This window comes from Lampetra fluviatilis, chromosome 11, assembly GCF_964198595.1.
Source record: "Lampetra fluviatilis chromosome 11, kcLamFluv1.1, whole genome shotgun sequence".
Classification (NCBI taxonomy): domain Eukaryota; kingdom Metazoa; phylum Chordata; class Hyperoartia; order Petromyzontiformes; family Petromyzontidae; genus Lampetra; species Lampetra fluviatilis.
Window position 1 is genome coordinate 9,325,214 of NC_136285.1, and position 130,999 is coordinate 9,456,212.

At 41.3% G+C, this 130,999-nt stretch overlaps 2 protein-coding genes across 3 annotated transcripts; one reads left to right on the top strand and one right to left on the bottom strand.

Annotated features, from left to right (window-relative positions):
* Nucleotides 1-12,147: 12,147 nt before the first annotated feature.
* Nucleotides 12,148-56,421, bottom strand: LOC144934782 (semaphorin-3D-like). Of its 2 annotated transcripts, none has more exons than XM_078860924.1 (19): nucleotides 55,993-56,421; nucleotides 48,218-48,414; nucleotides 43,257-43,417; nucleotides 42,271-42,333; nucleotides 41,588-41,707; nucleotides 40,990-41,083; nucleotides 40,320-40,448; nucleotides 38,325-38,467; nucleotides 36,325-36,439; nucleotides 35,000-35,069; nucleotides 34,334-34,478; nucleotides 31,382-31,604; nucleotides 28,363-28,451; nucleotides 27,728-27,769; nucleotides 25,146-25,297; nucleotides 23,989-24,053; nucleotides 20,233-20,372; nucleotides 16,884-17,127; nucleotides 12,148-14,350 (listed from the first exon to the last, which is right to left on the bottom strand). In XM_078860924.1, exons 2-19 carry the CDS (start codon nucleotides 48,381-48,383, stop codon nucleotides 14,127-14,129), a joined length of 2,385 nt encoding a protein of 794 aa, XP_078717050.1. In that variant the 5' UTR covers nucleotides 48,384-48,414; nucleotides 55,993-56,421; the 3' UTR covers nucleotides 12,148-14,126. The 2 variants fall into 2 exon arrangements, with proteins under 2 accessions (XP_078717050.1, XP_078717049.1); XM_078860923.1 differs by having other exon boundaries at nucleotides 23,989-24,059.
* A 62,752-nt stretch (nucleotides 56,422-119,173) lies between these two features.
* LOC144934695 (metabotropic glutamate receptor 3-like) lies at nucleotides 119,174-127,646 on the top strand. The gene is made up of 6 exons (XM_078860742.1): nucleotides 119,174-119,264; nucleotides 119,474-120,100; nucleotides 120,945-121,800; nucleotides 122,175-123,235; nucleotides 124,345-124,519; nucleotides 126,297-127,646. Exons 2-6 carry the CDS (start codon nucleotides 119,612-119,614, stop codon nucleotides 126,368-126,370), a joined length of 2,655 nt encoding a protein of 884 aa, XP_078716868.1. The 5' UTR covers nucleotides 119,174-119,264; nucleotides 119,474-119,611; the 3' UTR covers nucleotides 126,371-127,646.
* The last annotated feature ends 3,353 nt before the right edge of the window (nucleotides 127,647-130,999 follow it).

The window sequence follows — 130,999 nt, forward strand, 5'->3', positions numbered from 1 at the left end:
TTGACGAGATCAGCAGCGAGGGTTTTGTGGTTCATTTGTGGCAAGCACTTCGTGTGTAATGGACGCGACCTTTTAATATATTTGTTCGGCAAGCGTTGATGTTTCCACTGGCACTTTCACTTATATTTGTTACTTTTTCCTCTCCCTCAATGGCCAAGCGCTTACGTGTGGTTCTTACAATACCTCGCTTTAGACTCCTTTCTCCGCAGCAGCACCTTGAAATTCAGGTGGACGTTACACACATGTTAGTGATTAAACTGTTGTTATTGTCATTAAATAATATACACAAATATTGTCCCGTGACATGTTGTCCGAATAGTGGTGGAATTGGGATTATTATTGTAATCACTAATTTATAGCCCTTTGTCAATCCACTGCTGGATAAAGGCCTCTCCACGCCGTGTTGGTTATGGGGATTGTTTGACCATACTATATGCTCATGAAGCAGGGAGGGGTAGCGACAGGGGTGGATGCGAGGGACAAAACCATTACAGATATCACTCACCACCGATGTTAGCCATGGCTAAGAATCAAACTCAGGTCACTGTTCAGAGCCACAGTGCACTCACAACTGCGCCACCGCTTCATGCTGTACTGATACGGACAGATGCTTTTAATTTGCAACTATAATTTAAAATGCTCTTCTCGAACTTATGCGTCAATCTGAACAGACAAGACACACAGGCACATTCATTCATCCATCCATAACCTGGCAAGCCCTTGCTGTTTGCAGAATATCAGTTATACACGCGTGTCCGTGACCCGAATGAACAAGGGTTAGGAACCCGAAATAAGAACTGTCAATCAAAATCAGTTTTTCTGCTGCTTCTTGAACTATGTCAGAATAGAAGTGACCTCCACGTGTTTTGAATTTTTATCTTTGTAAAAGGAAAAGGTCTCTACTCGAGGATTTGCATGGAGTGTCATGTGGCTGACAATGGAAATTAATATGTGACTGCTTCATGGATCATAAACAAGTTAATCAAATACAAAATTAATGCTTTGTTTAAATATTTACTCACTCTCATTATGATGGAATTAACTTATTTTCCACTTAAATATTGCTACTCAAAAATTTTGCATATCTCATGAATGAATATCTTTAAATAGTGAATGTATTTTTATAGTGCGGTTGGGGGGAGGGAAAGAATAACAGTAGCGCAGCGGTCAGCATGCGGACCTATTAACCTGGGAACCTGAGTTTGATTCCTGGCCAGGACAAAGTGTTTTTTGTAATGTCCTGGAGCCTCCTGTTTACTCGCCTGCATTGACCAGAAAGAATGGCCAAACAACCGTCCATGACCGACACAGTTAGGACTGTAAATAATCATTTTAGAATTTTTATTATCGTATTTTTCACGAGACACTGTCCAACTTTTTTCCTCGTTGTTGAGCACAGAACCTCTTGGTCAACATTGCACTTTGGTAACAAGATAGAGGCCGACAGAAGTTTATTTTCACTACTCAACAGCGAATACTTTGTCACATAACATGACAGGCTTTGCTGACTGATCTTCAATAGAGTACACAGTTCCATGACATGCTGCGTCCAGGTTCCACATAGATATAATCTCGCTTATATTTCACATACATATCAACTATTCCGTGCAGTTATGTTTCAGCAGTTATGTTTCCATGACACAAAACTACTCGCTGTGGAAATGGGATTGCGTTACAATGTGTATAGGAGAATGTGTGTATATTGTCCCATAGCATGGGGTTTGTTTGACCATACTTCACCATCCTGGTGAGTGCAGCTTGGAAACATTGGGCTCAATCCTGGTTCTGATATCACTTGCCACAGACGTTTGTTAACCTTAGCTGGCAAATGAATAGTGTGCTAACCACTTTACCAACATTGCCCCAGTATAAATAATATCATTGCACAAATTTGTTTATTTGAAACATCCTTAGCGCAATTACAGGTAAATTTCACCAATATTGAAAACATTAAATTAACGCAGCAAAATCAAAATCAGAAGTTTATTATACGAGTTAATCACCCATTAAATTAAGTCTGTATACGTCTGGATAACAGTTCTTAAAGGCAATACCTACAAACGGACCTGATCGGTGCAGTTTCGAAAATTATGAATTAAAAAGCAATAATTAAATACATTACTCATTTGATGTAATGTTCGAGAAAAACAACTAAAATGTGATGCTCTTGTTACATACAGGTAAAATACATTGTTCGAGTACGAGGAATTCATTTACGATGTGCACTTTAGTTGCAATACAATTACCATATTAGCTTATATAGTGTTTGCAGCTGCATCTGCTGTGCCGGGCATGCAATGTAAGTTCTAGGATGCAATGCAATCGCAGAATCATCTCAAATGTGGCAGTGACCGTGATGTCTCCCCCTCCCGCATCCCACAGACAGCCCCCGTGCGTTTAAACGCACTTAACGATCTTGCTGTACCCAAGATAGCATCGGGATGGCAGTATTGTGTGTACACAGATGCAATTGACACCAATCAGAGACCTCCCTTCCCAGGCCAGTGAGAAACCATCCCTCACCTTGCCACGGAAAGGGGAAGGGGAATTCTCGCACTGTCGCTCGCTGATGGATGATCATAAATGATGCGGCATATGTTCCTGGGCTATTGTGCAGTCGACGGGGTGGGAGGAGGGAGGGGGGTGATGAAAAATGGTTGAAGAAAACACACGAAAGAAAATCTACGGTGTAGCCACCGAAAATGCACTTTTTCATTGCAGTATCTAAGATGATTGATGACACTTAATAAACTGGGTGAACAATAAGTCAGTGGCTGAGGAACCTGGCTTTTGTTAATTGTAGACATATTAATGTTTAGTCTCCGTTTCATCATCTTGATCCACATATACCTTTAATAACAGCCAGATATATAAATACAGAAACAGTGATGCATGGGAGCACGATGGATTTTCTTTTGGGAAAACTGAATTTCATAATAAAAAGTAGCATGTCATCATTGTGCTTGCAGGGGACAGTTTTCAATCATTGCGTCTTGTCAGCTACGTATACATGTTGAACTTCTTTTGCACCGTATGTAGCCAACCGTGATAATCAGAAGTGCGGCATTGGGCTTGATAAAATTCATGCCAAGCAACAAATGTATTATTTGCAATAAGGTGTAGATCGCAACATGACACAGACAAGTTGAGAGATATTGTAGAAGAATTGAGCGATGCATGCTTGTAAATTACATTGAGAGACAGAAAGAGGAGGCACGTTGCGTTGAGCATGGGACAAATATAAATTTGAGACATCATATCGTCTGTTAGTGAAAGTTTTTAGTCGCCTTGAGCAGGACACTTTACTGGAAGAAATTACGTCTGTTTCCAATGAGACTTGCTAGGGAATTGCAACCACGGGAATGAATGTGCACGAAAGGACTTCTGCCATGGAGATGGAGCAATGAGATCAGCCGACGTGCAGGAGTGAGCTGGATTCTGTCAGGGCAAGTCATTGGTGATGGCAGGGGAGCCCTTCATTTGGCATATGGTGATGACTGTTTTGTCAGCTTTCATAGACCATTTAGCATAGCTGTATTATCATGTCCTCTGGTGTCCATTTGTGTTTCAGAAAAATTCCATTTAAAAAAAGAGTAGACGTTGGCTCAGGAAGTGGAGAGACATTTAATGCATATGAGAGGATATGGAAAAATTATACACCACCAAAATATTCCATAAATTTAATGTATCGCTTTTATAAGGCACCACGTTACTCAATGCAACGTATACTAAAGTGTACGTGTTGATATTATTCGTTTGAAAAAAAAACAGTCATGTGTATATAACATTTTCTTACGAAAGCTTTGTTTACAGTATTGTACGAATAGGGATATTTTCATAGCTGTCACATGTGTGTTTGAATCTTTACATTTGGAGTATAATCTAAAAGAGGTTTGAATAAAAAAAACTCGTGTTATAGATGCAAATGCAAGATACATATTGTAGACATTCTTTACGTGCATATTTTTCACATGTTAATAATGTTAAGTTGAAAAATCCTATCATTCCAGAATGAGTTTCTGCAGGCAATAGCATCGTATCCACTTTACAACAGATGACACAAATTGGTAATATACCAGAGCATTGCTTCATAACTTTGAGAATCGAATTCACCTGAGCTACCCTAAGTAGCATGTCAAACGCCAGTCGACCCAACTACCAGTAGCTACACAAGTAATGCACTCAAGGGCTGGACTGTTAGTATTTAGAGCGAAATGTAAAACGTACACCGGAGCGTGCAGTAACCTTTGACTTTTAGATCTCTGACTCAGGGGTTAAATTTGAAGGACGGGAAGGTAGAATTGCACACCTGTATCCTGCGCCCGTGAATGGAAGGCTTTGTGTGCTTTAAACCCAGGTGAAAACTATCACGACAACGCGTATTATTGTTGTCTTTAATTACGCATTTTCTTTTTTGCAACAGCAACCAATAAAAAAAAACTGATAAAAAGGGTAAATGTGTGCAATACCACGTGGAAATTATATTTCGGCTGTGCTATCAATGACATTGCACTAAACTAAAATGTGATGGAATAGTTTACATTTACGCTGAGTTATGTCTAATCTCATGATGTGTATTTGTTCGTATCCATCACTTATCAAATCGTTCAATAGCGCATTAAGTAATTTCACTTGCATTCTTACGTTGAATGTAAATTGTGAACAATTGCATGCATTTGTCATTCGTTTTATTAGTTTGTGATGCAAAAACATAGTTAAGCAGAAAGAAATCAGCTGATTTGAATGTGCTGTGCCAAGTCAAATGTACGAAAAAATCCAAAAGTCATTTTGAAAAAGCCAAAATAGCACTGAATGAATCACGATAATCCCACTTGGCCACTCTCCGAGGAGGAAACTGGATTGAACTATAATTGTGCGCAAGAGTCCACATGTTGCGAAACATAAAATGTGAAAGAAAATACTTTTGTCCAAATGTTTGTCAAAGGAAGATGGGGGTGAGGCGGGACACACTGATTATTCATTGAGCAAGGATAACATTTTGCCATAAGCTCACGGGCTACTCAAAAGCTTTTCACGAGTGTGCGCAGTAAACACTCAACAGGCCCAACAGACAAACAGAGAGACACCACACGCACGCACTTAGCCCGGAGATGGACAAGGGGAGGACGCGCGTCAGCGAGCCAAGCGAGCGAGCGAGAGAGGGGAGCGAGCCAGCGAGCAGACAGAAAGTGAGAGCCCTCAAAGCAGACGCGGCAAACACTCGCGCTTGGGCAACAACTGGAGGCAACGGAGCCACTAATCCTCTTCTGATGGACGCGCTCACACAAGTTCAGCCGGCCCTGCCCTTGAGGTCCCTCCTCGTGTCACTCACGTGTTATCTTTCCTTTCGCTCTCCTCCTCCCCACCACACCACCACCACCTCACACGCTGCGCCAAATCCCACCAGACAACACGCGCTCATCACCTGCCCTCCCCCCCTGTCTGCCCTGCTCTTTAAACACTTAATTGCTTTGGCAAAATTTATTTATATATTTTGTGCCACAGACCCCTGTCTCCTTTAAGCTGTGGGGCTTAAGTCTCAGGGACAAAAAAATACAAACTTATTTTGACTTTTGCTAAGAACAAATGAAGGCCAAGAATGTTTTAACCCCCCCCCTCGCCACATCTCTGTACAACCCGGGTTTGTAAGATTAATATGGTGCAGCGTTAATGAAATGTAACAAAAATACATTCCGAGTGTTTTTGCAAGAACACGACAGTGGGTTTTCTGCTAATGTTCACGCTTTGACAAAACACCTCCAAGACAGAAAGTTGTTCTTGAAATCCATTACAGAAGCACGAAATGTCCTTTTAAATGCATTTCCCCATTGCTCTCCGTCGCTTCTGATGCCTTCTTGGGGTACAGTCTTTCCTCCACTGGCCCCGAGCCAAACCGACGGCCTGCAGAAGGCCACTAACAAAAGACAGACCTGTGAGTGCAAGTGCTAACTAAAGACGAAAATGGTTTAAAAAAAAATCTTAACATACACTCCCCTCCCCATCCATGTCTATGCATTTTGGTGTCTGGTTTTTCAATTCCCCCTGTAGCTATGGCTATAAATAAACATTCAACTTTAGATTTGTAGTACTTGTGAAATAAGTCATGAATAACCAATGGCATTATGCATTTTAATAAGGCGAATAATTATGGCATGACTATTTGAACTTTGTTATTTTTTTTCCATGTGAAAAGCATTCAAATATATTCGTCTTCTCTCACTGAACCAATATACATGAGCAGCTTTAACACGTTATTTAAAATCACAAACTCATGATGCATTTGAGTGTTTTAAAGTTGTTTTTAATTTTGCAACTGTAATTTGGTAGTTGTAGGTTCTTGAAATAATACTCGGTTCACATTCTGTGTTGGGACAACGTTCGGCCCACCTCTGAGCTGCATATTGTATGGTTTGTTCCAGATTCACATCTTGACAGACAGCCTAAACACATCACTCTGGCAATTTGCCCCACGACTGCATACTTGGCAATTCCACTGATTTAAGGGGTAGGCTGCCGATTGGTAAACCTTGTTAAACCCACTGTGGCGAGATGTTAACTACATCACCGGTTATACAGGAGGTCGTGGGTTCGATCCCGACCTTGATGCCTGTATATTTGGAGTTTCCATGTTCTCTCCGTGGTCGCATGGATTTTTCTAAAAGTCCTCAGGTTTCTCCTTCCACATTTAGAAAGGTGTGCTTAGAGTGTTTGGCTCCGATACATTTTCACATGATAAGCTGCTTCGTTGAGCTTTCATTTGTGGACAGGTCGCTTAAAAAAAGCTATATAGCTCAGTGGGCATTACCTCGTAGTAAAATAAATAAATAAATACAATGTCGATTTCCAATGCTAAGCATACCGCTTCATAGTCTTTTTCTTTAAACTTTAAGTTTTCGAGTAAAAATTTCGCTTTGAAAATTTCTATTCGGATTTCTAACTTCGCCACATTCCGCTGAACTCACAAATGTTGGCAGCTGTGCTGCTGCCGATAGAGACAATGGCACATATTGCCTGAAATTGGACGAACGCGAACGCTTGCCAAGGTGTGAATCTGTCCTTTATTTGTTGCCTCTTATGAAACATTGGGGTCCTGTGTAAAGGTTCTGTCCATCCAGTACTTCAGCAGCAGGTAAGTTGGCCTCATTGATAGGTCTTGACATTTGCATCCCACTCTATATATCTATATGCATATATTCATAATCGACGTTTTTGGGTTTAAATCGCGTTATTTATGAATGTGTCGTAACCCTCCACCACCCGACACGGCCAATCAGTGAAAAAGTGTCACGTTGACAAAAGACAAATAGTTCACTGCTTTAGCCCACCGGTGTGTTGAAGCGTGAAACCACAACATTTACATTTTTGAGTACGACGTTTCGCTGGTAATTGCATCCAGCATCATCGGGCAATTCGCATATAGCCTGCCGCTATACAGTTCTAGAGAAAGTATATCTCGTGTGGACAACAAACTTGCGGCCCTTGTCCCCAGTAGCATAAATGTGGGGTCTTGTGGAACGTGTGTGAGAAGGCCTCAAATCACGGCCGACCTGTAATGGTCATCGAACACCACCTGGCTTTAATGAAGGCACTTCCATTTTTCCATTAGTAGGAAATTGGCTAATTCCGTAATTGAACTTAAATTGGGTGAAGGGTGAGGTTAATATTTTTTTTCCGGTGATTGTTGTTCCCGATTATAAAAAAAAAAACAAATTTACGGGCAGTCAATTTCAGTCCGCTAGCTCAGCCAGAGGAATAGATAAATAGACACATTGTATACATCGGCACAATTGTGATTCGTAATCAGTTTCTTTTGGGCAAGATCGTGTATGCATAATGTCAAACTGGAATGTTTAAAAGTAGGCACAATTTAAAAAAAAAAATTCGCATTTTTCTGAAAATTCCAATCAATTGCCATATTTACCCACATGACAACTAGATTTAAATCCGTGGTGGAGAGTTATAGTTAAATAAAATTACATTATACCTACTAGACGATCTAACCCAAAATAAACTAATCATTAATCAGATAAATTTGCAATTTTTGTCAAAACAAAAGAACGAGATAGAGGTAGGGACACATTCGTTGTATGTTATCACCAAATTTAGGCTGTCTTTCCAGTCCATTGCTAACGTCACTTGATCATCTTGTCACTGAGGGCAGCAAGGGTGCTCGTATGACCGAGATGATGGATTGTTGGCACGGTGGCACACCCGGGCAAGTGTGTTGTCGCAGTCTCACTCAAGCCGAAGAGAAACCAAAGTTATTTCGTCTTCACCTATCTGTCTCGGTGAAACCATAGTCACGATGTTAAACTCTTGAGAGATACGTGTGACACTGAGAACAGTTCTATGAATCGATGTCATCCACAGCACTTCAAGTGTCACTCAAATGGCTGCGTGGTAAAGGTCCGATGACATAATGTGCCGTGAAATGCTTTTTTTATTAACAAGATTCTGTCGCAGTGTTGTATTTGTACATTGCTTAAATCTTGACTTAAAGCTTTCGTGACTGCAGTAATTCATATTCTTTGGGTCTTTCGGTAAAGTCACGTAGATAGGTTCAAAGAAAAGATGAAAAAACTACGACGTGTCGATCTCAACACATGCTATTTTCATTTCCATCACCACCTACACATTGTAAAATACGACTACTATTACTGGTAATTTATTTTACCAGGTATTGCCGACTAAGCTATTAGCTCTTGTTCAGATGGGGCCTGTCCACACGTGATAGCCAATTGAAGTGGCTTATATCATCACACGTGGGAATTTATCAAATTATCTGAATTCTCTTCATGATGGCAATAATCACACACATACGCATGCGTTTGATCCACTTGAGAAGAAGCGCACGTTATTGAAATATTTGTAAATTACTTTGCAGGGCGTAGGGGACATGGTGGCATGAACTAGTTGCACAGGATGAGCTGCGATAAGCACCACGTGGAAGGTGGTGGCTCTGTTATGTGTGAACCCTGCATTGCGTTTGTCTTCTCTTGGTCTTCACATTGCTCCCCATTTGCGGTTCTGGCTTTGAGTTTTCCTGTTGTCATTACTTTGACTCCCTAGTAAAAAGAGCTTTTTCTGTAAACAAAAAAAAATATCCTATCATTTAAAAGTGCACTTCTAAGATTCTTAAAGGTACGTTTGTGAAATAAGTGATACTGTAAAATTAAGTACTGTATATGCAGAAGTAATACATACGTAATGCGTAACATCAATAACATTTTTAATGTAACATTTCCCACACAATGTATATGTGTTAGCTGTTGGGAGTTGTTATGCGCGGTTTATTTTGCGCATGGATGGAGTGTAAAAAAATAAAAGTTCCCATGCCTTACACCAAGATGTTGTTGGCAACATATATTGGGGAGTAGTAGCTCACGTACCTCGGTGAACTTTGTTATTCATTCAACAATTTGGTGCTGATGTAGGAAGGCGGGGGGCGGGGGCTCTGAGAGGGGACAAACCTTGCTTAACGATCGCTTTACTCTCTCCGAGTGAAATGAAACCGATGTAGAGGAGGCAGCGAGGGTGGTGATTGATGCAGGAGCCGATAGGCAAAAACCCAACTGAAAACAAAGTGGATTTTCGTTTCAAAGGCATGGAGAATTTGAAATGTTTGTGGTTTTAGGGGCATATTGAATACCCAGCTGCTGTCTCTGCCTTTGCACGGCAAATAGCCATGCATCTAACGTGAGTTATACAACATAACATTTTTTTTGAAAGCACACAACTTTGCAGGCTGACAATGGCGCAATCCTGTGGCTAAGTTGACGCTCCATTGCATTACAAATGGATGTGTTTTTAAAGGCAATAAAAATGGTGCTTGCTCTGTTGTAATGTCAATCAGCAATGTTGCGTGGGGAATGGCAATCTCTTGAGAAATGCCACGGGGTTTTTTTGTACGGCTTTTACCCGAAAAGAAGATAAAGCACATGGTGAGTAACGTAATAGGGCAAATGTATTTGTATTATTGGGCGGGTCCCGTTTTAAACATGAATGAGAAAAGTGTCTAGTTTGTAGTTTTCCGTGTGACAGCTGCCTGATGGAGGAATGAGCTCTCATTTTCTCATGGTTAAAATGCACTCCATCTGCTAACGAGATCAGACTAAGATTTGTCCCATTTACAATACCAAAAAACAATTCCCAGGCCGTTCAGGAAGTCCTTGCAAATGTTGTAATTGCGATAAATTGCAAGTCGGCTAATCATTTTAAATACGAAAATAAGCAATGATGGGATAGGAGGAAGAGGAAACACGTTTGCTCCTCGGATCCGTATGGATTGTTATACGATGCAAAGTTGCACTGAAACATGTGTGATCCATAAGAGCCATAGCAAAAAAGGATGTCTCTTAACTGGCGCCAGTTGAAACAGCAATCTACCATTATTCAGCACATCCTAAGGATACACAATAGCGAGCATTAAATGACACTGGAGTAGTGGATTAGCGCAAGACGGCTATATAAGTTAGACAAAAGAATGCACACGATTGGAATGGGCTTTAGCAGGTTTTCAGATTCAATTACTTGCATTCCACATGCACTTACTGAGAGTAGGCAAGCTCTTCATAGTGTTTCTCTTATTTTTTTAGTGTATGGTGACTGACCTATCTACGTTAAATTGTATTTAATTGCTGTCATCTGCACTGCTGTCAGGAGATTGTTTTCGTTATATTTTTTAACGCGTATATGACATTATCTTCTGGCATAACTCCATTAAGATCCACAAATCAAATGTTTACAGGCATACATTTCCATTTAATAAGCGATGAGGTCAAGAGTGAAAATTCACATTTTGATGGACGGTTTTGCTTTCTGTGCGAGTTATTGTTCTGCCCCATCACAAATTCGAATGGTAACGACTGGAGCGTTTGCGCGATTCTCTAGTAGTTCAAGCCCAAGAGAGAATTATTGGCAGTTCCTTGGCAGCCCCAACTGCGTGTGCTTTCGGATGTCCCAGAGCGGCCTCGGTGTGTGGCATCGGATTTCCACTCTCCTCCCCATGGCATCTCATTCTTGACCTTTCCCTGTCTTTGGGCTATTAGTGCGTCAGCATGGCTGGATGACGGTGCTGTAAGACTGACACGGATCCAGCAACGGCAACAAAAAAGTATTTCACGGCTCATTATTGAAATGTTCACAGTTTATTTGAAAAGTCGTTTCGTTTTGGACGTTTATATTTCTTGAAGTTTTTTTTGTGGGGGTGGTTTTGGGGGGGTGGGGTTAAGGCCAACCTTAAATAAACAAAAAAACCATTAGCATTCTTCATTTTAATAACATACCATTTATATTTCAGCAAGACAATTGTGGTTGGGTTTTTAACTATGTGCATGGTATTGTGAAGCCATCCTCTGCCTATTCATCTGTGACCTGTTGTTTCCAGGATTAGTGTTTTTCTTGAATGCTGCCCGCCCCCTCCACTGTGGGGTTTGACCTGGAAATGAATGCTTACGATCGGTTTATTTAAAAGGAACGTTGGCAAACAAACAGCTTCTGAAATCAAAGGGTTGACTGCACGGGAGCATTTTAAAACACTGCAGACATTCCGAAGCAAGCAGGACCAGAATTAACTCGGCCGGTAGCTAATGTGTGGGTGTTGTATGTCTGGCGCTATGGCAAATTCTGTTCCCACGTCCCACCCCAGGGCCGACGCCCTCTTTCCTTAGCTAACATTTTTGGTGGGAGTTTTACACTTAATTAGTTGTGCATAGGTACTCGGAAACGTACATTGATATGGTATGCGACTGCTGTTATGTTTGGAAAAATCTGTACGTAAATACTGCAAGGGAAATTGAACAGATCGGTTGACTTTCTCTCCGATGGGATTTTGGGGGTTGTACCTCGTGGCGTTTGGCATGATGTTAGACGTTTATCGTTGCACGTGGTGAGAGTTATTTCAGAAACTGAATGAAATTGGGCAAAACGTCAGACATCGTGCCGCGTAAAACACGCGGTCAGAGCGCTATACAGAGCAGCAACGGAAACCTCTTGCGGTAAATCGGTTGCATTCTTTGCGAACTGCTGAACGACATTATTGCGGTTCGAGATGAATAGTAAAATTGCTACAGCCATACAGAAAGTGCACGAACACATACATTTTTGTTATACACATGGATATGTGGCAGTACAAATTATACCAGACAATTGTTTGTTTGTAAAAAATAATTTATTAATGCAATGAAACTCATCAGTACTTCGTTTGCCTCAAATCTACGAATGACATGCCCACATTTTAGTATAACTTACTTTATGCATAAAAGTTCTATATTTTGTTGTATAGTTAAAAATGAAGAGAACAGCATTCAGGCCCTTAAAATATATGCAATTTACACGTTACAAGCTTTAATGACACTGAACGATATAAAGATCAAACATTGCAGGCATGCTGCATTCAATGAGATGCAACCCTTGTTCACAAGGGTTTTTCAAGGCGAATTTGTAACATAAATGATTATATTATAGTCTAATTTAAACAGCGTTGATCTCTTTCATATTATAATGTATTTGAAATCTGGTAGAACTTGCTGTGACAAGTTTTTTATCTGAACGTTTTGCTCCGGGTAGAACATAGAAAGCTGCTGAAATATTACATTTTATGCTGCAGCTTTTTGAAGTACTGAATTCAAATGCTTTTCTGCATTTTAATATAACATGTAAAAAATATGAACACCTTTGATTTCAGTAATCGGCTAACTACAAATACACAGATTAAACCGATACATTTGTATGCAGTCTTAACATTTCAAGTCTAAAAGTTAGGTTGACACAATACAGTGTACTATGAATATAATGAGGCACCTCCATTTTAATACACCTGCTCAAAAATGATTCAAACGAGTTTTCAAAATGTTTGTCCGAGTTGGTGAAATGTATATTTTCTCCAAGTAGTAGAATCGTATTTTTCTTTTATGTAGAAAAATTAATCTTCATACTACTTGTTGTTTTCTTTTAATAAGGTCGTCGTCCTCCTGCGCATGGTGGAGAGTGGTGACCAGTATTTGGTTTTATGTTAATGTCTAGGCAGTTGAGCCATGTAGTGGCTGCAAGAGTGATGTTGTGGGTTGTAGATGTCTGTGATGCTGATGTGACCTGTCGAAGTGGGCAGTGCCTCGGACAATGTGGTTCAAGGTTCGGCTTCGGCGTATGCAAATCGCAAACCTGGATCTTCTTTTCATTTTCCACTGGTGTAGGAGGTGGCCACATAGACCACCTGGCCACATCTCTCAATAATTGGTGACAAAATTGTATTCCGAAATGATTGTCTGCGTCCGCTAAAAATCCAGAATGCATGGTGAAACACTGGTGTTGCGAGTAAACAGAATATCAACACGCTGTACGTTACTAACGTTAAAATCTATGGAAATATTCAGTGTTGCGTAGAATTTTACACATGCAGGCAACTCTTGTTGATTTTCTTTGGGAATAGAAACTCTTTGGCAGCAGGCTTCATTCAGAGCTACGGTTACATATTACGGTTGCTTGTTTAAAATTGCTATACACATTAAATATATTTATAAAACTAAACATAACAAATATAAAATAGCTCCACGAATCCATAGCTAGCCCTGGTGGTGATAATTTATTCTATCAACATAATAATTGCCATTCAACAACAGTTCATTGTGCTTGAACAGTGTCATGTTTTCTGTGGGATCTGGAATTTTAATATTTACACTGTTTATATATACACATTCAAATCATATCAATATAATGCAAGCTTGGTCCGTGTGCATTTGTGAGCTTTGTACCATTGTTCAGAAAAGATGTGAACACGTGACCTTGTGCCCCCACCGTTCCTACCGTGGCATTCCCCTGGCCCCTTCTCTACAGGATGTTTTTCTAACCGTAAAGAAAAAAAAACATACCTTTAAAACACACCCCCGTGCCCCCTTAATTCTTAAACTTCCATTACCTACGGTAGTAGGCAGGGCAACTCCCTATTCAGCATGCTGGGTTTGCACCTGGCAATTGTGATGATTTAAGGTCCAGCCACGATAAGCAAGCTGGATTAGGGGCTAACCCTGGTCAGCACGGTAGGATCGTGGGGCATCTGCGCTGAGCTTGCCGGATTACTGTGCCATTCCCTACGTGGTGGTGGTGGTGGTGAATGCCGCGCCCATGCTTTAGCTGGCCGGACGCTGCGTGTGCGGCCGCGCCACGAGGCCTGGCTGGAGGGAGGCGAGCGGGGCATCGGGGTGGCGCCGGTTGCGGCTTTTGCGCAGCTCCAGGGTGTGCTTCCACTTGTGGGTGGGACGGTGCGGCCTCCCCGGCGGTCGCTGCTCCCTCTGCCAGAGCCTCTCGCAGTATTCCTCCAGCGGCGGCAGGCCGTGGCGCAGCTGTGCGAACTCTGCAGGGCACACGCGGGTCGCGGTGAGCGCTGGTGGGTAAAGGAGCAGCGCTGCGCTTCTGTTTGCTCGTGCCGCTGCTGCTGCTGGAAGGGAGCTCCCTGGTCGAGGCAGCTCGAGGGAGCTCCCTCCTTGAGCAGGGGTCGGCAACCAAAATAACAAGAGCGATGATTTTCAAATTAGGTATAAAAAAAAATTAACCCGTAAAAACAAAGTTTTTCACTATTAATCCTTTATATGCGTGGCGGCTAGAGTCCTCTCGTCCTCTGGCTTGAGATGGCTGCCACCTATGGGTCAGATGATTGCCTGCCACCATTAAGGAATTGGTAATTAAATATAACAAAAAAAATTCCTAAAAAGTGTAAAAAAAAATTCACGAAAAAAAATTGTCACGCACAACGAGTCTGTGTGCAAAATGTCAGCTCGATTGGATCGCGGGAATTGGGTTAAAAAACGACCGAAAGATTTGCACGGTCGTAAGTGCGCAAGCAAGCAAGCAAGTGAACTTAATATAAAGGATTTAAAAACGTAACGTTTCAGGAGTCGAAATGTGTGAATACGAGACGGTGGTCCTTTTAATAAATGTCACGAAACCGTCCTTAAAGAGCCGCGTGCGGCTCGAGAGGCGAGCCCTGCTCGAGGGGGTATCCGGCCTATTCGTCAGATATCTTTGAAGAGATGGGAGTACCCACGCTATGGCTTATCACATGCGACTTGCCGATAGACTAACTGTGGTGTGTTCCAGTTTCCTGCTGGGTGGATAGAGGTGGGCGGGGGGGGGTTAAGAAACTTGCTCCATTGTTTCAACTGCCACATGAGTAGAATTATCTTGGTGACCTCTGGATTAAAAGTCCAATGTGTTAGCCATTACACCAAGCAGAATGCTTTTAATGAAGAAAAATACTAATTATTTACCCACGTATGCCCCAAATGAGTCTCAATACCGTTTCTAAGGAGGGTCAGGCAGTGGGATGTTGGACCAATAACATCGAATGAGCGTTTGGCTTCATGTGGGTGGAAAACAGAGTGACTGAAAAACATCGCATGCAGCACACTGCCTGGCCACCTTGCAGTCCCCCACCTACAACAGCTGACAAGCCCTGGTGGTCACCCATCCAAGTACTAACCAGATTCAACCCTGCTTCCCTGCTTCACTTCTGTAATCCGATTAACTAAGGGCACATTCGGGCACATTGGTGTACGGTGATTTTTCTGCAATATTTTGCTGTCTTTTCTTGGATTTTCTGTTTGCACATAGTCACTTTAAGATGTTTTCTTGTTCATGTTTTTTAAAATCCTTTATATTAAGTTCGCTTGCTTGCTTAGGACCGTGCAAATCTTTAGGTCGTGTTTTAACCCACTTCCCGTGATCCAATCGAGCTGACATTTTGCACACAGACTCGTTGTGCGTGACAATGCATTTTCGTGAAATTTTCTTTTCAAAATTTTACACTGTTTAGGGAATTTTTTAAAAATATTTCATTACCAATTGTTTAATGCTGCCAGAGGACGAGAGGACTCTAGCCGCCCAGATGCCACGCATATAAAGGATTTATAGTGAAAAACTTTGTTTTTACGGGTTTACTTGTTTGTTGCGATTGCACCCGATTCAAGAGCCGAATGGCTCACAGGGCTATACCTAATAAATGAACTTTGAACTTTGTGATGTGGTCATGGGCAAATGTTGCAATCAGTCACCGTATGAGTGGGGTTTGCTGTTAACTCAATGAAACGATGATCTGCCATCAACGTTCCATTGTGAACCGCGTTTCACAGTTCACAAACATTTGTTAGTCGTCACGCTGTGTGGAAATTTCGGGAGTTTTTTTTTACATTTAGAATTCCTCCGAGCGGAAACACATTTGGTGAGAAGGCAAACACAATGGAACCTGTGTCACATTAATTGCCGGCAGTTTCCATACGAAGGTGTTTGTTTATTTATTTGTTGACAAATAGCCTTTGTGGAACACCGTGGTTATTATGCCCAGATGGTTCAAGTGATTGATATACAAATATAGCCTTTTTAAACGTTTCAATATGTGAGTGTGGATATTTTTCCCACCAAAGTTGCCATTTGTTACTCAAATGAGTGATCTAATATTAAGACAGTAATATAAAAGCCCAAACTAGCATTTTTTTATTTTACCATGCTATTTATGTATGTATGTTGATCTTTTTCACACGATACATAGCCAACCATGCTCATCCAGAGATAAAGATAGGTTTTGTGTATATATATATTTTTAGTGTTCGAAGTCCTACAATGTGATGTTGACAAATAAGAATAGGCTTTACCCTTTCTGGCAATAAAACAGGTGTTAGGATGTTCAAACAATACCTTTTGCAAGGAATCCGGTCTACATTATTAACGAGACGTACTCGTGTTAAACATACAAACATAACTCTAACACATGCGTTGTCTCTGAAACTGATTGGCCCACACCAGAGACAACCTTCGTGGCTGTGATATTGCCAAAAAGGGTCCCGCGACAATGCGATGTTGATCGGGTGGCTGCGAGTAGCTCGGCCTCCCACCTTTGTAGTGCTGCCTGAGGTCAGTGACGGAGGCCGGCAGGTCGCCAGCGTCGTCGACGTCGTCGCTCCGTGCCAGGGCCCCGTCGGCACGCTCCGCGTTGATGACGCGCAGGCTGAGCCGCGCCACAGTCTGTGCGAAGGTGTTCTCGCGTGCCACGCACAGGTACAGCCCCGCGTCCTTGCGGTGCAGGCGGCGGATGAGCAGCCCGCGCTCCAGCTTCACGATCCGGCTGTCCGTCTTGATCTGGAACGCAAGCGGCCGTGCGGTGTTCACGCGTTCTGTCTACGGCAGTGTTCTTCGCTAATATTCAGATGGCGGGGGGCGGGGGTGGCGGTGGCGGATACTTTTGCCGAGAAGACCTCAGTGATGTGAGGGCCCGCCACACATTTGAAACCATTGGGGGATGACGGCATGATGAGGGGTGTATTCACATTTGTGTGCGTATTGTCGGGGGCCGCATGTCGGGGGCCACACTAAAGGCCATCAGTGGCTCGCGCGCTTTGCAATGAAGAACACCGGAACATGGGTTTGTGGACGGGGCTGTCATGCGAAACGGATATTAGGACTGTGGTGGAAAGAATAATTGCAACAGTTTATTCAGTATTTACTCCTTGGGCAATAAAGGACCCTTGAGGGACATTTTAAATTGCAGAGGTTTAAATGTGGAATCGATTTACCAGCTGTCCCTGATGGAGATTTTTTTTTAGTTGACGCCTTCAATGCACTCGACCAGTGTACATCTCCGTATTGACAGCCGCACCGTAAGTAGTCAAATGCATGGGTACACCTGATGGGCAATCGACCATTGGATGATTTTCATCTCTGTTGGTGGTCCGAAGCAAGTGGTGGACATTATACATTCTTACGGCTGGGACCAGTTTTCCCCAAAGCTTAATAATGTTACTGCCCAGCATGGCTGTCTACGTATGGTGCGAAAGAAGTTCTACATACATATGTGGTATTCAACAGGTGGCAATCATTTTACTGACCCTGGAGAGAGGACATCAGCTCATGGTCTCATGATTGGGAGTCCCTAGGTGCTCTAACAACCAAGCTGTTCTAAAAGCTATGCATATTACAGCGTGTGACTAAATCATCCGGAATGTGCCTGATCGCATCAGATCGAATAGGCTAAGCAGGGATTTGAGTCTGGATAGTGCTTGTATGGGTGAGGACGATATGCAGCAGATTTCTGGAGGCTGTGGGGAAAAGTGGTTGCCAGCAGAGGCCAGTGCAGCAAAATCCACGGTTGTACTCTACTCCTATGCTACCTGGAAATGTCCCCCCCCACCCCCCACTTCACCAACCTTCACTGAACCAGCGTTTGATTAATATCGCTCACTTCATGGCCCGCACAATGTGGAGGTCCTCATTCACCGCTGGATTGACAAAAGAGTGTATATATGTGTGTGTGTGTATATATGTATGTATAATAATATGGTGGGGAGCGGTCGTGTAGCGGTTAGCGCGCTGCGCTATGAACCTAGCGACCCGGGTTCGATTCCCGCTCACAGCCAACACTAGTGACGATTATCTGAACCGGTCCTGGGCCTCCCCTAGGTCGACTCAGGCTTAAATGAGTACCTGGTGCGGTGTGTAAACATCGCCACTGGGGATACAAAGGCGGTCGGGCGTGGTGCTGGCCACCCACCCCCTCGTGTACCGTGCCGGCATTCATAGGTGCTCGCGACCAGAACTTGCCCCAACAGTCTGTTAAAGGCTATACGGGACATCTTTGTATATATGTGTACGTATTGGTAGAATCAATAATGTACATGTGCTCATGCGTATTCATGGCCTGAGCCATAATTACGGTTGTTCCATTATTGCCAGTGCAGCTTGGAACAACATCAATGCAACAGAGTTTAATTTCACTGCCGGCAGCCTTTGAGCCTTTGTAGCACGTGATGAGTAAGTCTCGGTCGTGGCACGTGCACAGATTATGAAACGGATGCAACCCAATAAGCCGTTGTATTGGGCATGTCCTTGAGCGTGGATAAAATGAGTGTTAAGGTAGGATTGTAGACAGTGACAATGATGTAGGTCTCAATAATCCCCCCCCCCCAACATCATTCTGCATTGACCATAGGCAATTAACTAGCTAGGCATTACCATTCAATACATCAAATAATAATTCGCGTCGTTGAAGTTAGACAGAGGTTACAATTGTTCAACTTTAAATCTCGAAGCATTTCTAAATACACGTGACCGTGGAAAAATCCTCGAAGTTCAGGAAGCATAAATTGCTCTGGTCTGCGGTCCAGTAAGCGGTGAATTGCAATTTAACCATGTTATTGGTGAATTTCCAGTTTCGTTTATAGAATGTGTGGCGGTAGTGAGTGGCTAGCGCGCCGCACTACAAACCCTGCCACCCGATATTGTGTTGCTGCTCACAGCCGCCAACAACAATGACGATTATCTAAATTGGATTGGGGCATCCCCTAGGTGGATTCAGCCTTAAATGAGTACCTGTTGTGTTCTGTAAACATCAGCATTGGGAAGACAAAGGGGACTGGGCATAGTTCTTGCCCCACCACATGTTCTTGAACCATGTATGGTCTTTATAGGTGCTCGCTAACAGCAATGCCTACAGCAGGCTATGTTAGCGGGGTAATTGCTGTATTTATATATCCTGTGTATGGAGTGATGACACTAGTATTGGATGGTACTGCAATCCCATAAATCTGGGTTTGATTCTCAGCTATGGAAAACACGAGTGGCAAATATATGAACCTAAATAATCATGAGTGAAGTCATAGAGAATGTAAGTAATCATATTATCTCGAGATAGCCTGTAGGTCCATTGTGCCTGAAATGAGTTGTGTATTTTAAATTGTGTACACCACTATCGCCGGAGAGATGACCCACATTCTGATTTTTGTACAGCGTCTTGAGATTCACTCGCATTTAGAGTCTGTAGAAATCCAAACGAAGTGCTGTTGGGACACCTAGGCAGGTCTGTGCCATGTCAGCATTAACCAATGCTTGCCGACAGCACTCGCATCGAGTACATTGTTTTGTCCATACATTTCTTTGTAGAAACCCAAAAAAAGCTTTAAGCATATACACATGTGAACTTATTGAACATGAATCCTCACTGCAACGGTGCATAATTTGCGCAGACGCTCAGGCACAAGTAACCGCCTTTCATCTGTAAAGCATTTATCCCAAGCGTATACACGCGCGCTCTCAAGGATACACGCTAAAAACGAAACCTCCTGAGAACATCAACAAAGGATTAGACGAGTCGCCATAATTCCTCCAATTGTCACCCGCGGGTTCAAAGGTTGGCCGTTGGTCAGCCGCTAGACTAGCAAAAGTCAACAGGGACGTGTACACAACGGGTACCTCCTCCTGCTGCTCGTCCTTGCTGTGTTGTATAAACCAGACCACGGAGGCCTGGTGTGACTTTGGCGAGCACTCCAGGAAGGTGGAGTTGTGTTCCATTCCAAATATGATCTTCTCTTCGGTGTGGACCACGTTTGACCCTAGAGGAGGTGGGGGGAATGTTGTGCGGTTAGTCGTGACATAATCGGAGACTACTTTGTTGTGAAATATCCGTCGATCGTGGCGGTGTACGTGGGTTCACCACTCGGTTTAGATGTTTAAATGGAAGTTGGTCAGTTTTTTTGTAGCTTTGTGTATAAATTGTTAATTCGTGAAAAAAATGTTTGGACCCACGCTGTATGATGACATTCTAAGATACACACTTATATTTACTGTGCCTATGTTTATCACCACAATAGTTGCAAAAACGTCAAAAATGAAAGACTAACAAATGCAAAACAATATTTCACCTTCGTAAATTTTTGTTAATTAATGCGGTATGATTTTATTTGGGCAATTTAAGTTAATAAAAAAAGGGTTTACATCTTGTACAGGTCTAGGGTGCCTTACAATTACACGGTTAAAAAAAAATGTGTCCAATCCCATATGCCCAAGCAAATACGTAACATTTTCGAATATCCCTTGGCAGTGAAACAGATATGATGTTATAATCATTCGATTGATTTTTGAACAAGGAATATCAAATGAGAAATTACTTTTCCCGCTAAACTCCCCTGATTTCTGAAACAAGTTGGTAAAAAGTGTCTAAATGCAGGTATTGGTATTTTTGCATTTAGTCCATTGAACATGTATCCAATTTCCTTAAGCCGCCAATACAAATGTCAATTCTGTAAATTGTCATGTTCCAGACTTGTTGGAAAACATCAAAAGAATAAACACACCCCTTTTTCTTTGTATTAAAATCGGTAACAAAAAAAAAATTATTATACAAAGACCTTGAAAGTGGAGCGATTGGCTATTTACAGTGGAGGAGGATGCTGTCTGGTAAGCTTCACAACCACAATTTGACTAACAAACATAAATCAAGGTGGCCTGCAGCTGGACGTTTGTCTTCACTGTGGCTGGATGGTCTTGTAAACAGCTGTAGATTTGAGAAACGGCGCAGATACACACGCGGCAAGTTCCATTCTTCACGAAGATTTCCAAATGCCGGGAACTGTGCCACTGCTGTTCATCTGTGACCATGCATGTGGCTCCAGTTATGAGAATGAGTATTTCATTTCCCGAAGCTACGAAGTGTGTATGTAAATGACTTAAAGGTGAAGGTGCATCCCTGCAGTTGTTGTGTATGTACGCATGTTGAACTTATTTTGAACAAATGCATCGTACTATCTTCTTGGTTCTTTCACGTAGAAGGGAAATAATAAAATAATAAAAATAAAACATAATAAAATACAATTCTCACGACGTTTCGGCCACAATGCAAGCAGCCGTGAGGACGGCTGCTTGCGTTGTGGCCGAAACGTCGTGAGAATTGTATTTTATTTTTATTATTTGATTATTTCTCTTCTACGTGACTTTACTGAAAGAACCAAGAAGATGAATCCCTGCAGTCACGAAAGCTTTAAATAGAAATTTGCATCGTACGTAGCCAACCAATGCTAGTTGGAGGTGCGGTGGAAGGACAACGAACTCGACACAAAGAACAGTTCTAAAGAGATGAGTTTTCAATCTGGATTTAAAAGTGCACAGCTCCAGCCACTCCCGAATATCGGAAGGAAGAGCGTTTCAGACGCAGAAGCATTCCATCCTCTTCCCTATGATCTCAAAACAGCGTTTTGCAATGTGGTTGCATTTAGTTTTTTTTACTGGAATTGTACTCCAGAAAAAAAAACACGATTGCAGTGCTAACTGTAATACACACTGCCAATGCTGAAGCTAGCTACACATGTAAAGGAACGAACATTTCTCTAGATAATTAATTTTTAAGGTAATGTAAATCAAAACATTTGCGATTTTGTGATGGAGAGTAAAAGTACAATTTTCCTACATTTAAATCTCAATTGTCACACGACATGATGCCAAGATGTTATGCGTCTCACTCCAGTGGGTGGAAGACTGCAAAGCAGATAACTGCATTACATGGAATGCTTTGTCCAGGCCATACGTTTATATCTGTAATAATTATCACTGTTTTATTGTTTTAACCCTGGCATAGTTAACATTTTGCTTATTCACTAGAATAATTTGCACTAAATGGAACAGCAAAGTGACATTTTAGACCGAATCTATTTTTATTTCCGAGATTTTTCCCTGCTGCGCCACAATGGAATTGAATACTGTTAAAATGTAAAACAATACACAATTTGATAAACAATGCTATGAGAAATGCCACTGCCCCTGGTGTAGAGCTATGTTTATTTCTGAACATGCTCAAAGCCCTCCTTGAGGTAAGTGACTGGCTTGATGTATCTCACTCGACACTGCCACGCCAGAGACTGAGCAGATCATGATGTCTGGCGTTTTGGAACATTCTTGTTTGCTTACAATCATACGTGCAATTATGTACGTATCATGCTTTATTAATAATCAATTGCATTAACATTGCATAATAACCTTTTTGTATAATATTTAATCCAGAAGTTTAAATATACATTTCGCATAACTATCCGTGTGCTACACATTTAACCTTTTTCAAATATCTTGTTGCTTGGATAATGGCTGTAATTAATGTGTTAATATACGCAATTAATGTTTAAATATATGTACTGCATATGTGTTTTTTGTATGTATAATTATTTACTGCCATGAATCAATCCAATCTAGGATGAACGCCTATGCCCGCCATGTTGGTCACGGAGGCTATCTGACAATATTTCACTATGCCGGCATTGGAGGGGGTGCCCATGATTGGTTCATATTTCACTCCCCGCTGATGTTACCAGTGGTGGAGAAATTCAACCCAGGTCGCTGGGTTCATAGCGCAGCATGCTAAACCCACCGTAGCGCGCTGTGCCACCTTCACCCAACTCTTCCGTCAAGTGACCTCTAAAATAAAAGGTAAAGAAAGGCAAAGGTGCAGCGCTGCATTTGCTTGCTTGCACCACCGCTGGCGGAAGTGGACCCCTGCTAGAGTTATGTCTGTAGAGATTCTAAGTGGGCATTTGGCCTACTCTTTCAGGGTGGCCAGAAAAAAATGTAACCCGTAAAAACAAAGTTTTTCACTATAAATCCTTTATATGCGTGGCGGCTAGAGTCCTCTCATCCTCTGGCTTGAGATGGCTGCCACCTATGGGTCAGATGAATGCCTGCCACCATTAAGCAATTGGTAATTAAATCTCATTTTTTTTTCCTAAAAAGTGTAAAATTTTGGAAAAAAATTTTCACGAAAATTAATTGTCACGCACAACGAGTCTGTGTGCAAAATGTCAGCTCGATTGGATCACGGGAAGTGAGTTAAAAAACGACCGAAAGATTTGCACGGTCGTAAGCGCGCAAGCAAGCAAGTGCGCAAGCAAGCAAGTGAACTTAATATAAAGGATTTAAAAAAGAATCGACAAAGTGGAAGAGCCCACACTTAATCTCCTCACGTACGACTCGCTGTGATGTGTCCATTTACCTTCAACTTGGTGGGGAATTTTAAGAAACTTGCACCGTCGTGTCAAATGCCATGCCGGACACTCAAAATAAGAACGGGCGACCTCTGGATTGCAACGTCCCAGTGCGTTTTAACCATTTTTCACCACAGCGGCGTCGACCTTCAACGCCTATCTGTTTAAAATACCGAGACATGATGACGATGTGAAGCCGACTTACTATCTTTGAGGTCCCGGCACTGCTCGTTCGGATCCCCGTGGCGGACATCCTGTCGTCTGGACCGCCTGTTGCTGCGTGCACAGAGAGTGCCACGGACAAACCATGGATAAGCATCTCTCCATCCTCTCCCTCCCCTCCCCTTTTTTTTGAAAGGATGTTGTATGACAAGTCGAGACAACGAGATTCACAGCTTTTGGAGGTCATCACGATTTATCTGTACGTATTAAAAAAACTCGTTTAAAGCAACTAATATTTACACACGGAGGGGCTGAGGCGAATTGTAAAGATACTGTGAACCGATGCCAAAATTTGCCCATTGTAAATTCTGATTGTGTTGAAATACAATTGTATTGTGTTTATGTTAGGGTTCATGGTTTGTAATGGCTATTATCGTAAGGGGGAGTTGGCATGCCTCTTAAGAGCAGTTCTATAAAGGCACGCAAAATAAATAGTTGGTTCATGGTTGAGGCTCAACAATGTTTTTAATGAACACATCATCCTAATCGTAGTCTGTGTTTCAATAAATCCACCCCTGAAATTAAAAGTGCGATCCTGTGCTCATAATATAGGGCCTACAAATATTGTGTTTAAAGCATTGAGCAACATGCAAATTCGAGACATAATCTCTCAAGTTCTCGTCAGATCTTAGAAGCTAACCCGGTTTGAGCCTGGGATTTTTGCACACAGCGTTGGTGTACGGTGTTTTTTTCTGCAATATTTTGCGGTCTTTTTTTGGATTTTCTGTTTGCACTTAGTCACATATTCACTTTAAGATGTTTTTTGTTTGTTTTTGTTTTTTGTTTGTTGCAGTTGCACCCGATTCAAGAGCCGAATGGCTCACAGGGCTATACCTAATAAATAAACTTGAACTTGAAGGGACACACGGGCAATGCTTTCCTGTAGCAATCTGTGCAGAGCTTTGCACGTAATTCCATTTTTACTATTGAGGGGTTTCTCCTGAGTCCTCCAGTTTCCTCCCACCACGAAGCCAAAACGCTCATTAATGGAACGGGCCAAACAATCCAACTCACGAGGGCCCCTTTAAAGATGACTCTTGAGACTCGGTAAGAGCTTTCCTGGGTTTGCTTTCAGTAATTCCCCCCCCCCGGGGAAGATTTCGCCGAGTCTCGCTGCCGGAGCTGGTGCCGAAGTGTCACCTCTTGGGCAGGTAGCGGGAGCAGGTGGCACCGTCCCAAGCACAGTAGGGGTCACGTGCCAGGCAGCACTCGGCGCACGCCTTCCCGTACACCTCGCAGCGATGCAGGGAGAGCTGAGCCAGCCCCGTGCGAGAGCCCACGTACAGCTGGTGCTGCACGACAAACAAAAAAACACCCGGCGATGATGTTTGTGAATATATTTTTGATAACAAAAAAAAACGATTTCATTTGTATGAGACTGGCATTTTTTTTTGCGTTGCGTTGATCCGCAATGGAACTGAAACCGTGAAAGGGAAGTGTGAGCGGGGCTTGGGGAAAGATGCATCACCAGAAAGGGACGATGGCTGATGGCCAAAGAATGATGGAGTGACAGCCAAAGAATGGAACGTGTCCAAGAGGTGGTCCACCGAGGAGATTGAGCGATGAATTCGGCTCGTCTGCAGGAGGCTAAGTGGATTATGAATTGTATCACGGGATCATCTTTATTTTATATATTTAATATAGCGCCTCAGGCATAAAAGGTGGCAGCTGCCTGGGAAGGCCTTCATACAGCAGTGGATTGATCATGGCTGGTGATGATGAGGAGAACACATTATTAATTATGACTTAGTGTGTTCTCAAGACAATCCTAATCATTGTCATGAACTTTCAAATGTACAACACTGTTCTTCTACAGGCCACCGGGACAACATGCTTCTCGTATAAGAGAGACGAAGGAGAAAAATAAATGTTGACTTAAAGCTTTCGTGACTGCAGGAATTCATATCCTTTGGGTCTTTTGGTAAAATCACGTAGATAGGTTCAAAGAAAATAACAAAAATAATAATAAAAAAACTACAACGTTTTAATCGCAACACAAGCGTTTGTCATCAGGAAGATGATGACGAACGCTTGTGTTGCGATCGAAATGTCGTAGTTTTTTATTTATTATTTTTTGTTATTTTCTTTGAACCTATCTACGTGGCTTTACCGAAAGACCCAAATAATATGAGAGAAATACACGTGAGAAGTCGAACATAGCAAGCAAGGTGCCAAGTGTGTTGTTATTTGGCATTGTGATTACTGATAGTTTTAATTTATTCCCCAACAGCAGATGCAGCGTAAAATAAAAAAAAACTTTACATCATTGTTGGACAGCTGCTTAGCATTCACCACTGCAGGAAGAATGCTTCCATTGTTCAGTAAAATCCTTCATTGTCAAGCAATTCGCCAGACCTGCCCTTTAAGCAGTCAGATTACAGGTAAACGCGGTCTCAAATTGACGGTTTCGAATTTTTAAAAGTTTTTTTTTATAATGTCAACATTTCTAAACACATCCATCCTTTGGTACTTTTCCAAGCTGTCACTCTGTGCCCACTGACAAATACCATACTTTTATTTGAATACCGTATTGAAAGAGGTGTCTGTTTAAACGTATTTTATTTTTACTTTCTGTGCGGATTTCGGTTCCGATTCGCACATTGACGAATGTCTCTTTTCATTAGATTTTTGGTGGCATATGTGGCGATGCTTTTGTCACCTGCAATTGGGAAAATTGGCTAGGGGCTGTATTTTTTTATCCTAGATGCGAACATAGTCCTTTATGTACGGCACCCCAATGAAAGCCATATCTCTTGGTAACAGAAGCGCACACATTCAATGCGGAGTTTTAATTTTGCACAGTGAATGTGCACAAACAAATGTGGTAATTGAGATTCAGACTATTGGTGTTGGTAGTGTTTGCTCTCGTTAAGGAAAATAGCTTTCAGCCGAGCAGAACGCTTATAAATGATTATTATTCACAAGATGCTTCCCAATCCCCCCAGGTTTTAGCTAGAATGAGCTCTTACACGTGTCAGCTGTGCACCCATGCATAGTAATTGAACTGATGAATTTAATGGAATGTCGGTGTGTGTATGTACTTACAATAATTTGGAATTATAATCATACCCCCCAACATATTTTAGATTTTTTCGTGAACCATTGGATGGGACGGTTATTTAATTCCTATATATTTGGGGTTCTTTATAGAGTGATATAACACGATGGTGAATTAAACAAAAATTTGTTTGGAATGCAGTCAAGAGTTGATAACAGATGGTGAGAGATGGTAAATGTATGGCTAACGTAACAGACACGTTCGCTTCGCCGAGTGCACAACTCCTCCAACAATTCATTACCCTGTCCTTGTTTCTGGTACAATATGCCCGTTATTTAGTAAATATTGTTAATGTGTGTTCTCTAAGCACCATTCCTGCCTGCACCATCTGACGCGTTCCCTTCCATTGTGGCCTCTTCCTTCTTACGGATCACTTTGACGTTGTTCTATGCTGATGCACCACGGATCCTCGAAAATTCGCTGGTTAAGTGTCTCAATGGGACTTTATGTAACACAAACATTGATTGATTTATATAGATGGAATTGAATGTATGTAAGAGGAATCGAAGCAGATTTGTAATGTTGAGTCCTTGCAATTGTCTCTCGATTTATGAAATAATTCATGCAAAAAGTAATGTATTATTAACATCACACAATATATATTAGAAAAAATATTCGAGAGTTGAAGTTGAAAGCAATTGATAAGTATGATTTGAATGCTTACCCTTTTTATAGATATTTTCATGCTGATGATTGGCGATGGTTCCTGGAAGTGAAAGAAAACGGTTGAATGTTTTAAAACTTATACAAGGTCGTTAACATTGTGGCATTCATAACATTACCTAACTCGGGGGGGGGTCCTCAGACTCCAATGATCGAGACCCATCACTGTCGGCCATTTTCACTTTTATCAATTCCATTTGGATACAAATTACACACCACACGCACCTGATTATTGGTAAACGCATACAAGATGATATGGACAGAACCAATAATCGTTGAAAGATGATCACACGCATACAATTATGGGATGCAGAATTGTATTCAGCTCTATCGCAGGGATCGTTTACCAAACATCAGGCGGATGTAGCAAGGAATAGCGAGTTTTATATTTTTAACAGAGGAGACTGGTAAAAGTGTTTAAAGGCCCGACTTGTGAGGTGCAAGGAATGGAGTTTAAAGATAATGTTGTAAATTTAGCTTCACGAACCGAAAAATAACACGTGTGGCATTTCTTATAGCTCCCCTCAAAACAAACCAAATGCAGTGCACGTTTGCTGGCGTTGCAATAATTCACATTATCACATTATAGTGGTGTTGGGTGCAAGTGTGCGGCATGCGTGTGGCATTCTTTTTTACCTTAAATACTCGAATTTCCTCCAGAACCACCTCCTCTGTGAACCGGTTTTCCTTGTTGATGGTTATTGCTTTGAGCACCAAGCCGGAATCTGAGGGCAATAAATCAGTTTTTCAATAAGTGTCTCGCCATGACCTATTCACATGGAGTCATTTTCTGGGCATTAGGGAACAAAGCTGTAACCAAAGATGTTTATGGATCGAACAATTATTACGATCACCATGAGAACACCGAGGCTCGGGTTACCCTGTTACGCCGTTTAAACAATGTTCAAACACTCGGACGATTTTTTAAGAAAGAGACCTGTTAGGCAGGACCGCTAAAAATCGGCTACGTTATTAGAAATTAATTACGAACGTCTTCTTGGTTCTTTTGGTAAAGTCACGTAGAAGGGAAGTAATAAAATAATACAAATAAAACATAATAAAATGAAATAATTCTCACGACGTTTCGGCTACAACGTCGTGAGAATTATTTCATTATATTATGTTTTATTTTTATTATTTTATTACTTCCCTTCTACGTGACTTTACCGAAAGAACCAAGAAGATGAATCCCTGCAGTCACGAAAGCTTTAAATCGAAATTTAATTACGAACGCTTTTACACGAGGATCCTTGTGGGTAATAGGTAAGCAAAGGCATGGTTAGTGTATATGGGAATTGTTTCGACAAAGCAACTAAATTATGTAAAATTCTAGTGTTGATTATATTATTTATATATATTTATAACTTATTGGTGGATTGTGCTTTCAAAGTCGTACAGATTTTGAAATAATGAGGCAAGACGTTGTCCTCACGACCACGTCATTAAGTTCCACTTAACATTTGCCCATTTAGCGCTTTGCTGGCATTCTATTCCATTCCGCCCATAGCTTGCCAGAGTGTTAAAAACACACTGATGGCCGCACAATAACACAATAGCTCGATAAAACATAATGATACAATTATGTGGGTGTTGAGGGCAAAGTTATAAAGTTATTTTTCCTCAACCGTGCCCCATCCTCTCATCACCTCCCCACCCCACCCAGGTAGTTGTCCCCACCCCCTTAGCCTTCCCCTGCACCAAGCTGTGCAGAGATGCGGTCCCATTCGCTCGCCTGTTATCAAGAAACAAGAACAGTCTGTCCAGGCACAACTCCTAAGGGCCCCTATCCCATGTGAATTTTACTGGGTGAACTTTGACGGCTTGCTGAGCTTGCATGTCCCGACTGGTTGTTTTTATTCATAAATAAAATTAAACCCGTTGAATGTAATTGATATTGTGTATTACATACTCTTAAAGCCATGTTATCGATGTCGTGTAATACGCTTAAAAAAAAATGTTTCTATTCCGTTAAACAATAGCTTCGTGTAAAGGGCGTGCGTAGAATAAGAGTGGTGATGTAGCCCCAGGTACATTTCAAAGATTCTAGGAAAGGGACCATGACCTCCAGCGGTAACCCTAACCCAGAGAAAGATTGATGAGGGAAGTTGGCATAGTTGTTAAAAACAGAAGGCTTGAAGTGAATCACGCTTAGGAGCTAACGTAAAGCAGCTGGATGCCCATTAGGTAGACGCTGGCGTATATAAAAACGCATGCGGCTCAGGGCTTCAATTATAGTGAGACGGGTTTAAATGGTGACAATTAAGCACAAATCACTGGAATAACTTTACGCTGTCAATTGGCCAAAATGGACTGCCATGGGTGTTCTGCTCGTATTATCCTACCACCTAATATATCAACTCTATCTCCCCTTAAGAGACTGAAAAGAAAGTAGCAAAACACTTTACACTGGGCTTATCCCACACTGTAATAATAGTAATAAAAATGTAAAGAGTTTACATAAATTAAGTCCTCCAGACATTTAGGAGAATTTAGTTTTGGAATATATAAGGCTATCTTCTTTAAAAACTGCTATTTTTTTTATCTGCATCTCTAGCAGGTCATTATAACCGTCGCGTTATCTCCCGCCGTGTTTTGTGTTGATGTTTGTGTAACGCATCTTGGATGTGAACTGTCTATCTTATCAGCAATGGAATGCAACCCTCTGCCACTCCCAAGGACCACACAGTAAACGGGATACCAATCTTCGCTGTGATCTTGTCAAAATAAAGTCATTGGTCACAATCGGCCAGAGTCAATCCGATGCTGGATGGTCTCAAAAAATGTGTCATCAGCCATGATCTATTCACTGCTGGATTAATGCCTTCCCCCCACTCCCATTCTGCCACCATCTCTCTCAATCCAGAGACGTAATAATTCATCGAGTGCCTGCACATGAGCTGATTTAAATGTATATATAGTATGTATGTTGAACTTATTTGGCGCCGTACGTAGCCAACCGTGCTAATTGGAGGTGTGGGGGACGACAACAAACCAAACACAAAAAAACAGTAATAGAGAAATGAGTTTTCAATCTAAATTTAACACATTCCTGCGGAGGGAGCTGATTGGGACGTTGGGTTGCTCGGTCAATGGCCAGGGTCAACGGCGGCGTGGTGTATTCCGCAAATATGCCCGACTGTGAGGGCGGGCACAAGCCGGCGTGAGTAGGTTAAACATTGAGTTTTATAAGGGCACCACGGGGTGACCAGCTCCTCCCCACCCAGCCCTACCCCTCCCACCACCCAGCCCCACCCTCCCTCCCCACCCAGCCCCTCTCCACCCAGCCCCTCCCCACCCTCCCCTCCCCTACCCACCCAGCCCCTCCCTCCCCACCCAGCCCCTCCCTGCACAACGGACACAATAATCCCCTGTGGGCTGGTGTAACCAGGAGGTTCCTACCAGTAAAAGTGCGTAGCTCCAGTGGCTTCCTAATATCGGAAGGAAGAGCATTCCAGACGGCCGCAGAAGCGCATCTGAAGGTTACCGCATTACGTGCGTCGATGGCGAGCCAAACGCCTCCGCTGCTTGCGAGAATGACCGGAGTTCGCGTGACCAGTTTACGCTCCTCGAAACCCAAACGAACAATAAGAATCCCGTAACGTCATAACGCCACGAGGACATCGCTTGCTCGGCACTAGCGGCGGCGAGCACTCACCCGTCCCCAGGAAGAGCACATCGTACTGGCCGTCAGTGGCCTCCACGCGGTCCACGGCGATGCGGGTCAGCGTGTCCCCCGTGCCGGCGCGCACGAGCAGCGGCCGCCCTCCAAGCGGCGCCACGGCCTCCCACACCAGCTGGTGCTTCCGCACGAACTCCAGCACGTCGTCCGGCAGCTCCCGTGTGGACGCGTAGGCCGCGTCGTACGTCCTGCTTGGGCACTGCGGGCAGCGGGGCATAGCAGCGAGCGGGTTGTTGGTGTGGGCAGCTTGGCCTGTGCTCTTGCGCTTCTCCCTCTCGGTCCGTGCTCATGCTGCACGATTTGCGATAGCGTCGCCGCGTAGGTGCACGCCGGCGTGCCGACTAAGTTCTCCGAAGTGTTTTTTTCAGGTCGTACCGGCACCTCCGATAATAGCACGGTTGGCTACGTGCGGCGCGAAAGAAGTTCAACGTACATATGCACTGCGTGGTGTTTGGCACGATGTCCGACGTTTAGATCCACGTGCTGGGAGACTTATTTAGTGGGAGCGAAACGGCCAACATCGTGCCAAACTAAAACTTGGCACAACCTGAAAACGTGTCGGAGCGTCGTTATCAGGATCTGTGTTTCAACTGTGCATGGTAACTTTACACGCTTATAACAATCGTATGATGATAGATAAGTTGTGGTATGTGTGTGCAATATGGCGGACTACACCATAGAAATCCTGGAGCAGATAAATGCAACTGCCTCTCATAATGCTTGAACACATAGGAGAATGTGTATTTTGAGAGCAAGCGAATAAGGAAGGTCATGTTTTTATTACTCGGGCATTGGGAAGGGGGCTAAGGGGGTACAGGGCAAAGCAGAAGAGGAGATGACATGTTAAAGGTGTGAATGAAGACACTTAATGGCAACAGTGACCGTCAGTCATACGCTGAGGAGATAAGGAAGGGTCTTGTGCCTCGACTCGAACAGTGTATGCAGTGTGGGTGTCAATATGGATTGGATTTCAGACAGTTGGGGCATAGTGGCAGTAGATGTGAAGGTGTAGACCACCCACTGAACAGAGATTGACTGGGGATTTTGCCAGAAAGCCTTGGTTGCTCGAGCCGATGGGATGGAGAGGGTAATGCAGTGAAATGAGACGAGAGGTATACGTGGCGGTGAGTCGATGGATGATTTTGAAGGTGATGAGAGTGATCTTGTAGTTGATCTGGGATTATATTGGAAGCCTTGGGGAGTGACCTGAAAATGGGGGAAATTTGGTGTCACTCACGTGTGTGGGTAACGAGTCTGGCTGCTGCGTTTCGTATCGTTTTGGGTTTCGGAGGCCAGGGATTTGGATGGGGACATGGCTGGGGAGTTACAGAAGTCGAATCAAGATGTTATCGAGGTGTACGAGAAGGGTTTTGGCGGCAGATGGGGCAAATAAGTTGCAGAGGCAGACGATGTTGCGCGAGGGAGATCGGATGCCTCGGCACATGGAGATGTCATGGAACAAGGGGAGTTCTTGGCTGAGAATTTGGAAAAGGCAAGCATAAAAATAGAATCGATTACGAAGTACATAACCTTTTTTGGCGATGAGACCAACTTTTGTTGGCAACATTCAACAAATTGATAAACACGTAAGGTGGATCACGGGATGGGGAGGGAGTTCTACAGTTTGAAGAAGCTTTGGTCTCGCTTTACTGAAATGAAAACAACTATCACCTTGAGGAGAATGGCCTTGCAAAGGCTGGCTGCTTTAGAGTTATAATTGAGCAAAGTATGTGTTTTTCCAAGGCGAGTAATTTAACTGTCAAAATGATGAAATAATGTTCCTGGGATAACAAATAACACAACGACTACCTTGGAATGGCATCAATGGCAGAGAGGGCCTTTGAAGAGTTACTGGGCTAAGCATTCATTTGTTCTGGTATGTGGAACATTAGTGCTTGCCAATTACATCTGCAGTTATTCGTCATGCTGTATACATGAGTGGTATTATAATGGTATTTTCAGACACTTAGCACATGTTTTACCATTAAATTGCGTGGCTTTTATGAAGCACTCCTTCAAGTATTTGGCTGTCGGTATGAACTATTTTATCCTATAATTGTCAAATTTTACAAGGGTTTCTAAACCCCATCTGTTTGGGTTTAATACTTCTAAATTTAATATGGACTTCCTTGAGCCCAGTTATCAAAATTCATAATAGAGGAGGATGACATTTTAATTAACAACCAGAATGTATAATTGTACACTACCTAAGACCTTGAAGGCATTGGATTTATCAGCTACGTGGTCGAAGCCTCTTTGCAATGGACCCGTATTAGGAAGTCCAAGTTACTGCCAGCATAACACGTAATTTTATTTCACATATTGCTTATATTAATTAACATGTGTGTGTATATATATATATATAAATATAAAAACACAAGTCTTTGAAAATATATGTAGTTTTTTGTACGCATTGCCCACTAAAATGATTTTCAATGGTGGAAAAAGTTAATGGAGTTTATGAACTCTTGCGACATTTCTGCGTAGTCTGAAAAAACACATTAAATTGTTTGTGGTATTTCTCAACTCGTCAGGTGTGTTATTTAAAATGGTACAATATTAACTTCGATTGCTATCATTCACAAAGTTAATTAGAAGGCCTCAAAGGTGATGTGTTAAGTAATATTCGCATGATGGACCCATGGCAAGTTCGTTATTTATGTCTGCAGTCATCAACTCAGTGTTAGTTGTGTTTCTCATATCATAATTTTCCAATGAAATCTGCTGGAAACCATTCATTATTTTTTATGGCTCTTTATCAAATGTTATGCCCTGACCATTGTCTGTCATAAACAGCAGCATCAACAACAGACTACATTGTATACTAAGGTCCATAATGTAACAGACATTCAATTAGTGTACATTTTAAATGTTTTTTTTCTTCAAAAGTCCAGACTGTCGAAAGTTGACTGTTGTGCCACCACCTACTGTGCCAGGTCGTGGATATGGAATCCGGTTTTTGAAGTCCACCCACTGGTGGTCTGGGCCCTCCTTGTGTGCAAAGGGGCCATGGAACGCGGCACGGATGTCGGACATGCTGTACATGCACACGGCGGAGCCTCTGAACACCGAGCTGAAATGAGAGAAAAAAAATCCGGTAAGTCGCTCGCAAGGTCACGCACATTTTTCACAGGCACAGGGCTCCTTGAGCAGAAATTGAATGTTGAATAAAGCTGATAAGACACTTTGTTTGATAACGCTGCCCTTCGTTTGCACAGGGAAGCTTCGCCAAGTGTTAAGAAGCCATTTTTGCAGGGGGGGGGGGGGGTCTTGCAATTTGGATAAATAGCGAATTCCGTTAAGCAGTGTGGCATGTGGGAAGAGACTTGAGTGTCCGGAGAAAACCCCCTGCATATGTAAGAGTAATGCTCCCACCTCTGCAAAGATAAATTAAATGATCCATTAATGTATTGCCATATTCTGGCCACTTTATATCTTCAAGTTCATCTAAATTTTTCTTAGAAATTCCATTCAGAAGATATAGCATTTATTTTAGTCATCTGGGAGAGTTTGATTTAAGATGTAGAATTAATGCCTGTGTCGTGAATATATTAGGATAAATCGTCTGTCCGAAATTGAGACTTGCATGCTCACCTTGATGTTGTAAACACAGCGTAGATAATTGGGTTTCTGTCATCTTTATTGGGAAGCAAAAACACATCTCCTGTGGAATAAACAAAATCCACAAGTGTAGTTAAAGGCCAATCGAGCATTGTATCTGCCCATCACCATAATGGACGTGGTGATCCATTTACAGACACCCCACCGATTTATGACGACACCCTTCTCGACAGGGCATTTGATACCGTGAAAGTGACAGCTCCATATTTTAACGGAGGAGATATGAAACTTGTATTGAGGTTGGTGGGAGGCAGAGCTAGAGGCTATACACTTCTCCAGTGTGTTTCGGGGGTTATGCATTGTACCATCGTGTAGAACAACACATGGCACGGACAGCTGTACAGCAGCACAGTGACATCCTACGCAGTGGTATGCAGAGTAGAGGCTTTGAAGTTAAAGTTTTTCCTGTCTGTTATTTTTAGTGGGGTATCTATAAATGGATCACAATATATACGTGTAATGACGAGTTTGACACACTTCTTTTGAGACGACACTTTATTGAAGACACGTTCACTTGACACCAGGCAGAGACCCCCACTGGAACAACCCCGGAGTCTCCCGTGCATCTCCCCCTTATATACCGACACGAGGCCACGCCCCCCTTCTCGATCATTCTCGCTGATTGGACGCTCGCTCCACCGGCAGACTCCACCGTCCTCTTCCATCACCTGACCACGCTCCCTTCTCGATCATTCCCGTAGCCACCAGTCCCTTCACACTCTAGGCTGACTCCCCCGTCATTACCTCCCGTGGCCACTAGTCCCTTCGTATTGCAGGCCGACTCCCTCGTCATTACCTCCCGTGGCCACCAGTCCCTTCATACTGCAGGCTGACTCCCCCGTCATTACCTCCCGTAACCACCAGTCCCTTCACACTCGCAACTGATACCCCTGTCATTACCTCCCGTGGCCACTAGTCCCTTCGCACTGCAGGCTGACTCCCCCATCATTGCCTCCCGTGGCCACCAGTCCCTTCATACTGCAGGCTGACTCCCCCGTCATTACCTCCCGTAGCCACCAGTCCCTTCACACTCGCAACTGATACCCCTGTCATTACCTCCCGTGGCCACTATTCCCTTCGCACTGCAGGCTGACTCCCCCGTCATTACCTCCCGTGGCCACCAGTCCCTTCACACTGCAGGCTGACTCCCCCGTAATTTCCTCCCGTAGCCACCAGTCCCTTCAAACTCGCAGCTGATACCCCTGTCATTACCTCCCGTGGCCACTAGTCCCCTCACACCACATGCAGGCTCTATTGTAATAACATCTGTAACATGATCGAAAGAACACAAGTCTTACTGAGCTCGTCGAAGTGTGTGTCAATGTCATTGGGTCCTGGGATAGAGCACACGAGGCGCGCCTTCAGGAACGTTGTCCACTTGTTAACCAAGCTTCTTTGGCCACCCATGTCATTCTGGCGAACACAAAGGTCACACAACACTTACACCGGGTCAACGATACCTAACGGACAGAGAGAGAGAGAGAGGCAGACTGTCACGTGCCTCCCAAAGTAAGCGATTTCAATTATTCGGGGGCTGCATTCCAATGACGTAAGAAAGGAAATGATTGAACGTGACGCCTGCAATGCGGTGCTTTGGAGGCAAGGGTTGACGGATCGCATCGATTTCAGACTTCCAAACATGCCGGGCAGTGAAGTCGCCAAGTGGGAGTCCAGTCAAGGTGGGGTTTGCGTCGACATTTGAGTGACACCTCTTTGTAGGCACGGGTTTTTCTCCTAGATATTTTAAAAATAATTTCTTCCCACATGCAACAACCCTTTTAACATTTAAATGATCATATTTCACAATATAGGACCTTTCCAGAAGAAAAGAGAGGACTAAAATGTGGAGAGAATGGAACGCTCATTTTCTTGGTTCTTTCGGTAGTCACGTAGAATGGAAATAATAAAATAATAAAAATACAACTCTGTCTTCTCGACAGACCTGGTCTCCACCTGAGGACGGCTGCTTGCGTTGTGGCCGAAACGTCGTGAGAATTGTATTTTATTATGACTTTACCGAAAGAACCAAGAAGATGAATCCCTGCAGTCACGAAAGCTTTAAATCGAAATGGAACGCTCATTGTTTTCGTTGCAACAACTCAAGTAATTGAGTGTTGAGAAACAAAAGTTGGAGTTGAGTTGGCCTTTATTTCATTTGATGTTGTATTGCATGTAACGTTCTTAAGCTGCAGTCGCTACAAGGTATTCCATCACATTAATGCAATTCATAATCAACGTTTTTGGGTTTAGATCGCGTTGTTTATAAATGTGTCGTAACCCTCCACCACCCGACACGGCCAATCAGTAAAAGAGTGTCACGTTGACAAAAGACAAATAGTTCACTGCTTTAGCCCACCGGTGTGTTGAAGCGAATTGCCCGATGATGCTGGATGCAATTACCAACGAAACGTCGTACTCAAAAATTGTAAATGTTGTGGTTTCACGCTTCAACACACCGGTGGGCTAAAGCAGTGAACTATTTGTCTTTTGTCAATGTGACACTTTTTTACTGATTGGCCGTGTCGGGTGGTGGAGGGTTACGACACATTTATTTATAAATAACGCGATCTAAACCCAAAAACGTTGATTATGAATAATATTGGTCGCGAAAGCCTACGTGTTAAACATTAATGCAAGCCTGCAGGGACTATCTAAGAATATCTTGCGATATGGACTTTGCCACAAGTAAGCATCACAATATCGCCTATTGGGTGAGAATACCTCTCAGTCTTTGTGTTGGCAAAGCGATATGCTTTTCATAAAAATACACCCATAAGAAATATATGAGATTAGATATTCTCCTATAAAGTTTGATCTTTTTAAGCAATTGTAAAATGCTCAGATATTTATGTTATCGATAAACGCAAAGTTAGTAACACATACTTTTTTATAGCATGATGCATTACACACGAGTAGAAACATGGGTTTATTGAGGATGTATTTGCAACGTTTGTTGCACAATGTTTTTTATTTGATGGTTCTTGAATTTTCGAGTTGGTATTCCCTACAATTAGCCCTTGCTATTGGATAAAGAGAACATACATTATGAATCCACATGTAGATGTGACAACCTTTTATTAACGTATAAATACCATTCCATAATTAACTTATCATCCAAAAAAACGCGAAAGCATTCCCCCCCCCCAAATAGTTTGAATTTAAACCAAGCCATTTTGTCCTTTTGCATTCTCCAGAAAAAAAACTCAGCAAAATATGGAACATCGCAGCAGGCGCAGTACATGACTACTGAACTAGATGCTGGAAGATAACTTGGTTAGAAGCTTCAATTGGAACTTACTTTGCAGACGCGAGCGACCCGAGAGTAAATGGCTTTGTCTGAGGCTCCTGCCTCAATGCCGTACTCCCAAAAGAATACATAAACCTTGTCGTCATCGGGGTTCTGGCTTTCTGGGATTACAAAGGAACCCACAAAATTGGGTTCTGCAAGGGGGAGAGAAAAAAAAACCCAACAGCTTAAAAATAAACCAATTCGGGCAGTGGTGCACAGCGACAAATAATAAAAACACAAAACATTCGCTGATAATAAAAATGGGTGGCATTTCGAGAAGCTGACAGAAATGTCACTGGCAATGAAGAGGGGCTATTTCCTGAAATGTTGCCTGTTATATATATGCACAGTATATACACGTTTCCTTTTTAAGACAATGTTATAGACATTAAACAAATGGCTTTGTATTTCAATGTATATAATCAGAAAGATGATCCATAATACAGTTTTTTCGGTTAGATCGCGTAAATATATAAATGTTTCGTTAAACCCGCCACCACCCGACACAGCCAACTAGTAAGGGTTGTCACGTAAACAGAACGTGCCAATTCATCACTAGTATAGCACACCAGTGTGTTGGAGAGCCAAGCACAATAGTTTCAATCTAAGTACGACGTTTCGCAAGTAACTACAACTAGCTTCATCAGGCGCCTGCCAGATTTGTGGGGAGCATAGAAAATTGCAAATGTCATGGCTTGGCTCTCCAACACACCGGTGTGCTGTACTAGCGACGAATTGGCACGTTGTGTTTACGTGACAAACCTTACTAACTGGCTGTGTCGGGTGGTGGCGGGTTTAACGAAACATTTATATATATAACCCAAAAAAAACCTTATGGATAATATTGGTCGCGAAAGCCTACGTCTTAAACTGAGAAAAATAATGCATGCTTTTTTACGAAAACGTTTGAATGGTGTGTGCATGAGTGGCTATGTAAGGGCAGGATTTGTGGCGGAACAGTGGAATACCAATTTGAAACTATTAAAATTACTGAAAATGTTCAAAGTCTATTATAACATCGATACTTTCAATCAAACTTTGATTGCAGCCAGGTGCATGTACACAGTGAAGTATTTGTTCAAGAGCACAGCAGTATTCACTTGGAAAATCTGGTACAATGCATTTATTAACACTGCAAGGAGAATGGACAGTACTGTGCTTTGATCCACTTTGAAATACAGGACGCTTTGTAAAAATGTGTTCATGGTGGCCTTATTGTGTGGCAGTAACTGAGAAATAGTGGGGTTTTGGAAAAAAAGATAACCATCGCCCCCACCAGACATCCCAACTTCCTCCTAATGAGACTCAAACCAGTGTGTGTGGTGCATGTGTGAATTGACCATAGAGAAAAGTGGCACTAAACAGTGAGACTTATGCTGGTCAAAGTTTAAGGTCACAAGACCCCGTATAACTGTGGTTCGTAAAAGTGTAGGAAAGAGTTGGGCAGGATGTAATATTTAAGCCCATAAAGCTCATCTCGCTATGAATAAAAAAATCTATATCCATACAGTTCACACGAACAGGAATGCGCTGTGCATATATTTTTTTTATGGAAGTCTTGCTCACATTACTATCATTTGTTTCCTATTAATCCCAATACCCCAACTCTTTGAATAAAGCCACTGTTCCTCTTCCACCAGCAGCAGATGTCCCATGCATCTGGAAATTTTATTGCAATTTTTCGTGAAACTGAACGTATTGCTTCCTGTAATACACATGACCATTTATTTAAAAAATTAAAGGAAGTTAAGGTATTTGAATTATTGAGACCCATATGAGGTTTCTGCCTTGCAATACTTCATCACACTCATTCATACAATGCGCCAAATATCCCAATGCAGGCCCATTGTTTTAACTAGTCTTGAGGCTCTGTGATGTTTTCATTGACAAAAAAAGGGCATTCATATTTATATGTATAAAATGTAAACTATTTTGTGGTGACATAATTAATAAATTATACACATAGAAAAACAGAACACGAACATGATGCATTGTGTCACTTACCATTAAGCCAGTGTGGATCAGACTGTTCTGTTCGGATTAGCGGTATCTCATTGTGGTGATTTTTGTTTCCAAATAATCCCCAGTCTTTACCCATGAAGTCCGACACTGTTGCTGCGTACAACTCTGTGCCTGCAAACGTTCACACACATTCATGATACCCATCGGCTTTATAAACACATTGCGTGTATCTTATTTGTATTTTATTAATATATGCAAGGCTTGTGCGTTTCATTAACTGTGTGATAACTTTCACTAAACTATGAAATTACGTAATTATTGATGAGGTTAAATATTTTGAATTATTTCCATGGATGTGTGTCGATGAGACTCTCGCCTGATTTTAAAAGCCACCGAATCGTTCGTAATACCATTTGTCTTTTGGATATCACTTTAATGCAATTATCGTGAAATGTGTTTTTTTTTATCAACGTATTTTCTAGTTAGCAATGAGAGGGGCATACCAACATAGGACATTTCATAACAATATGGTTACAAATTGAAGGCAAATAAAACAATGTTCATCTCATAGACTAGACATGTCAACGCAATATTCCCTTACCATTAAATCTTCATGTGTTGGCTGTGCCTAGCATTTCTATTCTGTTGTACTGCAGGCAAGTATGCAGGCAGTATTTAAGTTGAATTTTGTTTTCTCTTTTCTACAACTTACCAGCCATGACGGACGTGGTAGCTTGTGCAGGATCATAGGGACATTTTCCTCGGCCAGACTCAACACTGTGCCAGTTCAGCATAAATAAAGGCTCCTGTTTTATGCAAAGACAAACAATAACAGAACTATGTCAACAATCCGAACAACCAATTACACACTCACAGCATTGCCAATACATCAGTGCAATGGGTCCTCTCCTCTGAATAATGGCCATTGCCTGACAACTTCGCTTATTATCTGGGTTTTGAGTGTTTCTAGGCAGACATTCTTTCTGTCTCCACATAGTTATACAAATATGTGCTAGTCCATTGGCCTGTTGGCTTTGAAGATCGATATTACCCACCAGCTGTTGTTTAATGAAGTAAAATGTAACTAAATATTGGTCGGGAAAGCCAATAGGCTCTTGACATACAAATATTTGTTTTATTAATATGCGGAGAAACATAACAGCGTTCTGCTTGCATTTATGAATTCGCCTAGAAAGGACCGCATAACGAGTTTGGGTACAACGTACGTTTGGGTTTAATTGTAAGTCACTGTAAACGATCGCAAGGGTTAACCCTTGCCAGCCCATTTAAAAACAAATCAATCACGTTACCTTTACCCTGAAGCCCATTTCCAAGAAGGCACAAGTCGGGTGGAAAGCCCCGGTCCCACAGACATACACGTGGCTCTGGTTGTACGAGTGCAGAACCCGGATGAAATTTGCACAGTCCGTCTGTAATGAAGATGTCAAATGAGAATCGGCATTAGGAATTCAGGCCATGCTAGACTTGCCAACTTTACAGATTTAACCGATATTTTAAAACCCTTTTACCGACGAATACATATTTTGAAGGCTAGTCATAACACAAAATAAATAGTGAAAAAAAAAACATAAATTGACACAATTTTACTTTACAAATTGGTATGCGCTAAAAGGGTTTACAAATCGCCAGCCCGCCGCTTTAATTCGTTGGGTTGGCAAATTGTGAGCAATGTTGGAATGAGAAAAACAATATGCAGCTGCATGGCATGAAAGCAAATGTTATGAAGAATGTCCAGTCATTATAATAAGAAACCCTAGAGTTTTCTAATAAGAGACGATTGGTCCCTTGTTTCCTTCTGATTGTCTACGTGGCTTAATAGACGTTTTTATTACTAACAACATAATTATTTTGAATGTATTAGGTGTGTCTCATTGGATTTACTTGTTTAACAATATTACTTCTGTGTGCGCTTTTAACCAAAATAGCATGAACGTTTCGACTTGTTTATCAACCCGTCACATGTACTGCTCACTTGTTCACTCTTTCCTGCCAGCAAGCATCTCTTCATCTGGTCCCTGTTGGGGTTCCACACCATCTACAGAAAATATCACAAAAATACAAACCCCACGGGACACCATGCTGAGTTACACGCAGTACAAACCGAAACTGCATTGGAGAGCTGTACAGCACAACCGTGAAAACCTACGCAGGACTACAACTCGGGACAAAAGAGGTTTTTATATTTTGTAAAGTAAATTGTGATTTGAATCACTTTACGTATGGGGCACGGTTATTGGTGCCCAGTTCCGGTATGGATACCACGAACCACTGATGGTAGCTGTGGTCAGGAATCGAACTCAAGTCACCGGATTAATGCCTTTGTTAACGTTAACTAAATACATCAATGCCCCAGTGCCCACTTAACATATGGCACCAAGCATTTGTATGTGAAAGGATAGCATTGCACGTGTGCCCTACGGGAAAACCAGACGTCAAGTCGTCAAGTGGACCACACGCGAGTTGGTGCATCTCCCATCTGGGTTTGAATTAACCCCCTTCCTTCAGCTGTCATCGAGCTGACTAGTAACATACTCTTAGTTCTTTCGGTAAAGTCACGTAGGTAAAAAAATTAAATTAAAATTAATAAAAATAAAAAATAAAAACAATAAAATCACGACGTTTCGGAGGCATCAAGATATTTTGCTGTGACAGTTTCACCTGAAGACGAAAGCTTGTGTTGCCTCAGAAACGTCGTGATTTTTTTTTTTTATTATTTTTTTTTTTTATTATTTTTTTTAATTAATTTTAATTTCATTTTTTTTACCTACGTGACTTTACCGAAAGAACTAAGAGTATGAATCCTTGCAGTCACGAAAGCTTCAAATCTAGAACTGACTCATAACGTTCTCTACCCGGGCCACCCTCACAAACACAATTGCATCAATAGACACATTTGCTGTGCTTTTATATATATATATTTTTTTAACGAGGCGTTAGGTTCTTGCGGTCCCCTCGCACCTTCCTCGGCTGGTGGTTGAGGTCGTCAAGATTGAGCAAGAAAACGGCGTTCTTGGCGCCGACGAGCAAGCGCCCGCGCTCTTCATCCAGGAGGAGCGTCTGGAAGTCGGAGCTCTCGTGGGAGCCCAGGAACAGCGCGGAGCTGTTGGACAGGAGCAGCTCTGCAGCGAAAAAAATGTACAGCGATCGTTAGGGAATCACCAAGTGCCGAGGTGGTCGGGCAGGTAGGAGGTCGGAGGTGCTGGGATGGCACACACCGCTGTCATCCTGGCTTTGAATCCCAGGCAATCGCCTCGTGATTTAAACCGCCTTCTCAAGTGTTCAGAGTCGATGTTACGCATGCACGTATGATGAACTTCTTTCGCACCGGGCGCAGCCAACCGTGCTAATCGGAGGTGCTGGATCGATACAGCCCGGTCGCCAATGACTGCACACGCAAAACCGAAATGCGTCTTCACTTGATTTGGCTAAATGCTAGCTCCTGAGCATTAGACATCAGTTTGTCATGTAATGAACATTACTCGCATATGCAGAAGTGTGGGGGGGTGAGGGAGTGCAGGCCCTTCTGATGTTTGTACCAGAGGTCATTTGAAGGTATTTCAGAGGTAGCTCTATGTGATATACGCTGTTCATTAACTTGAAGAGTTGCACTGATTTGAGAGCAATCTGGACAGATGACGCTAACGGCACAATTTGGATACAATTTGGCGAAACATCTCAAAGAAATACACGAAGTAATAATTAGCACACCGCACTTATACGTTCGCGATGACTCGCACAGACAGTGCCCACTTCCCAAAGCCTCCCTTGTCGATGCCGTCATTCCGCTGGGCCTCTGAGCTTGGTGTTTTCAGCTGCTCGAATGCTGTTATTCTTTGCCATGTTGAGCAATGTACTCAGCTGGCAATCAACAAGGCCCCATTACAAGCAAGACGAATGTAGATTGCTGCAAGGTGCGTTGGTATAATTCAGGGGTGGGGAACGTCCGGCCCGCGGGCCGTATGAGGCCCGCAAAATCATTTGGGTCTGGCCCTACCAAGGCAACCGCAGGCGGGACTCGAAATTCAATAAATCTAGGAGCAAATCTGGAAAAGCAGTTGCGAGTAGCAGCAACATCATCAATACCAGCTAACATCACACGCCTCGCCAAAGAGAAGCAGTTCCAGCCATCGCATTAGGGTTGAGTTAATTAAACGTTTGACCAAATATAACAGGATAATTTTGAAGTTGATCATTTTGTATGGCCCGCAAATGACGTTATAAATATCCAAATGGCCCTTGGCAGAAAAAATGTTCCCTGCCCCTGGATAAAAGAACGGACCAATGGCGTTGAGCATAAACGCAGAGTTATCCCCCTCATGCGAGATGTGTATTCGTGTCGTTCCGCGCGCTGTCCGCGTGGAAGCTTCTCTCCACGTGCCGCTCGCTTCTGCAGCATCTAAATATGCAGCAAGCATTTGGTTCTCGCCCCGTTACGTTTTAGTTTGCTGATTATTTACCCGACGGTCAAGATACTCGGCCGCTGAATGTTGAGGGCACTTCAAACCTGTCCCTTGCACGTGCGTCATAAGTTAAACAGTTTGTACCTCAATGTCAAACACAATTACTGCGTCGCGTTCTTACGTGGCCCGCAAGTGTTTTAATTTCACAATGTGAAATCAAAACCAAATGCCATACACTTGGCCTCTTCTTTGATGATTACATGCAAAAACAATGAAGGCAAATTGTGGGCCACGATTGTGGTATTTCACGCGGACAAGTCGTATCGCTTCGTCCACTGACGATCGCCCACAGACTCCTGGAACGCGCGGCTGATGCGCTGACCTTTGACACGCCATTAAGTTCACGTTCAAGGAAAGGAAATCTGCGAGTAAAAACTTGATTTGAAGCTTTCGTGACTGCAGGAATTACTCTTTGGCTCTATCGGTAAAGTCACGTAGAAAGAAAATAAATTAAATAATAGAGTACGACGTTTCGATTGCAACACAAGCAACCGTCATCAGGTAGAACTAAATTTGAGAGAGAGACAAAACACCGACACGGAGACACACCGACAGACACACAGGCAGAGCAAGACAACACAGAGACACACAGAGAGAGACACACAACATAGACACAGACAGACACACAAGAAGAGAGAGACAACACAGAGACACACAGAGAGAGACACACAACACAGACACACAGATAGACACATAAGCAGAGAGAGACAACACAGAGACACACACAGAGAGAGACAACATAGACACACAGACAGACACACACAGAGAGAGACACACATAGACACACAGAGAGAGACACACAACATAGACACACAGAGACCCAATACCTCTGTGTCGAGTTATCTGCGAGTAATTAACACTCGACGATGGTAAGATCACGGTCACAAGGAAAGGTTGACGCCGCTCGTATTCATGTTTCATTGATAAGAAATGATCAGCCTCCGCCTATTCTCTTTCGTGTCCGTCGTGTCTCTTTGAGATATGTCAGCTGTTCGCCTCTGCGAAGTGGCGTCCATCAGTGCCCATCACTCGCAACGATCGTCTGAACCGTCTGCAATTCAAGCACCGTTTGTACAATCATTGCTTGGCTTGCCCTGAACTCATTCGGTTTTTTTCTTAAATCTTGTCTCCATTTAAAGGTTCATCCCTTTGTTGGCTGGATTTAATTGCGTGTATATGTTAATGTAATCTGCCTTGGCTCTCTCGGTTATTGGATATTGCAGGTATTGGAAAACGAAGTCACGAGTTTAGTTCACCTCTTGATAATCGTTGTCAGTGTCAGGAACAGCATTAAATGGAGATAAAATGTAAGCCTGTAACAACCAATAACGATTTTCGGACTATTGGCTGGTCCATCCTGATTTTTTTCAATGAACTTTTTATTTAAATTAAGTATAAATAAAAATTCTACAGCATTCCTATTTCCCCATGGAGCTGTGCTTAGTTGTGTTGTGTAAAATAATGTTAGTCTTCCATCGGTTCATGGAAAAATATTTGCACCTGTGGCATGCTCTTGAACACCGCTGCCACTGTGTTTTGGCTGCAAAATGACACATGCATCATGGCTTCTTCTCGCCGAGTTATAATGTAAAACAGCTAAATCCCGACATCATTAGCAGTACAAACTTGCTGTTCTATTTATTTGTATTTATTTAATAAACTTATCAGACTGGCGTCAACGTGAATAATCCAATTGCGGTTGGGTTTGCCAAGTGTTAAACCTGCCAAATGAGGTATGGGTGTGTGGCCACATTAGCAAACGGTTTATTATTTCCATCCATCTACAACTTTGAAGTTGTTTTGACATTTCACTTTTTTTGTGGGCTTAGGGTGGTCTTATTAATCAGATACAACTAATTTTAATCAAACTAAATATTTACACCGTGCATGCTAAGATATGGAGACATTATTCAAATGAACTGCAGTGTCAAGAGTACAAGCAACGCTACATTATGAATTGTCCCCATATTGAATAGACCCTTTGTTTAATATTGTAACCCTATTAAGTATAATAACAATGCCAATTAATCATCTAGAAATGCTTCAACGAGTGGCAATAATGTGTCAAGAGAGTCCTGCATTGGGATGCTTAGCAAATATCATGAATAAGAGTGAATATGGGCAAGAAAATCAAAGTGCGCAGGAAAAAAACAACTCCTGTGTAATGAAGAGGATCGCTCAACACTCAAATCTCTCATGAGTGGTGTGTGTCTGCAGTGCACTTTTATCTGGAGCTGCATGTGGCATAGATCTCTTATGTCATGCTAAGTTAAAGCAGACATGTATTCTCTAACTTATATTCACTGTAATATACTGTGTGTATATATAGCTTCTCATAATCAGAGTAATATATCTGCGCATTCAAAATGCTAGTGTGTGTTCGGGGAGTGGAAGTGTTTGAAAATTGATGTGTCCATTTTGCAAGGAATTCGTTCTTGCATAAACGTCATCCTGTCAGCGGATTAGACTGCCTATGTGAAATGAGAAGGTAAATGCATTACATAAATCATTCTCCAGTACTTGGGGTAAAGTATTTGGTTCTGTTTAGCTTTAAAATAATTTTCATCAACCGAGCTCATACAAAAAAGCATACAAATCTATATTAAACTATATACTTTCAAAACTTAATCCAATACATCTTTTAACTTTAAATAATTTCCGCTGCAAATTGTATTTTGTAAAAGCAAATGTAATGTTTGCTATGTAGAAGTATTCAATCTTTTTTTTATTTTAAAGCACTGATTACTTAACCACATTTTTTCACAAGAACAATCATGGGCGGTGTTGTGGTAATTTCTAAATGGTGAATGAAGGATTGTACCTGTCATTCTGTCAAACTAATTTTCATAATTTCCCTCCAACAATAACGTTGCGAGGAACATGTAGCAACACGTAATGAAAAACAAAATTGAGTTGTTACGTGGTTTCTAAACTCATTAATATAAGTTGTTGCAAACGAAAACAAAATCTTAGGGGGATAAAACAAACAAGAGTTTAACCTTGCTGCTTAAACAGTGTAATGTTATACTCATTTAAAATTCCAAGGAAGCAAAATTTCACCTCAATTTATACGCGCACCTGTTTCTACAGTACGGCTTCGAGCCCACGCCCGATGTGCCCTGCACATTAGATTCCTGTCCCCCTTTGTCTCTCTTCAAGCTTGTCACGTCCCACGTTTGCTATGCAGTAACTGCCCCAGCAAAATGGAAAAATGTCCAGCAACTGACACATTTTAAGCAAACGCCATGGACAGAGATCAAAGCGAGGATAGTTTTGTGATAGTTTGCAGAAATATTTGAGGGCACAGGTGGGTTTTTTGTTGCTGTTGCTGTAGCTGAATTTGAGGAACAAAAAAAAGAAAGAATTGGGAATCGTAGAGCCGATGTAACAATTTCTCAGCAAGGTTCTCAAATGGCACGAAGCGGTATCAGCTTTTGAGCACCATCCTCATCGGCGTACCTCGGTAGGAGAGCTTCAGGCGGGGTAGAGTCTGTCGCCAGGTGTCACCGGGAGCAGGGAATTGCAAACAGACGAGCAGTGTGACGACGACGATGGTGATGGTGGTGGGTGCCCTTCCAAAGGACCGTGTTCCGATGGGGAGGTACCCTCTGCCTGTGTGTCTCATGGCTCCGCTTGCTCGCCGCCCGCACACGAAGCTGCTCCAGTAAATATGCAAAAGCACAACAGTATACATGCTTTAGTAGTGTATAAAGAGGACGTACATTGTTGTATCGGCACATTTATCCATTGAATTCGTGGATGCGCGTGCGTTAGACTTTGTGTGTAATATATAATGCATATAGGAATGAAAAAAACTATTTTCAAATGAGCATTGAGGCAGTGCTCCTCTTCTGTTTACAGCCCTGAGCCAGTGGTGGAAATTCCCATTCCCATGACGGGGACGAGTCTGTCCAGAGGATAACTGCTGTTAACTTTTCCTCAAAGTAGTACTCGTATAAGGAATGTTTATAATGACTTCATGTAAAAGACTGCAAGCCTCTTTTAATTTTCTTTTTAACAGCCTAGAGCCAGGGGTGGATATTTCCACTTCTTTTGTGGTGGTGGCAAGTCCATCCACATTTACTTTAATTGACACTGGGGGGTTGAAGGGATGCTTTGGAAACTGAATGTAAGAGCATTTTGAGCATATCTGTTTCACACACTACATGTTTATGATTTTGGAAATTTTCAGTTAATGTGTGGTCCTATTAGTATGTGGGTACAAAGTGCCGTTAGCTATGCATAGAAATGTGTATGTCCACATCATTACATAGGTTGAATATGGTCCTCAGCCAAGAATAAGAACTGTCACTTTGAAATGCCAATTATGTTGATCTAGTAAATACCCCTTTTCAAGCCAAGCAATTGTTCAAAAGTTGGTATTTTTTATCTATGTTTTGTTTACTTTTACGTTAATTAAGTGCACTTCAATGCATTTTTAGAAAACATGCCAAAGGCTGTTTCAACAGAGAAATACTTTGAGGTTTTGTTTCTGTTTATTTTTTAAACATGCATGTGTGTGAACAATAAATCATCTGAGCCCACCGTTAACTCTTTGTAAACCCTTGGCTCTCAGATGTATAATCCACCGCAGAGATAAGGTAAATTTTAATCCGTGGTTGTGTTTTTATTGCACTTCAGTAATTATATAAAAAAGCTCCATGCTGTCATTTTTTTTACAATTAAACGACAATTTACGTTGAAGATCACATACCTCTATATTTGTTATTGCAAGCTACTTCTTGGAAAAAAATAGGAAACGAACAACAATTTTTATTCTGGCATGGATGTTCACCCCTTGCACCAGAAGAAAATTGAATAATCTCTGGAATAAATTGAAAGATTTTCCATAATTTGTGTACATCCCAATTTATAAACAAAATGTGGCATGTTGTCGTTGAACATACCAGCCCATCACAACAAATGCATATCTATAGGAACAGGATCTCCTTGCAGTACAATTACATTGACCTTGGAGCTAAGTGGAAACAGATCCCGGCACGCTGGGATGAAAGCTCATGAAACCTTACAATACAAAGAGGGACATTTTTTTTTTATATTCGCGGACCAAAGCTGGACTAACATCATTGTTTGGAGCGAGCAGCTGGACTGTAGCTGGGCTGTACAAATCCCCCCGTTATTAATCCTGGCCAGACTCCCAAGCTGCACGGAGAGGGGCAGTTGTTGTGGCCCTGGGCGTTTTCGTGCTCGCGCCGAGGGTTTTTTTGCAAGCTACCGCAAAAGGCAAACATTCAGCGGCTGAGCGGGCGGCACTCCACTCTCAACTGAAACATCAACCCAATGCTCTTCATCGCTCTCTCCATCGCTCTCTACTTTCTCTGGACCGCCCTGGCTGAGCATCGTTGAGCGCTGCTCAGGATCAGTAGGGATGCATAACAGTGGTGCCAACTGCTGTTTTACATATATATGCGGTATCGTGCGATGAATTTTTTGTTTTCAGGCCTTTGTGAATCCACTGATGGAAGAAAGTCTCCCCCACATCGTGTCGGTCAGAGTGGTGCTATGACCATACTTCACCACGCTGGTCAGTGCAGGTTGAAAAGGAGGCAGTGGAGTTCGGACAGGTGCTGAGATTACTCGCCACTGATGTTGGCTGTGGCCGGGAATCAAGGTGAGGCTGCCAGGTTCATATTACAGTGTGCAAACCACAGTGCCACTGCTCCACCCAGGTATAATTTCATGATGTGTCATTTTTATTATATACATGACATAAACTATGTATATTGCCATTACTAAATCTGTTTAATTACACCTTTGTAAAATTAGTAGAGAGGATTGATATGCTACGATTTCCATACTCTGAAAGGGTATTTCGCATGAAACGTAAGGGAGGATAACAATATTTTGCATGTAATCGATTATAAAATGGCAAAAAGTATGGGTGACCATGAAAGTGAAGCTTGGAACAAAAAGTTTGATTCGTAAAATCTGTAGCAGTGTACCTTATGCAAGGTAAGCTTTTCGATAAAGTATCAGAAAAAGGCGGTACATTGAAGGGTATACACATCGCAAGCCCAGTACATGTATTCATTGTGAAAAACAAAAGCAAATAACATCATTATAATTGTTCTATATCGACTGATAACTTATAAAAAATATACCGTTTGGATAACGTTAAATAGCAGATTCCATTGCCCAGGTGTCATGGAAATATGAATCCACAGTTTCCCAATGGTAAACTTCAACTCAATGGTAAACACAAACTCTCAGTCTGGCAGTGTATTAACTTCTGACTATACTTTCCTCTCCTCAACATCCCTCTGCCACTTAATGTTATGCACACCATAAATAATGAAAACATTAAAACTATACTCAAATTTATTTATTTATATGGGCTTCTGAACATCAATTGTTCCATAAACACGAGGTAAATATGATTAAAACAAAACTCACGACCAACAAGTTGTCTAAAAAATGCAGACAATTGTTGGAGGAACAAAACTGGAAAATGTATCCTGGAATTCCTAAGAGAAATGTTTTAAGAGGGATCGGAATCCAGGTGGAGAAAAAAGGCAAAGCAAAAGCAGGTTGAAGTGCTTTTGTAAAACTGAACTTGATAAAAAAAAATATTAACATCTCATTATGCCTCTGGCAGATGTTTTTTTTGTCTATAACATTGCATATTGTCTGCTATGATATGTGGATTAGAAACATGGATAAAGATGAAGAATTTTGAAAAAATGAAGCTGAAAACGATGCAAATAACCATGGGAAGATGCGTGCTTGGAATCACACGCAGAAAGAGGACAACTCGGCATGGATTGGAGGACATCTGTACTCGTCGCAATACTCTGAATGGCTATATGGAATATATGGAGATTCTTTTTCGGTGTATGCATGTGTGTATAGCTGACTAATGGCTTTTTGGGGGACTTAAACCATTAACCTTAATGAACTTTTTTCTAGTCATTACCAAGCTGAGTTTTAAATGAGAACATGATTAAAGTGCTCTTAGTTCATCACTCTAATCCAAAAATGCTACATTTCATTTTATTTCATGAAACACCCTTTTGTGGTTTTGTGGATTTTTAAATACGCCCCAGTCAGTCTCCCCTCTTGTGGTGTTCCCAGCTTACAAAGTAATGCTCATGGCACATCTTGCTCAGTGGGCATTCTCACTCTTCAGACCACCCATGTGCTTTCTGATAGAGGTCATTGTCATTGTTGCAAACTGCTTTTTTTACATTTAAAGCGGTGAAGGGAAGACGTGACCTTCAGACCCAGACTAGCGAATCTCAACCCTGTTCCTGAGCCAAAACGATAAAAAATGCCCCCATATGGGGAATATCGGTATGTAAGTGCAAGCAAGTTGACATAAAATACAGCTGAGCCCGACTAAAAATGCGGTGAACCTTACCGCTGAGGTTAGCATAAACGTCCCATAGATGTTGCGCAAATTTCGTGAAAATGGGTCCCATATTATAACCATTTCCGATAACCCCCCTGTGATACAAAAAAACGAAAAAGTGGATATGGGTTGAGAAAAGTGACATTCAAATGGTTCGTGTGTATGGCACTCCGTATCGTATGTTTGTAGCTAAATTATATCGTGATTTCCCTTTATGTGATCTAAATGCACGGTGAAAAACTTGCCTGGAGTCATCCTGGTTTAAATCCTCCTCGATGCAAAGCAAACATTGGGTACCATGGCATACAGCCATGTTGATTTGCCTGCACGTAATGTCAGCTTTGTTAGTCATCTTTTCAAAATAAATTTCTCAAGAATTATACTGTGCTCTCTCCCCCCTTCTTGGAACGAATATATGTATGTATATATATATTTCTGTATTTTATTTTGAAAGTATTTATTTACTGAAATCTGATACTGGGGTATTTGGGTATTTAGTATAGGACCAGTTCCAACTTTTTTTTTGGCATTCGTGTTTGTTTGTGTGTAACATTCACTTTATAACACAGTGAATATTATAAAATGGATTTTTTTTAATATACTGACAATTAACTTTTTAATGTAACTCTTAAATGATATTGCTTTTACGATATAAACACATTCCATTTTCTCCTTCATTTTTTTTGTTAGAAATGTCATGGACTTGTTTGAATTATCTTCTTTTTTTCCCAATCCAAAAGGCACACTTTCATATCTTAGCTTCTTAACTTAGAATCAATCCTCTGTACAATTGCCTAACCCTGACAGAGGGAATTATGTAAATATAACTTTAAAAGTGGGAACAAATGATGCTGTTACTGGCGCGATAGGGTGGCACCAAAAACACTCTATTCCGAATTCAATCGTTGCACAATATTATTATTTTGCTAGTTATTCGCAAAACTGAGTCTAATTATTTTTGTATTCGGGTCCTGGAAAGTTTTCGCAGCAAGGGCAGGTGGAGAGGATGATTCCTATGTATGATCACAATCAATGAATCCGCGAGTAATACCAAAAAAATGTGATAAACTTCTGTACCATGACGCTGACACACAATGGCCTCCTCTTACGAATGACGGCATGTGATCTTTAACACCGCAGCAATGATCAGGGCGGCCGCTGGATATGAACAGTGATCCTCTGCAATGAGCAGTTAACGCGCGACCCAAGTAACCATGTGCTTGAGGTGACAAAAAAACATTACATGCGTACGATTTTGACCGCCCAGTAATAATTCGGCTTCTCGTTCCGAGCCACAAAACCAAGTGTGTACCCTCAGCAGCGCTGACCACAATTTCTCTCTTTAACGACTTAGCACTATGGTGTCCGTCATTCTTAGCCTGAGATTCAGGCTTTTCAACAAGTGATTTTTTTTTTCACGCAATGTTGGCACACGGCACTGATGCATGACGCAGGGGTGGTTGAAGAATTCCAGATGTGGAATTTGTGGGATTGGCATGATTTGCCATCGCCATGGTTGATGCGAGTGCACCGAATGCCTCACATTCCCGGCTCATCTGACAACCGCTGCCATTTGTTCGTAATTCAAACGGTGCCAGCATGTGCCTCAATCAAGAGAGGATGCTGTCACAATAACACATGGTTTGAATTGTTGTAAAATTATATGTTAAGTTACAATGGGCATACACTGTCTTATCTGAATGAGGGTTAATCTGCATAATGGTCCATATAATTGAAGCCTGAATAAAAAAAAGCGTGTAAAAGGGGAAATATAAGTTGTTGAATGAATAAATAAATTTAGTAATTTAGCTCCCCAGTCAACATTCAGTAATCTTTTCAAAACATTTGGAAAACATATCAATGGACTTTCAAACTCCATAATTGCTGAGGATAATAATACCGCATATAAATAATGATGGTACGTTAATATTGATACATTGGAATCATTAAAAGTTATAATTATATTACTTCCGCTGAAGCGTTTTCTAGATATTACAATTCCAGAGATCAAAAATGTAAATATTAACCAGCAAGCTGAATAATTGAAACAAATCAACACTTAAAAATGTAAGGGGTCTGCTGAAAATGTAAGGCGGTATATTTGTTCAAGCTTTAGGCAGTAGAGCTGTGGTTTTTGGTCAAATTAAAACCTATACAATTATCTCATTGCCACTGAGCAGCGTGCCAATTATATCAAGCACGTGGAGGTCACCAGTTACCTCAATATTTATTCTTGCACTTTGCTGCATGATTTTGATGTCTTGAATGGCTGTAATAAAACCCTTCAACTGAGGAAACAGACTGAGTTGTGGAAGTGTGAATTCTTAAGGGTGTTATTATATGGGGCGTAAAGCCAAGTTTGGGAACTAAAGTGGCCACTATGAGCATGCTCGGTCATCCTTTATGCATTCACTGAGACTAAATATACACTCAAAGCCTCCAAGACACATTGCTGTAATGTGTGATGATACATTGTAATATAGAGAATTCAGCAGATCATTAGAGGTTTGCCCTTTCAAAATATATGTGCATGTGTTGTATGTTTAAGCTGTGGAAACGTTTATTCTGATACTGGAACACGTCTTCTTACATAGGTGTTGTCTTTAATTTATCTTTAATGAACAGCTTGACTGGCTTGTCAACCCCTACTGCGTCATGCAGAACAGATTGACATACAGTCCTACTTAAATTTGAAGGCTACTTTAGCACAATTGAGTTTGTGGCTGACACATTGTAGTCCATGCACATGCTGATGGACCAATCACCTGGAAACGCATCGTGTCTCGTCCAATTTTGGAAGAGGGGAGTGCAGAATTTATTTACTTTTAATGACTTATTTATCGAGGAAAGCCACATCTAATCCAATGACTCTTTTTTAGGAAAGTTCTGCATTGGGTTTTAATTTTAAGATGTTTTCAGCTAATTAATGCGTTTACTGTACAAGTGGGAGGACACTGGAGCACTCGGAGAAAACCCACGCATGCGAGAGGGGGCAACACCTTATCCCCGTGCAGATGGAAACGGATGGCGATTAGTCCATTTGCCGGTCTGCCTTCTCCTGGGAGCCAGGGTATGGCACCTTGACGCCCATGGTAAGGGAGTTTCACAACATCTGTGCTACCCACACACCCTCGCTGCCTCCACAGTGCTGGATTACATGCCATGTGTATAGCTGCCGCTGCCCGGTTAAAACATTAAAACATTGATGTGCTGGATTTATGTGTTCCCATATCTGTGCTTTCAACATTCATGAATGTGCACTGACCAGCATGGTGAAGTATGGTCAAATAACTTTTATGGCCCTGATGGTGTGGGGAGGCCTTCATCCAGCAGTATATTGATATGTCCATGTGAACACATTAAAATGATGTATACGTTTTATATTTGCTACACGGCTGATTCACTGAATGTGAATTTAATCTAGAACTTCAGCTGAGCATAATTGTCACGATGTGTTGTATGTCACAAACTTTCCTTGTGGAAGAAACTAACTTTTAGCTTGTATGTGCCGGTAAGCATCTGATCAACCAAACCAAATACCGTTCAGTTACAACGTTGTGGATAGACTTTCGCAATGTGGCAAATAACAACGATGTTGAGTTTAGACATATATATGGCAATTGTGGAATGTAATGATGATCAAATAAAAAAAAAATTAATTTGTCTACATATTATCCAAAGTTATACTTCAAAAAGTTTAGTGCAAATGCTAATACTCTGTAGTAGCCCTAAAAAACTAACTAAAAGCAATACAACCTATTAAACGTTCATACATTGGGTGAGATTGTATATATATATCGATCTGCTTTCAGTCACCAAAAAATATGATTTGCAATACATCAAAAAGCAATACCGGAGCACTTACTTGACTTGAGAATTGTCACCGCAAGTGTCAGATGAATCTTCGGTCTCTTCGGGTTTATTTAATCCGTTCGATTCCAACTTCTTACAGGAATTACCTTCCAAAAATGTTCACGCACACATGCTTGATTTAGTCTTTTCTTCCCCGGTCCGTGGTTCACACGTTCGTTCAGAGTAAAGCGTTGCTGGTGCTCCAGCTGCCCGTACACAGCAAGCTTGTACTTGGGAATTGAGAGGGCGTGTGGGGTGGGTCTGATTACCAGACCCCAGCAGTTGGTTTTGGACGTGAGTGAGACAGAGAGAGGCGTGGGGGGGGATGTAGGACGACGAAAGGAAGAGGCAAGGGCGGTGAAGCCATGGGGTTGCGGTCCCGGGTAGGGTGGGGCGACGCACAGAGAGGTTGGCCTTCCTGGGATTTTGGTGGTGTGGCGCTTTTTGCGGTTTGGTTTACATTCTGTAATAGCAATGCCGCCGCAGCCAGAGGGCTTGGGATGCTCAAACAAAACTCGTGTGGCGTTGTAATGCACGCGGACAAGTTGGCACAAAGGCGTGCTCGTTGGCTGAGAACCCAGACTTGTCCGCAAAGTGTGGTTGCAATAGCTGGGAGCGGCCAATGTAAAGATATATATGTTATAATAGATTAAAAAAATACAACCTCGGCGCTCGCAAACATTCAGAGAAGCAACAAGTGGGAACGTCTATTCAGAAATAATATCATAATGATGTAAATGGATACAGATATTAAAATACAAATCCTATGGATGTTTTATTTGTAATGTTGTTATTTTTACTGGACAACACAACAAGCTGAATCTTCTTCACTAATTAAACGTGTTCACTGTAAGGTACTGGTTACGGTTGTTCAATTACATTTTTTTTTTCCTGCAATCAAATCACCCTAAATGTACCCTGATCTTATTAGACCTGGCATGGAGGCTGAGCAGGCTTGGGCCTCGTTAGTACCACACTTGGATCGGTCACCACCGGGGCTGACCAGGGTGATATGATTTCCATAATACAGGTTTAAATATATAAATGTGTCGTTAAAACCCACCACCACCCGACACAGCCAACTAGTAAGGGTTGTCACGTAAACAGAACGTGGCCAATTCGTCACTAGTACAGCACACCGGTTGTGTTTGAGAGCCAAGCCACAACATTTACAATCTGAGTACGACGTTTCGCCAGTAATTACAACTAGCTTCATCAGGCGACAGACAGATTTGTAGAGAAGTCGAACTATTTCGTTCCTTATATAGAGGCGTAGATGTGGTGACCACACTTATGCGCTCTTACACAAAGTGTGTGGGGGGGGGGATTGCTGAGTCAACGTACATTATGCATGTGCATTATCCTTCCTGTCTATTGTGTGTAATAAAATAGCCGTACCAACGGTAATCCCCATAGAATTATGCTGCCCCCTATAGATATTCATTAAAATAATGTATTATTTGATTATTTACTTCCACCAGCACTAAGGCGGTAGCTATCCGAACGGTCAAAATTATTTTATTTCTTTCAATTTCGATAGATTCTCTAATTGATCCTCATGGCAGTACCCCGGGGTACCAAATAATACTAAATGGCCTAGGCAATTACATATTTTATTTCTGGGACACTATCTTTCCAGGGGTGTACTTCACTCCGCGATGTCGAAACGCAGCGAGGATGATTGCACTAAAACCCTGAACGTACATACGCACTATAGTGGTGCACCGTGTACAGCTCGTCGAGATGAGTCGATTGCCGCATCGCCGACCATCAACAGACTAAAAATGACTGCATCACGGACGTTATGCGAGTGCTGGGGTACTATGGTACCCCGGGGTACCGCCATAAGGTTCAATTAGTCTTGGCCAGTAGAAGCAAGTTTTGCACAGAACTCCAACATTATCAAAATAAATTGATTGTTGGCACGCATGTTCTGCTACTGCTGACAGTTGTATTTGGGATAATGTTATATTTATCTGATGTTCTTTTAGTCTCCTGCTTATAATTCGTCCTGTTTGCCCAACATAGCATTTCCCAAACGTGAAGTTAATGCTGTACACACCTTCTGTTGATAGCATCGGTAATACATCTTTTGTACCAGATATTAATTTCTGTATTTTATGTACCATGCCAAATCTGACTCGGATGTTTTGTTTTCCAAACATCTGGCTAGTACGGTATTTTGATCGTTTTAATTATTTGGGCAGTTTCAATGCTCGTGTTACTTGCTTTGGTTTTGGCATTCAATGCCCTGTTGGTTTGTGCATCATTGTAACCGTTCATTTGCAGCGCTTCTTTAACATGTTGAATTTCGCTTCTCAGACTGTCACCATCTGCCACTTTCTTAGCTCGATGAATGAGCGTTCTTGATAAGAGAGCAGATTTCCGTGCGGGGTGTTTCAGAGTCGCACCATCACCCCGTGTTAAACTGATATGGCGAGTGGGGTCATGCGCTGGAGGCAACTCAACATGGCTCCGCCATCTCCCTCGTATTTAGTTTTTTGCCCAGTTACTCCAGTTTGCCCTCACATTCGGAATCTATTAATGCTATTGACTAAATACATACGGGGGCTCTTCAGAAATAAGTTATCACTCCCCTGAGGTGTTCCTTGGAAAAATATTTAATATTTTTTCTTATGAATTCATATATCCTCTCTTTCACGATATCAGGCCAGCATGCAAGAGTAGGCCAAATTAACATCAGAAGAGGCTCTCTGGAGGTCCCTCTAGTGGAGGCCCTTCTGCCAGCAGTGGCGTGAGCAAGCAATTGGAGAGCTACACCTTTACCTGTTCACACGTCTGATATGTATTGTAAATAAGTATAACCCGTAAAAACAAAGTTTTTCACTATAAATCCTTTATATGCGTGGCGGCTAGAGTCCTCTCGTCCTCTGGCTTGAGATGGCTGCCACCTATGGGTCAGATGATTGCATTGCATCATTAAGCAATTGGTAATTAAATATAATATTTTTGTCCTAAAAAGTGTAAAATTTTGGAAAAAATTTTTCACGAATATTAATTGTCACGCACAACGAGTCTGTGTGGAAAATGTCAGCTCGATTGGATCACGGGAAGTGGGTTAAAAAACGACCGAAAAATTTGCACGGTCCTAAGCAAGCAAGCGAACTTAATATTAAGGATTTAAAAAAAAAATAACATGGACCTATATTGAAAGTGTGAATTTTATTCACGCATTTGAAACGGCATGAGAGAGAGAGAGTGTGTTCTTGATAATCTTTTAAGCTTCTCTCAACCTGCTCCAATCACATTGACTTGCAAATGTGATTGACTGTCAAGAAGAGCTGTGCCTTTACATACACACGGTATGTACAATTATATTTGGGTTAGGTGGGATTTCTCACTCCTCTGGCCCACACTGTTGTATATGGTAGCAAACACACTTGCGATGAAACCACGGGAGTGAAATGGAAATTGCAATCTAGGCTTGCATATGTATGTGATAGCAGAGTACGTGTTTGAAACCTGAGTGTGAAGTGCTAATAGGCCATTAACGAACGCAGGTGAAAGATTTCGCCAGCCAAAAGAGCATGTATTCTAAATTGCAGTTTTCTCTTTCAGAATGAAATCAATGCAACATTGATGCCTGATTTATTGGAAAAGTATTCCTGTTATATATCCATTCTAATAATTTTTATTTATGTATGTATGTATGTTGAACTTCTTTTGTACCACACGTGGCCCACCGTGTTGATCGGATGTTAGTGATACTAAAGAGATAACATCTGGACAATGTATGGGGATGCAAACGTTACACCTTCACGAACTGTTTCAAGCAACTAACAATTCCTGATCTTTAACATGTATTCTTTTGTTTTATTTCGAAATTTGGCAATAAGGCTGTTGACGTTATGTTTGTGAATATCCACAGCCAAAATGAACGTCTTCTTAGTCAAAGCAAGGTCAGCGACTCCCTGCTACAGCAAGTATGTGGCTCTACTGTATACTACGTGTCTAATCATTTTTATTATTTCACTTTAACTTGTTAAAAACATTTTCCTGTCTGCCAATATATAAAAAAAGAAAACATCTAAAAGTAAATATCTTTTAAGTAGCCAATTGTCGTGTGCAGTATTTGCCCTACCTCCTTTAAACCTCCCCCACCCCACCCCACTTGTTGAATGAAGAGATGAGCCTCTTGGCCTTTTCAACCTCCCAGACGGCACTGCAGGAAGGGAGAGCGCTTGAGCCAGGAAGGCTGGAGGTAAAACCCTGTAGGTGGAGATGAAAGTACACTCCTCCGCTTACACTCAGCCTCCCCGTCGAGGGATGATTACCTGATGTGTCAAGTTAAATTCCGGGTGAGCAGATGGCAGGATGGATCTTGAAAAGTGTGCGCTCAGAGCCGAAGCTAATCTACCAACAAAAAATTAAGCCGTAAAAACTAAGTTTTTCACTATAAATCCTTTATATATGCGTGGCATCGGTTTTATTTTATTATTTATTTCTGTTTTTCTTGAGTAAGAGTTTCATTTTTATCACATTGGTATTTTTAATTAAATATAAAAAAAAAATTCCTAAAAAGTGGAAAATTTTGGAAAAAATTTTTCACTAAAATAAATTGTCACGCACAACGAGTCTGTGTGCAAAATGTCAGCTCGATTGGATCACGGGAAGTGGGTTAAAAAACCGACCGAAAGATTTGCACGGTCGTAAGCGCGCAAGCAAGCAAGTGAACTTAATATAAAGGATTTAAAAAAGATAGAGTTTGGTATCGAAAAAAACAACTATCCAAAACAAATAAAACATGGGTTTTACCCGAAAGAAAATGGATAATGCACTTCCCGAAAGTGTTAACTTTCCCCGAAGCTGAGCGGTGGAATGATTCGTAAATCGTCCACTTAAAAGATCGCTAATGTTGGAGTCTGGATTAAATGTGAAGGCTGTTGCAGCCACATGTCTGCCCATGTGTGCAACCACTCCATACGCTGGGAAGCTAATTGCACACAATTGCCTGAACGACAGTTAATGTCTTAATTGTGAACCCATTCTCTGGCAAAATAGTCTGACGCCCAAATTATCCAACCAGATAGCTCCGATGACCCGAAACGGCTCAGGCGGAACTACGTGCCAAACGGCGTTTTTTTTTGCACCAGATGAGCGCGCACACAGAAAAACCGAAGGACAGAATGAGAAACAATAGCAGGTTGTTGCGTGCACCAAACTAGCGTTGCATTCCTGCAACAGGGTTTGGCAGGTTGACACTAACGCACTGCGATTAACCTAGAGGTGCAGTGGTGCACTTGACTGATCAGGTGGCATTAAGGGGTGGGTTAAAACTGTCGGTCTTGTGGGTGATCTTTGGCGTGGCCGTATCAAAACAATGGGCGGGACGTGCATCGCAGGGACAAACGCACCAAGGGACAGATAGCCGTTGCACCGCAAGCCAAAACATTAGCAAAATGTGTCTGTTTTGTACAAGGCTATGACACTGACAATGTACATCGGGGGACTATTTATTTTTCTCCTAATGGTTAAAAAAATAAATGACATCAGTGACATCAATGAGACGACGTTCCCTTGTGTCCTGCAAAATGTGGGTGTTGCTCATTTCCGTTTGTGGGCCTGCTCCAGTCTTTGCGATTCAATGTTGTATTTAATATCCAGCCTCACCAGGACGCAACCACTTTTGACTTCTCACCAAACTCTGGAGCCTCACCAGGTGGTGCTATTTTTTTCCCGAGCACACAGAGAGACGCTCGGCTGAGTTGGACTTGGCTAAGACAACCTGGATTTGAACTCGACAACTTAGGATTCAGAGCCTAATTGTTTACTGAACAATCCAAAATTTTTTTTGGCTTTGCAGCATTATATGCAATATGTTGCGCGCATCGCCTTAAACGGTATTTAATTTGATTTCAAAGTCACCGTGAAACTAATTACACCAGCAATGTGGTTTGGAGAGTTCTAAGTGGTTGACATCACTATTTACAAAAAAACCCTGAAATTATTATCAGGTGGTGAGACAGAGGTGGGTAATGGGTTCCAGGATGTAGAATTGCAGGATCTGAAGGAAGAGGCAATGCACTTCGTGACGCAGATCAGCAAGGAAACATTCTTTTTTAATGGCAGGATGAGAGGGGCGAGTAATGTGTTGACAGGCAGGTGAATGGTAGAGACTTCAGAAGACTACTTACCATACAAGTACTGGCAGACAAGGCGATGGAGTGATGATGATGAGGTGGAAGCAGGGATGGCAACCAACCCTGGGTCATATTTGTGATTCAAACTCATTGAACTATATATATATTTTAAAAAATGTTATATAACAAGGGTGTGAGTGGTAGTGCATTGTTCAATTCCTGGTCATGGCTAACCTCTACGTGATATATCTGACGTCAACCTGGTTGTTCTTCACCAACCCACAATGGCCAACGTGGTTTAAGTATGGGCAACAACCACCATGGCCGAAACAGTGTGATGAGGTCGTCAACCAATTGTGGATTGTGAAAAGCAGTGCCGGATTAAACTAGTGCGGGGCCTGTAGCATATGTTATAAAGGGGCCCTAAATAAAATAAAAACACACAAATATTAAAACACATTTTTAACTTGCACAGTAAAGTAATTGTATTTTTTCATTTGCTATATAGCCATATAATACGACAAATCGCTAACCTTAAACACCCAGTCGTTCATAAAAGTTGAAGGCAGTATAGTACTATAGTAATAGAGCGAGTGCAGAATCACTGAACCTGAATTGATATCTTGAAAGCATTTAGCGTGGGCCCTTGAAAGTGCGGGACCCGTACTTTTGCTACTAGGATAATCCGGCACGGGTGAAAAGGCTTATTATTCATTTAGTTTTACTGTACATTTGATGTATTTCGGAAGGAAGTGTCCAATGAGCTCGGAAGCTGTACATCGTGGGAAACCTGCAACGGTCCGGATGTTAGACAGTACATATGTTTATATATACGATGAGCGAACAGCTATTGATTGCATTCTGCCAAGAAACTCATGATGAATTCGGCCGTGAGGTTTTCCCGTTGGACTTTGATGCACCACCACAAATTTGGAAGCGCAGTACGTTGTTCTTGGGCTGACCATTGATCTGTCAGTCGAGTGTGATTAAAGGAACCCAAAGAGTATACAGAGAGGGAAACTTAGTTAAAGATATTGGCAAACGATTTACATGGAAATAATTTTTTGCAATTACATCTTCAAATGTTGTTAAATAATGCTATTCTGCAGCCATTGGTTGAGTTATTGCTGGGTGAAAACCTCTCCACACCGTGAGCTATGGGTTGCTTTTTTAAACCACAATTCCATCACGCGAATCAGTGTGGGTTTTTGAAGACTGGCGCAGGTTCAGCTGAGATAACATTGGCCCCTGATGTAAGCTGTGGCCTGGAATCAAACTCAGGTCACCAGGTTCACAGCGCATTGCACTAACCCCTGCGCTACTGCTCGCCGAAATGTGAAACACGCAGCAACTAAATACATTCCGGTTAGGGCCGCGAAAATAAACAAAGCGTAGCGAAACTGCACTGCAATTTAATTTGCAATCATTTGCCCCCTACTGGTCAGTGTGGTGGCTGGAGCTTTAATTACCTTCAGCAGGAATACGTGACAGAGCTGTGTCTGTGCAAGACAGCCGACAACGCTGCACTGCAGCAGCAGCAGCACGCGTGCTGTTTTATTTCACGAGGACATCACGAAAATGCCCAATGTGCGAATCATACGTGAGTGCAGCGGCGTATATGCTTAGGGTGAGGTGTCCTCAATCATCGCATCTGACGCTTGAACTTTTGCTTGGCTGCCGGCAATGGGAAATGTCAAGCGAACCGAGTTTTTTTCCCTGTCGCCAAACACGAAGAAGACAATACCTGCGGGTTAAAGGCACGCTTAGACAGTGCTTCACTTCCTCTCTGCTCTCAAATATCAATGGAGAGTTGCGTCGTTTAACCCAGAGGGCCTCCAAGACGTACAAAATAAAACCAATGGAAATTATTACTTAAATTGGCTTCATCGGCATTTGTTAATTCTTAACATTAATTATTTGAGTTAAATACCGATTGCTGAAATTATGCAACTGTTCGATATGAATACAGTACTGTATTTCATATCCCTTTCAATACATGTATCCCCATCAAAGGTGAATTAAAATTATATAGCTTACACACACATCACAATAGTTTTAATTTAATAAAAAGTACCATACTGTGTTGTGGAAATCGTGTTTACATTTCCTTATTATTTTTCTAATAGAAAGTTAAGCATCTCGTTCACATGTGGCAGATGTTATGCAATTGAAATGGTATATCTCTTAATAAAAAATATTTGCAAATGCAATTTTTCTGGACGTACATTAAACCATTTTTTTTATTTTCTGTAAGAAGGAAACAAAGTTTTTTTTTTAATAACATTAATTCTCTGAGAACTCGAATTTCCTCCCACATACCAAACACTTGTTCACGGAATTATCCAAACATACAAAAGAAGGATCGTCCTGAAAGAATCTTAAGGCTCACTTGGGGAAACAAAGGGCATAATCATAATATCTTAAATATGTAGGACCGTATTTCTAAAAAAACACTGATGTAAATTAACAACCGAGGAAAGCCTCACCAAGTTTCAAGACATTTCCAGGAGGATCCTGCATTATTATGATTGGCCCATTCCGTCAATGAGGGTTTGTTAGGTGGCATTAAAACAGAGTATCTGAAGGGAACCCATGCGCGTACGCGCGTTAACAATTTTACGGCTGCGCAGTAATAGGATGCAATCCGTTGCCATGCTGCCATCACCTGGCCACCATGCAGCCCAATTGCATCCTGTACATTATTACAAAGTTGCCAAAGAGCGAGCGCTTTTAGAAAATATTGTCTGTCCCTTGCTGTACTGTGAAATGCTTTTCATACAGATTACGCCCAAGTCGCATGTTTTTTTCACTTGATAAATAGTCGGCAAATTTTCTTTCAAACGTTATGGTCTTACATTTCACTGCGCAATGAAAATGTGCCAAGTGTGTTAGCTTTTTATCAAGCGTTTTTGTTTAATCTCACAATTGGCTCACATGGGCAACTCTCCTGTGGCCTCATAAATGTTCTGGTGTGGAGTTTCACAAACAAAAGGGCCTTTTGAGACCACAAATTAAATAAATGCATGTTGTGTGCATTGCAGCTGGTGGGAAAAAAAAACTATCCAGGACCAGTGGGTATTCCCATGCGTGTGTTGTGCAGGGAAATTGTACATCAATGAAAAAAGTTAATTAAACGAAAAGCTCAATGCACGCTCGTGTATATGCTACAAATGAACCACGATGTTTGCCAAAAATGAATCTCAATACCTTGCTGATCTCGTCAAGGAACATAAACCATCACGTGAACTCTGGTCATCCTCGCAGGAGCTTTTTGCTAGCCATCTAACAAAGATGCTTACTGCATCGCGCGTTCAGATGCGCTTCTGCGGCCGTTTAGAACGCTCTTCCGATATTAGGAAGCCACTGGTGCTATGCACTGCTAAATCTAGATTGAAAACTAATTCATTTAGAACCGCTTCTTTATTTAATTTTGTCCTTCCCCCGCACTTTGGACGAGCACAGTCAGCTATGTATGGTGCGAAAGAAGTTCTACATACATACATGCCTGCAAGACAATTTGGCATATTTGCAATGTTGCTTTTCATTGTTTTTTTCAAAATCACTGAAGCCTGCTCTCGTCCGCATTTATATTTCTTCGGTGCGATGCCAGTCCACTTTCAATAACTGTACGTTCACACCGATGTACTTTTCAGTTGTGTGACTCCAGCGTTTATCTTCAGTCGTTTGTGGACAATCATGCGTGACTTTTGTTTTGCTCGCGGTATTTATCTTGAAAACCCCAAAATTTGCAACCTTCTTTATTTCGTGCATATGTGCTGGGTGGAATTTGTTGCAACGCAGTCGTCATGGGCGATCTCTTCTCTTGCTCGCACCCGTGGGGAACCGGGTGAGCCCTCCCTGTCTACACCGTTGATAACCTTCATTGACCCGCGGGTCCCAAACGATTCTGCCAGCTCATGGAAACCCGCACAGTGGTCCCAGGCTGGGATCGTGTCCCAAGGACGGTCTGTAGAAGGCGCGGTCCTCCGAGCGTCTGAGTGGCCAGGTCGCTTTTGAATAATAAGTTAATACCTCAGTGGGCTTCTCCTGCTAGGATGGGGATGCATATGGTTCTTTCGGTAAAGTCACGTAGAATGGAAATAATAAAATAATAACAATAAAACATAATAAAATAATTCTCACGACGTTTCGGCCACAACGCAAGCAGCCGTCCTCAGGTGGAGAGCAGGTCTGTCGAGAAGACAGAGTCTGAATGACACACCCCAGGCTTGGAGCGTCTATTTAAGCTGGGATGGAGGGGGGAAGAGCGCCTTGACAAAAGGATGGGGATGGTTAAGTTTCATTTGTATGCGTTTGAGTGATTTGTTTAATCTTTTTTGCACTTTGCACGACTATCGTGTTTTTGTACCGTTTGATGTTGTAACGTTCTTAACCGCCCCTTTGGACATCTGCGAAAAAGAGCTTTATAGCTGATCGGATTCCTCCAGTATAAATGAATATTCTGATGCTGTGTGCGACACTGCAAGTCTTGTTTTATGCACACACGCGTGGGTTGATTCAGTTGGCTTCTCCATGGGTGATCTTCAAGGGGCTGGTAAAGCTTGTTGCCCACTTGCGCCGATCACACCGTTAGTGTTAGGTTTTAGTTAGGCTGATTTTAGGATCACTTTTGAGGGTATTTTCTATTTTGTTTAACACTTCGGCTTTTTGTTTTGCTATCGCCAGATGATGCTGGCTGTAATCACACGCGAACCGTTAAGGTACTCGAATTATAAATGTTGTGGGTTTACTCTCCAACACACCGGTGCGCTGAAGTAGTTACTGATTCGAACGTTTTGTTTTCTTGACCAACCTTACTAATTCGCATTGGTTGTGTGGGGTGGTCGCGGGTTTAACGACACATTTATATTCATGCCATCTAACCCCTCCAAAAAAACCTTTATGGGTAATTTTTTTTTCTGCATAGGGTCTGCTGGCAGGGCATGGCCCTACCCTCACCCCCTCCCCTCCAGGCTCTCAAAAAAAACCACAGGTAACCTCTCGGTCCACGACTCGAAGTCGGATCGGCCCACGGTCTTAATCTGGTGAGAGAATCTCCCAGCTCTCCCTCATCCAGCAGCGGATTTATCATGGCTGATGACTGATAATGCTCACCCCACTGTGTTGTATGGAGGAACGGGTAACCTCGTGCAGTGGTGCATCCCAAGGTGGAGGGAAAAAATAACTTCACTTATTTGCTGTATATGACTTCCATGAACACAATGCCATTTTTTCACTGACATTTTTGTCCGCACGTGTTCGCATCACACGAAACCCCTTCGGGCACAATGCGTCATCTCGGAATCTGCATGCAAGGCACAGTACATTGTCGCTGTTTGCCTTGTAGTAAGGATTTCATTTACGTTTCTAAAAATAGCATTGGTGTATATAGTTTAACGTAAGACGCTGACACCTCAACGGGTGATATCTAAAGTGCACGCTAGATGGCACTCACTGCACACACGGTATGTATGTGTATAACACATACATACTGATAATGAACATGAAATAATTTTAGTTTTCAGTGGAAACGTTTTATTATTTGGTTGTGCTTTTTGCTTCATTGAAACGATGGTCATGTGATTCAATATGTATAAGAATGGAGCATGTATATGTTTCCATGTGTGCTTATTTATACACATACAGTACGCACAAGAGATATGTCAACATGTAAAAAAAGCTTCTAAATCCAAAGTTTAAACATCCAGCGGCTTCACTAATTACAACAATTATCTTTGTGACAAAGACAAAGTAGTTAATTTTCTCCCCTACAATGCAAGAAACGGCATTTCCCTTTAATTGTATCAAAGTAATAAAAGCTAATGACTGTGAACTAAAATTAGTGCTTCATGTGTCTTTGATTTCAACATGCTTAGCAGGAGATCTTAATTGTTAGATTATCACGGCAAAATTGTTAATTTAATAACAATTTTGTTTTTATTTGGTTCAGAAACTCTTGACTTTCTATAACCAATTGGCTTAGATGCCACGTTATAGGATAGATTTTTTTTTACGAAAAACCAGTGCATTTTAATTGCTTGAACTCTCCTCATGTTGTAGGTCAAATGCACAATGATCAGTAAAATATGTTCAACGAGCAGAAAAGGAAAACGCACCTCGAATTGTTTCGAGTTTGAGGATATAGCTATGCATAGTTTCACGTGAATTATTGATAGTGTTTTTTCGCGCAACTTCCATTTTTCATTCAAGTCAACAGACCATTTTGAACAAGAATAGTGTTTAGCGCCTTTTAATGTATATTTAATGTCTAATGAATTCCGTATCATGGACTTTTCAGGGATTGACTTTTTTTTTTACAAAAAATAAATTGAGCTACAATGTCAGGATTTTTTTTCCTAATTAAAATGTGGGCTCTCTGCCAGATGCACTGCGCAGAGAGGGCTGTGTTATTGGCTTGGCCATAACACACACGATAACGATTAAGCATTCAATGTGTTTTTTCCCTTCAGAGAACACAATATACTTTTCTTTGGTTGAGTGGTCAAGTAGGGCATTTAAATGAAACTGCATCTCTTATTGCCCTGTGTCATTTCGTTGTAATCTGAAAACGAATTACCAGTATATACCACCTTGCTAGAATTGAAGGCAATTTCATGATACAAGGTTTTGAGGCCAAGCAAGACGGTCTTTGTGGGCGCAATAAGAGATATTTGTAGCAACATTGCTCATGTCAAATCAGCATCTAAAATAAATGACCCATCATCAATCACCATCATCACCAATGTCATCCTTATGACATACACGTATGACAACCTAGATGTCATAGGCTTCCTCACTGTTGCACGTATTTCTAATCGACGGAATTCACATATTCAGAAAGGCCATTTGATTTTATATACGTAGCAAGAATACAACTCTTAAGCCTAATTCGTTTTCTTCTCTTGTATTTCATTCAGGTCACATAATTCATTTTCAGAAAATAATATTTACCCACTCGTCCATTCTTCCCATTGACCACGCTTATTCGCGAATGAAAAGAGTCACTCAGAAGTGTGAGCAAATAGTCTCTCGGTGATTTTCAGCATGAGGGGCCACCTGTTCCCCGGTGCGGTTTCTGGTTGCGTCGTTCCTCGTTCGGCACGATGTCCGACGTTTCGCTCCAGGTGTTGGCAGCAAACAATCGTGGACAGATGAAAGCTCGGAATTAATTTTAGAGACCGAAAGAGGGAAAAGCGTGGATTGGCGGAAACAATGCTGCATAAAGACACATTTCAAACTGTGAAGCAAAGTTAGTTGGGCCTGGGCAGGATATGTTGCGAGAAGGAACGATGACCGACAGTCGAGAATAATGATGGAGTGGCAGCCAAGGAATGGAACGTGTGTGAGAGCACGTGTCAACTGAGGAGACGGAGCGATGGAATCAAATCATGTGCAGGTACTGGGTGGATTTAGCGGCAGCTTTGGGAGAGATCATCATCTTGCAGTGGATTAACAATGACTGATGAATTATTGGACATGTGGTGCATTATGCGTGAAGTCCAACTACTTGTGATTAGCACGGTTACCACCTGAAGACGGAAGCTTGTGTTGCCTCCGAAACGTCGTGATTTTTATTTTTTTTATTTTATTTTACTTTTTAATGTTTTTACCTACGTGACTTTACCGAAAAAACCTAAGAATATGAATCATTGCAGTCACGAAAGCTTCAAATCTAGAATTAGCACGGTTGGCTACGTACGGTGCGAAAGATGTTCTGCATACATGCAACTTGCAAGTGGGGTTGGTGGATGAAACGGATGTGGCATTTGCATGATGGACACACATACACCCGTATGTCAAAGACGTGTTTGTACGAGGGGAGCGGTAGTGTAGCGGTTAGCGCGTTGTGCTACGAACCTGGCGACCCGAGTTCGATTCCCGCTCATGGCCAACACCGGTGACGATTATCTGAACCGGTCTTAGGCCTCCCCTAGGTCGACTCAGCCTCAAATTGGTACCTGGTGCGGTGTGTAAAGATCGCCACTCGGGAGACAAAGGGCGTGGTGTTGGCCACTCACCCCCTTGTGTGCCGTGCCGGCTTTCATAGGTGCTCGCTAACAGCGCTTGCCCCAAAGGTCTGTTACCGCTACACTACCGCTCCCCACGATGTCATAAGCACACGCAACACACACACTAAAGAAACATGGTCAAGTGATAGGGCTTTTGCCTTTTGCTTCAGAGGTATACAGTTTGAACCAGATGGCTGCCCTGGTTAATACCACGGGTGTATCCTTAATAAATATTCACTCTCTGCTTCACAGAGGACGTTAAATAATCCGTGACGTAATTCGAAACATCGTCAAGCCGTTTGTGCTGACATCATGGTCCATAGTTGCCAGCAATGATAGGTTAACTGCAAATTACTTATTTAGGCAATTCACATTGTGACGTCTCCCCCTACTGGAAGACAATACCAGTCCTTGAAACATAACATCTTCGTGCTAGCCTTGCGCTCTGAGAATGCCGTGGACAATAATAATGATACATTAACTAAATTAGATTTAACTTTGTACTAGCAATGCAACCAAGCGAAACTTGCCATTGCCTCATGACTGGGACAACGTGACCAGACGACAACGTGGGTCCACACGTGCCGTGGCTGAGGGCGCTCACTAATGCGTCTTAAGTCGGGTCATTGGGCTTGTTCACAAGGTGATTTCAAATGTGACATTTTAAACAAACGCAAAGCAATGTCATTAAAAGATAATGTCGCTAATGCGTGCATCCATGCACCAGCGAAAGTACAAGATATACTGACGGTGTATTGCGACCCAAATGAAATGGCAACCCTTTTTTTGTAACCCCGTACCATTTCATGCTCACATTTAAAAGTCAATTAAAAGCACTGCTTATTCATGGTGTCAGCAAGAAGGCTATTTTTTTTTTTAAATAAAACAATACTTTGGAGCCAATAGTGGAGCCTTGTGTAGAAGGATACTTGCATGAATACATGGAGCAAGGATAATCTAGCAAGTGAAATTGCCATTCAGCATCCGTCCTGTCTACCCTATTCCATGTCCATCCATCCAAAGCATGCTTCATCACCATTAGCATTCTCAGGCTGAGTATGAGTGGTTTAATATATATACGCACATGTAATCATTCCTCATCTCTCCCTTATTGCAGATCACACTGTCATGCCTGAGCATTCCCTAGACATACTGTATTCATTTGAATAATTGATAGAGCACATCGTATTACACAGACTGCAGATAGATCTAAAAACCTATCTACAGGAGAACACTTGTTTTCTGCCACTCTATTACCCGTGACTCCCATTATCCATGGCAGCTGTAGGGTCCGTGAAAATTCGCTTCACAACCCTAGTCCTGACTATTATCCGAGATTTTACCCATCCTGCTTTGTGAAACAGCTTCATATTTTTCGAAAAGTGCTCATGGACAAGAGGAGTTAAGCACCATATTCATCCTATTGTCCACAATTATCTGTAAGTCTTTCCTGCAGATAATGGTAGTGATATTGCAGATAACCTCACAGATAATAGGATCCACAAATGTAACTCCAACATTACCACGGAAAAAAGCTATCCTTTGTGTCCATGTTCCATCTTGCCTTTTCATCTATAGTAACGATGAACATAAAGTACAAAACTAGGACGTACGTTTTTTTGATTTAGTTTGTTGTTATTCCAATTAGCACGGTTGGCTACGTGCGGTGCGAAAGGTCAACATGCGAACATAAGGTAAACAAGAAATTTAATAAAACTCTACAAATAGTACTTTATCATGTCTATACTATGCCATATCTACTCTTCATGGTTGATATACACTGTGGCTTACTTTGCCTTTGTACTCTCGTTTAAACGTTTTGTGTCTACCTTCATAGTTCCTTGCTCGAGGCCTTTCACCACATGGTTCAAAAATGTCCCAATTACCCATGTGGCCAGCTCCCACTGACTTTCCACTATCTCCTCTCACCCATAGCCCACAGGATTGGCTGAATGCCTCGAGTCCTATAGCGAGGGCAAGTTGCTGCTTGCGCACTGTTACCACATGAAAGACCAGCCACACTTGGAATAAATGGAATAAATCATGGCTCGAAAATTTGAAAATGAATTTAAATTATATTTGTATAAATTTCTATTTAAAGCTTTCGTGACTGCAGGGATTCATCTTCTTGGTTCTTTCGGTAAAGTCACGTAGAAGGGAAATAATAAAATAATAAAAATAAAACATATAAAATAATTCTCACGACGTTTCGGCCACAACGCAAGCAGCCGTCCTCAGGTGAAGACCAGGTCTGTCGGGGAGACAGCGTCTGAATGTCGGGGAGACAGCGTCTGAACATTCAGACGCTGTTTCCCCGACAGACCTGCTTGCGTTGTGACCGAAACGTCGTGAGAATTATTGTATTATGTTTTATTTATATTATTTTATTATTTCCCTTCTACGTGACTTTACCGAAAGAACCAAGAAGATATATTTGTATATCCAAGACTGCCCATACAGTTGATTATGCAAAACACTTTTCTTTTAAGATGTGGCGGGGGGGGGGGGAGACTGCTTTTTTTTTAATAATATTATAATATCGATTCCGCTCTATTTAAGCACAGTGTTTAGACCACGTGTGTTGTGGGCACTCTCCATTGATTACCCAACGCAATTCATTCATAAGAAATTTAGCCCAACTTTGCTTGCTGTTGGTATTGGAGCCCTGTCACTTAGCGCTGGCTGGGTGTTTGGTTTCACAATCTTCATTTTCAGCACGGGGTTATTATTGAATTGGTCACTTTTTAAATATCCTTTATAAATGCAACAGTGAATCGCAGCATGGGGAGCCTTCATCCAGCAGTTGATACACTATGGCTATTAATGATGATGATGACAACAATGACATTCAGATTGAAAAACAAAGTTTTAGCTTCTACGGTATCTATTTTTTCTTCTACTTGCAAGCTGGAGAGCTCTCTGATGTGATTTCGGGTTATACTGCGTGTTGTTCGGTGCGTGTCTGATGATTTACTCCACGTGCTGGAAGTTTTTTTTAAAAACCAGAACAAAAAAGGTCAGCTGCTCCATTCAGTTTCTGAAGAAGCTTGCAGCACACGGAGCAAAATGTCGCATACAATGCCGACCAACTTGTGGCACAATCCACAACCACATCCGGGAGCTATACAGATGTAGCTATTATAACATCATTACTTTCTTTTTTTTCTAATGGTAATGCTGTGACAAGGAGATTGGTAGGTTTAAAGGTAATTGACATCATCAGCAGAATAACCTTACACATTACCAGCCTTTTGGGAGTGAAGTGCTCGATGTTTATTGCAGTTGATTTCTCTCTTAGGAATTTGAAAATGTAGGATTCTCTTTCAAAGGTTATGCAATCGTTTTTTTTTCTTCGTTAAATATTTTTCAAAGCAGTTTTTTTTTTAGAATGAGGACGCTTTAGAAGTTATAATGCATATTTTATAGCAGGTGATGGTAAATGTATGATTTTATTTATGACATGAAAGACATTAAAATGCTTGTATTTTATACAGATAATCAAGTTTACGTGGCTTCGTCTCTTGCAAGTGGAACCCATTTTTAGAATCCAAAATGTCGTGCTAGTAGTGGTCAAGATGTATTTAGTGGACATGCTTCCACCAAAGATTTGTTTTCAATTTTGTTCTCGTTATTTTGACGTCTTCATTGCCTGAACTACTATGACAAGTGTATTCCGTACAAATCTGACGCCTTGTGGAAATTGCAAATAAAAAAACACATCAACATATTAACTATAGTATTTACATAGGTATTATTGTCATGTCACATGGTCACAATGAATTCCTTTTAATTGTACAGATATAAATCAACGATACTGAGTGGTGATTTGATCCTCTATTCATCCATTGGGAATTTCAATGCATATATATTACATTTTAGGTATAATGTCCACAAGTGGGTATTAGAAAGGTGAATGCAAATGAGCAGCCCTGCAATGTCCTGCTCACACCACTGCTGGAGGAAGCACCTCCACTCGAGGGAGCTTTTGAGACGCTCCCTGGAGGGTATTTTTAAATCCTTTATATTAAGTTCACTCGCTTGCTTGCGCGCTTACGACCGTGCAAATCTTTCAGGTCGTTTTTTAACACACTTGCCGTGATCCAATCGAGCTGACATTTTGCACACAGACTCGTTGTGCGTGACAATTTATTTTCGTGAATTTTTTTTCTCCAAAATTTTACACTTATTAGGATTTTTTTTAATTTTAATTACCAATTGCTTAATGGTGGCAGGCAATCATCTGACCCATAGGTGGCAGCCATCTCAAGCCAGAGGACGAGCGGACTCTAGCCGCCACGCATATAAAGGATTTATAGTGAAAAACTTTGTTTTACGGGTTAATTTTTTGACTACTCAATGGTAGATAGACATTTATTTTTTATTTTCTTTTTCTTTTTTTTCACCTACGTGACTTTACCGAAAAAACCAAAGAGTATGGACCCTTGCAGTCACGAAAACTTCAAATCTAGAATTGTTATCTTTCCCCCGTACCTCCGATTAGCACGGTTATCTACGTACGGTGCGAAAGAAGTTCAACATACATACATCTTGGAATACGTACGAGTGCCCACACTTTACCTCGCCACATTCTACGTGCTCATCGACTGGTGGTGTGTGTGCCCATTTGCACCGCTGGGTGGAGAGGCTGAGTGGATTTAAGAAACTTGGCCCCATCGTTACAATAGCCATGCAGAGAGATCGAACCAGCAACCTTTGGATTGCGAGTCCAGTGTGCTCAGCATTACATAAAAGGAAGATTTTAAAATCAACTTAAAATTGCACACTTACTGAATGCGATGAATGTACAATTGATGCTGATGCTGTTCAGGAAGATCTATTCCCTGACGACTCCTATGTAACCACCTCTCTTTAAGCGTGAACCGCAAGCCCAAAATGAGCTTGCCCCTGGAGTCAAACCGCTTAGCCATACTTCACTGAACTGTGATGAGGAATAATACAAAGTAAGAAATACAATCATTAAATATTTACCTTTAGTAACCTGAACAATATGGAAGTGAAACTCGACTAGGGTGTCGTATTCATTTGTCTTGTGCCAAATATTGTTCACCTATGTGGTGATTGTTTATTAGCTACTTCAGATGGAATGTTAAAATGATACGTTTTGGCAAGTCAAATTGACATATTTAATCGAAAAATTGATTGGACACTTTCATTGTGCTGTATAACCAAATGCATGACTAAGTACTAAATATGTCATCTTAAAATTCTCAAGAAATGACATTGTTTTGACAAATGTATTGCTTTTTTAAATATTGGTAAGGTAGCACATCACTTTGAAACAAAACAACAACAAAAAATGGACAAGCAATTTGATCTGGTGAGAGTGGGTATAGGTTGCTTCGTATTATATTTTTTCCGATTAAGTTAATGTTATAAAATTTGAATTATCTGCCATTACCATGCTGCCCACAGAGACTTTTGAAAATTCACAGCATGGCCATGAGACTGAACATGCAGAACATAATAATTAAGTGTAAAAAAAAACGACTTCTTAGAATTTCTATAAACCTGCAAATGTTATTTATTGAAATTAAATTGAACAAAGTATTCCGAACAACAATAGGAGACAAAAATGTTCAACTTATTTATAAAGGAACAGCTCTTCTTGACAGCCAATCACATTTGCAAGTCAATGCGATTGGAGTAAGTTGAGAAGGGCTAAAAAGATTATCAAGAACACTCTCTCCTGTGCCGTTTCAAATGCATGAATAGAATTTACACTTTCAATACAGGTCCATGTTCTTTTTTTTACAATACATATCAGACGTGTGCACTAGGTAAAGGTGGAGCCCTGCAATTGTTTGCTTTTCTTTCACGCCACTACTGGCAGTAGGGTCCTTCACTAGAGGACGTTCAAGAGAGATCCCCACCCCAAATGATATTGAGCCCACTCTTCCATGCAGACCAGGTGTCTTAGATTAGTTTAACACGTAGGCTTTCGCGACGAATATCATCCATAATACAGGTTTTTTGGGGGGTTAGATCAAGTAAATATATAAATGTGTCGTTAAACCCGCCACCACTCGACACAACCAATTAGTAAGGGCTGTCACGTGAACAGAACATGCCAACACACCGGTGTGCTGTACTAGTAACGAATTGGCATGTTCTGTTTACGTGACAAACCTTACTAATTGGCTGTGTCGGGTGGTGGCAGGTTTAACGACACATTTATATATTTACGTGATCTAACCCCTCCAAAAAACCTGTATTATGGGTGTCTTAGAATAGTTAAGTGTTTGTAGCATTTGTTTAAACTACCACTCTATATACGGAGTATAGAAAAAAATGGCCGTCATTCCATGACAAATTATGTTACAGGAACAAAAATATATATTGGCAAATTAGTTACAACGAGTTTGCACTGGGTGGAACCAAGAACGCGTGCTCTCGTGGGATGTGGTCTTAGGATGGCACGGGGGTGCACATGAAAGGGTTCATGGGCCTATCTGAGGTAATGAAACAACGATGGCAGCTGCAAGCGCAATCATTGGGATTGGCCTCTTCAGCACGAGCGAGCCAGAGCACATTGCAGTAGCTGGCTGATTGCACAGCAGGGCAGCCCAAGAGCAACGCTCTTCCGAAGGCACCTCACAGAGACCCTTTGGCAATCATCTCTGCCATCAAGGTGTATACACTCGCCAAAAATGGGCCGTATGCCAATCTGTATTTTTATTATTACTTAAAAAAAATTGCGTACGTACAGTATTTTTACCATGATTAATAGGATGCACAAACGCGCAAACCGAATCGGGTTTTATCGTGCTAATTAGTTCAGCTTTCACAGCTTTGCTTTAGAAATTCCAAAAGCAAGCAGTTTAGATGAATTACCAATTTATATTTTTAATTCTTATTGATTTCACGTTTTGCGGTGCATTGTGTTTAGCGGTATAACTGCACTGCATGCTGCTACATTGCCCCCCCCCCAAATGGAATAATCCCCTTTGCCTTTCAAAAATACCTTGTTTGTTCTTATGAAAACGCACATGCACTTTCCTACTATCAATGTTGATTAGTGGGCTGATCCTCTGGGTCAAATACTGTGGAGTATAAACATAAAAACATGAACATATCTGTAAATAAAAATGCACTAAAAGGGGGAAGAAATTATATAGAGGATATTTCAAATAGGTGACGTTTCGGACAATAGCCCTTCTTCATAAAAGAGATAATGTTTGGGGACTGCATGGAACACCTTTATGATAATTTCACTTTAAGTGTTGTTTAGATTAAAAGTCTTAAATTGGCATATGGACAGTCACCATTATGATACATTCATCAGCAGACAAACCCTTCAAAAGTTAAATGTTTGCATAAACTTATTTGTATTAAGTAAAATGATCAGCCAGGGTATGTTTGACGGTGCTTCATTTGTCATTTTGCCCCAGTCGCTCATTTTTGACCAGGAGGTTTGCGCGCAGCTTCTTCACAGCACGACTTGAAAATGGTTGTACGGCTGAAAATATTATTCTTTTGTACGTACAACGCGAAAATACCCATCACAGAGGGAGCTATCAAACCCACTCTTTCGGAATGTGTACAAAAGAGGCGACTTACAAAAGTGACTTCGTGGAGTGGCAGATGGTACCGGGTGCTTATTATCCACGTGCTTGGGGATATGCAGGTCGGTTAAAGGAACCGGGGACCATGAGGGTAAACGACACTCCTCCTCGGCCGCTAGTGTGGGTGCAGTTTCTAAATGGGGCATCTCCCAACGAGGTGGACAGAGGGCAGGAGGTCATGCAAAGCGTGCACATCATTCTCCAAGGCACTTACCTCCAATGATTGGATCACTCTGAGCGTACAATGGGGCATATTCGCCCCCACCACTCATCCAAAGAATTTGACACAAAGTGTCCCCGTGCTAAATTGATGATTGCCTGGCACTTTTATTTTAGTTTGTGGTCCTTTGCCGGTGGTGTAAAATGAATGTTCTCATGGTGAATAAAAGTCCATCTTTAGGACGACTGCTGATTTACATACGTCACCACTCGATTGTATGGCTGAGAGCGTGCTCCACAAACTGAGCTAAAGGCGATTAAACCCAACATAGAACACCTGTTTTAATACATGTTGAAGTGCTGGACCTTGCCCTTTAAAAGTATGTTATTGTGCATAGCATATTTAATCTTTGTTTACCTGACCAATGTTGATGAGATATCCATTGTGATTATTGTTAGACTGCTGTATAGTGATATCAATATTAATAAATGTGACATACTGCCCAATATGATCAAAATATATTTATAAAATTAATATTATACCATTTTTCAGTTTTTTTGCCGATTGTGCCACTGGTATTGTCATGAAACAAAAATACGCGTTCAGATCTCTCACATGGCAGAGAAAACCATGCGAGAGAATAGCCTGTGGAAACAGATGCCAGAGAGCTTGCTCTGTGATCCCTTAAAGTGACATCTGTTCCACACGGTAGAGGGCAAAACTTGTAATTTTACACCACAAACAAGCAGTGCATATACATTTACACCAAATCCAGAATCTTAAAAGAGGAGATGTTGCTCGAAATGACCACGCGCGCTTATCCGGTCGGCATTAGATGCAGCGCCCAATGTACAAATGTCTGTTCATAGCAAATTACCCCTCATGGGAAAACAAACCTACATGCAATTTTGCAATTGGAATTAGCACCAAACATTGACCACCTTGGGGATCAATTGCCCAGCACATGTTACACGCCATGGCCAATTTCATCCCAAGCTTATGCAATGTAAAGCGTTGCATATTATATTTCAAAAAGCAATAATAAAAATGCATTAAAAAGTGGGGATTTTGTTTTGATTCAAAATGTGTGTTTCTCAATCCGGGCCGTGGATAAAGTGCAGGCACGGCGCAGTTGCTCGAGGTGTATCAAATCGACGTAAAGTGTTTTCTGCACAAACTTTCGGAATTACAAGCCCTAGGGGCAGGTTTTGGGGAAAAGAACACATTCAAAACCTCACAATTGTCGTGATTGTGGAATGTGTTAAATCGGGCTCGAGAAACGTTCTTCTGCACACAAGGAGGAAAAGAACTAATGCTATGCGAGCGCAATGTTCTTCTGCACACTATTATAAGTTCCTAAGAGCATTGCTCGCAATTTAAAACCGACGTTATTAGCGCAACAGAAATCTGCAGGAGCGCGGGGTTTTTCTCTCTCTCGAAACGATCTCAATCAAACCATTTCAGAAATTTTGACAAGTTTACAGCTCTAAACTAACATTTAATTACGGTATCTCGTGTACCTGGTGACCCTGCGATAAACTGATATGCCTTGTTAGGTTAGATTTTTATTGGTTGTTTAATAATATATATTTTTAGGAAAAAACGTGTCGCGTCATTCACCAATTGTATTCCAATTGTGCTAACGACGTCACGAGATGAAGAGAATACATGCAGATCTCTCGCTGAGCAGTGCAACCCTTTATGTTCAAGCATGGCCCGGAGAAGCAAATGTCACAGAGCTACCTTTGAAATCACTCCTAATTGACCGTTGGCCCACACAGCAGAGGGTAGCACTTTCCCACTCGCTCATTATTGGGGACCCAATGTTCGACACATGATAGTAAAACACGTGTCATTGTTTTCTGGGAGCTGCAATATAGCCCAATTAAGTGCAGAACTGATATTTAACGTCGTGGTTATTACTGGTAGGAGCCTCCTGGTTACACCAGCCCACAGGGGATTATTGTGTCCGTCCGTCGTGCAGGGAGGGGCTGGGTGGGGAGGGGCTGGGTGGGGAAGGTGGGCTGGGTGGGGAGGGTGGGGAGGGGCTGGGTGGGGAGGGTGGGGAGGAGCTGGGTGGGGAGGGTGGGGCTGGGTGGCGGGTAGAAGGGATGGGGCTGGGTGGGGAGGGGCTGGTCACCCCGTGGTGCCCTTATAAAACTCAACGTTTAACCTACTCACGCCGGCTTGTGCCTGCCCTCACAGTCGGGCATATTTGCGGAATACACCACGCCGCCGTTGACCCTGGCCATTGACCGAGCAACCCAACGTTCCTACCAGCTCCCTCCGCAGGAATGTGTTTTGTGTTGTCATTGGTGACTGTGCTGAGACAATCAACTCACGCCACTTGAAAACCTGGTGATATCACAGGAGGCTGTCCAGATATTAATTCGGGATCTCAGTCTTGGCAGCTCAGCACTCTGACCTCTTCGCGTGACCTTTCCACATCTAGTCGTATAACTCTATTTTTATTTTTTTTAAATTCAAGATGCTACATTTTATACATGTCTAAATCAGCTCAAGCCTCCTTCCACTCTCCCCGCCACCCCCCGTGGAAACGGAAGCTGCTCCTTACAGCGTCTTAGCCGTTCAAGTTCAAGTTCATTTATTAGGTGTAGCCCTGTGAGCCATTCGGCTCTTGAATCGGGTGCAACCGCAACAAACAAAAAACAAAAACATGAACAAAAAAACATTCTAAAGTGAATATGTGACTGAGTGCAAACAGAAAATCTAAGAAAAGACAGCAAAATAATGCAGAAAAAAACACCGTACACAAACGCTGTGTGCAACGTGGCCTCCCCCCATCCTCATCTTTCCTAACCCTTCGGCCCAGTTTTTTTTTCATTTCTATCCTTTTCCTCTTAATTCTCATCATTTGTCTTATGTCTTCCCTTTCCCGTTCATGTTTACATTAATTTATGTCCGTGAACTCTAATCTCCTTGCCAACGGTGTGCTTTGTGTATAAAAATACAACTGCTAGTCTTAAATGCTAATGTGTTCAGTTTATTAATAGCACTTACATTTTAACTTTTCATTATTTGCAATATCTTAGTAATGCCAAAAAGATTGTGCCTGTACAGTATAGCAGTTGGATAGCTTGAGAGTGCGGTGGTAACAGACGCGTACGGCAAGGGGATTTTAGGGATTTTAGTTTTGCTCAAAGGCCTTTGAGGATTTTAATCAGCTGAACCTATTTTGTGGGTAAAGTTAATTCCCTTGAGCTTGTCACCTCGGCAGAGTACGGGGCAGAGAGATAACACGCGCAATTCTGATGCCAAAGTAAAATCTTTCCGTATTTGGAATACTTGCTAGTCTTGATATAAACCAGGACAAATGTGTGCTATATTAATGTTTTATTATATTTATGCTCCGACATTTTCCATTAAGTTCATTGCTCTACTATTCAGTGGTCATGCTTAAGTAATTTGCAAAGTTATTTTCAAACCTGCTAGTTTCATGCAATGATATTTTTTTAAAATGTGCATTTTAAAGGTAATGCAATATTAACATGATACATGGTGTTCATGAGTTATCATACATTATTAATCAATTACAATTAAATGGCTGTTCGAAATATTGCCAATATAATTTTTTACGTACTTAAGTATGTTTATTTTTACTAAAAAGCTTGAATGGTCTTAAGGAGCAAATCACAGAAGCATCTGAAATATCGTTGCCACGTGCACAGAATTAGTATGGTGAGCACATATTTTACATGGATTTCATCAGCACTATTTTCACAATATGACTCTTTTAATAGCTTGTGTTTTTGACACCATTCTTTTAACGAACTCGTATTTACTAGGATTTATGACTTCCAAGCACAACACTTTCTAATGCTATCTTTAGCCGTAAATTTTGTTTAAATATTAAAGTGGACGTCTGATTTGTATATGTTGTTGAACACATGGCAAACACGAGGATATTTTGGGAGATAGAAAGTAATACAATAACATCATCATACGACAGTGCGGGTGTGGTTTAATCGACATAGCTTGAACTACTATTTCGCGACAACTATTTACTCACCGGTGATGACTTTTAGTACAATTTGGGCACTCTGGACTCTGCTGGTGAGTAACTGAAAACAATATGCAAAAGCTCAAGAAAATCGGCAAAATATTTAGTTGATTTATATTCATTTCGAAGTGTGCAGTGATTGCAAACCCGAGCAACGTTTCTCTTGACGTTTACAAATGACATTTTGGTCCACATTGGAATTTCAGACTATGCTAAACGGAGCTCTTACGTGAGTGTAATAATGCTTGCTAAGAAGCCTTTCATAAATTTAACACGCAAATGAACCATGTAATGGTTGTTATGAATCCTAATATGGGCACGCCAATGTGACCTGCATTTAAAATAAATTAGTGATAAATGTTCCTTACAAATTTTGCAATTCCACTACCATTACTACCATATTTAAAAGAAATTCAATGAAATCTACAGCGATTATCATTTCTACTTACTCTAAATCAATGTCACATAACACCAAATAATAACAGCAACAATACGTTTGCAATTAACAAAAAAAATACATTTAAATGTGCAAATGGAAGAATAAATATTTATTTCAGTCACCTTCAACATATATATTTTTGTTATCTGAGTCCACATGTTACGTGTAGGAAAGGGCCAGCTTTTATCGTCCTAAGAAAAGCATTATATGGCTCTATGTGGCGGAACTTTTCTGAGCTCAAAGCTTCCGTGTATAATTTTCACTGCAAGGGACATCAACCTCACATTATTTCTTACTGTGGTGTAACATGGAGCGCACACGCCCTTTTGATGAGAGAAGGTCACTTGGTCTGCTGTCTCAGCAGCCTCATTAACAATTCCTTATAGCTTATGTTCCTCTTCACATCTTTGATCTTGTTTTTTTTCACGTATAAAAGACTTGTGAAAAGTTATCAGACTTAGAGAATTACAAGTAATGTTATTTTGCCCCGTGTGTGCATAGAAATACAAACTTTAGGGTATTTTGGGACTCAAAAAATAGACCTCTAATGTACAAGCGTCCACGGGAACAGGGGCCTAATTATTGTGCAAAAGGACCGAATGATGAACGATCTCTCACCTCATTATCTGCTCTTGCTTTGTACAACGAGCTGACCATCTAGTAGAGGATTAAAAGCCTCTTCTTGGCACACTGACTGCCCCTTCTAATGGCCTGCTCTGAGTGAACATAGTGCATCACTGTAAGCAATTTATAACACTGGCGTTAAAGCACCTCGGCGAATACGAACCAAAATTAACACTTTGTTTCATATTAACATAGAAATTAGACCGTGCGCCGTACGTCCTTTATGTCTGGGTCCTGCGCTCATTCTTCGTGCAGTCAATTTAGACTGTAATAACAGGGATGGCTTCATCCCCAGGTAATTATTCTGCGCTTGGCTCTGGCAGCTTGATTGGCTGCTGTTGCCAGGCCGTAAGCTAATGATGGTGAAAACGGCACAACGGAATAGTGCAAACATCAAACCTCGGATTTTGAACCGTGATGCGCATGCCAAAATAACCCGGCTAACCTAAATAATGTAGGCACAAGAATGAGCTTCGTCTGTGAAAGCTTTCAGCCGTGTGCTATTCTTATATCTTTGTGCCAATGCACAAGTTGCCAAAGACATGTATTTGCCTTGAGGCAGAATACCTTAAAACATGACGTTTTAGAATTAATAAAATGATATCTTAGCAACGGGTTTTTTTCGTATTTAGGAGGATGTCAAAGATACTCATATTTTATATGTGACATAAAGCAGGTTGTTTTGGATTAGCTCACGTGACACCAAATGCCTGATTTCCATTGTTCTCCTTCCCAAGTCAGGAGGTTCAAATGAGCGTTGCGTTATTGTCGCTCGTAATATACTCGTGTGTCCTAAGAAGAACGTGTTTAATCACTGCGCACTCCTCGCAATGACGTGCTATTCAGACGCGGGGTCGTTAATCAAAACATTTGAACAAACTGAACATTGTGCAAATGAGCACGGATAAATGCAGGCTTGCCATAATGTTCAGAGACAGAGGAACATATGTAATAAAGAACATACACAAGTTAGTTATATCATACAAACTGATAAAAAAAGAGTGAGATTGAGGAGGACATGGTGATTGTCGTTGGTCAAGAAGGATTATGGGGGTGTCAGCCAAAGACTGGAGCGCATGCGAGATACGTCAGCCAAGGAGATGGAGTGATGAAATGAGCCCATGGTGCAGGTGCCAGATAGATTATTACATTGCAGGACAACGAGATGACAGTGACTTTGGGAGGCCCTTATGGAGCAGTGGATTGAGGGTGGCTCAGTGATGATGATAATGATATCTCATGTAGAGTTTGACCTACAATATTCTACAAATACGGTTCCGTTGAAGAGTGGGGAAATTTATCACGTGACCTTTCTGGGACATTTGACAGCCTCAATCGGTAATAGTCGAATATTTGTCTTCATCCATAGCAGCAATTGTAATTGTGTGCTATTATAATCCAGTTAAATAATAGCATAATAACATATTAATATGACATTATTTTGCATTGGGGTTATAGTGACGGCATCATAATAGTAATGTATTTAAATATAATTATATAATAATAGTGTTAGACCAGAGGACGTCTTTTGGCGTCCTCTGGTCTAACACCGTTTTGAGACGAGGCTCAAAAGAAAGCTGTCTCTGGTGTGGACCAATCAGTTTCAAAGACAATGCATATATTATCAGAGTACGTTTTTTGTTTGCATTCTGACCACGTATTGTGGTTAATGCAGACATGATTCCTTGTAAAAGGTTTCAGTTTGGTGTTTTAACATATTAACACCTGTTTTGTTGCCAGAATAAAGGGGAAAACCTATTCTCAATCATATAAAGAACTATATATTTAATATTGTTCAGGCTGAATGTTGATTGGCCTCATTAGAACTTCCCTGCAGCTGCGTGAATCTGTGCTTGGCTTAACCCTGAGAGGTTGGAAGAAATTGGAAGCCTCAGTTCAGGAGTGGAAAGATCATGAACGCAAATCGTGGAATAAACAACAGCAAAATTGTCACGAGGGACAATTTGTACGGTTGTAGAAAAATACACGTATCGTTAACGGGGCCAAGATTACCTTGGTATCATTGAATTTTGGTGTCCGATTCAGGAATTTATTGGCAAAAGCAACATGCGTAAAAAATGCAAGTGATGTTCATGCAACTCGAAGTCATTTGACACACAAGCGGATCTTGGCCTTGAGGCTACTATTCATATTTAATTAAATGATCATTAACATTTATTTATAGCTTAGCATTTACATATTTCGTTTTTGAACTTCTACATTTGTAGTAAATACAGTGCTCAAACGTATAAATCATTAACAAAATATTTAACACAAATATGATTGTGTGGGTGGTGCATGAAGAAGAAGAATAATTATCACATACAGCGCTAAATCTTGTGCATTTTTGTTCTACTCCTTCGGAAATAAAAACTTGAAATGTATAAGTTTTTGATCGCACATGTTGTGATGCATATCATATTGATGTATCGAGGCAATGTTAATCAATTGAAACAAATTCTGACTCATTATAAATAATGTAGGATTTTCATAATGCATGTGGACACGTCTCATCTCGAAAACTCAATGTCAGAATGTTTCTAGAGGTCCTCTTTTTCATAATATTTGACTTAATTAGTGAAAAGGTCATCTTAGTTTGCATACACTAATGGCTCAGAGCACTATCTTCAGATGTTTCAGTGCAACAGAAACTGCATAAAACATTCTGCGTAGGTGAGGGTGGTTATTGAGGAGAGAGGCTTTATGGTGAGCCAGGAAGAAATGAAAGCTTTGATCTTTTCACGAGGAAGCGTATTGCTTGCATTTAGTGGAGTTGGAACTCTGGGATAATGATGGTAATATGCATGGCACAGCGTCTCACTGCTTGTGTTAATTCTAGATTTGAAGCTTTCGTGACTGCAAGGATTCATATTCTTAGGTTTTTTCGGTAAAGTCACGTAGGTAAAACATTAAAATTAATAAAAGTAAAATAAAAATCACGACGTTTCGGAGGCAACACAAGCTTCCGTCTTCAGGTGGAACCGTCACAGCCACGACAGCTGTATTAAGTAATTTACTTCAGGAATTTACTTGATACAGCTGTCGTGGCTGTGACGGTTCCACCTGAAGACGGAAGCTTGTGTTGCCTCCGAAACGTTGTGATTTTTATTTTATTTTACTTTTATTAATTTTAATGTTTTACCTACGTGACTTTACCGAAAAAACCTAAGAATATGCTTGTGTTAGTCTACATAAAGCAGTGATGCAACTTACGATGACTCTATTGTTATTTTCCTAATGAGTGATGGTTGATGCATTATTGTGACAACAAACAGCACCAGTGTCTGCACGTGATTCACAAACCTGTCGACCCCCGTATCCAGTGCCCTACCTTATTACAGACCAATTCAGACCTTATTGGTCACCCCGTCTCTCTCGAGAAACGGTGCCTTAACGCGGCGAGAGAGTTTGTGTACGTCTGAGAAGCTGATCGCTATACCGTCGAGAGCCTAGTGCTCTCAGAAGGGTCACCCAAGGCGGGAAGACTTCAGTGGAGACGTCAGACAAAACCCGTTTCGAAAGGTCCCCACATGACCTTTTCAAATAAATGGTGATCCAAGAAAGCAACGGGAAACTACTTGGATTATTGCTCCCTTGAAAACTTAAATGATGACAAGCAAAATCAACAAAGGCCCTGAGTATCGGCGTCCTTTAAATAGGACAGGGGTGCTAAGAATCTCCGAGCTTGTGTCAAAGAACCCTTTCAAAGTAGCAACTTGGAACGTTAGAAGTTTACTTCAAGCAGGAAAACTAGCCAATGTCATACAAGAAATGGATCGACTTAAAATCAACATAATCGGTCTAAGCGAAACTAAATGGCCTGGAACAAAAAAGTTTATATCGAGCGAACACCACATCTTCTGCTCCGGAGGAGAAGAAAACACCAAACAAACATACGGTGTCGCCTTTATAGTACACAAGAAATTAGCGAATAAAGTCAACAACTTTACCCCAGTATCAGAACGAATAGCACTACTACAATTAGCAGGCAACAAAGTCAACGTGAACATTCTACAGGTTTATGCTCCAACAGCAGATAAACAAGATCATGAAATCGAATCGTTCTATGAGCAACTAACCAACACGCTGAAGCCGCTGAAGAAGCAAGACATCACTATAATCCTCGGCGATTTCAACGCCAAGGTTGGCCACGGTCGAATGCAGAACATTGTCGGAGAACACGGACTAGGAACAAGGAATGAACGAGGCGACAGACTGGTTCAATTCTGCCAAGAAGAACGTTTCAGTATTGCTAACACGTGGTTCCAATTACCACCTCGACGACTGTACACGTGGACCTCGCCGCAAGACTCCGACAACAACATCGTCAGGAACCAAATCGATTATATCCTAATTAACATCAGGTTTAAGTCCAGTGTGATTACAGCAAAAACCTACCCTGGAGCCGATATATCGTCAGATCATAACCCAGTAACAGCTACAATAAGACTCAAATTGCGATCAATACAATGTACAAAGACGAGACGAGCAGACCTGGAGAAACTGAAGAACAGCGCCGATAAAAGACAAGTACAGCAACATCTCAACGATAGCATCCGCTCAATAACAACAGAAACAGCAGATGTTCAGGAGTACTGGCGCTCGTTCAAACAATGCATCACAGAAACAACAGAAGTCATGCTGGGACATCAGCCACCGAAAAAGAAACAACGATGGATGACACATTGTATTCTCGATCTAATGAGCCAACGAAGAATGTACAAAAACAACAACTTGGAGAAGTACAAACAAATGCAACAGAAGATCAGAGAAGCAATCCGACAGGCAAAAGAAAAGTGGATGGAAGAACAATGCGCCGAGATTGAAGAACTAATTAAAAAACATGACAATTTTACTCTGCACAAGAAGCTCAAAGAAGCTGGTAACATCTACAGACCAGCCCCAACAGCTACCTTGTATGCGGACAACAACCAACCAATCCTAAATAAACAAGAAAAAATGGACACCTGGACAAACTATATACACAAGCTCTATGGCGCCATGAGAACACCTGCAGAAAAAAGACCAACAGATGTCGAAAGACGCTCTACACATTTTAACATCAGAAGTAGAACATGCAATCAAAACAGCTAAGTCAGGCAAAGCGTGCGGGCCCGACACAATCCATGTAGAATTGCTCAAACTATTAGACAGTAACAACATACGACAACTGACTAATTGGTACAATCAAATATACAATGGCAATACAATTCCATCCGACTGGCTACAATCCATCTTTGTGGCCATACCAAAGAAAGCAACAAGCCGGAAATGCGAGGACTACAGACTGATAAGCTTGATGAGCCACGTGCTGAAAGTCTTCCTGAAGGTGATCCAACAGCGCATACGCTCCACATGCGAAAATGCATTGAAGAACACACAGTTTGGCTTCTGCAAAGGACTAGGCACAAGAGAAGCAATCTTCTGTCTACAGATACTACTACAGCGATGCTACGAACATCAGAAAGAAGTGTACATCTGCTTCATAGATTACGAGAAAGCCTTTGACTCAGTCGACCACGACCGACTAGCAGCTCTATTAAAACAACTGGGACTAGATAAAAACGACATCAACTTCATCATTGCTCTTTATTGGAAGCAAACAGCCCAACTCCGATATGACAACGAATTGACAGATCCAACACCAATACAAAAAGGTGTACGACAAGGCTGCCCACTTTCACCCAGTCTTTTCAACATCTACTCGGAGCAGATTTTTGATCGAACACTAGCAGATAAAAACATTGGTATTAAAGTCAATGGACAATACATCAACAACATCAGGTATGCCGACGACACTGCACTGCTGGCCGATTCGGAACAAGACCTACAACAAATCTTGGACGAGGTTGCCACAGAGAGTCAAATATGGGGCTTACGAATTAATAAAAAGAAAACAAAGGTTATGAAGGTCAGCCGAACTACAAGCGAAATAACAATCAAGCTTGGTAGCGAAAAATTGGAACAAGTACACCGATTTAAATACCTTGGTGTAATCATTGACGATCAGTTGAACCATGAAGTCGAAATCAAGAGCAGAATTGAACAAGCAAGGCAAGCATTTATTAAATGGAAAACACTCCTTGCAGACCGCAACTTGAGTACATCACTGAAACTGCGCACACTGAAATGCTACATCTGGTCAATTTTGCTGTACGGAGTTGAGACGTGGACACTGACAATAACAGCAACAAAAAGGCTCGAAGCTTTCGAGATGTGGCTGTATCGAAGAATGCTGAAAATCCCATGGACAGCCAAAACCACCAATACACAAGTTCTGCAAGATATGGGCACTGACAGGCAACTGCTGAAGACCATCCTTAGCAGGAAGTGTTACTACCTAGGCCACATTGCCCGAAACGACCACAAATACCGGCTATTAAAGCTAATCCTGGAAGGAAAAATCGAAGGGAAAAAACGAGCAGGACGGCCAAAAACGACATGGCTCAGTAACATCAAAACATGGCTACAATTAACAACAGCACAAACTCTACACGCCGTGCTAGACCGGGACCAATATCATCGTGAAGTCGCGCACGCCGTTAGGCAGCACTAAAGAAGAAGAAGGTCACCCCGTGCCCTTATAAATCTCAACGTTCATCCTACAAAGTCCCATCACAAGGGAGAAACACAAACAAATAGACACATATTTTTGCCCGTATTGAAACGGCTGTACGCCGTATGGACCTGAAAACTCAATTGCTCTGTGCAAGAATACGGGTTAACCGCATGGGTTGACAGCTATGGATTCACGTTGATGAATACGTAGAAAGCGAAACACTGACGGCCAAAATCTGTGGTTTCAAGGTGCCCGCTACAATATTTTACGTCTCCCACGTGAGGGTGAGGAATGTAATTCAATATAAATAGTATTAATTACGGTGTATGAATGCATTCGTGTTTCAAGATGCCGAAATGGACAGTGGGACCTCCGCATCTGGATAAGGAGGATTTATTTGCGCACGAAAAACGGCAGAATGTGCATACATCATCTACATACATAATGTGCATGCGTGATGTACATACATTATGTATGGTAATTAACTGTGAATAACCAAACCAATAGTATTTATCCATTGTCATTTTATATGAATATTAACCCACCTCCCCTTTCTGGACTTCGCACCTGATTGTCTGCCAAGTGACAACATCACATGTGACAATTGTTTTTTTTACCCTTTTATCTGGCAACAAAACTGACACCTTTTTTTACGAGGAGTCATGTTTGCATAGACCACAATACCTGCAGTCGTAATGCAAACAAAAAACATAACTCTGATAATGTGCACTGTCCTTGAAGTTGATTGGTCCACACCCGAGACAGCTTTCCTTAGAGCCTAGTCTCACATGGTGTTGGAAAGCTGTCTCGGGTGTGGAACAATCAACTTCAAGGACAGTGCATACATGATCAGAGTTGTGTTTTTGGTTTGCATTACGACTGCAGGTATTGTGGTCTATGCAAACATGACTCCTCGTAAATAAAGATGTCAGTTTTGTTGCCAGATAAAAGGGTAAAAAAACAATTATCATATTTTTTACTGGCAAATGAGGTACCAATGGTGTAAACATCACATGTATTAATCCCTCTATATAAGACCGAATGTCTCCACAACTCTGGCTGTCGCCTGATGAGGCTGGTTGTAATAACCGGCGAATTGTTGTACACAAATTGTAAATGAGGGTTTACTCTCCAACGCACCCGTGTGCTGAACTAATAACGGATTGGCATATTTTGTTGCATGACAAAACTTACTAATTGGCTGTGTCAGGTGGTGGTGGGTTTAACGACATATTTATATTTACGCGATTTAACCCAACAAAAAAAACCCCTCTATGTTATGCAGGATGTGTTTATTTATATATAGAGACAACAATATTCATAGCTAGAAGAAAATTAAGTAGACCTTGAGCCTAGACTTGAACAGGGACAATGAGTCGACAGCCACGGATGCTTGGAGGCGAAGGCAGCGGTTTCAGCCGCACCACCTCTACATAACAAAAGGCTCAGTCCCATTTACACGCCCCTTTACATCAGCCGCACCTAGTTTACACAACATTCCTAACAGCGTGCTTCAGCCGCAGCGAACCTCACAAAAATAATATTCAGGGCCCACCTTGGCTCCTCCCACCCTCAACCACTATATATACAAGGACTGTTTTCTTGGAATTTCTCTTACTTGATACAGCTATCGTACTGTGACGGTTCCACCTGAAGACGGAAGCTTGTGTTGCCTCCGAAACGTCGTGATTTTTATTTTATTTTTATTTTACTTTTATTAATTTAAATGTTTTACCTACATGACTTTACCGAAACAACTCAAGAATATGAATAGGAGTCCAACACCTCAGAGGAGAGCAGAGGATGGCGAGGAACCTCCCACTGGGGGCTTCGACAGAAGCACTTTTGGTTGCTGAAGCAGAGAGTGTTATCGGGGGAGGGGGCGGGGAGGCGGGGTACTAAAGATAAGAGGGGAAGTGGTAGGCAGGGATGAGTCCACCTTGATATTGCAGATATTGCAGATATTGCAGTTGACATGGTATTGGGTGGCGAGACAAAACAAGAGATTGGAGTATTGGGATGACGTGGTCTCATTCTGGGTGCTGGTAAGATGTTGCTTAGGGATGGTGAATGAAGAAACACATTTAGGGACGAAGTCGCAGTACATCTTCGAGAAAGGACATCACTCTGGTAATGTGCAGTTGATTATTTACATTTAAAATAAAAAAACAGACAATAATAACATTCATTCTCGATTTGAAGTTTTCGTGACTGCAAGGGTCCACGTAGGTTAAAAATAAAATACTTTTTTTTTGTATTTTATTTTTTACCTACGTGACTTTACCGAAAAAAACAAAGAGTAATAATAACATTCACCTACACATGAACCTGACCCGGAAAGCCGTTACATATGTTTAGTTAATTCAATTCGAAATTGTAAAGAAACACGATTTAACAATTGAATTAATATTGTACATTTTTACGTGGTGAATAACATAATTTAGTTTTTAATATTATGGGAAAACGAATTGAGGTTTTGTTGTGTAGCACCTTTCATCAGAGCATAAACATCTCACGTTTGAAATGAAAGATTTAAAGTCGACATCTTTTGCATGCAGCCTTACACACCACCTGCTATATATATTTATTCTCCAAATGAAAGGATTGTTGTGTTTGGTGGTTCATTCACGGCACTTACAATCTATCTGACGACCTGAGTTTGATTCCGAACCATGGCAGACGTCGGTCGGTGATGAGTGGTAAATTTAAATGGTTCAGGGGCTCTCTCCTTCACCAACCCGCACTGACCAGCGTGGTGAAATCTGGTTACCCCCACTGACATAGTCAACACACCAAAAGGAAAGCATTCATCCAGACGTCGATTGATAGAGGGCCACAAGTTGTATACAGATAAAAGTGTTTCAGGGATAAAGTAAGGCAGCTTGGTACTCGCAAATTTTTTTTTTCAAAATTTAGATTCAGAAGATAATTATTGTTGTGCGTTTATACAGTACTAGGAACGAAATTAATAAAAATGACACACGTGTCTGTTAATACCTGTACATGTTTACATGGAAAAACCTTTGAACCAAAATAAATTTACATGATAAAAATCCTTCAATGTCAAAAATGCCCCCCACCCCCACATCTCCAGTACATTTTACACCTTTGTTGAGACTGGCATGCTGTACAATAATAAATATGAAGTATGGTTTTACCAACCTTTCTAGTCACATGACATCTGTCATTATCAATTCAACCTTCATTGCATGTGCTTGAAGACGCACGCATACCTAGCGCACGATAATAAAAGCGCAGTTGCCCATTTTGGCACCGTGTGTCTATTTTTCTTTGCATAATTCAACAGTACTACTTGTGAGCTTTTCAATTACATTGACAGTTTTTTTCAAAGCGATATCGCCCCTGTTCTCTACATGAAATAAATGAATTACTCTGTTTAAATTGGCTTTATCAGCGTATACGTAGACAGCTTTTTGACATGTGCCAGCATTCGGCATCTTATCATGTATAATACATCAGCGGGGGTAGTGTGATCACATTAATATTGAATCAAAAGCAAATTTGCTTTTTTCATGCTTGACTGTGCAGTGCAAAAAACCCCGATAATTGACAACTTAAAAATGTTGCACAGCAAACATTAATACAGCTGATTGGACTGCGGCTGCATGCTACTTTGTTTGTACTGATGTGAAGTCAGAAACACATTCCTGCGGAGGGAGCTGGTAGGAACGTTGGTTTGCTCGGTCAATGGCCAGGGTCAGATTGATTTGGAAGCACATACGAATTTATTTTTTGGATTGCTTTATTAAGGGTTAAATTGTCATGTTAAATATTACAATAGCATATAAAACGCACTCTTCCATTCACCTTTGGTAAATAGGACATTATTAACAATACCACCGTGATTGCGCACAGAAAGTTAATAATCATTAAGTGATCAATCATGGCCACAGTATTAAAACACACTAATCGAAAATTGCATCTTAAAAAATGCGCTTTGGCTAGGATTTATGTTGCTTTTCGTAATTAAATTCTCCGTACAAAAAATGCAATTGTGATTGCACTTTATGCGGATTCGAATGCTGTTTTAATTGAAGACAGAATAGTGCATCGTAAAGTACGTTATCTGGCATAGTTAATAATCACGACTTTTCCCGGTCTGTCAAGGTTGCTGTTTGAGGTCAAGGTAGGATGACTACACAACATTGCAAAGTTAACAGAACTTAGTAGGCAAAATATATTAACATTGTGACTGAGTTTTATTTTTAAGAACTCTGTTAATGTGCAGTTTTGCATTCGAGTATATTTCATTTTTGCTTTGCCTATTTCTCCCTTGTCTCTTATTTACAAAGACAATAATTAACTTAATGTTGTAGTGTTTTATCAAACAAACAAGCATGCATTACATTGTTGTTTGTGGATGGTTGGAGCAATGTCTATGAAAGTTATAATGTATTAAATTGTGATGTGCATACCGCTTCCTTGACTGTTATAACAATCAACATTATGAGCTGGATAAGTCCCTGCCTGCCTCGGGACATAGAACATCTTGCTTTGAAGCTTGAATTGTTTACGACTATTTATAAATATACACTGTGGTCAGATCTTATAATTGCTACTTTGCTTTGAGACATGCAGAACATTATTCAGGGTCAATACATTGGGTATGAATACTGGTATATCCAGTATAAGGGGGGGGGGGTGGGGGGTGGGGACAGCAATAACAAAATATAAAGGGATTTATTTTTTATTTCCTTTTAACACTCTTGGGATTTAACCACTCAGCCGTTCCCTTTGCAAGTCCTGCACGGCAGAGATAATACAGCCTGTCGGATTTGGAACCCGCACTTTGTAAGCAAAGTCAACTAACCACTGCATCGGTAATTTATGGGAGGAACCAGCCAAGCTGATGTGCACTGGTGAAACCAATTTTCTAACATTTTCCAAAGCTCATATGAATAAATAAAGGAGCAACTGCTGCATTCGAATGGAACGAAAGTCTGCTTATCAGCATGTTATATCAAGGTACGGGGGTGTCGTTAAAAAATAAATAAAAAATAATATTGGGTGGTTTTCTGAAGTTTGAAATGTATTTTAATTATTCTTTGGTTCTTTCGGTAAAGTCACGTATAAAGATAAAATAATAAATTAAATAATAGCATACGACGTTTCGATTGCAACACAAGCAATCATCATCAGGTATAATGAAATAGCGACATAAAATCTAACCAGAAAACTATAGACAGACATATAAGCAGACAGATATCACCAAGATACATAGAGCGAGCAACACAGGTACAGAGAGGGGTGATCGTCTCTGTGGGGTGGCCTTAAATAGACAGAGGGGGGGGCGGAGGCAGCGAGAGAGAGGGGTTAGAGACAAAATTTACATGTCAATGAGTACGAGGAGACGCGTAGAGAAGTACGCAGGCTTAGAGGGAGAAAGAAACACACTAAAATTAAATAACCTAGCAAAGTATCGAAATGTTATGTAAAACGACACAGAGAGTCGGTCAACACACAATTAACGCATAGCCTGGTCGATTACGTATTTCAAAGATTGCTCAGTTAGAATTTAAGTGTGAAAATTCCAAAGAAAGACAAAAGATAAAAACAAGAGGAACGGAGACATTATTATTATGATGAAGGCATGTACGGTTATATATATACTTTTAATCACAATTGCTGTATTTTTTCAGTGTTCGAAAGAAGAAACTGTCCTTGACTTTGCACACGTTTGATCAGCTTGAAACGAGGGTCCACAAAAGTGGAAAGTATGTTAAGGACATTATGTGAGCACTTTTGTGGTCATATCTGAATTGTACATTGTTGGGCAAAAATAAATCCAGTATTCAGAAGTCATTACATTTGACAGGCAGAGGATACACAAGGACAGACTTCGTTCAGGTAATGGCAATCGCAACTCATCAAATGCACAAAGTGTACAAGTATGCACAGAAAACATAACTATGCACCTGGTCCAACACCTTTTGGCGTCTTGTGGTCTAACACCGTTTTGAGACGAGGCTCAAAAGAAAGCTGTCTCTGGTGTGGACCAATCAGTTTCAAAGACAATGCATATATTATCAGAGTGTTTTTTGTTTGCATTCAAGACTACAAGTATTGTGGGTAATGCAGACATGATTCCTTGTAAAAGGTTTCAGTTTGGTGTTTTAACATCTTAACACCTGTTTTTGTTGCCAGAAAAAAGCGTAAAACCTATTCTTATATGCACCTGTAGTCAAGTAGAGTGACGGTCAAGATAAGTGCTTGGATGCACTTCAAGGAAAGGCTTCCTACCATGTGTACATCTGCCTCGATTGGGACAGCTTTGAAGAGGACGCTAAGACGATTTTCCTATTAAATGTCGTATGGGACTTGGCAGGCATAAACCACTCGATGCTGGCGTCAGCCAAAAAAAAGAATCTGTTTAACTTCCTTGGCGAGCGGGGAATTGTCATTAGCTCCAAGCAGCATGTGATGATAGAAAATAGTTTGTGTGAAGGGAGATGAAGGTTGTTATTATATTATCAGTCCCACCGCATGCGACATGGTGTATTACGTATTTGCTGTTAACTTTGCTTATGTTGATGTTTGCTCGTAAAAATGGGAAGGAATCATCTCGGCCAGCACGGGCATTAGCTCTATTTGGGCATTGTGTTATGAAACCAGGATTGAGGTTTGGAAATTCTGTTTATCAAGACTATAACATTTCTTTGTTTCCACCCAAAATTGTTTGGGACTTATAAAATGAACCTTTGATGCGCCTGCTGTATGAGCTATTTCCAATCACATGGTCTGTTTAGTTATTTGTTTGCTTCCTGGGGACTACATTTTGATTTAGAGCTTTCGGGACTGCAGGGATTCATATGCTTGGTTCTTTGGGTAAAGTCACGTAGAAGGGAAATAATAAAATAATCAAATATAAAACAAAAAAAATTCTCACGACGTTTCGACTGCAACACAGGCAATCATCATCAGATGTGGATTTCACACCTGATGAAAGAACCAAGAATATGAATTTCTGTGGACTGTTTCCAATTTTTATGAAAATTTCATTTATCTCACCCTTTCCACTTAAAGAAATATTTTTTCTCATTCAAAATTAGCAATTCATCTTCACCGTTATATTCTGTGTTTAATTATGAACCTTCATGTCGTGCTTTACAAATGGCATTGTATCGGACATCGTTTTGCAAGCAGCAGCTGTTGTCGAACATGGATTCTGCTGATAAAATTGACAAACGGCTACATTAAACAACACAGCTTCAGATCACCGGCAAAGACCTTGTGTCTGCTCAGTCGTTAAGAGCTGTATGTGATGAACATGGCAAGCATCTGTTGAACAACTTCAAATCACTTTGTTTTCATATGCCTCAGCTGCCTAGTAACTTCTACAGCGTGTTATTACGAGAGCAGTGTCCGCTGTTAAATGACAATAAAACTATAGCGCTTTTAACACGACTAGACAAATATACGAAGTGGTGTGAACATCATAGTTCAATTTCGATTTCAAGCTTTCGTGACTGCAGGGATTCATCTTCTTGGTTCTTTCGGTAAAGTCACGTAGAAGGGAAATAATAAAATAATAAAAATAAAACATAATGAAATAATTCTCACGACGTTTCGGCCACAACGCAAGCAGCCGGCCTCAGGTGAAGAACAGGTCTGTCGGGAAGACTTTATCGAAAGAACCAAGAAGATCATAGTTCAAATATGTGCTGTGAAAATAATAGTGTATTCCTATTGTTTTTGTTTCTAAGAGGTGAATGTACCGTATCTTATGTGAGTTGAGGCCCACCCTGTGACACGGACTTAACTGCGTGCAACTTAGCTCGCATAAAAGTACTGTAGTACTAAATTTCGATTTAAAACTTTCATGACTGCAGGGATTCATCTTCTTGGTTCTTTCGGTAAAGTCACGTAGAAGGGAAATAATAAAAATAAAATATAATAAAATAATTCTCACGACGTTTCGGCCACAACGCAAGCAGCCGTCCTCAGGTGAAGAACAGGTCTGTCAAAAAGACAGCGTCTGAATGAACTGTAGTACTCTAATGTAGCGTCCCCTTGACCACTGGCAAGCACGCCCCGGCGTCGTTCACGGACAGAGCAAGGGGGCTTGCTCCAGATTTCCACGGTAGCCTCACCAAAGCCAGTGACAGCATAGAGGTGGTGTTCACGCTCATAGGAACCTTCAAAAAGGCCCTTGGTTATTCTCCACATTTAAATCACGATCATGATGCTGAGCTGTCGATTATGTTTGATAACTTCACTTGCAATTGCATTTAACTCGTAAATCCACGTTTGTTTACGTATTCGTACAATGTCTATTTAATGTTTCTGGAACTTACCTAATCTAGGCAGTCTAAAAATATATATTATTTACCATTGATTTATGTATATGCAATATTTGATATTATTCATGTGGAACTTACTTTTTTCTATTATTTTATTTTCTTCCTTGCTCTATTACTTTTTTCTCTTGTCAATTTTTGTGACCCAGGACACTTGCAAATGAGACTCATCCTGGTCTGTTGAGTTCTCATCTGTTTTCACAAAAATAAACGTGGAACTTGCATGCTTTTGTCATCGTTAAGAGTCATGATGGCATAATAGAGTTTTTTTTTGTGTTAAATCGCGAAAATATATTAATGTGTCGTTAAACCCGCCACCACACGACACAGCCAACTAGCAAGGGTTGTCACGTAAACAGAACATACCGGTTCGTCACGAGTACAGCATGCCGGTGTGTTGGAGAGCCAAGCCACAACATTTACAATCTGAGTAAGACTGCTTCGCCAGTAATTACAACTAACTTCATCTGTTTACGTTGGGTGGTGGCGGGTTTTAACGACACATTTATATATTTACGCAATCTACCCCCCAAAAAAACTTCGTATGGATGATATTGGTCGCGAAAGCCTACGTGTTAACCGGTCATTATGCAGAGGTGTGGACTCGAGTCATGTGACTTGGACTCGAGTCAGACTCGAGTCATGAATTTGATGACTTGCGACTCGACTTGGACTTGCATAACAATGACTTTGTCCCACCTATTAGATGTGGACTCGAGTCATGTGACTTGGACTCGAGTCAGACTCGAGTCATGAATTTGATGACTTGCGACTCGACTTGGACTTGCATAACAATGACTTTGTCCCACCTCTGTCATTATGTCATGGGATTAATGCTAAAATGGCAGAATCAGGCAACAGCATCACGTCACATGGTTGAATGTCAGAGGCATTTGCTTCTCTTAAAAAAACCATGGTGGAAACGTCACAATGATCTTTGCTTGAGATGGCATACTATTATTGTGTATGGCAAAATGTTCACTAGCTATGTTAGCTACCTCGCCTGGTATATAGGAAGCTATGGGTTCGATCCCGACCCTGACACCTGTGTTTTTGGAGTTTGCGTATTCTTCCCGTGGTCGCGTATTTATTTTTCGGGTTTTCCCTCCACATTTATAATTACGCGTTTCGAGTATTTTGCCGTTATACATGTCTACATCGATAAGCCACTTCGTTGAGCTATCGTTTGTGGTCAGGTTGCTTCTGAAAAAAATAGCTCTATAGCTTAGTGGGCCTTACCTGCTAAAATAAAATAAATGCTTTAGTCTTAGAAGGTATCTGGGGTCAAGAAGAGAGTCACGTGGCTCATTAAACGTTGGGATATGAGCCGTGCTGGGGCCATGCTTGAAAACAGCTTGGTATGGTTTGGGTCTGTTTTCTAATGGTCATGAAAATGTAGCATGAATGTTGGGTGATCCAGATTGCCACAGAAAATACAGAAAAGCAATGATTGCCGCAATGTTGTCCTAAATGGTTATTGCATTGCCATTGTTCTGTTTATATATATATACAGAATATGCAATTAAGCTGATTGTACATTCACACTGCAGTGCTGTTTTGTTTATTACTTTGCTTAGTTTGTGTGCACATGTTACACAGAGTGAGAACCCTAAATATATGCATTTTATTGCATATTTCTTTGGGAAGTAGCCAATATTAGATGCAGTAATGCAGACGATTGCCAATTGCATTGCATTTCTTGCTGTTAGGGCACCAATGTTTTGGTACTTATCCACACTGACGCTAATAATTATTTTGTGCTACATATACAGTTTTGCGTCAAAATAGCATATATATGTAACAGAAAATGTCCTTGCTTATAGACATTTGACAGTTCGCGAGCATTGGTTCAAGCAAGCTCGACTGAATATCAAAGCCGATCCAGAATTAGATTGTGTTGATCTAATTCTGCTGAAGTTACTCACTGCCAGAAGGCCGTGTGACTGATGGGATGTATGAAAACATATATAAATATTTGCATGTGGTGGCACAGACATGGAAGAAGGCATATTTTCTGTACTGTATACTAATGGTGCCAGAAATGTTGATTAATACAGTTTTTAGCCAGTAGGTTTATAGAAAACTAAAAGATTGAGGGAGATCTTCTTGGTTCTTTCGGTAAAGTCACGTGACTTTACCGAAAGAACCAAGAACATGAATGCCTGCAGTCACGAAAGCTTTAAATCGAAATTGAGGGAGATGTTGGGCATACACTCTTAATAGCTGTGAATTTTACTTCAGGCAATTGGAAGAATATTTAGCACCAGATTTTTTTTTACCAGGTGCTCCATTAATTTCGGTAATACAGTAATCGTATCCTCAAATTATGTGGCTTAGAACTTGTACAACTAATCCACGACGAATCAGGAAATATTTCCCACATACAAAACTTACTAGATCTGTCCATATCATTGAAATAGAGTTTTAATCATATATATTTTAAATCAAATAAAAAACATTCATTTCAAATACAGAACGTATCAGCCTTTTAGCCATTATTTTGTGTATAACAGCTTTGTCACACGCACACGATTATTGTGTGTACGCGAAACTGTAGCAACACAAGCGCATGCCAACGTTACAAAGATGCCCCTCGCCCCACATCTGTTTTGACAGTACCCCACAAACACACAAAAAACCTCTGCAAATCATCCACCATTGGCTAGTTACTCGTATTCCTGAGTATTAATAGCTAACTGGCACGTATGTGGCAATTGCAACATAGGCAGACAGGGAGGAGAGCACAGTGTGCTGCTCTCATGGTAAGTGGAAAGCCCCAGGTTGTGCGATCCCGGCACAAATGTAATGCAAAAGAAATCGGGCAGACCATCATGGCACCATCAAGGATGTGGCCCCTTCGCGACGCCTTTAAAGGGCGCATCTTGGCACTGTGCTGTCACAACGAATTTGATGCTGTCTTCCAGGGGGAGGGGGAGGGGAGGGGGGAATCTGTCTCGCTTTGGCTGAGGCGGCCCATCGCAGAGTTGATGAGTTGTGAGCGGCAGCCCTGAGCAATGATTGACCGCGTTTGGAAAAGGATGTCGTTTTTTTTCTTCATCCCACGCACAACCCGTGCAACATTTTTTCCCCCCACCTCGTTATTTTCCTTTCATCTGCGTAAATGTTCCTCCTTTGAGAGTGATTGAGCTGAAATGGCAAATGTATAGCAATTTGCTCTAAGAGATAGCTCGGTGACATTTGAACGTACTTTGACCTTTAGAGTAGTGCCTGCCTGGTACGTAGCTATTTATATTAGTGGTGTTATTGCTTGATTAAGAAAATAATTAAATGAGCACACTTCCTAAGTGTGAATGCTGTATACTCTGATGCTTGAATGTCACACGTATTGCAACATCCATTGATTTAATGAAGACCATGTAGGAGTCTGTGCACTTAATTTGGCTTCGGGGAAAGAAACAAAACAATTCTGTCCATCCCCCGCACCTCCGATTGACACGGTTGGCTACGTACGGTGCGAACACAGTAAAACAATTACATGCGTAAACAGAGTGGGAGTTTCCGTGACTGCAGGGATCCATACTCTTTGGTTTTTTCGGGAAAGTCACGTAGGTATGAAATAAAATAAATTAAATCACGACGTTTCGGGCGCAACACAAGCGTCCGTCATCAGGTGGGACAACCACAGCAAGAAGCAATTGCTGAATTGGGCAAAAGGGCTGCTTTATCAAGAGGCTATATTAGGTAAGAGAGGGGGGGCTACGAAACCTTTTGCCCACTTCAGCAATTGCTTCTTGCTGTGGTTGTCCCACCTGATGACGGACGCTTGTGTTGCACCCGAAACGTCGTGATTTAATTTATTTTATTTGATACCTACGTGACTTTACCGAAAGAACCAAAGATAATAAACAGAGTGGGTTTACCAGAGACATGCAGTGGGCTCTTTCAAGGGTAAATGCCCACGTCTCAGCATCAGGGGCCACCCATTAGGCTCCTGGTGGCACGGGCAAGATTGTCACGTGGGAAGCATCTTTATATGTTTTGTGTGAGGCCCGGGGCAATTTTGGTGATTTTACAACTTCTCCCCAATGGGTGGCCTTGCTCAACATTAATGATGTGGCTCCGCTCCTCCCTGTGTGATGGTGTGCCAGCTCTGAAAGGTCACGTGGGCAGAGTGAAACTATTGGGGAGGGGGGGGGCAGCGTTATGCGACATATAGGGGCCCATTCGGCCACAAGGGGGCCCTGAATCAACAGTACAACAACAATATTCTTGGGTTTTTTCGGTAAAGTCACGTAGGTAAAAAATTTAAAATTTATAAAAGTTAAATAAAAATAAAATAAAAATCACGACGTTTCGGGGGCAACACAAGCTTCCGTCTTCAGGTGGAACCGTCACAGCACGATAGCTGTATCAAGTAAGAGAAATTATTTTATTTTGATTCTATTTTACTTTTATTAATTTTAATTTTTTCCCTTCGTGACTTTACCGAAAAAAACCCAAGAATATGAATCATTGCAGTCACGAAAGCTTCAAATCTACAAATACAATGTTTATACATTAAAAAAACAACAACATATGAGAACATAGTCGACATATTATTGTATACGGGTTAAAACATCCGTAGCTATTTCAGTAAAAGTGAGTCAGGAGAAAGGGGAAGGGGGCCCACAGTTGTATATCTTGCATACTCCCGGTTGAATTAGGTAGTTGCACGTGCAAAGAGGCAAGGACACCAGGTCCAACCAGTAGCATCTGCTGCACGAATCTCATTCTGTTCTGTCGACATCGGTCTGTGACAAACGCTTCCAAAAAAATGGTTGTATACTTTACTGCTAATCACTTTTTGGAGAAGATTTAGCATTGTCAGTCAAAAGGTGTGATTTGTATTTTGCGATGATGACATAATTATAGCTGCCATTGAGAAGAATTTATAAGTGTCTTTAAAATTTGATGTCCAATGATTTAATTAGAAGGCTCATCAAGTCAAACACCTTATTATAACCTCTTTGTCATAATTTTCTCATTCAGGCCCATACCAAACTGTATTATTTCATGTAACTTTTTCACCCTTCATATTCATAATGGTCTTGATATTCATTGTTTAATTAAAAATCTTTCACTACAATCAATTGCAATATATTCAGTGTACATATGTACATAATTAATGTGCCGATGGCCCTCTATGCTAGTCCACATTAAATTAAAGTTAAATCTTCAATTCTCCTTGTGCTGCAAAAGTCAACATTATCTGCCGTGAATTTAACTTTTCACTCGAAAACTTTAAATTCACAATTATTAATGCGATGGCATGTTCTGGCTAACAATATGATTCGGACATATGCCATCCTCTAAAAGGGTAAAAAATTTCTGCCTCATTGTTCTCAATGTGATAAAATGTATATGTACACAGCGTCTAAATGCAACCGCATCTCCAGACGCTGCACAGAACCATAGGACATGGCTATCCTGGGGAAGGAGGCATTTTAATTATGAATATTATTGAAAGAAAGAGACGGTCAGTCATAGGTAGGGGAAGGCCTTGAACCTGAACTTGCACAAAGTCAGGGAGTCGACAGCACAGATGGCTGGGGAGTTTCAGACTTGGGAGATTTAGAGAGCAAATATTTTGGCTAGGGCCTTCAGTAGAAGGCCTTGATTGCTAACGCAGAGAGTGGAAGGAGTGGAGTAGGGTGTGAGATGAGAGACAGAGCCAGGGGCTAGTTGATGTATTTATGTTGAACTTATTTCGCACTCTGGGTTGTCAACCATGCTATTGAGACAAACAAATCGATTCACTGCTCTACTTCGCCAACTTAGTCAAAACTTTAAACTGCTATACAATTGCCTCTTCTATTCATTAAAATGAAACATGGCGAAACCCACCCCATTATAACTACTACTATCAACTCTGGCAAGGCCCACTGAGCGATATTGCTCTCTTTCAGAAACGACCTGGCGACAAATGATAGCTCAACAAAGTGGCTTATCATGTGGAAATGTATAGCAGCCAAATAATCTAAACACATGTTTATAAATGTGGAGGGAAAAACTGGAGGACCCGGGGATGAATCCACGTGACCTCACGGAGAACATACAAACTCCAAATATAAAGGGTTGGGATCGAACCCACGACCTCCTGCGTACCAGGCGAGGTAATTAACATATGAACATATATACGTAACGTCTCGCTATCGTGGCGACCAAAAAGGGTGTGGCGTTCGTCGGCAGTGGAAGTTGTGGTGAGCATAAAATATTGAAATGTGAATTATTATGCAAATGAGAAACATGAACTCCAAGGCCACAGGGCTTGCATATTTTGCATGCCACCCTTGAGTCCATGTGATCTAAGTTTAAACATTTCCATGCTTTCTAACTTGTTAATGCAAATCACATCCGGTTATTTTATTTGTTAGTTGTAAATGACAAAAATGATTTCGTGCATATTTGAATTCTGCTCCCACTCTCTCTGTATGTCAAATAAGCATAAGCAAAAACTTGATTATTTATATAAATTATGCTCATTTCTTTTTCATTTTTGCTTAATGCCCTGACTGGCTTGTTAAATCTATAAATGAAATAACCTCATACATATAAGGATTTGCATTTACATTCCTTTAAATGGGTGGAAGGGCTAAGGAGAGATCATTCCAACCGTTAACTATACAATTTTGTTTTATCTTCAACAAAACCTCAAATCCACATCCTATTGCCAACCCTATAAATATTTCCTCTCTAAGTCTAAATTCAAAAAATGAACACGCTTAATCCAACGCTTGGGGGGTGTAAAATGATGGACTCTCTAACGAAAATATATGCATAAACGAATGCATGCATAAAAAGAAATAGATATATGTGTAATGCATTGTCAAAGGTTTTTTCCTGGAACCGTGGTTGCATGCATTCTCGTATGTGTTCTTATTTGTTGTATTTAAGCACACATTATTAAGTTATCCTTTCTCTCCACCGGTCTCAGTATAATTTTTGAATAAAAAATCCATTACCATTGATTACAAAGAAATTATCTGCCTTGCATCATTGCATTAGTCTGTTAAGTATTCATATTAATCACGTATAAATGGCAATCATCGCTATTAATTCTCTATTCATCTTTTTTTATAATGGAATTAAATCTTTATTTATTGTTATATAGGTCACAAGGACAGCATTTTATGTATAGTGTTTGTGTAGCATTTTCAATGCAATAGAATGCACGCGCCATCTTTGTTCGTTTTATGTCAAACCCGGATCTGTTTTCCTCCCTGTACTAATTCTCTCACTTGCTGGGTTACCAAATGAATTCTAGATTTGAAGCTTAGTGACTGCAAGGATTCATATTCTTAGGTTTTTTCGGTAAAGTCACGTAGGCAAAACATTAAAATTAATAAAGGTAAAATAAAATAATAAAAGTAAAATAAAATAAAAAGTATTTTTCAGAATCTGATTCATGGTATGTGTGTGTGCAATTGATGGAAGATCAACTTTTCATCATCTTTTTTTTTACTTTACTTTTATACATTTTTATGTTTTACCTACGTGACTTTACCGAAAAAACCTAAGAATACCAAATGAATGTTCATGGTCACACTTTGTGGGGATGTAACAGTGTCGTGTACCAGCGTTTTATCGAAGGCAGCTGAGCTAAGACCGTTCCAGATTTGCGGGCAGGGGCGGTCCCGTCGCCAGCAGAGCGGAAAAATAACTTAGGGTAGCGTCCAAGGAGAAGAGAGTGGAAGACACGGTGAGGCTTTAGTGGAGCGGACAGATAACAAAAATAAATTAAGTTATAGAGTAAAGTTAATTTAAATACATAAGACTTTTCCAGAATCTGATTCATTGTATGTGTGTGTGCAATTGATGGAAGATCAACTTTTCATCATCTCTGCATGTCCCCATGGTTTGTTTCCCTCAACATGTTTTGTTCTTCTCTTCCAATGATCTTCGTCAACAACTGACATAATCCATAATATAGGTTGTTTTGGGTTAGATCATGAAAAGATAAATGTGTCGTTAAACCCGCCACCACCCGACGCAACCAATTAATTCATAGGAATAAAATTACCATGGTGCCTAGGCACTGCAGACTATGAAAAATCATCAAACTCATTAGAAATGAATTCAATCATCCAAGCCTGAACAACTAAAGACCTGAATAAAATAATCATCGGATATATCAAAATCACGTAATACAACAGAAACAAAACCAACACTAATAGTACATGAATGAAGAAGACAAATGGATATCAAAATGGGAGTCCGACAAGGTCACATGCATTGACCATTGTCCACTGAGGAGATGGAGCAATGAAATAAACGTGTGTCCTGGTGCCGGGTGGATTGTTACATCACAGGGTCGTGAGAGATGGCACTGACTTTGGGGAGACCTTCATCCAGCAGTGGATTGATCGTGGCTGCTGCTGCTGATTATGATGATAATGAAAAGTACATTTTTTGGACTTTCGTGAAATTGATTGTATTGCTGTATATGTGTAGGATACACTCCAATGAGATTATGCACCTGTGGGGAATTTGAAGCAAATTCTTCATTTTTAATAGGGGGCATATGATGTATTCTTACACACCTCACCCTCAGTGCTACTTTTAATTATTGATTTAACTCACCAGTTAGATTAATGTAATAAGTATGTGCTGTTGCTCATCGTGACCAACCTTGATGAGTCCTGTTAATCTTTCACTCTTCCTTCTGCCCGTGTGTTGCTGCCGAAGTGGTTGAGTTTCTCCGTGCGTTTCAAGCACTCTGACTACACTTTAAGTGCTTCCACGATATGTTCCTGATATAAAAAAGTGCACATGTAAGCCTACTGTTTTTAGTATTTTTTCGTGAGAAGGTAAGTCATATTTCATACTATTTGATTACATGCACACAGTGCTTATAAACATTATTTATCATATATTTATATTATTGGACTATTAGTTTAGCTTTGCACCTGGGTAAGAAAGCATTACTCTCGTAGCATGATTGACGCTATGGTGGTGAGATCTTAACTACCTCGCCCGGTATACAGGATGTCGTGGGTTTCATCCCAATCCTAACGCCTGTATATTTGGAGTTTGCATGTTTTCCCCATGGTCGTGTGGATTTTTCTCCGGGTACTCCGGTTTTTCCCTCCACATTTAGAAACATGCATTTAGAGTATTTGGCTGCTATATATTTGCACGTGATAAGCCACTTCCTTGAGCTATCATTGTGTCCAGGTCGCTTTTGAATAAGAGCTGTATAGCTCAGTGGGCTATATCCGGTCAAATAAAAAGTTTAGTTGAAAACTATTTTTTGTATATGCCAAGTTACGTGTTACAGGTCTCTTACTATAATAAATACATTTCAGAGTACATTAAACCAGGTTGATGAAGCCTTACTCTGTCTTCTGGTTCAGTGAAAAATGTGCATTAGCTTGGTCAACATTTTTGGTTGGTGTTGCTGTGGTGGGTAAAGCAATCCAGAGCTTGCTGATTGTGTCTCCTGGAACACAGTTGACACATTTGGAAACATTTTTTTAATCCCCCTTCCTCTGTCCACCGACCAGTAGATTCACCACTGCTAGCCTTGTAGGCGTGTTGCACGTGGTGGGGTAAAGTGTGGGTACTTCCACCTTTTCCAAGACGTCAGACCAGCATAGAAGAGTAGGCTAAAAACCATCTGGAGCTCCCTCTAGTGGAGGCACGGCTGCACATTTTCAGACTCTTCTACTTAGGAACGAGTTGGATTCCAGAGGACTGTTCGTAAGTCTATTTGTTTGTAAGTCCAAATTTACTCCTGTCGATTCCAAACATGTTATACGGTATGTACACTAAACACGGGGAATGGCTTTACAAGTTGTATAATGTCCAGTAGATTTAGATGCCACTGGTTCTTCATGTTCTGCAGATGTAGACACCACAGGTTCTTCATGTTCTACAGATGTAAATGCCACCACCGCCATATATTGCACGCGCGTTAAACTTACAACTCTCGGTCCGAACAACAAACTGGACATACGGATAGGTTTGTTGGTATCTCTGAAAGTTCGTAAGTAGAGGAGTCCCTGTACTTGCGAATGTCCATGCCATTCAAACCTCACCTCATTGACACGACTGAATGTTCCTGTGCTTCAGTGTTTTCACATGACTTCACGCTCACAGTGCTCAGTTTAGTTCTTCAGCGAGTGGTTTATTTAAAATACAATGTTTGCCACGGACATGTTCGACATTGTTAAGGTTCATTGTGAGATTCTTGATTCGTCAGGTATTCATTAAACACTTCTTAGATAGATTTCCTTCGATCCCCAGTAGTGATGTTTCTTTTGAGTCATTGCAGTTTAATATAGCTAATTACCCATTGTATATCTTCTTGGTTCTTTCGGTAAAGTCACGTAGAAGGGAAGTAATGAAACAATAAAAATAAAACATAATAAAATAATTCTCACGACGTTTCGGCCACAACACAAGCAGCCGTCCTCAGGTGAAGACCAGGTCTGTCGAGGCGACAGCGTCTAAATGAAACACCACCACGATTGGAGCGTCTATTTAAGCTGGGTTGGAAAGGGGGGAAATGCAGGAATGCCTGCATTTCCCATAAATATGCTAAATTCCTCTTGATATGCAGATTATTTTTTCAAGGCGTCTCTTCCAGCCACACTTCCTTCCAAAGACACGGTCACCGTATGGTCAATTCACCCTGGGAGCAACTCGATCAAGCATCTGTCAGCCTGCTTTGTATTTGCATGTGAGACTCTATGTGAAAAGCAGGTGTTGTGACCTTTGGCTGTAAGGTGCTGTGTAGTCACCCCATCGAATGTGTGTGGTAGTTTTTTCTCCGAGTATAGTACTCTGGATTCCTACCAGATGAAGCCAAACAAAATAAGTGAGAACCTTACTCTTCGGTTCTTTCGGTAAAGTCACGTAGGTATAAAATAAACTAAATTATACCTATGTGACTTTACCGAAAGAACCAAAGAGTATGGATCCATGCAGTCACGAAAGCTTCAAATTTAAGTGAGATCCTGCACACAAAAAAAGCATTGAGGTGGTGATCGTATCCTGTTTACAGTCCTGAGCCAGTGGTGGAAATTCCACATTCCTACTTTGGGCATCTTTTTGACCCCAGAGGGCTGATGGACCGTGTAACCATCACTGTTCCTGATGAGCACTTTGTAGGATGCGCCATTCCGATCACTTCTTCCAGCGTATGGCAAGTCTGTGCAAATCACACGTCCAAGTTTAAGTCTGTGAGCCGTGCAATAGCTTCGCGAGTTGCGCAACGAATACCGCTCAGTGGACGTCGGATGCATTCGTTCGTGACGCGGGTGACGTTATTTGGGTCGGCTGGCCGCAGTCGCAGCGGAGGTCGCCTTGAATTTTCCACTCGTCGAGGAGGCGCAGAGCGACCAGTTGCTGTTCTCAGCGGTTGATGGAGTGCCGTAGTTTTCTTGGCAGAAAGCCAATCACTCACGAGTGGCATTAGGCAAACACACACACACCCCTCCTTAAAACAAAAGTGTCTTGAAACTCAGTTGAGTAATTCCAGTGTAAATAAAGGGTGTTATTATATCACTATTATATGTGGTGGCACAGTGGTTAGCTTCCTGCACTGTGAAGCCGGAGTGATATGATTTTTGATTAATGGAAGTGGCTAACATCACAGTTGAATTGGGCCTGGGCACACCATTTCACGAACATGCATTGACTATAATGGTTAAGTATGGTCAAAGTAATCCACACGACGGACATGGCTTGGCGAGTTCTTGATCCAGACATGGATTGACTAGGATTTGCAATAATAATAAATATTTTTTATGACGACGTTTCCAGCTCATGAAAATTAAATTACTCGTTTTACCTTTAAATTTGTATTTCTTTCATGATCCACACATTACCCTCCTCACACCTACATACGTGAATTTGTTTTGGGAACTCTGTTTGCACAGAGCTGCGCTTTTGAGATATTGAGTAGTGACCTCCTAGGTACAAGAATGCATTGATATTGATATATTTTATTAGGAATCCTTTTCAAAACGAGCATGCAAACTGCAGCATTATTTCCCCTGGAACATGGCACACTTCGACAATACAAAACTTAAGCGAACGACATTTCTGGCAAAAGTTGTAATATATATTTTTTATAACAAAATGTCATCTCCTAAATTGTCATCTACATATGCACTCACCTACTATGGCCTCTCAAAATCAAATTCTAGCTTTGCGTGTGTAATGTTTGTAACTCGCCTCTTATTCATCCGTGCACAATGAATGCAAATTGCATTGTCATTATACTGCATTTATCTTTTTCTGTAACGATTTATGTAGATACGATTTGAAGAAAGTGCTGTATGCTACAGTTATGTCTGTTTCATGTGCACCTTTTCATCAGCATGTTTCGCGACATATTCATGTTGATGAAAAGCACAGTTGGCATGCTGATGATTAGTACAGTACAGGACGTACGGTGCGACAAAAAATTCAACATACATACAAGCATAGGTATCTGATAACCCTTTTGGTCTGGTCTTTACTTTACCCCGAACTTTCGGTGCTCTGGCAAGTACAATATTAGTTGTTTCATTATTTAGAGTACGGTAGTGGCATCCATTGTGGTTTTTTTACGTTTTACTTTTCTAGAGTATTAAATATTGAAACTGCTCAAAATATGTCTAAATTCCTTTAAAGCAAGTGTGTGATGTTCATTCTCTCGTGTTTTGGCCTGTAGTTTACAGTTTTATATCATTGCCAATGTTGAATTGCAACTTTGGGGCCGTCCATAAATGACGTCACGCAGCACCTAGGGGGGGGTCAGACATTTGTGACGATGTGTGGCGAGGGGGGGGTGAGAAATGTGACGTCACATCAAAATGCACAACTTTAAATAATTAATTAAATATACTTTTTAATACATGTTTTCTCCTACAACATCAGAGTGCAGTGCCACATTAAATACGCACTACAATGACAATAGTTTAAAGCGATTTGAAGCATGTTTTATTTTTTTTGGGGGGGGGGGGGTGGCAGAGCTTTGTGACGTCATATTTGAGGGGGGTCTGACTTTTTGTGACGCCATGTGACGAAGGGGGGGGGGGGGTCAAAAATCGTCAAAAGTCGCGTGACGTCATTTATGGACAGTCACTTTCCTTTTACCGGTGTGTGTAATCACTTCCTGTGTTTAATTTACTGATTGAGACATCTCTGGCAATATTCTTCATCTAGCAGTGGCTAAATCATGGCTGCTGATTATAATGGTGTACCTCAGTTCCATTTTTGAGTCGCACACATACAAAAACTAAAAAATCCCGTGACAGTAGAATTACATAATAATATGTACATTATTTGCATTTTAAGGATCATCTTCAGAAGAGCAAAATTAGTTATAATTGTCTGGAAAAGACATATACAAAGACCAAGAGGGTCTGGGAATTTAAAAAAATAACGAGTGTTTACTTTATCTGGAAAAGCCATTGCATTTTGTGTTCCATGCTGAGAAGGCTGGTTTTACAGCAGAGGAAAACATATCACGCTACATCAAAATAGGATTCATGAATGTGGCGACTGAAGCGGAATAAAAACAAACCGTGAACGTTCTCCACAAGAATAGATGTAAAGGTGTTACTGCCCTGAAGGTGCAAACGTGTAATTTATCTTTTCTGCTTTGAACAAAAGTTGAAAGTCTTTCAAGAGCATATTATTGTTTTGTTGAAGTCAAATTTTTTGTGATTGTGTCAGCTGGTCAGCATTTTAATGAAGTTGATTCGGATTGTTAATTATGCTGTTTAAAGTTTGTTAATGACCCTTGTAACGGAATATGTTGAGAACAGATTAAAGTGTGTATGGTAGCATCTTTAATCTTTCACGCTCTGTGGATCTCAAATTACAAAAGTAATTAGGTTTTTTTTCTCAATTTTTTTAAGAGACCGCAAACGTGAATATTCATAAGTGGAGGTTATGTCGAGCATACTAATGCTGAAGACGTCGGATTTTGAAAGCAGCAAAAAAAACACGTCAACATGTTCAAAAGGGGCACCGCAATATTGATGCTTAATAATATTAATAGGAAATGCATTATATTTATTATTTTAAAAAAAGTAATTCAGTGGTATGGAAAATGGTACACTGTGCAGCAAACATCCATTATAATTAAAGTTTCAATTCATTTATGATTTGCTGTAGTTGAAGGGATGTAGGTGTACAAAATAGTGCAGATGTCTTTGCTGGGTGGTGGTAGATATCGTGCACGTGGGATCAGAAGGCAGCAAAGCAAGTGGACTCATCGCCATCCGTTTCCATCTGTTTAGGGATCAAGTGTTACCCCCTCGTGCACGTGGGTGTTTCTCCGGGTGCTCCGGTTTCCTTGCACTCATTAATTGGCTTAAAACATATTAAGATAAAAAAAAACCTCCTCAAAAAAAGTCTCACGACTCAGTGTGGCTTTCCTGGATAAATAAGCAAAACAATTCATTATACGTGTAAATGTTATATACATGGAGCGCATGTTTATTAAGTCTGTCCACTAAATCTGTATGGATCATACTCAATGTTCCCGGTTACTGATTGTATTTGCTCCGTTAAATGGTCTTTTTATCTTTATTTATTCTGTTCATAAAAGAAGGTAGTTGTGCTTTTTTATTCGTTTTAGACTGGTTCCCTATTCCTCTAACATGTTTAGCACGTATAACATGTTAAGCACGTATAACATGTTAAGCACGTATAACATATAAAGCACGTATAACATGTAAAGCACGTACAACATGTAATACACGTACGGATACTTGCTGTTACATCACGACCTATGTAACTGTGATTGTATCTAAGATCTGGACTGTGTAACACCTGTACCGTCGCAGGATGCTCATGAAATTGAGCCTAGCAGCTGATTGGGCCCTTCCTGTTGAAATACATCAAATATACATTCAAAATAAAAGCATTACAAACAATAATATGAATAATAAGCCTTTTGCCAATTTCCAATTAGTTGACGACCTCATCATATCGTTTTGGCCACGGTGGTTGTTGCCCATACTTAACCACGGTGGCCAGTGTGGGTTGATGCAGGAGAACACCCAGGTTGGGTTCAGATATGCACAGAGCTTAGCCATGGCTAGGAATAGAAGCTGGACTTACAGCACCAACCGACTCACTACCACTCCACCCCTTGTTTTTTTTTTTGCATTTTTGAATATCATTCCATGATTGTATTCACTGGTGGCGTGTCAACTGTGTTTTACTCAAGTCACTTCGGGGAGGATTGGAAGTGGTCAGTTATAAAAGAAATGCATTGTACACAGTGACTACACATGTTTTGCTATACTCAACACTAGTGTAGTGACAATAATGGTGTCACTACTGTGTAACGACAGTACCGATCTATAAAGGGCATTGTATGCGTGGTGCCTCTCTATGGCACCAGTGTGGGCATGGCACGGCATGACTCACTAAAGGGCAAGGTTGGGGGTCACTGAGGTCGTCGGCTCAGGACATGATACCCTGGGTGAACCCGAGAGGGCACGTGACCGGACGAGAGGGGGGGGGCACGTGATGTGGAACCCGGGCCCTCCCGAAGGATCTAGAAGGAGGCGTGGTCAAGGGGGGAGCCGGCCACGCCACGGCAGTTATAAGCCAAGTCCCAGGAATGGATCTGGGCTGTTGAACTCTGGGAATGAAGCTTCTGTCTGTGGTCCTCGGTCCGGTCTCCGCTCATGGTAAAGTAAAGCTGTCCTGGTCCGGTTATATAGCTATCTCTCGAGTGTTAGGAGCGGTGGTCACCACCCTATGTCGTTATCCTGTTAATATTGGGAGTTACCTGTTGTGTTAGTTAATAAACCGTGTTACCTCCAAGTTCAAGTGTGCGCATCAATTAAACCCACGACACTAGTTTTAAGTTAGGCCAACGTAGAACCACTGACTCATCCATTCAAAATCTATTTTAAAGACATTGCATCTGACACTAGTACACGAGATGTGATGACATTTCAGATCATGTATTGTCGCAACGTCTAGCAGATGTTTACGTTTTACTTTTTCATTGATATGATTGTTTCTTTTAAACGTTTAGATTCTACACACACAGGTAATTACTGTATGCACACACTGGCAGTAACTTCCTGCACTAAGTATTGCAAACTCATACACACCAAATAAAACGATAATGTACATGAATCCAATTTTTGTATTTGTATCGTTAAATTTAATGCCTAAGTTTACAGGACCAGACCAAATTACCTGTACGATTCTTGGAATTCAGTATTTATCCATGAGGCTCATAAATCCGCGATCAAGAAGGAGTCTATAAATGAATGTGTGTAATATGAAACTGCTATCAGTGGTATATATATAGTTGTCTTTCGACAATGACTTTCGTGTTTAAATGCACCATTAGAGCTGTACATGCTGAGTAGACATGTGTGCAAGCAGCATTCGGTTTGTGTCTCCACGTAGATACAAACATGTTTTAGTCCATGGGCCTATTAGCTCGCCCAACCAATATGACAATATTGTTTTTAGTGCTGAACCGGGCCCCATAGTTGATATGGAGTCACGTTGACAATACAATATTGGCACCCAGGAGCATTTGTTTAATGATTTTGGAACCAGTCCAACATTTTCTTGGTTCTTTTGGTAAAGTCACGTAGAAGGGAAATAATAAAAATAAAACATAATAAAATAAAATTCTCACGACGTTTCGGCCACAACGCAAGCAGCCGTCCTCAGACCTGTTCTTCACCTGAGGACGGCTGCTTGCGTTGTGGCCGAAACGTCGTGAGAAATTGTTTTATTATGTTTTATTTTGATTATTTTATTATTTCCCTTCTACGTGACTTTACCGAAAGAACCAAGAAGATGAATCCCTGCAGTCACGAAAGCTTTAAATCGACAGTCCAACATTTGTTCGCTTAAACCAGTGGTTCTTAACCATTACTACAGCCTGCAAGCCCTTTGGTTCTCAATCGTAAAAAAAAGTACAATGTTAATAAATGCATCGTTTTGATAAGCAGAGTAGTTGTACTTGCATGCCTGTGCTTAATTTGTGTTTTCGATTATGTACCTTCTAATCAATTCTGTCGTGTCTCGCACCCTCAGAAAGGGCATCTCGCACACCGAGGGGGTTCAGCGTGCACCCTAAGTTAAGAACCACTGGCTTGAACAGATGCTGCTGAATAATATTCGTTTGGTAATCTGATAGGAGGCGAGTTTTTTTCTGCAAATACATATGTGGAGACACAATTGAGTTCTGCTGTGTGAGTAACCAAATGTTCCGCTAAAGCGCATTGTGAGTTTGTGTACATGCTTGGGATCCGTGGTGTTGGCTGATGTGTTGTTTTTCAATCGCGGACAATCTGGTTCGACTCCAACTCGTGAGACATTCCATTTGGCTTCTTTACCGAGGGCTTCTCCTAGGAACATTCATCCCGAAATGAGCTGCAACCCCAAGGTCAACTTTTTTTGGCTGAAATTACTTCCTGCAGCTCAATTTGCAGTTTTTTTTTTCTAGATTGGAAATGGTTGAGTGAAGTCATAATAACGTTTGAAAATATCTTGCAAAACATTGCAGTCTGAATTAAGAAACAAATACCACCTGACAGTATTTGATAATGGTTCTTTAAAACTATTAACGTGACATCCATCCTGCAGCATTTTTACCAGACTCTTCAGTGTAGTTATATTTTACATTTTTGTTAAATTATCAACAATATAGAATCTTGTTACATGGTGACCACATAATAGTTGTGTCGAGTGACACAGGTGAAGGCTGTAGCTCTCATGCGTTAACATCGGCATTATCCGTAATATAGGTTTATTGGGTTAGATCGCGTAAATATAAATGTGTCGTTAAACCCGCCACCACCGATTAAGACCGTAGGCCGATCCTACTTTGGGTCGTGAGGTTGCCCGTTACTCTTTTAGAGGGCCTGGAGGGGAGGGGGTGAGGGGAGGGCCATGCATTGCCAGCAGACCCTATGCATAAAAATACAAAGACAAAAATACCCATAAAGCTTTTTTCTTGGGTTAGATAGCATAAATATAAATGTGTCGTTAAACCCACGACCACTGCACACAGCCAATTAGTAAGGTTTGTCACGTAAACAGAACATGCCAATTCGTTACTAGTACAGCACACCGGTGTGTTGGAGAGCAAATCCACAACATTTACAATCTGTCATTATCTTCGTGTATCTGCAGATAGCCATCTAAGAACACTCTGTCAAAAGGACTGGTCACGAGACAATTGTGGCGGGTAAAACAAAAAACGACTTGCAAATATGTTGCCAAACATAGCAATGTGAAACTAAGAAATAAATACAATCCAAGAGGATATTGCGAGACTGCGAAGGTGACACGCTTCAATACTTCACTCCGCTGAGTCAGAATAGTTGTAAAACAGAGAAGGCTGTAGCTCGCACGTGCCGACGTTGTCATTTATCTTTGTGTGCTTCCACAGAGAGCCCATCGAAGAACGCTTTGTCAAATTGTCCTGGCCTGCAAGAGAATATTGTGCGGGGAAATAAATGAATTGGCATTTTTATCTTTTTCCGGTCAATACCAATTTGTTTATAACTGTGTGAAGTGCTGCTACACTGGAGGGTTAATTGCAGCGGTGTTGGGGGGTATTGTTTACGAAATCGATGGACCTTGATAAGACCTGCTTTTTGGTAACGGTGCAACCTTTTCCTACCGCAACGATCAATTCCTGCAACATGCTGCATACTTAATTCAACACTCGTTAAATCATTTAAAAACACTGTCTTGAGAGTTAGAAACTCAACATATTTGTCAATAACACTGCCCGGAAAGTAATAAAACAGTGAATATATGATTAATAATTACTCTATTTTGGGTTGGATCGTTTAACAAATGTGCATCGTAAACCCTCCTCCACCCAACACAGCCGAGTTCATCAAAGTGTCAGTGTGAATCTAACACGACCCAACCCAATTATGCATCATAATGTTGGTCATGAAAGCGTACGTATAAAATCATGCAAATATTTGTAACAGGTGAGGTTAAGGGCATTGGCTCTTCTTCATCTCTCTGTTATGAAGTAGAGCCATTGCTTGAAACATCGACCGTGATACGTTTGATTAATTTCATCAATTTATAATCGGCCACGTTTTGGGCAGTTGCCTTTTTTTCATCTCTGCTATGGAGCAGGTCCATTGCTATGTAGAAGGAGCACTGCCAAATATTCCACACGTTACTTAAAAATGTGTAGTGTAATAACGCTGGCTGCTGACGGGACAGGGGTACTGACAGCAGAGGGCAGGACACACATCAGCAGAGAGAGCATATACGCGGGTGAAGGGAACTAAAGGGAAGCTCAGGAAGAGGTTAATCTCGGAAGCCCGGGAACCTGCTAGTAGGTTCCAGAGAAGGGGCGTGGCGAGGGCGGAGCGAGGCCACGCCGGGAGGATAAAAGGGGGCCCGGGGCGAGAGCTCGGGGCTGTTGCTGGAAGTGGATCCCCTCGCTCTGTCTCTGTTCGTCACCTTCGTCCCTGCCATCTTCACCATCCTTAGACGCCACTAGCTAGACAGCCTGCCAACTGTACTAGCTAGAAAGTGCCGTCAAAATAGACGGATGTGTGACTCGTGTGAAAGCACACAGGTCGTTTGTAGTTCCCTGACGTGTGAGAATAAAGAAGGAGCCTTAACGAACCCTGTCTCCGAAGTGAGTCACTACATGTTATTATTTTAGGGCAGTGTTATTGTCATTTGTGCTTATGCACCACTGCCGACCAGTATCGCCAAAACAAATGTTGCATCTTAATAGTTGCTGTTGGATTAGATCTACCCCCGGTGATGATTTTGATTACATTTGTTTTTATCTCATGTATGTCACTGCATAGCTGGAGTGTTTTCGATTTAAAGTGTTTTTTTAATTTATTTCCCACTTGCTGCCCCGGTGTCCCTTCACAACAAAGTGCTGCCTGGCATTTCTGTCTGTATCTCGCTGTGCAAGGCGAATAAGTGCACACAAATAATACAAGCTTAGTGTTGCAACGCTAGCAACAAAGGCTTCTTGACAGGCAATTTGTTATATTTGCAATAATCCTAGCCACTTGAATCAGCAGAATCGAATCTCCGATTAGCACGGTTGGATATGTATGGCATGAAAGAAGTTCAACATACATCAAAATATATTTTACTCGAAATAATTAATTATTAGTTTATTTTTTTTTATTTATACACGATTTTGTTATTACTATTATTGAAACGCTAATGTTTGGAATATATTAAATAATGTCTTATTTATATTCAAACAATGTCATCGTTGTCATGTAGCAAAGTATTTAGAGGTATGTGTATATATGTATATCGAGTGTGGGCATGTTGGCATGTATAATAGTTCTAAATAGTAATCACCAAACCATTAAACATATATGAAATACATGTGCACTACCAATAAAAAACAAGACCAAATTTGGTAACAAAAAATCTGAGAGATATATCTACAATTGCATCACAATTGATTTAGCCTGGAAGCTTTTTCTCAAAATCTAAATCGCAGAGATTAGGCAGAACTTAAATTATATTCATTTTAAGGTTACAAAACCAAGAATTTGATGCCACAGAAGAGAATGTATAGCACAGACAGTGTGCTAATGAATAAAAACAAGCTCATGTACTGACACACCATGAATTTCCATTCTGATTTACAGCAATGCCTATTACAAAACATGTTTTCAATCCCATTCTGAATTAGTGCACGCAAGTACATAGTGAGCAATGGATGCTTGTACCCATGTAACCTCCTCCGTTCTTCTGCAAATTAATTCGTGCACCGAATGTGTTTCCTTTATGCATATTGCTTTGGCAAACAGCTTCTACAATTCACAATGAAATCTGTGTCATGTGTCTCAAGCTTGATTGGCTTTTGTGCTTGTAAATTTATCTCTGTTCCACCCCGTAGCCCCCACTGTCCTTCCCAGTGCACATTTACAAGAGCACACACACTTACCCACGCGTCTACAAAGACAAAGATCCCCCGTATAGCCTTAACAGACTGTTGGGGCAAGTGCTGTTAGCGAGCACCTATGAAGGCCGGCACGGCACACAAGGGGGTGGGGTTGCCAACAACACGCCCGGCCGCCTTTGTCTCCCCAATGACGATGTTTACACACCGCATCAGGTACTCATTTAATGCTGAGTTGACCTTGCGGGAGGCCCAGGACCGGTTCAGATAATCGTTACTGATGTTGGCCGTGAGCGGGAATCGAACCCGGGTCGCCGGGTTTGTAGCGCAGCTAACCGCTACACTACTGCTCCCCATCGCGTGTAGAGGCACACACACGCACGTTTTGTTGGTTATGCCGTGGGCTTTTTAAATAGAAAAAATCCCAATGCCCCTTCCTTGCGGATGAAGGGGGAGTAGAGAGAGAGAGAAGGGTGGGAAAGAAGGAAAGAGGGAGAGAGAGCGAGCGCGAGAGAGAGCGCGCAGGGGACCACAGAGAGAGAGAGAGCTGGCGAGAGGTTAGCAGTGCATTCGGCAGCAATCATCTTCAGACATGTGTGCTGATGTCCTCGTTTCAAGCACAGGTGATGGCTTTATAATACGGCACCTCGTTCTGTTGATGAAATGTTGTAAGTCGTCTTGTTTTGTTCACTGCTTTTTAATGGTAGTAATATGAACGTTAATTATGTTACAACGATAGTATCTGTGTCTTCATTGCATCAATTTCCATAGGATAATGGCATAACTTAAAAGTGTCTGCGTACAGACAGATATATGAATCTTTTTTTTTCAGATATTACAAACCCACAAAAGAGTGAGCGGAACAACTCATTAAAACAAAAGTAAAAATACGTGAAAATGAAGACATCGGCCTCTATATATTAATGGCATATTTAGTGCACAGCTTTAGTTTCAAACGAATGCAATAAGCATGCAAAATCCGAAGGTGCTAGCCATAGGGAAACACTTCATTTCTCTTCTCCTAACGTGCTTGGTAGCCCAGCAAGTGGCTCTCACTCAAAATGAGGGTGGCAGTGGCAAGAGAGAGGTGCGACTGGACGGAGACCTGGTTCTGGGTGGCCTCTTCCCAGTGCATGAGAAGGGCAGTGGACCGCAAGACTGTGGGAGGATCAACGAGGACCGTGGCATCCAGCGCCTGGAGGCTATGCTGTTTGCGTTGGGTCAGATCAACAGGGATTCATCGCTGCTGCCCGGAATAAAGCTGGGAGCACACATCCTGGACACATGCTCCAGGGACACTTACGCCCTGGAGCAGTCCCTGGAGTTTGTTCGCTCGTCGCTGCTGAAGGTGGACGAGACGGAGTACATGTGCCCCGATGGCTCGTATGCAATCCAAAATCAAGGACCCACGGCCATCGCTGGGGTCATCGGCGGTTCCTACAGCAGCGTCTCCATCCAGGTAAATATAAACTCGTCTGATTATACACATCCGACACTTGCTGCGTGGGGAAAGTTCTGAGCCGGGTGATATTTTAGTGGTGCATGTTGCATTGCATATGGACGTGCTGATCGAGCTTAATTTTATATTGTGCCGTAATTCAGGGTTGTTGTTCAACTAGTATCGTATGCCCGTACTGGTCTGTGGAGCCACATGAAGACCCTCCAGAATAACTGATGATTGTTGTCATCATTCTCAAACCCGAGGGACAGGAGAGAGATAGATTGTTGGATTTGCTCAATATTTACACTAATCGTGTGTTCGTTGTACTGCATTATATGGACGGTAAAAGGGTGCTTGGAGAGCGACTTGATTTTTTCAATTAAACAACTGGTTATTGCCACGGTGGCCTTGGCATTTTCAAACACGCCACCCACTGCCAAGTAGACGTTATAGACGGTGCGACAATAGCAGGAATAGGGCCTTGCCTTTTGGTGTCAAAGCTTAAATGACTAAACGTAAAACTAATTCGCAGTGCCAATAAAAATGCATCTACGTCCACGCAGCACTCCCTTGAAAATGGCAAAAAAATCTGAATGCGCTCTCAAATGAATAAACGACATAAAAAAAATTCATAATAAACGTTTTTGGGGGAGACCACTTTATTTATAAATCATATATTGTTTCTCAAATACCTTCTCTCTCCCTTGCCCCGTGGGGCACCTGGCCTCGGGTTTGTTGTTCGTGGAATATTTGTACCCCCTCTGTCCGTCACGTGCGCTTTGTACCGGACTCTTGTTTAATAATAAATAAATAAACGATTATATAAAACAAATACTAAACAGTGTTTTTTCCCCAACTCTAGGTAGCCAACCTTCTCCGCCTCTTCCAAATCCCACAAATCAGCTACGCCTCCACGAGCGCAAAGCTGAGCGACAAGTCGCGCTACGACTTCTTTGCACGCACGGTGCCCCCAGACTTCTACCAGGCCAAAGCCATGGCTGAGATCCTGCGCTTCTTCAAGTGGACGTACGTGAGCACGGTGGCCTCTGACGATGACTACGGCGAGGCCGGAATGGAGGCATTTGAGCACGAGGTCAGGTCCAGAAACATCTGCATTGCAGTATCCGAAAAGGTTGGACGGTCGGCAAACAAAAAGACATACGACGGCGTTATAAAGGCACTGATGCAGAAGCCAAACGCCAAGGTTGTGGTCTTGTTTACAAGGAGCGACGACGCCAAGGAATTGTTGGCCGCCGCCCGAACGCTCCACGCGTCGTTCTACTGGGTCGCGAGTGATGGATGGGGTGCCTTGGAAAGTGTCGTAAAAGGACAAGAGGATGTTGCTGATGGCGCACTAACGATTGAATTGAACTCGCAGCGGGTGAAAGAGTTTGACGAATATTTCCAAAGTCTCCTTCCTGCGAAGAACAAAAGGAACCCGTGGTTCACCGAGTTCTGGCAGCAGAGGTTCCAGTGTACTCTGTCACGTGGACACCGGCACGGAAATGTCTGCAATGCATCCATGTCACTCCGAAGAAGCAGTTACAAGCAAGAGACCAAAATAATGTTCGTGATTGATGCAGTTTTTGCTTTGGCCCACGCATTGCATAACATGCACAAGGAACTCTGTCCAAACACAACCAAGCTATGTGCAGCCTTCACACCAATCAATGGTGTTAAGCTGTATAAGGAATTTATTTTAAATGTCAGCTTCCAAGGTAAGGTAATACATTTCACAGCTTAAGAAAATGTTCAAAAAAAGAGAGAGTGGAAATATAGTTTGCCCTTGCTGCACAAACACATAAGTCTGGGCAAAGGTAATTTCACTCACACGCCCCATTGCTCTTCATGGAATGAAAAATTATAGGCCGTGTGTCGGTACAATTACACTGTAAGATACAAACATGCTCACTGAAAAGACATTTTAATTACTTTGAGCTCTTGACTCATAATTAATAAAAACACAATAGGCATGCACACGGTTATTTATTTATATCCCTGGTATTAAATGTTTTGCATTCAATAATTCTCTAGCTGTATTGCCCCTGTGTACTGCATGTGTTTCATAAATCTCGATTGTTTTGTGCTACAGCTCCCTTTGGTGATCACGACCGAATTGTGAAGTTCGACTCATCTGGTGATGGATTGGCAAAGTACAACATATTCATTTTCCAGAAATCAAACGGAAAATACTCGTACACTAAAGTTGGCCATTGGTCACAAGGCCTGGTTTTACAAGCAAACGAGATACACTGGGCCAAATCCTCGATTCCGGTGTCTCAGTGCAGTGACCCATGTGCTCCAAACGAAATGAAAAGCACGCAGCTGGGCGACTCCTGCTGCTGGGTGTGCATTCCGTGTCAGCCCTATGAGTACCTCTACGACGAATTCACCTGCATGGACTGCGGCCCCGGCAGATGGCCTTCGGCCGACCTGAGAGACTGCTATGACCTCCCGGAAGAGTACATCAAGTGGGAGGATGCCTGGGCCTTGGTGCCCATAGCAATCTCCTGCATTGGGCTCATTTGCACCGTCACGGTGCTCATCACCTTCATTGTGCACGGCAACACGCCCATCGTGAAGGCCTCCGGGCGGGAGCTCTGCTACGCTCTGCTGGCCGGCGTCTCCATGTGCTACAGCACAACGTTCACCTTCGTGGCGAAGGCCACGGTCCTCGTGTGCGCTCTGCGGCGGCTCATTCTCGCCGCGTCATTCGTGGTTTGCTACTCCGCTCTGCTCACCAAGACCAATCGGATTTCGCGAATGTTCAACAACGCCAGAGAGGGCGGGAGCACGAGGCCAAAATTTGTGAGTCCCCTGGCCCAGATGGTAATCTGTCTCACCCTGATATTAATCCAGCTCTCCGTTGTTGCCATTTGGCTCATTGTGGAGAATCCGGGATTGAGGCGATTCACCATCCCAGACAAGCGGGAGGTGGTCATTCTCAAGTGCAGCGTCCGGGACTCCAATGTGTTAATATCCTTGGTCTACAATGTGTGTCTTGTCATGGTGTGCACTGTGTACGCTTTCAAGAACAGAAAATGCCACGACAGCTTCAACGAGGCCAAGTTTATTGCCTTCACCATGTACACAACATGTATTATCTGGCTGGCATTCGTGCCAATTTTTTACGTAACGTCTGGTGACTACAGGGTATGTATTGCACTTGAGCAATCTATGTGACAGTTTAACCCACTTGTGCAAATAATTTGTGAAGTTATCGCCACGTATATGTAAATATTATCAGTTCTTTGCCAGCGCCTTTATTGCTTTAGTTTTAACGGCACCATTTGTGGGTAAAATTGTGAATTATTACAAAGCATTTTGTTTCATAGAGTCAGTCTTATTTTTTACTGCCTATCTGCAGATATGACTGTCTTGCTATGTTTAGATAAATAAGTAAATAACTTTACACGCAGGTAAGTGAATGCATTATGCACGCATGACCCGTTGAAGCTTGTTTGCAAGTCACCGTGGAGCCAGTTTTGAAACGCATATGTAAAAACAAATCTGGATCTATTACACTGGTCAACAAAAAAAAATGTTCTGGCCTGGACTTTTGCAGCTGTTTTAGACTAATTTCAGGGTGCTGATTCCAAATCTGATCTCAGATTTGCTCTATCACATCATTTTTATGCTATCGGCATACCCCATTTTCAATTATTTTACCCGAAATTAACTGTCACTTATGATTGCAAGTTGTTTCGAGTTAGTGACTGCTTTAGTGTTAAAATATGGTGCTGTATTTTAGGATAGTGTGTTTATAATATCATTTTATGTAGATATCCACATTTATTTAATATATTTCTTCTGCAGTTTTTATTGAAAATGCAATATTTTATATCTGAAAAACCTGATGTGATAGACAAAAATGGATGCCAGATTTGGAATCAGCACCCCAAAATTACAATATAACCGTTGGAATACCTTATGCCAGAAAAAATGTGTTGACCAGTGTTATATTTAATACAAATCCCACATGGTAACTCCATGCATACATTCCCTGATTAACATTCATTAAACATCATAGGTGCAGTATTTAAATAACCAGACCGTTGAAAATATAAGTGCAGGCATTCAAATTTGGCCAGACCATGTGTTTGTGTGCTGAATTATTTGCACATGTATTTGCATGAATCGTATTCTTCGTGCCATACGTGCTATTGTCTTATTATTATGCTCCCCAGGTGAAAGTTATTTAGTTTCACAATGTCCCTTGCTCTTGGTATAGCTGCTGCCTTTGTGTTGTTACTGCCCTGCAGGTCCAAACCACAACCATTTGTGTCTCTGTGAGCCTCAGTGGCTCGGTGGTGTTGGGATGCCTGTTTGCACCCAAAGTGAACATTATCCTCTTCCAGCCGCACAAGAACGTGGAGAGGCCACCCAAGCCGACCACCATCAGCCTCGCCGCAGGGACTGCCACCTCCTTTTCACTCCGTAAGCTTCGCCATCGATGTTCACCACTTTACCAAGTGAAACGGAATGCTTCTTCAAATGTATGTCTGCTGAACTTCTTTGGCACCATACGTCACAGCCAATCGTGGTAATCGGAGTTGTATTTAGGATGCTCATCTTCTATTAATAGCCTTGAGCCAGCGATGGCATTCGACATTCTCATGATAGAGGGTGAGTCTATCAATAGGATAACCGCTAACAACTTCCTCACAAAACGGTTCCAATTTTATAGACCCCCCAGAGGGATGATGGGCTGATTGAACCCCTGACCAGGATATGAACTCACAACCTTCCTTTTGGCAGCCATCCGCTATGCTGATCCCTCTGGTCAGATTTAGCCTGGGGCAGTTATTGCTTCATGGCCTCCCCTTTGTATATCCAACACCTTTCGTTGATTCTTTTACCACTACCCTTGACCAAACCCTGGCATTCACCTTGGATATTTCAGTTCTGGATTTTACATATCATATACAAACTGTGAACGCTGAATCAAATAGGAAAAAAACCGAAACTATTTTCATTTTGGCACACATAGTGATACAATGGCATGATAAGATTAATCGTAGTGCTCCAGTATTGCTATTATAAAGCGGTCTATATTTTTGGTTGGTGTCATAAAAATTCGAATCCACGGCTGCAGCCCCGAAGCCACTGTGTTAATCCGGCCCTGCTTGCGCCTCCAGGTTCCGTTAATCATCGCCACGTACGACAGAGCATAAATGTAGCTTGGCATTGGCGGGGGGAATGGACAAGGAGAATATTTAATGAGAGTGGCTACATGTGGTTTGTAGGGAAACTGCGATTTATCGTGCGATAGCTCGATATTCCCATTCACCCTTGCCTATGACCAGATAACTCTGAATATGTCCATTGTCAACAAATCTTGGAAGCTAGGCCGGATTGAGCCTGCTTCATATATGCAATGGGGGGGCTGCCTAGGAACTTCAGATCTTGTAATGCTGGACTGCGAATTGGCCAGGAGGTGGCAGCATAGCAATGAATTTTTTCAATGCATCTGTGCCAAATTTAGTGTTATCCTCATGTATGAGTGGGGATAATACTTAAATAAATGATATTCTTTCCAAATGGAAAGTTACGTGTAAGGATCACATTTGAGATGAAATTTGAGATTTATGGAGGCCAGTAAATGGCAATACAGCAATTACTTTTTAAATCTCTCTGTGTGGAACTTGGAACTTTATTCCACACGTGCGTGAATTTTCTCCGGGCACTCTAGTTTCCCTTCCACATGCCAAACACTCGTGAGCAGAATTTGCCAAACATTGCAATGTAGGATCCCTCCTTACGACGCAACCATCACAAGTGGGAATTTCGCGATTAAGTTAAAGGGCGTTCGTTAATGCTACTCATTGCACCTCGCAAAAAGTGGTCTGTGCGGGTAATTATCAACCAAAGCCACTGCGTAACTCGCCGTGTCATTAAGTTTGCATTACATTCGACTCGCTCAGCGCCCGACGTGACCAACGATGCACGAGCTATAGTCGCGTGACATTTCGTCTTAGTAAGGCCGGTAGTTGTGGGAGGGAGATTGTTGAGTTATCGTCGAGATGGGATGAGTGTTGCTATGTGGGTTGAGGGAGTGAATTGGGGACCCTCGGGGCAACAACAACAAAACAGGTGGAGACATGGCATGGAATTGTGGATAAGCCACAGCATTAAGCAGTAATGTTCACCAGCAGATGTTTGGGCTAATTGGATAGCCAATTGACGAAATATTTCCTGTTTCTTTTTATTTCAGCATCAGCAAGTGCTCCATATGTGCCGACTATTTTCCGTGGCAAGGAAATTGATTCCACGACGTCTTCACTGTGATGCTTTTGCCCGTGAAGACAAAAGTCGAGCATGGAGATGAAGCCTAGAGCTGTGTGGTACTCACGGAAGCCATATCCGACTGTTATATGTTGACCATCATGTGAATTTATTTTTGTATACATATCACTTTTTAATACGTTAACCATTTTCAAGTATTATACCTCATGATCGGTTGGTGTTTAATACGAATATGTACATTATTATGAAATGCATTTTTTTTGTTAAATTTAAGAAACGGTCAGTAATGTGTAAACAAAATACTGACCTAACGCTTATGGGGAAAAGGGCAACATGTACAGCACAGTATAAGTAAAAATGCAAACGTATTGTAAAAAAAACAGCTCTTCTCGATTTTTGGGATTTTCACCCTATGAAGCTGGGGGAAGATATCCCTGATTGGCACGAGTAGGAATATGAAACAGTGCACTGAAGAATGCGGATCAGAGAGGGGTGGTGAAAATGCTTCTGAGACCTACTAAAACATGACTCTTGCATGGTGTTCCAACGTATTTGAAGCCACATGTTTGTTTTGATCATGTGACATCAGTATTGGTGGATATGAAATTACAAGGCGGTGTTGTTTCGTATTTTATAACGTGGGTGCTAATTGGATACCTTCGAAACAAAGCATTTTGACCGCCCGCTCATGCAGTTTGTCTTTCAGGAGAATGTGTTGATTGAAAAGAGGGAAAGCAATGTATGAACTTGGAGGGCAGTAATTGTAGTGAGCATATGCATATTTCATCTGCTGGTGTGTTTGTATTGCTGTAGCATAGTGCATCATGTGGTCGCGTACTGAAAGTCGGTGATTAATTACATTACTGCTGCTCTATTTACCGTACGTCATTGCTGCCATGCGTTGGGCATCTTTACTCACTCGTGAACTGTGTCAAAGTAAGCACGACGATAAGTAGGAATGGATAACGGTACCATTTCTATTCAACTGTATGGCATACATTTATATATGTCACAGCATTCCAATGTAACAGTTCAAAATATTCTGGCAATGTAATGGTTATACTGTATTGAGATAATAAAAATAATAATAAAACAACGAATTTATTTCAATGTATCAAGCATATATTCCATAGGACTTTAGTTTTTTCTTAATTATGTGAACTTGTATGATGCCTATTTAAAATTGTCATCGTTTGTAATATTTTAAAGTATTTTTTTTTAAATAACGACAGTATATCGCTGTTTCAAATGAGAGTGTATCAACAAGCTTTGAAACTATATTTGTCTTCATGTTAACGAAGTAAATGTTTGATTTTGACCTTGGTTTGTGGGAGCTTGAATGACTGCGTCAGTTTCCTTGGAGTCAAATTGCCCTTTCCCAGTATACAAAAAGCCAGGCAACATTGGTTTGATCTTCTTTTGTCTTTTTTAACATCGAGTTGATAGAATGTACGTGTGGTCACTGCAAGAGAACCCTTTTCTAAAACCAATTTCACACTTGCCATTGGTTGCCCTCTAAATTGACCGTCATTTGTTCCACTTTGGTCTTCGTGAACCCGTCATGAACATGGGGGTAATTCGATTAATAATGGGTCTCTCAATCTTCAAATCGGGTTTGTCTCCCCATCTTTTTCATTGGCAAATTATTAGAGGCCTCGTTCCCCAATCGGAGGCGTTTCATTTCTGTGTAAAGTTATTGCAGACAGGCCGCGAATCTCTCCCTTGTTATCATACTGTGAAGGCTTGCCGCATCACATGTGACATCTGGAACATCATCCTCCTCCTCTCCTGAACAAATGCTTTCCTGGGTATGTGAATTATATGCTCTCAAGGTCTCTGTAGAATTCCGCTACTAATGTTATGATTCATTTTCCACCATGCACTTTGGTTTCATCCTGCTTTCGGGCGCTACTGCAGTATCTGTTATTTAACTATGATTGTTTTGCTTATGCAATGCTCTCTTTAAAAGCTTTCGTGAGTGCAGGGATTCATATTCTTGGTTCTTTCGGTAAAGTCACGTAGAAGGGAAATGATAAAATAATATAAATATAAAACAATATTGATTGTTATGATGCTCGCAATAATTTTTGTTGCCTTCGCTAATTTTTTTCCTAATTGTTTTCTGTAAGTAAAAAAAATGGTGTTTCATATTTTCTTCGTGACATTTACATTTCTTTGCATACCTCTCCTCTTCTTGAACATTCTGTTTTGTGGTTTTGGGTAACTTGTCCCCAGTTTGTTCTATTTTGCCACCAACTTTTAATGCACTTACTACGACAAGTTTTCTTCTTATTTAAATTGGTGACATCTAATGCTCCGTAGCAATGATCAAAATCTATCACAAAAATGTTAACAGATATCCTGAGATTATACAGGATAACAAAATACAACGTTAGAAGAGGAATACGGTATAGATGTGCTGTTACCCAAGGCTATCAACAACATCGGGAGATATTTTCCGAAAATTTATTGAAGAAATAAAGGTGGAAGTAGTAACCATGTTGGATTCGCCGAAGACAGAGTAATTATAACAACCAATGGAAGTAGACTACAGGAAATTAAAAAAATCCTTAAGAGTGAAGGATAGAAACTGGGGATACAAATAAATATGAGCAAAGCGAAAGTCCCGTGCAACATATTGTTGGTTCTTTCGGTAAAGTCACGGAGATAAAAAATAATAATGATAAATTGAAAATAATAAAAGGAAAAAAACCCACGATGTTTCGATCACAACAAAAGCGGTCTTCATCCGCCTGATGAAGACCGCTTTTTAAATTTATTTTATTTTATTTTCTATCTAAGTTACTTTACCAAAAGAACCAAGAATATGAATTCCTGCAGTCACGAAAAAGTTTTAAGTCCCAAACAACAAATACGTAAAAAAAAAATTAGTGTTGAAGGGACACAACTTGAAAATACAAAGGATTATGTTTATATATGTGGAATTTGTTGAAGGCACGCTACAATCATACAGTGAACTATAAATGAAAATTGAAGGTTAGAGTGGTGTTGTTAAGTTGAATTTAATAATGAAAAGCAATACTGATGTTCCTAAAGAAGAACATTTTCAATATGTGTGTCATAACTGCCACAACATGAATCTGAAACCTGAACTTCTCGGAAAATATGGAACACAACATGAAAATTGTACGCAGACGCTTGCAGAGATGCATTCTGGGATTTACAGGGAGAGTCAGGGAGATGAACACATAGATCAGAGAGCAAACACGAATTTGAGATATGTTGACTGTTAAGACTAGTATGGGGATTTGGACTTTGGCAGGATATATTGCAAGAAGGATCCATAGCTAATTGATGAGACTGGAGATGGAATGGCAAACAAAGGAAAAACACGACCACAGAGATGGAGCAATGAAATCAGTTCATATGCATGCGTCAGATGGATCTGCTATTAAATCCTTACGAAAGAAGAATACGTGAGATGGATCGTGCCAATTTTAGAACCGTCAGCGACAACGACGACATGGGGAAGATTTCATCCAGCAGTGGATCAATAATAATTGGTGACAAAAATGTGCATGCTACTTGTTGGGGCTTTTTTCCCTGTAACTTCTTTGCATGCACGGAACAGAACATGGTTCCCATGTTTCCCATGTTCTGTGATGCGTGGAAGAAAATGCAACGTGCACAAGGAGTGCTCATCTCTGGCCTATTCGCTGCATCGTGCATTGGTAATGAGTACAAAAAAAACCCACGAAGAACACAATACTTCTGGTATCTGCTGAGCTTATAGCATTGACCTGATTTTTATTTTAGTTTTCAAACGTTTTGTTTCATCTTTCCGTCCTTTTCGCCCAATTGTATCCTAATTGTGCCACTGTCATCATGTCACGTGAAAAAGTATCCATCCGTCGCAACGCTTTGTGTTAGAGAATTGCCCACGGAAGTGAATGTCGCAGAGCTACCTGCGATATTCACTTCGATGGCTTCAAGTCACGTGTCATCCATACAACAGAGGGCAGCATTTTCCCACTCACTCCGCATGAGAGTAATGTTCGTCGCGTGACAGTCAAAGCTAATTCTCACGGTTGGAATTTTGTCTAATTAAGTACAAAGCCAAATTCAATATTATAGGGATGGAGGGGGGTTGTAGTCAGTTTTAGCCAGGCTGAGAGCATCACCTCGCTATACTTTAGAACACCGTGAAATCGTCGTAGGCAGCTGACTGGAATTCAAGCCAGGATCATCGTGGGGGCAGCTCAAAGCTCTGACTTTCGGGCCATCTGGTCACATACCCCCCCCCCACGCTGGTTTTGAAATCCAAACAGCATATAAAAACATTGTATCACGTATGAATGTACGCTTTTAGTGGATGTGCACATTTGTGTAAAAATGTAATCAGTAATTCCAGATTAAATGTCAGGATAAAAGTGTCAGCTTCATTGAAATATCTTAAGGTTTATTTTACAGCTAATGCTTAAATTTGCTATGTAGTTAGTTTATTGCAGCGTAAAAGCCACCTTTGATAAGCAAACAAGTTATACTAGGTTAACCTTGATAAAAAACAGTGGTGTGGCAGATAAAATCCCACTGGTCTATTAATTATACTGCATACATTGTTGTTTACTGTGGGTTTATGAGGTATATCCGGCTTGAATTAGTCTCTGTAAGAATGAGTTTTATTTAAAATGACCAGGAATGCCCCCAGTC

Coding starts and splice junctions, on each gene's coding strand:
- LOC144934782 (XM_078860923.1), bottom strand. CDS start 48,383: ATGAGACACACAGGCAGAGGGTACCTCCCCATCGGAACACGGTCCTTT. Junction 41,708..42,270: donor TGGCAGGAAAGAGTGAACAA/GTGAGCAGTACA, acceptor TCTTCATTACAG/ACGGACTGTGCAAATTTCAT. Junction 17,128..20,232: donor AGGACGAGCAGCAGGAGGAG/GTACCCGTTGTG, acceptor CTTGCGTTCCAG/ATCAAGACGGACAGCCGGAT.
- LOC144934695 (XM_078860742.1), top strand. CDS start 119,612: ATGCAAAATCCGAAGGTGCTAGCCATAGGGAAACACTTCATTTCTCTT. Junction 120,101..120,944: donor ACAGCAGCGTCTCCATCCAG/GTAAATATAAAC, acceptor CCCCAACTCTAG/GTAGCCAACCTTCTCCGCCT. Junction 123,236..124,344: donor TAACGTCTGGTGACTACAGG/GTATGTATTGCA, acceptor ACTGCCCTGCAG/GTCCAAACCACAACCATTTG.